The 110,171-nt window shown below is 49.1% G+C and overlaps 2 protein-coding genes, 1 non-coding gene and 1 pseudogene across 4 annotated transcripts; all 4 read right to left on the bottom strand.

The window, feature by feature from the left end:
• Nucleotides 1–13,193: 13,193 nt before the first annotated feature.
• Nucleotides 13,194–34,623, bottom strand: LOC140390289 (zinc-binding protein A33-like). Its single transcript, XM_072475321.1, has 6 exons — nt 33,927–34,623; nt 33,741–33,836; nt 32,869–33,102; nt 29,745–29,767; nt 29,529–29,644; nt 13,194–19,211 (listed from the first exon to the last, which is right to left on the bottom strand). The coding sequence occupies exons 1-6, from the start codon at nt 34,338–34,340 to the stop codon at nt 18,652–18,654; spliced, it is 1,443 nt and encodes a 480-aa protein (XP_072331422.1). The 5' UTR covers nt 34,341–34,623; the 3' UTR covers nt 13,194–18,651.
• Nucleotides 34,624–43,462: 8,839 nt separating this feature from the next.
• On the bottom strand, nt 43,463–43,612 carry LOC140390915 (U1 spliceosomal RNA; annotated as a pseudogene).
• A 652-nt stretch (nt 43,613–44,264) lies between these two features.
• On the bottom strand, nt 44,265–44,427 carry LOC140390867 (U1 spliceosomal RNA). Its single transcript, XR_011934922.1, has one exon. It is a non-coding gene; the product is annotated as a U1 spliceosomal RNA (small nuclear RNA).
• Nucleotides 44,428–51,182: 6,755 nt separating this feature from the next.
• On the bottom strand, nt 51,183–61,447 carry LOC140390288 (uncharacterized). 2 transcript variants are annotated; one of them, XM_072475320.1, is made up of 4 exons: nt 60,968–61,447; nt 58,023–58,128; nt 56,194–56,332; nt 51,183–56,018 (listed from the first exon to the last, which is right to left on the bottom strand). In XM_072475320.1, the coding sequence occupies exons 1-3, from the start codon at nt 61,196–61,198 to the stop codon at nt 56,211–56,213; spliced, it is 459 nt and encodes a 152-aa protein (XP_072331421.1). In that variant the 5' UTR covers nt 61,199–61,447; the 3' UTR covers nt 51,183–56,018; nt 56,194–56,210. The 2 variants fall into 2 exon arrangements, with proteins under 2 accessions (XP_072331421.1, XP_072331420.1); XM_072475319.1 differs by lacking the exon at nt 58,023–58,128 and having other exon boundaries at nt 60,968–61,435.
• Nucleotides 61,448–110,171: the final 48,724 nt, after the last annotated feature.

The following is a 110,171-nucleotide window of genomic DNA, read 5'->3' as shown; positions in this document are numbered from 1 at the left end:
CATGAGTTCCGGATCTGGGCCTATAACTCCATCATGCACTACGTAGCCGAGGATGACTAGACGGTCGGTGCTGAACACGCATTGGTCCTTGTTGTAGGTTAGGTTAAGGATTTTTGCGGTATGGAGGAATTTTCGGAGGTTGGTGTCATGGTCCTGCTGGTCGTGGCCGCAGACGGTGACGTTATCGAGGTACGAAAACGTGGCCCGCAAACCGTACCGGTCAACCATTCGGTCCATCTCTCGTTGGAAGACCGAGACTCCATTTGTGACACCGAAGGGAACCCTTAGGAAATGGTAGAGCCGCCCGTCTCCTTTGAATGCAGTGTACTTGCGGTCGCTAGGGCGGATGGGGAGCTGGTGGTAGGCGGATTTTAGATCCACCATGGAAAAGACCTTGTATTGTGCAATCTGATTGACCAGATCAGATATGCGGGGGAGAGGGTACGCGTCGAGCTGCGTATACCTGGTGATGGTCTGACTATAATCGATGACCATCCTATGCTTCTCCCTGGTCTTTACAACCATTACTTGAGCTCTCCAGGGACTGTTGCTATCCTCAATAATACCTTCCTTCAGTAACCGCTGGACTTCCGACCTAATGAAGGTCTGGTCCTGGGCACTGTACCGTCTGCTCCTGGTGGCGACGGGTTTGCAATCCGGGGTGAGGTTCGCAAAACGGAAAGGCGGATCGACCTTGAGGGTCGCGAGGCTGCAGACAGTGCAGGGGGGGGGGGGGGGGTGGTATAGGGCCGCCTAAATGTAAAAGTTAAACTCTGGAGGTTACATTGCAAATCTAACCCTAGGAGCGTGGCAGCGCAGAGGTGAGGGAGGACGTAGAGACGGAAGTTTTTTAATTCCCTTCCCTGGACCGCGAGTTCGCTACGCAGCACCCTTTGATCTCTACAGAGTGAGACCCGGAGGCCAGGGAGATTTTTTGATTAACTGGGTGGATGGGAAGAGAACAATGCCTTACCATGTTGGGGTGTATGAAGCTCTCTGTGCTCCTGGAGTCAATCAGGCAGGATGTTTCGTGCCCATTGACGAGCACGGTCGTCGTCGCGGTCGAGAGCGTTCGGGGCCGAGACTGGTCCAGGGTCACTGAGGCAAGTCGTGGCAGAAGTTGGAGGTTTTCCTCAGTGTGTGGTCATCAGAACCGGGGTCCTGAGACTCCAGCCAAGATGGCGGCGCCCACTGGTCGCACATGGCTTGTGGAGAGGGTTGGGGTGGCGGTCCCGGTTCGCCCCCAGAGACCGCCCGGGCCTGGCATACCGCCACGAAATGGCCCTTTTTGCCGTACCCTTTGCAGGTGGAGGAGCGGGCCGGGCAGCGCTGCCGGGGGTGCTTGGCTTGCTCGCAAAAATAGCAGCGGGGCCCCCGGGGTTGCCTGGTAGTCGCGCAGCGCAAGCTTGTGGGGGGGATGGGGGATGCATGGGACTCGGCCGCCCAAGGGGCCGCCGCACGGTCGGGTACGTAAGCGCGGGCGTTTCGGGAGGCCACATCCAGGGAGCTAGCAAGGGCCCGTGCTTCCTTGAGGCCTATTGTCTCTTTTTCTAGCAGCCGCTGGCGGATTTGGGAGGACAGCATACCTGCAACGAATAGGTCCCGGATCAAAAGTTCTGTGTGGTTGCTGGCTGAAACTTGCAGGCAGTCACAGTTCCTACTTAACACCAGGAGCGCACGGTAGAATTCCTCCAGCGATTCCCCGGGGATTTGTTGCTTCGTCGCTAGCAGATGTCGGGCGTAGACCTGGTTTACTGGGCGAATATAGTGTCCTTTCAGCAGGGTCATTGCGGCCTCGAAATCGTCCGCAACCTCGATGAGGATGTAGATCTCTGGGCTCACCCTCGATTGGAGGACCTGCAGTTTCTGGTCCTCCATAGGTTTAGTCATGGCCGTCCTGAGGTACCCTTTGAAGCACGCCAGCCAGGGTTTGAAGGTTGCCGCTGAGTTTGCCGCGTGGGGGCTGAGTTGCAGACACTCTGGCTTGATTCAGAGCTCCATTCTTTAAAATCTAGTCCAATAAATTGATGCTCGATCAATAACTCAAGAAGCGAGATTGGAAGACAATTGAAGGCTTTATTGGACTAGATGTTTCCCCCAGCAGCGCAGGTACAGAATGCAGCTGCTAGGGAGACACAGGCTCTTATACTCCGCCTTACTGGGCGGAACCAGCAGGCAGGCTTCACCAATGATATTGCTGTCTCAGGTACCTCCCACACCAATGGTCTTAGAGCATCAACCTGGGTACCGTAATATCCCTAATGCCGACTACCACATAGAGCCCACAAGAAATCATCCTGAGACTCCCCCGGGAGTTGCCGTCTCGTGGCCAGGAGGTGCCTGGCGTACACTTGATTCACAGACTTGATGTACTGTCCCTTTAGTAGCTCCATCTCTTCTGTGTAGGTGGGCGCATCCCGGATGAGGGGAAAAACCTGAGGGCTCACCCGTGAGTAGAGGACCTGGAGCTTCTGTGGGTCTGAGAGCTCTTCAGTGGCTGCTCTGAGGTATCCTTCGAAGCAGGTTAGCCAGTGCTCCAAGGTGGACGTGGCGTCGGCTGCATGAGGGCTCAGCTCCAGGTGATCAGGCTTGATTAAGATATTCATCTTTTAATAATCTTGTGCAATAAATTGATGTACCGTCAATTCCCACGAGACGAGATGGTGAATCAATCGAGGTTTTATTGTACAAGATGTTGCGCCTCCTGCAGCTGGAACCAGAATGGGAGCAGCGCAGGAGAGCAGACACTTTTATACACTGCCTGCTGGGAGGAGCCAGCGGAGTGTGGCTCTTCCAGGCCCATTTCGCTGCTAAATGTGGATGCCAAGATGCTGGCTAAGGTGCTGGCTTTGTAGTTAGAGCCATGTGTCCCAGATATAGCGGTAGAAGACCAGATGGGATTTATGAAGGGTAGGCAGCTATCCTCTAATATTCGGTGACCTCTGCCCTTCTTTGGCCTCCGTGCCAGAGGCGATTATAGCTATGGATGCAAGCGAAAGTACTTGACAGCGTGGAGTGGAAATACCTCATTGGGGTCCTTGGGAAGTTTGGGGTACGAAAACGTGGCCCGCAAACCGTACCGGTCAACCATTCGGTCCATCTCTCGTTGGAAGACCGAGACTCCATTTGTGACACCGAAGGGAACCCTTAGGAAATGGTAGAGCCGCCCGTCTCCTTTGAATGCAGTGTACTTGCGGTCGCTAGGGCGGATGGGGAGCTGGTGGTAGGCGGATTTTAGATCCACCATGGAAAAGACCTTGTATTGTGCAATCTGATTGACCAGATCAGATATGCGGGGGAGAGGGTACGCGTCGAGCTGCGTATACCTGGTGATGGTCTGACTATAATCGATGACCATCCTATGCTTCTCCCCGGTCTTTACAACCATTACTTGAGCTCTCCAGGGACTGTTGCTATCCTCAATAATACCTTCCTTCAGTAACCGCTGGACTTCCGACCTAATGAAGGTCTGGTCCTGGGCACTGTACCGTCTGCTCCTGGTGGCGACGGGTTTGCAATCCGGGGTGAGGTTCGCAAAACGGAAAGGCGGATCGACCTTGAGGGTCGCGAGGCTGCAGACAGTGCAGGGGGGGGGGGGGGGGGGGTGGTATAGGGCCGCCTAAATGTAAAAGTTAAACTCTGGAGGTTACATTGGAAATCTAACCCTAGGAGCGTGGCAGCGCAGAGGTGAGGGAGGACGTAGAGACGGAAGTTTTTTAATTCCCTTCCCTGGACCGCGAGTTCGCTACGCAGCACCCTTTGATCTCTACTGAGTGAGACCCGGAGGCCAGGGAGATTTTTTGATTAACTGGGTGGATGGGAAGAGAACAACGCCTTACCGTGTTGGGGTGTATGAAGCTCTCTGTGCTCCTGGAGTCAATCAGGCAGGATGTTTCGTGCCCATTGACGAGCACGGTCGTCGTCGCGGTCGAGAGCGTTCGGGGCCGAGACTGGTCCAGGGTCACTGAGGCAAGTCGTGGCAGAAGTTGGAGGTTTTCCTCAGTGTGTGGTCATCCGAACCGGGGTCCTGAGACTCCAGCCAAGATGGCGGCGCCCACTGGCCGCACATGGCTTGTGGAGAGGGTTGGGGTGGCGGTCCCGGTTCGCCCCCGGAGACCGCGGCGACCGCCCGGGCCTGGCATACCGCCACGAAATGGCCCTTTTTGCCGTACCCTTTGCAGGTGGAGGAGCGGGCCGGGCAGCGCTGCCGGGGGTGCTTGGCTTGCTCGCAAAAATAGCAGCGGGGCCCCCGGGGTTGCCTGGTAGTCGCGCAGCGCAAGCTTGTGGGGGGGGTGGGGGATGCATGGGACTCGGCCGCCCAAGGGGCCGCCGCACGGTCGGGTACGTAAGCGCGGGCGTTTCGGGAGGCCACATCCAGGGAGCTAGCAAGGGCCCGTGCTTCCTTGAGGCCTTGTGTCTCTTTCTCCAGCAACCGCTGGCGGATTTGGGAGGACAGCAGACCTGCAATGAATGGGCCCCGGATCAAAAGTTCTGTGTGGTCGCTGGCTGAAACTTGCAGGCAGTCACAGTTCCTACTTAACACCAGGAGCGCACGGTAGAATTCCTCCAGCGATTCCCCGGGGATTTGTTGCCTCGTCGCTAGCAGATGTCGGGCGTAGACCTGGTTTACTGGGCGAATATAGTGTCCTTTCAGCAGGGTCATTGCGGCCTCGAAATCGTCCGCAACCTCGATGAGGATGTAGATCTCTGGGCTCACCCTCGATTCGAGGACCTGCAGTTTCTGGTCCTCCATAGGTTTAGTCATGGCCGTCCTGAGGTACCCTTTGAAGCACGCCAGCCAGGGTTTGAAGGTTGCCGCTGAGTTTGCCGCGTGGGGGCTGAGTTGCAGACACTCTGGCTTGATTCGGAGCTCCATTCTTTAAAATCTAGTCCAATAAATTGATGCTCGATCAATAACTCAAGAAGCGAGATTGGAAGACAATTGAAGGCTTTATTGGACTAGATGTTTCCCCCAGCAGCGCAGGTACAGAATGCAGCTGCTAGGGAGACACAGGCTCTTATACTCCGCCTTACTGGGCGGAACCAGCAGGCAGGCTTCACCAATGATATTGCTGTCTCAGGTACCTCCCACACCAATGGTCTTAGAGCATCAACCTGGGTACCGTAATATCCCTAATGCCGACTACCACATAGAGCCCGCAAGAAATCATCCTGAGACTCCCCCGGGAGTTGCCGTCTCGTGGCCAGGAGGTGCCTGGCGTACACTTGATTCACAGACTTGATGTACTGTCCCTTTAGTAGCTCCATCTCTTCTGTGTAGGTGGGCGCGTCCCGGATGAGGGGAAAAACCTGAGGGCTCACCCGTGAGTAGAGGACCTGGAGCTTCTGTGGGTCTGAGAGCTCTTCAGTGGCTGCTCTGAGGTATCCTTCGAAGCAGGTTAGCCAGTGCTCCAAGGTGGACGTGGCGTCGGCTGCATGAGGGCTCAGCTCCAGGTGATCAGGCTTGATTAAGATATTCATCTTTTAATAATCTTGTGCAATAAATTGATGTATCGTCAATTCCCACGAGACGAGATGGTGAATCAATCGAGGTTTTATTGTACAAGATGTTGCGCCTCCTGCAGCTGGAACCAGAATGGGAGCAGCGCAGGAGAGCAGACACTTTTATACACTGCCTGCTGGGAGGAGCCAGCGGAGTGTGGCTCTTCCAGGCCCATTTCGCTGCTAAATGTGGATGCCAAGATGCTGGCTAAGGTGCTGGCTTTGTAGTTAGAGCCATGTGTCCCAGATATAGCGGTAGAAGACCAGATGGGATTTATGAAGGGTAGGCAGCTATCCTCTAATATTCGGTGACCTCTGCCCTTCTTTGGCCTCCGTGCCAGAGGCGATTATAGCTATGGATGCAAGCGAAAGTACTTGACAGCGTGGAGTGGAAATACCTCATTGGGGTCCTTGGGAAGTTTGGGGTTTGGGCAGAAATTAATTTCATGGGTGCGGCTGCTGTACACAAACCCCATGGTTAGCATTTACCAATGCGACAAGATCAGGATACTTCTCTCTGAGCAAGACAGGAGTGCCCATTGTCGCCGCTCCTTTTTGCTCTGGCGATGGTACTGAGCAGTCCTGGGGGATGGAGGGGGATTGATCGGGGAGGGGGGGTGGGAAAGGAACATAGCTCGCTGCTTTATGCTGATGACCTGCCTCTGTATGTCGCAGATCCGGTCTCCTCTCTAGACGAGATTAGACTGCTGAGCGGCTTTCGCTCCTTCTCGGGCTCTCAGTTAAACCTGGGGAAAAGTGAATACTTTCTGGTTAATCCGTCAGGAAGGGAAGCCAATCTGGGGGTATTACCCTTCTGCTGGGCCAGCGTTAGCTTCCAATATCTGGGCATTCAATTGGGATACAATTAGCATAGGCTTCATAAGTTAAACTTTATAAGTTTGGTAGATAAGGTGAGACTTGATTTGAAGAGATGGAGTAGCCTTTCACTGTGCCTGGTGGGCAGAGTTTAAATCATCTAAATTAACATTCTGCCGAGGCTTCTATTTCTCTCCAATACCTTCCTACTTTTCTCACTAAATTGTTCTTTGCTAGGGTGAACAAGTTGGTGAATTCCTTTACATGGACGAGTCAGGCTCCAAGAATTCGAAGGGTGTACCTGCAGAGGGGCCGACAGTTGGGGGGGGGGGGGCGGTTAGGGTCTATCACTACCCAGTTTCCTCATGTATTACTGGGTGGCCAATGTGGAGAAGGTGTTGGGGTGGTTCAGAGAATCGAACACCATGTGGGGGAAGGTGGAGGCAAGTTTGTGTAAAGGGTCGAGCATCTGGGCCCTAGTAATGGCACCGCTCCCACTCTCTCCAATGAACTATACCTCAAACCCAGTAGTCATCTCCACTTTGAAGATATGGAGGCAGCTCAGACAACATTACAAGCTGAGAACCATGTCATTACTGACTTCTATAAATCGTAACCATTTGTTTGTGCCTTCGGGTTTGGATTCAAATTTTAAGACATGGGAAGGGAACGGGCTGGAGTGCTGTAGAGATCTGGGGCGAAATTCTCCGGAAACGGCGCGATGTCCGCCGACTGGTGCCCAAAACAGCGTAAATCAGACGGGCATCGCGCCGCCCCAAAGGTGCGGAATGCTCCACATCTTTGGGGGCCGAGCCCCAACATTGAGGGGCTAGGCCGGCGCCGGACGAGTTTCTGCCCCGCCAGCTGGCGGAAAAGGCCTTTGGTGCCCCGCCAGCTGGCGCGGAAATGACATCTCCGGGCGGCGCATGCGCGGGAGCGTCAGTGGCCGCTGACAGTTTCCCGCGCATGCGCAGTGGAGGGAGTCTCTTCCGCCTCCGCCATGGTGGAGACCGTGGCGGAGGCGGAAGGGAAAGAGTGCCCCACGGCACAGGCCCGCCCGCGGATCGGTGGGCCCCGATCGCGGGCCAGGCCACCGTGGGGGCACCCCCCGGGGTCAGATCGCCCCGCGACCCTCCCAGGACCCCGGAGCCCGCCCGCGCCGCCTTGTCCCACCGGTAAGGTAGTTGATTTAATTTACGCCGGCGGGACAGGCATTTTAGCGGCGGGACTTCGGCCCATCCGGGCCGGAGAAGCGAGCGGGTGGGCCCGCCAACCGGCGCGGCACGATTCCCGCCCCCGCCGAATATCCGGTGCCGGAGACTTCGGCAAACGGCGGGGGCGGGACCCGGCGGGGGGTCGGAGAATTTCGCCCCAGTTTACCGATGGATGGTTTCCCAGTTGGGCGGAGGTCTCGGGGAAATTCCAACTATCAGGGACACACCTATTTCGATATTTTCAATTGCCCGACTTCGACCACGGGGTTTGTCCTGCACTCCCCTTAGCGCCACAGCCTTCCCTGCTGGAGAAAACCTTTCAGGGCAACACGGTGGCGCAGTGGGTGAGCACTGCTGCCTCACGGCGCTGAGGTCCCAGGTCCGATCTCGGCTCTGGGTCACTGCCCGTGTGGAGTTTGCACATTCTCCCCGTGTTTGCGTGGCCCCACAACCCAAAGATGTGTAGGTGGATTGGCCACGCTAATTGTCCCTTAATTGGAAAAAATGAATTGGGTACTCTAAATTTAAAAAAAAAGTAGTGCACTATCAACACCCTCGTCTCATAAGTGCCCCATAACCTGCTTAAAGTTTCATTAGTGTCCCATGACCTGCTTGACGCCAGATTATGACAGTGAGCTTTTGGATCTCCTTCTTTAGCACCATGTCAGTGGTTCTTAGCATTGATCTGGAGTGTTGTCCGTTGGTGGCCATATTCGGGCTGTTGGACTCGCTGGGGCTGCGGACTGGGGTGAGGGCGGATGAGCTCGCCTTTGCCTCACTGATAGCCCATAGGTGAGTTATACTGGGATGAACGGCGTCCACTCCTACTGCCTTGGCCAGGTGGGTGACCTTATGGACTTTTTGGGCGGCATTCTCAGTTTCTGAGACTAAGTGTTGACGCCAATGCAGAATTCATGGACTTCCACGACAGCAAAACTGGCACCACACCTGGACAGATTCCGCTACACCTGGACAGATTCCGCTACACCTGGACAGATTCCGCTACACCTGGACAGATTCCGCTACTATTGATGGGCGAGCACCGGCGCCACTTGAAACACAATTGATTCCCATGAAAAACGGTGCGGGATTTGCCGGGTCCCATGATTGGCACTCATTAGACTGACAAGCTACAGCCATATATACTCATTACAATCCATACACACACTTACCCCGCCAACAAGATGGCACTGGTTGTGCTGGAGCGGGCCCATACAGCTGATGGGTCGGCTGGGGATAGAGGGCACCCCCTGGGGGGCACACCAATACCTGTGGCCCTAGGTTCACATTCAGCTGTCAGCAACGTGTACATCTGCATTGCTGCCTTGCTGGCTGCGGCAATGGCGTTCCGTGCCGGTCCACCTCGACCCCACAGCCCATCTTCTGGCCACCGCCACTACTCCCCCCGGCCCTAGCAGAAGCCCCCCCTGGCTAGAGGCACAACTGTCAGCAAACTATGCCAATGTTGGACATCTTGCCTACCCCTTCTCTCTCCCTCAGCAGCCGCCCCGCTGGTTTCATGAATTTTAAAAGCACAAGAGAACCACGCCATCGGGAACTTGGCCCATTGGATGCGGAGAATCGCAGGTGAAGGTATTTCTGTCAACGTGCCAGGAATCCTAACTTCTTCCATCAATGCTGATGTTCCCATCGAAGATTTCTGGTGTGTTTGTGTCAGATCTTAAATCAAAATGATGGCCCTTGTAACAGGAAATACATCCTAGGAACTGGGATGTTTTCATTTGCAAACAACCGCAAAGTTTCCAATGAGTAACAAAGTTTGGAGTGGAGATTACTGAATCTCTAGTGCTCGTGTTGCACATCAGGTCCAGTTCACCCAGCGCCCTTGCTCTCAATAACCTACCTTGGCTCCTGGTTGAGCAGCAGCGTGATTTTAACATGCTCATCCTTGTTTTCAAATTCCTCCCTGGGGTCACTCCTCTCTACTGTAACCTCGTGCTTCCCATTCTACACTGAGATTACTGTGCCCCTGTAATTCATGTCCTTGTGCATTGATATATAAATGCAACGACTGTGCCTGTCGGGTCTCCCCGCCCCCTTCATGCACAGTGCTGCTGTGGCTGGAAGAGGTACTGCAGTGCTTGAGCCGTCAAGAGTAGGGTGATCTCGCTGTCAGAGATAGGATGGCGGGTGGGCAGGGGCAAAGCTTCCAGGTCCCTCAGGGGAGGATGCCCAAATCTGAAGGTGCCTTCAGATTGAGGCAAGGCCTGCCCTTCCCACCCAAGATCGAGGGTAAAGATGTTTTCTGTTTGGCACCCTGACCCAACCGGCACCCACGATGGCCACTTAAGGGCCTTAATTGGGGCATGGGCACGCTTCCTGTCTGAAGCCCAGCCGCCACACTGTAAAATTACATATGGGTCAGACCCCGGAGGGAATCTCGTACATGCAATTTTCGGTGGGTGCGTAAAAATCTGGCCCAAGCCTTTCTCTTTTACTTATTGCTTCAAATGGATCCGGATGCTCTTTTGCACACAGTTTCCCAGCTTTTTAACTCTCGGTATAAAGACCAGCATTTCTTCTTTCAAAAATTATCTTTATGCTTAAAATTAGTAAAATATGCATGACAAACCATTTCAAATGGAAAATTACAGAGAATGCAATAAAATTCAACTTTTCTGCATACAGCATGCTCCATCCCGAGCTGCCTCAATACTATTCATGTTCACTATGTACAAGCCTAAGAGCTTCTATACAGTTTCTCGACCCTGAAAATTAGATAGTGACCCTTCTCCCATTGATCCTCTGCAGCGGGCATCTCAAGCTTCAGTACATTCCTCAGCAGTTATCCTGGACCTTGGAATGTGCCAGTCCATGACACTCAGTAAACTTTTTGCACTGGAAGAGCAGCAGATTTTGGGCAGACCAAAGAGCATCTTTCACCAGGCTGTTTGTCCTCCTACTGGAGTTGATGTTTGTCTAGGTATGCAAACCTAGGAATAGTCCACAGAGTGTTGAGTCCTGTATATCAGAGCTGCGGGTGATGAACTTTGACAAAAACCATAGTATCTCTATCCAAACCTTCTTTGTAAAGACACGTTCCACAAGGAGGTGGACAATCATCTCTTTGCACCAGTCACGTCGAAGGCAACGTGTGGATGGGGTGAGACTCTGGCTGTGTACAAAGGACCTGATAGGGGCTTTTCTCACCACCAGCCAAACTACACATTGGTGCTTGCTTGACAGTTTTAGGCATGAGGCCTTCTGCCAAATGATTTTCAGAGTCTGCTTTTGGATCTATTTGACAAATACTTGCTCCTTCCTGTTTCTAGCGCATATGCCTGGTCCCTCTAAACCATATCCCCAGCACCTGACCTGAAAATGAAGGGGACAAAGAATCTGTCAACCCAATTCGCAAGGAACATTATGTGACCTGGCTCTTGCCACAATTTAACTTGGCTCCTGAGGCCAGTTTGAACTGGTTGCAGGTACTATGTCTCTATGCAGTGGAGTCGAACAGAAAATGCCGATGTTGTCCATGTGTAGAGAGGCTTTATTCTGTGCACTGATGGGGTCATCATATCTCATATGTCTGAACCCTTCCTTCTCTTTTTAAAAAATAAATTTAGTGTACCCAATTCGTTTTTTCTCTAATTACGGGGCAATTTAGTATGGCCAATCACCTAGCCTGCACAATTTTGAGTGAGACCCACGCAAACACGAGGAGAATGTGCAAACTCCGCACCGACAGTGACCCGGGTCCTCAGCACTGTGAGGCAGCAATGCTAACCACTGTGCCGCCCCTGTCTGAACCCTTCCTGATGGACTCAGCAAAAACACACAAACTGACTCCAGATTTAATTGGAAAGCTTTCTGGTTCCCACCCGTTGATTGAAACTGCACTACTCATGCTTGTGTAGAGCAATTAGATCCAACTGTGGATTCACTATCATAGAATTTACAGCATAGAAGGAGGCCATTCGGCCCATCGAGTCTGCACCGGCTCTTGGAAAGAGCACCCTACCCAAGGTCAACACCTCCACCTTATCCCCATAACCCAGTAACCCCATCCAATACTAAAGGCAATTTTGGACACTAAGAGCAATTTATCATGGCCAATCCACCTAACCTGCACATCTTTGGACTGTGGGAGGAAACCGGAGCACCCGGAGGAAACCCACGCACACACGGGGAGGACGTGCAGACTCCGCACAGACAGTGACCCAAGCCGGAATCGAACCTGGGGACCCTGGAGCTGTGAAGCAATTATGCTATCCACAATGCTACCGTGCTGCCCTAAACCCCATTTTGGAGAGCATGTCCATCATGTAGGTGTGCGATATTCTACCAAAGGCCTTCTCCTGGTGCAGGCTGATAGCAGGGTTATCCACACGACCGTCCCGCAAATAGGCAATTGTATCTGAAATGAATGAGATGAAAATCGCTTTTTGTCACAAGTAGGCTTCAATGAAGTTACTGTGAAAAGCCCCGAGTCGCCACATTCCGGCGCCTGTTCGGGGAGGCTGTTACGGGAATTGAACCGTGCTGCTGGCCTGCTTTCAAAGCCAGCGATTTAGCCCTGTGCTAACAGCCCCAGTTTCGGAGTAGCGTGAGATTATCACCGATCTTCCTGCCAGGTACAGAGTAGTTCTGGTCAGGGTGGATCACTGACTCCAGAACAGACCTGACCCGATTGGCGATCACCTTGGACAAAATGTTATAGTCCATATTTAACAGTGAAATGGGTCTCCAATTTTAATTTCCTCCCCTTCCACTTATAGGGAGTCGATGACTTTCCTCATGGATTCTCACATACTGACAGCCAGGAGCATCCTCTCACATAGGTCTAGCAGGTCTGGCTTGATCCAGTCCCACAGAACCAAATACAACTCAGCCGGTATGCCATCGCCTCTGGCTGGTTTAATCTTCTTGAAGGTCTTTAGTCAACTCATCCAGAGTTAGCAGGTTGCCCAGACTCTCCCACATACTGTTGTCTAAGGCCTCTGTGTTAGAGGATAGGAAGGACCGTGAGACCGCGCTGCCTGTTGGTTACACGTCATAGAATCTGGCATAAAAGGATTTGCTGATCCTCAAAATGTCAGATAGCGATGATGTTACCAAGCCATCTCCTTTCTGCAGGATGCTGTACACAGGGCTCTCTCTCTCTTTGCTCCTTTTGGAAAAAGAAATGCGAGCAAGTCTCGTCCTGCTCCATGGAGCGGACTCTGGATCGGAAGATGATCATGGAGGCCTCCGCAGCAAAGACTGAGGCTTGCTGGGCTCTTCACCTCTTAGATATCCTCATTGACATCAACCCCACCCCCCCACCAATGGCAGTAGTAGATTCAGCATATTTTCCTTGAGTCGGGACATTTACCTCCACTCCTCTCTCACCTTCTGAATACATTTGAGGATAAAGAACCTTTTGATGTTTCCCTTGAGTGCTTCCCACCAGTGTGCACGAGACTCAATTCGGGGTTTCACTATTCTCCAATGTTTGTAATCTCTTTTGAGTTCCTCTATATTTTCTGGGATCAGCTAACTCACAGTCAGTTTCCAAATCCCCCAGCCAACCCTCTGGCCTTCCTGTAAGAGTGTCCTACTTCACAAGTCAAAATCCAGAGTGAAGTCTGGCTTGATAAATACCAACTTTAAACAAATGGAGGAAAGTTACTGAACAAATTCACAGGAGACTGCTGATGAATGTTTAATACAATGAATAAATTATTTATTAAAACAAGAAAAAGTGAACTATTTTACATCAAAGAAGTTGGAAAGATCTCAATACAACAAGAAATGGATTAAGGTTCCCATTATTCCTTTGCCCCCGCAATATCTGTACAGACACATAAACCAGTGAAGAGTTACCACTAGCTTGACAAAAGGCTTCTTGCTTGGAACTGGCAGAGTTGCAAATGGTTTTCTTCTGATGACATCCTGAGCCTCCACTTGGTGCTTCTCACCAACTTTAATTTTCACTGTTTTTTCACCGACAGAGCGAACAAATGGTTTCTCTAAACTCAGTCTTCCAGTAGCACCTCTGCTAAACTGAACACTTTTACTGAGTCCTATAACTGATTATTCAGTTGACTACTATCCCACTAGCCGTGTAGCTTTTCATCTCAGAGAGCTTAAAAGCCCGGTCTTCTCTCGCTGACAAACATTGAACTCTCTCTCAATTTCTTCCTCTTCTGAGTCCGTGTTACTGGATCACTGTTGCTAAGAAAGAGTAAAGCTGTTCTACTTTGTTATTTTTTTCCAGTCACTATACCCATATCTTCAACTTCAGTGGTTGTAACACCTCATTAAAAATAAATTTAGAGTACCCAATTATTTTTTTCCAATTAAGGGGCAATTTAGTGTGGCCAATCCACCTAATATGCGTACCTTTGGGTTGTGGGGGTGAAACCCAAGCAAGCACGGGGAGAATGTGCAAACTCCACATAGACAGTGACCCGGGGCTGGGATCGAACCCGGGTCCTCAGGCTAACCACTTGTGCCACCGTGCCGCCTAAAAATGCATTTAGACAAACAAACCCAAAAGACCTGAAACCTTTTAGTCTCAAGTCTTTCCAGACTCCCTGGCACCAAGGTTCACAAGCAAAACCTAAAAGACACTGAAACCATTTTTAACTTCTTAACACACAAATATATAGATCAAAATTTTACTTTGAAATATTCTGCATTGTTCGTAACACATTTTATTTCTCTCATATATAATGTTAAACTTGCCACATCTTGGTGGTCTCCTTTGTCATTACATAGAAAATAGGAGCAGGAGGAGGCCATTCGGCCCTTTGAACTTGCTCCACCATTCATTATGATCACGGCTGATCATCCAGCTCAATAGCCTGATCCCGCCTGCCCCTCCTCTTGTCAGTTCTCTTGTCTTCTATCTCCTCCTGGACATACTGTCCAGCCCCTCTCCACCTTGACCTTCCCAAAGGGTGGGGGCCTGTGCTGTATTTCTTGGTGCATTTCTGCTTGTGTTTCATTGCTCACGGTCATTCTGGCCTGCCGATTATCCATATTCTTCACCCTTTTGAGCTTCATTTTACAGGAGTCTCAAGAACTGTTGTCATGAGGTTTATTGGATTGATTCCAGGGATAAAGACCTGTCTTATGAAGAGAGATTGAGCAGTTTGGGCCTGTACTTATTGGAGTTGAGAGGAATGAGAGGAGATCTAATTGAGGTATATAAGATGCTGAAGGGGATTGACAGGGCTGACGTAGAGTGGTGTTTCCCCTGTTGGACATTCTCGAACGAGGGGTCATAGTTTTAGGCTGAGGGGTGGCAGAATCAACACAGAAATGAGAAAGAATTACTTAGAAAAGCAATAGTTGTAGGAGATTCAATGGTTAGGGGAATAGATAGGAGATTCTGTTGTCACGAGGGAGACTCCCGGAAGGTATGTTGCCTCCCGGGTGCCAGGGCCAGGGATGTCTCGGATTGTGTCTTCAGGATCCTTAAGGGGGAGGGGGAGCAGCCAGAAGTCGTGGTGCACATTGGTACCAACGAGGTAGGTAGGAAAAGGGGTGTGGAGGTAATAAACGAGTTTAGGGAGCTAGGTTGGAAGTTAAAAGCCAGGAAAGACAGAGTTGTCAGCTCTGGTTTGTTGCCGGTGCCACGTGATAGTGAGGCTAGGAATAGAGAGGGAGTGCAGCTGAACACGTGGCTGCAGGAATGGTGTAGGAGGGAGGGCTTCAGGTATTTGGATAATTGGAGCACATTCTGGGGAAGGTGGGACCTGTACAAGCAGGATGGGTTGCATCTGAACCAGAGGGGCACCAATATCCTGGGAGCGAGGTTCTCTAGTACTCTTCGGGAGAGTTTAATCTAATTTGGCAGGGGAATGGGAACCGGATTTGTAGTCCAGCAATTAAGGTAGCCGATATTCAGGACGCCAAAGCGTGTAATGAGGCAGTGGGGAAGGGAACACTGACAAAGGAGAGTACTTGCAGGCATGGAGATGGGTTTAAGTGTGTATACTTCAACGCAAGAAGCATCAGGAATAAGGTGGGTGAACTTAAGGCATGGATCGGTACTTGGGACTACGATGTGGTGGCCATCACGGAAACTTGGATAGACGAGGGGCAGAAATGGTTGTTGGAGGTCCCTGGTTATAGATGTTTCAATAAGATTAAAAGAGGTGGGGGGGTGGCATTGTTAATTAGAGATAGTATAACAGCTGCAGAAAGGCAGTTCGAGGAGTATCAGCCTACTGAGGTAGTATGGGTTGAAGTCAGAAATAGGAAAGGAGCAGTCACCTTGTTAGGAGTTTTCTCTTGGCCCCCCAATAGTAGCAGAGATGTGGAGGAACAGATTGGGAAACAGATTTTGGAAAGGTGCAGAAGTCACAGGGTAGTAGTCATGGGTGACTTTAACTTCCCAAACATTGAGTGGAAACTCTTTAGATCAAATAGTTTGGATGGGGTGGTGTTTGTGCAGTGTGTCCAGGAAGCTTTTCTAACACAGTATGTAGATTGTCCGACCAGAGGAGGGGCAATATTGGATTTAGTACTTGGTAATGAACCAGGGCAAGTGATAGATCTGTTAGCGGGGGAGCATTTGAGATAGTGACCACAATTCTGTGACTTTCACTTTAGTAATGGAGAGGGATAGGTGCGTGCAACAGGGCAAGGTTTACAATTGGGGGAAGGGTAAATACGATATTGTCAGACAAGAATTGAAGTGCATAAGTTGGGAACATAGGCTGTCACTGAAGGACACAAGTGAAATGTGGAACTTGTTCAAGGAACAGGTACTACGTGTTCTTGATATGTATGTCCCTATCAGGCAGGCAAGAGATGGTCGAGTGAGGGAACCATGGTTGAGAGGTTGAATGTCTTGTTAAGTGGAAAAAGGAGACTTATGTAAGGCTGAGGAAACAAGGTTCAGACAGGGCGTTGGAGGGATACAAGATAGCCAGGAGGGAACTGAAGAAAGGGATTAGGAGAGCTAAGAGAGGGCAGGAACAATCTTTGGCGGGTAGGATCAAGGAAAACCCCAAGGCCTTTTACACATATGTGAGAAATATGAGAATGACTAGAGCGAGGGTAGGTCCGATCAAGGACAGTAGCGGGAGATTGTGTATGGAGTCTGAAGAGATAGGAGAGGTCTTGAACGAGTACTTTTCTTCTGTATTTACAAATGAGAGGGGCCATATTGTTGGAGAGGACAGTGTGAAACAGACTGGTAAGCTCGAGGAAATACTTGTTAGGAAGGAAGATGTTTTGGGCATTTTGAAAAATTTGTTGATAGACAAGTCCCCCAGGCCTGACGGGATAAATCCAAGGATTCTATGGGAAGCAAGAGATGAAATTGCAGAGCCGTTGGCAATGATCTTTTTGTCCTCACTGTCAACAGGGGTGGTACCAGGGGGTTGGAGAGTGGCGAATGTCGTGCACCTGTTCAAAAAAGGGACTAGAGATAACCCTGGGAATTACAGGCCAGTTAGTCTTACTTCGGTGGTAGGCAAAGTCATGGAAAGGGTACTGAAGGATAGGATTTCTGACCATCTGGAAAGACACTGCTTGATTAGGGATAGTCAGCACGGATTTGTGAGGGGTAGGTCTTGCCTTACAAGTCTTATTGAATTCTTTGAGGAGGTGACCAAGCATGTGGATGAAGGTAAAGCAGTAGATGTAGTGTACATGGATTTTAATCAGGCATTTGATAAGGTTCCCCATGGTAGGCTTCTGCAGAAAGTAAGGAAGCATGGGATAGTGGGAAATTTGGCCAGTTGGATAACGGACTGGCTAACCGATAGAAGTCAGAGAGTGGTGGTGGATGGCAAATATTCAGCCTGGATCCCAGTTACCAGTGGCGTACTGCACAGATCAGTTCTGGGTCCTCTGCTGTTTGTGATTTTCATTAATGACTTGGATGAGGGAGTTGAAGGGTGGGTCAGTAAATTTGCAGACGATACGAAGATTTGAGGAGTTGTGGATAGTGAGGAGGGCTGTTGTCAGCTGCAAAGAGACATAGATAGGATGCAGAGCTGGGCTGAGAAGCGGCAGATGGAGTTTAACCCTGAAAAGTGTGAGGTTGTCCATTTTGGAAGGACAAATATGAATGTGGAATACAGGGTTAATGGTAGAGTTCTTGGCAATGTGGAGGAGCAGAGAGATCTTGGGGTCTATGTTCATACATCTTTGAAAGTTGCCACTCAAGTGGCTAGAGCTGTGAAGAAGGCTTATGGTGTGCTAGCGATCATTAACAGAGGGATTGAATTTAAGAGCCGTGAGGTGATGATGCAGCTGTACAAAACTTTGGTAAGGCCACATTTAGAGTACTGTGTACAGTTCTGGTTGCCTCATTTTAGGAAGGATGTGGAAGCTTTGGAAAAGGTGCAAAGGAGATTTACCAGGATGTTGCCTGGAATGGAGAGTAGGTCTTACGAGGAAAGGTTGAGGGTGCTAGGCCTTTTCTCATTAGAACGGAGAAGGATGAGGGGCGACTTGATAGAGGTTTATAAGATGATCAGGGGAATAGATAGAGTAGACAGTCAGAGACTTTTTCCCCGGGTGGAACAAACCATTACAAGGGGACATAAATTTAAGGTGAATGGTGGAAGATATAGGGGGGATGTCAGAGGTAGGTTCTTTACCCAGAGAGTAGTGGGGGCATGGAATGCACTGACTGTGGAAGTAGTTGAGTCGGAAACATTAGGGACCTTCAAGCATTAGGGACCTATTGGATAGGTACATGGATTATGGTAAAATGATAGAGTGTAGATTTATTTGTTCTTAAGGGCAGCACGGTAGCATTGTGGATATCACAATTGCTTCACAGCTCCAGGGTCCCAGGTCCGATTCCGGCTTGGGTCATTGTCTGTGCGGAGTCTGCACATCCTCCCCGTGTCTGCGTGGGTTTCCTCCGGGTGCTCCGGTTTCCTCCCACAGTCCAAAGATGTGCAGGTTAGGTGGATTGGCCATGATAAATTGCCCTTAGTGTCCAAAAGTGCCCTTAGTGTTGGGTGGAGGCGTTGACTTTGGGTAGGGTGCTCTTTCCAAGAGACGGTGCAGACTCGGTGGGCCGAATGGCCTTCTGCACTGTAAATTCAATGATAATCTATGATTAATCTAGGACAAAGGTTCGGCACAACATCGTGGGTGGAAGGGCCTGTTCTGTGCTGTATTTTTCGATGTTCTATGTTCACTCATAGAAACATGAATTAATCCTGCAGATTGTCAGTGGAGCGGAGTTTTTCCCGCCATGCTTCTGCCCTGGACAGAAGATGGGGAGGAGTTTCTCAGTGAAAGTGTGAGTGAAAGTGTGAAGGTGGGACATGTTGTCTGCATTGTAAAATGACACCTGTCCACCCTCATAGTCCAGATACACCCCAATCTTATTGATGTTCACTTTCGGGAAGAGCCGGGTCCGTGAGGGCGATGTCCCAGCAACATAGTCGCAATCAGGTAGCAGCCATATAGCCCAGTATCCGAGCTCAGGTCTGAGGCAGATCCCGCCTTTCCTATTGACAGATTCTCGTGCCAATCCAATAAACCACTCTGTCTTCTCGCCCACCTTCACCTCCCAGTAGTGCCTCCCCGATGTGAATCCTGCTGATCCCAGGATGAAGGCAGAGTGATCAAACCTCTCCGGGGTGTTAGTGGGCATTTGCTGTTTTTCTCCGAGTCGCACACTGTTCCTGTCCTCAGACACGGTGAGCTGGGGATGAGCTGTGTTCGGATCCAAAGTCAGAGAGGCTGGAACTGCGGGCAATTTACAGTAATACAGTGAGTACCACAGAAGAATCATAAAATCCCCACAGTGCAGAATAGGCCATTCGATCCATCGAGTCTGCACTGACCCTCTGAAAGAGCACTCTACCTAGGCCCACTCTTCCACCCTATCCCTGTAACCCTACCTAACCTTTGGACACAAAAGGGGAAATCTAGGGGATGGGGAGGTGTGTGGTTTAGGTTCTCGGGCGTGGTGGGATTGTCAGGATCCTTCCTGTTTGTTCCTGTTTATTCTCTTAATTCCCCTTTCTTTTATTTTTGCTGTTACATTTTTGATCCATGGGTGTTTAATGGATTGTAACTTTAAGGCAAAGCAGCTTGTACCTTTAATGCAAACTGAAAGCTCCAGAATGCTGTGCTGTTTCAGGTTGGTGATTGTGAAGAGGCTGAACTCAGAGATGATTTGGTTTGATTGATTTGGGTGGTGGCGAATGAATTGGCCCAAAGGGCTGCGCTCTGCCCGGTAATAGGTGGCGATTGGGTCTGATCCCGCGGGAATGTTACAGAGATTCAAGTTTGGCTTTCAGTTTGGCTCCTGGCTCCCCTCTCGGTTTCTGTCCAGAAAGACTGGACTGGCAGGGAGCCTGGATGAATTTATGTAAAACCATTTCAGGCTGTACAAGCAGGGGAGGAACTGACCAACTCTCTCCGCAGAAAAGGCTGTTGTAAACCGACCATCGCTCTCAAGAAAAGGCAGAGGCCTGGAAATACACCACAAACTGAAAGCAGAGTTTGATGTGAAGTGAAGGGGCCTCTCTGGGAAAAGTTGTGAGTGATGCATCTCTAAACTATGGAGAAGATCATTACAGGCTACAAACCAAGCACAAGCTAGCTGTGAAGAAAGGATGCGAAAGAACCACCATTGGAAGAAAATACGTTTATCCTTATTATTTCCCCCCCTTCCCCCTGTGTGTTTGTCTCATAGAATCATAGAATTTACGGTGCAGAAGGAGGCCATTCGGCCCATAGGGTCTGCACCGGTTCTTGGAAAGAGCACCCTACCTAAGTCTACACTTCCACCCTATCCCCGTAACCCAGTAACCCCATCTAACCTTTTTGGACACGAAGGGCAATTTTTTACCATGGTCAATCTACCTAACCTGCACATCCTTGGACTGTGGGAGGAAACCGGAGCACCTGGAGGAACCCACGCTGACACGGGGAGAACGTGCAGACTCCGCACAGTCAGTGACCCAAGCCGGGAATCAAACCTGGGACCCTGGAGCTGTGAAGCAACTGTGCTAACCAGTGTGCTACTGTGCTGCCCTTACTGTGCTGTCTGTCTTGTGCCTGTGTGTGTAAAGGGTGGGACAGTAAAATGGGGGTAATAGGTTAGTTGTAATTACTGCATATTTCTTCATTATCCTTGTTATAAATGGACAGTAATTGTGTTTCAACTTAAAAACTTGGTGACAGTAATTATTGGGTAGCTGAGGGCCAGAGACTTTAGGTATTTTGTAAGATTATTGGTTAATTTACTTGTGTTGTGATTCCAGGACAAGTGGGGCTGGGATTCACCGCTCACTTGCCCTAGGTGTTGTACCACGATACAGATCAGGTCAGCCATGACCTTATTAAGTGGCGGAGCAGGTTCAAGGGGCAGAATAGTCTATTTGTTTGTATGTTTGCTCACTCGAGATCTCTTTTCACTTCTCTGTGACCTGTTCACAGCTGATATCCCCACCTAGCTCATTATAGAACATAGAACATTCAGCACTGAGTGCTGAATTTGGTGCATTTGAGTGCTAGAGTGAGAGTTTGGTGACTGAGGGAGTTAGGTGAGGAGGGAGTACGGTGCTCCTTTCATTTTGTTTCCTACATTTCCGCAAAGAGTGAGAAGAGAGCCAGGAGTTTACAGAGAGTGCAGCTGACTGGGAGCAGAGTCGGAGGGCGGAGATCCAGTTGGTCCACAGGGCAGCTATATTCTGTAAGGCAAGGGGGGATGGAGGCTAGGCCAGTTGCATGCTCCTCCTGTAGGATGTGGGTGGTGAGGGATACCACCGGTGTCCCCGCTGACTATACCTGCAGGAAGTGCACCCAACTCCAGCTCCTCAGAGACCGTGTTAGGGAACTGGAGCTGAAGCTGGATGAACTTCGGATCATCCGGGAGGCAGAGGGGGTGATAGAGAAGAGTTACAGGGAGGTAACCACACCCAAGGTACAGGACAAGAATAGCTGAGTTACAGACAGTGGAAAATAAAAACCAGGCAGACAGTGCAGGGATCCCTCGCGGCCGTTCCCCTTCAAAAAAAGTATACCGTTTAGGATGCTGGTGGGGGGGGGGGGGGGGTGACCAACCGGGGGAAGGCCCTAGCGGCCAGGTCTCTGGCACTGAGTCTGGCTCTGGGGCTCAGAAGGGAAGGGGGGAGAATAGAAAAGCAATAGTTGTAGGAGATTCAATGGTTAGGGGAATAGATAGGAGATTCTGTGGTCGCGAGCGAGACTCCCGGAAGGTATGTTGCCTCCCGGGTGCCAGGGCCAGGGATGTCTCGGATCGTGTCTTCAGGATCCTTAAGGGGGAGGGGGAGCAGCCAGAAGTCGTGGTGCACATTGGTACCAACGACGTAGGTAGGAAAAGGGGTGTGGAGGTAATAAACGAGTTTAGGGAGCTAGGCTGGAAGTTAAAAGCCAGGACAGACAGAGTTGTCAGCTCTCGTTTGTTGCCGGTGCCACGTGATAACGAGGCTAGGAATAGAGAGGGAGTGCAGCTGAACACGTGGCTGCAGGAATGGTGTAGGAGGGAGGGCTTCAGGTATTTGGATAATTGGAGCGCATTCTGGGGAAGGTGGGACCTGTACAAGCAGGATGGGTTGCATCTGAACCAGAGGGGCACCAATATCCTGGGAGGGAGGTTCTCTAGTACTCTTCGGGAGAGTTTAATCTAATTTGGCAGGGGAATGGGAACCGGATTTGTAGTCCAGCAACTAAGGTAGCCGATATTCAGGATGCCAAAGCGTGTAATGAGGCAGTGGGGAAGGGAACACTGACAAAGGAGAGTACTTGCAGGCATGGAGATGGGTTTAAGTGTGTATACTTCAACGCAAGAAGCATCAGGAATAAGGTGGGTGAACTTAAGGCATGGATCGGTACTTGGGACTACGATGTGGTGGCCATCACGGAAACTTGGATAGACGAGGGGCAGAAATGGTTGTTGGAGGTCCCTGGTTATAGATGTTTCAATAAGATTAAAAGAGGTGGGGGGGTGGCATTGTTAATTAGAGATAGTATAACAGCTGCAGAAAGGCAGTTCGAGGAGTATCAGCCTACTGAGGTAGTATGGGTTGAAGTCAGAAATAGGAAAGGAGCAGTCACCTTGTTAGGAGTTTTCTATAGGCCCCCCAATAGTAGCAGAGATGTGGAGGAACAGATTGGGAAACAGATTTTGGAAAGGTGCAGAAGTCACAGGGTAGTAGTCATGGGTGACTTTAACTTCCCAAACATTGAGTGGAAACTCTTTAGATCAAATAGTTTGGATGGGGTGGTGTTTGTGCAGTGTGTCCAGGAAGCTTTTCTAACACAGTATGTAGATTGTCCGACCAGAGGAGGGGCAATATTGGATTTAGTACTTGGTAATGAACCAGGGCAAGTGATAGATCTGTTAGCGGGGGAGCATTTGAGATAGTGACCACAATTCTGTGACTTTCACTTTAGTAATGGAGAGGGATAGGTGCGTGCAACAGGGCAAGGTTTACAATTGGGGGAAGGGTAAATACGATATTGTCAGACAAGAATTGAAGTGCATAAGTTGGGAACATAGGCTGTCACTGAAGGACACAAGTGAAATGTGGAACTTGTTCAAGGAACAGGTACTACGTGTTCTTGATATGCATGTCCCTGTCAGGCAGGGAAGAGATGGTCGAGTGAGGGAACCATGGTTGACAAGCGAGGTTGAATGTCTTGTTAAGAGGAAAAAGGAGACTTATGTAAGGCTGAGGAAACAAGGTTCAGACAGGGCGTTGGAGGGATACATGATAGCCAGGAGGGAACTGAAGAAAGGGATTAGGAGAGGTAAGAGAGGGCATGAACAATCTTTGGTGGGTAGGATCAAGGAAAACCCCAAGGCCTTTTACACATATGTGAGAAATATGTGAATGACGAGAGCGAGGGTAGGTCCGATCAAGGACAGTAGCGGGAGATTGTGTATTGAGTCTGAAGAGATAGGAGAGGTCTTGAATGAGTACTTTTCTTCTGTATTTACAAATGAGAGGGGCCATATTGTTGGAGAGGACAGTGTGAAACAGACTGGTAAGCTCGAGGAAATACTTGTTAGGAAGGCAGGTGTGTTGGGCATTTTGAAAAACTTGAGGATAGACAAGTCCCCCGGGCCTGACGGGATATATCCAAGGATTCTATGGGAAGCAAGAGATGAAATTGCAGAGCCGTTGACAATGATCTGTTCGTCCTCACTGTCAACAGGGGTGGTACCAGGGGATTGGAGAGTGGCGAATGTCGTGCCCCTGTTCAAAAAAAGGGACTAGGGATAACCCTGGGAATTACAGGCCAGTTAGTCTTACTTCGGTGGTAGGCAAAGTAATGGAAAGGGTACTGAAGGATAGGATTTCTGAGCATCTGGAAAGACACTGCTTGATTAGAGATAGTCAGCACGGATTTGTGAGGGGTAGGTCTTGCCTTACAAGTCTTATTGAATTCTTTGAGGAGGTGACCAAGCATGTGGATGAAGGTAAAGCAGTGGATGTAGTGTACATGGATTTTAGTAAGGCATTTGATAAGGTTCCCCATGGTAGGCTTCTGAAGAAACTAAGGAGGCATGGGATAGTGGTAAATATGGCCAGTTGGATAACGAACTGGCTAACCGATAGAAGTCAGAGAGTGGTGGTGGATGGCAAATATTCAGCCGGGATCCCAGTTACCAGTGGCGTACCGCAGGGATCAGTTCTGGGTCCTCTGCTGTTTGTGATTTTCATTAATGACTTGGATGAGGGAGTTGAAGGGTGGGTCAGTAAATTTGCAGACAATAAGAAGATTGGTGGAGTTGTGGATAGTGAGGAGGGCAGTTGTCGGCTGCAAAGCGACATAGATAGGATGCAGAGCTGGGCTGAGAAGTGGCAGATGGAGTTTAACCCTGAAAAGTGTGAGGTTGTCCATTTTGGAAGGACAAATATGAATGCGGAATACAGGGTTAACGGTAGAGTTTTTGGCAATGTGGAGGAGCAGAGAGATCTTGGGGTCTATGTTCATACATCTTTGAAAGTTGCCACTCAAGTGGCTAGAGCTGTGATGAAGGCCTATGGTGTGCTAGCGTTCATTAACGGATGGATTGAATTTAAGAGCCGTGAGGTGATGATGCAGCTGTACAAAACTTTGGTAAGGCCACATTTGGAGTACTGTGTACAGTTTTGGTCGCCTCATTTTAGGAAGGATGTGGAAGCTTTGGAAAAGGTGCAAAGGAGATTTACCAGAATGTTGCCTGGAATGGAGAGTAGGTCTTATGAGGGAAGGTTGAGGGTGCTAGGCCTTTTCTCATTAGAACGGAGAAGGATGAGGGGCGACTTGATAGAGGTTTATAAGATGATCAGGGGAATAGATAGAGTAGACAGTCAGAGACTTTTCCCCCGGGTGGAACAAACCATTACAAGGGGACATAAATTTAAGGTGAATGGTGGAAGATATAGGGAGGATGTCTGAGGTAGGTTCTTTACCCAGAGAGTAGTGGGGGCATGGAACATACTGCCTGCGGAAGTAGTTGAGTCGGAAACATTAGGGACCTTCAAGCAGCTATTGGATAGGTACATGGATTATGGTAAAATGATATAGTGTAGATTTATTTGCTCTTAAGGGCAGCACGGTAGCATCGTGGATAGCACAATTGCTTCACAGCTCCAGGGTCCCAGGTTCGATTCCAACTTGGGTCACTGTCTGTGCGGAGTCTGCACATCCTCCCCGTGTCTGCGTGGGTTTCCTCCCACAGTCCAAAGATGTGCAGGTTAGGTGGATTGGCCATGATAACTTGCCCTTCGTGTCCAAAATTGCCCTTAGTGTTCGGTGGAGGTGTTGACTTTGGGTAGGGTGCTCTTTCCAAGAGCCGGTGCAGACTCAATGGGCCGAATAGCCTCCTTCTGCACTGTAAATTCAATGATAATCTGTGATTAATCTAGGACAAAGGTTCGGCACAACATCGTGGGCCGAAGGGCCTGTTCTGTATTTTTCTATTCTATTTTATTCTATTCATTACAGCGCAGTACAGGCCCTTCGGCCCTCGATGTTGCGCCGACCTGTGAAACCACTCTAAAGCCAATCTACACTATTCTCTTTTTGTCCATATGTCTATCCAATGACCATTTGAATGTCCTTAGTGTTGGCGAATCCACTGCTGTTGCAGGCAGGGCATTCCACGCCCTTACTACTCTCTGAGTAAAGAACCTACCTCTGACATCTCTGTCTTATATCTCTCCCCCCTCAATTTAAAGGTATGTCCCCTCGTGCTAGACAACACCATCCAAGGAAAAAGGCTCTCACTGTCCACCCTATCCAATACTCTGATCATCTTGTATGCCTCAATTAAGTCACCTCTTAACCTTCTTCTCTCTAACGAAAACAGCCTCAAGTCCCTCAGCCTTTCCTCATAAGATCTTCCCTCCATACCAGGCAACATTCTGGTAAATCTCCTCTGCACCCTTTCCAATGCTTCCACATCCTTCCTATAATGCGGCGACCAGAATTGCACGCAATATTCCAAATGCGGCCACACCAGAGTTTTGTACAGCTGCAACATGACCTCATGGCTCCTAAACTCAACCCCTCTACCAATAAAAGCTAACACACCGTACGCCTTCTTAACAACCCTCTCAACCTGGGTGGCAACTTTCAGGGATCTATGTACATGGACACCAAGATCTCTCTGTTCATCCACACTGCCAAGAATCTTACCATTAGCCCAGTCCTCTGTCTTCCTGTTATTCCTTCCAAAATGAATCACCTCACACTTTTCTGCATTAAACTCCATTTGCCACCTCTCAGCCCAGCGCTGCAGCTTATCTATGTCCCTCTGTAACTTGTAACATCCTTCCGCACTGTCCACAACTCCACCGACTTTAGTGTCATCTGCAAATTTACTTACCCATCCTTCTACGTCCTCCTCCAGGTCATTTATAAAAATGACAAACAGCAGTGGCCCCAAAACAGATCCTTGTGGTACACCACTAGTAACTGGACTCCAGTCTGAACATTGCCCATCAACCACCACCTTTTGGCTTCTTCCAGCTAGCCAATTTCTGATCCAAACTGCTAAATCACCCTGAATCCCATGCCTCCGTATTTTCTGCAGTAGCCTACCATGGGGAACCTTATCAAACGCTTTACTGAAATCCATATACACCACATCAACTGCTTTACCCTCATCCACCTGTTTGGTCACCTTCTCAAAGAACTCTATAAGGTTTGTGAGGCACGACCTACCCTTCACAAAACCGTGTTGACTATCTCTAATCAAATTATTCCTTTCCAGATGATTATACATCCTATCTCTTCTAAACTTTTCGAAGATTTTTCCCACAACAGAAGTAAGGCTCACTGGTCTATAGTTACCGGGGTTGTCTCTACTCCCCTTCTTGAACAAGGGGACAACATTTGCTATCCTCCAGTCTTCTGGCACTATTCCTGTAGACAAAGATGACTTAAAGATCAAGGCCAAAGGCTCAGCAATCTCCTCCCTAGCTTCCCAGAGAATCCTAGGATAAATCCCATTATAATCAGCAAACCTGGATACATTGGCCTCCGTCTCCTTGTTTGAACCACTAATATAGGTTGTGAATGGCTGAGGCCCAAGGACATATCCTTGTGGCACTCTACTAGTTACAGCCAGCCAAATACCCCATTTATCCCCACTCTTCCAGTCACAAAATCACTCATTGGCCATTACCCTTCACTTCATCAGAGCCATAAATGTTTACAGCATGGAAACTGGCCCTTCGGCCCAGCTTGTCCATGCCGCCCAGTTTCTGGATCAATCAGTTTCTGAACCAATCTCTGGATCCAACTTGCCCATGAGTCCCATGGCCTTTTACCTTTGTGACCAGTTGATCACATGGGACCTGGCAAGCCCGGCAAAAATCTATACAGGCTGCATGAAGAACGCTCCGCTCAACAACCCTCCTTGGTACCTCCTCCCAGTTTCAGTATAGTTAGTCAGACATGACCTTCCTTATGAAATCCATGCTGACTGGTTACAGTGTGGCCTTCGGTAGAGTTTGCTGGCAGCTTCCCATGCTTAGTCATAGGAACATAGGACTTAGGAGCAGAAGTTAGCAATTCAGTCCTTTGAACCTCCTCTGAACTGTTTCCAATGCCACCCCATTTTCTGCAAATAAGTAGACCACAACTGGACACAATTCTCCAGTTGTGGTCCCACCAACACCCTATACCATTGCAACAATACTTCTCTATTTTTAAAGTTCAGTCCTTTTGCATTATATGCTATAATTTAATTTGCCTTTTTTATTACATACTGTATCGGAATACCGATTTTCTGTGATTCAAGAACAAAGACACTCAGATTCCTCTGCCCAGATGCATTTTGAATCTGCTTTCCATTCAGATAATAATTTGCTTTTCTATTCTTTTGAACAAAATGGATAACCTCACACTTATCCACATTAAACTCCACCTACCAAATTAGCCTATCTATATCCATCTGTAAACTCTTTATCTGCTTTTCACTGCCTGCTTTCCCAACTATTTTAGCATCATCCACAAATTTTGCTATATTGCACTCTGTCGCTGCTTGCAGATCATTTATATGGATTGCAAACAGTTGAGGTTCGAGGACTGACCCCTGCGGCATCCGTTAATTATAGTTTGTCAGACAGAGAAGGAACCATTTATCCCGACCCTCTGCTTTCTATCAGCCAGCCAATCCTCAATCCGATCTAGTTCTCTACCCCCAATCCCCTGCGATCACACCTCCTGGATCAATCTTTTATGCAGCACCTTGTCAAACGCCTTCTGGAAGTCTAGATATACCACATCCACAGGTTTTGCATTATCCACCTTGCTAATTACATCCTCATGGAACTCAAGCACATTTGTCAAGCATAACTTACCCTTCATAAAATTATGCTGACAATGGTAATTGAGCTTTGTCTTTCCAAATGTTCAGTCATGTCCTCCTTAATGATTGATTCCAGCAACTTCCCCACCAGAGGTCAAGCTAGCCGGTCTATAGTTTCCTACTTTTTGCCTCTCTCTCTTTTTGAATAGGGGTGTCACATTAGCATGTTTCCAATCCACCGAGACCTTTCCAGAATCCAGGGAATTTTGAAATTCCATAACCAATGCATCCACTATCTCTGCTGGCAACTTCTTTAATACTCGAGGGTGCAGGCATCAGGTCATCATAGAATTCATAGAATTTACAGTGCAGAAGGAGGCCATTCAGCCCATCGAGTCTGCACCGGCTCTTGGGAAGAGCACCCTACCCAAGTCCACACCTCCACCCTATCCCCATAACCCAGTAACCACACCCAACAGAGACTTATCTGCGTTTAGTCACATTAGTTTATTCAACACTTTCTCCCTAGGGATGGTTATTGCACCAAGTTCCTCTGCATTAACTGCAGTTTTTGGAAATGTTTTAATATCCTCTACCGTGAAGACAGAGGCAAAATATTGGTTCAGCGCCTCCGCCATCTCTGTGTTCCTCATTATCACCTCACCGGATTTGTCCTCTAAAGGGCCAACATTTACTGCAGCTATTCTCTTCCTATATACTTATAGAAGCTCTTGTTTTCAGTGTTTATGTTTTCTGCTAGTTTCCTTTTGTAGTTCATTTATCCAGAGCCACGCAAGCAAAGCACTGGGCAGAGTAGATTGGGAGAAACTGTTCCCACTTGTGGAAGGATCGAGAAACAGAGGGCTCAGGTTTAAGGTAAAAGGAGGGACATGGGGGAAAAACACCTATTCACACAGTGAGTGGTTAGAATTTGGAATGTGCAGCCTGAGAATTGGTGGAGGTAGGATCAATCGAGGCATTCAAAGAGGAAATTGAATTATTATCTGAAAAGGATGAATGCGCAGGGCTGTGAGGAGAAGACAGGGGAGTGGCATTAGGTGAAACGCTCCTTTAGAGGGCCAGCGCAGCCACGATGGACCAAATAGCCTCCCTCCGTGCAGTAACCATTCTGGGACGCTATGCTATAGATTCTGTGAGATTGGAGAGCCATCCCTGGAGTAACAAATGACATTGCCCACATTCAATTTGTGGTCAGTAAAATCAGGTTATGCTCTTCTCATCTGGATTCACATCCCACAAAAGGAATCTAATAACTATACCGGGGTTAATGGTGTCCATCATTGATCTCCACGCTGCATACTGTAAAGGGCCTTTGAACGTTCCAACGGACAGGGCCGCATCTGCCACTGATTGTACTTTGAATTTCTCATCGGTTCTGTAAGAATTAAACAGCCGTTGCAAAAATAAATTGACCACAAAAACTTTGCGAGCTTGCTTTTAACTTAAATAGAATTTCAGTAAAATGAGTGTCCTACCTCCTCTTCAGACAGGCCTCCTCCTAAAATAAACAAAATACAAATTTGTGTTCAGGGAGACTGACCACCCACATCCAGACGGCAGATATTAAGCTCACACTGTTACACGTTGCTGGGAATCTACGTACTACTGCTGGGTCAAACAGATGAAAAGAATATCGAACTGCTCCTTTTGAAATGAATCAATGGGTTGTACTTGGGTTTGGGGGAGGTGGGGGTGAGGGCAACATTTAAAACTTTGCAGGCGACTTGAACATGTTGCAAGCAGTGAGGAGGATATTGACAGACCTCAGGAGGATCTCAACCTTTGAAATGGGCAGACAAAGGGCAGCACGGTGGCGCAGTGGTAGCACTGCGGTCTCACGGCGCCGAGGTCCCAGGTTCAATCCCGGCTCTGGGTCACTGTCCATGTGGAGTTTGCACATTCCCTCCGTGTTTGCGTGTGTTTCGCCCCCACAATCCAAGATGTGCAGGGTAGGTGGATTGAACATGCTAAATTGCCCCTTAATTGGAAAAAATGAATTGGGTAACTCTAAATTTATTTTAAAAAAAGAAAGGCTGCAGGACAGATTTACTAGATGTTGTCAGAGATGAGGAACTTCAGATACGTGTCTGTCTCTCTTCAAGGAGACAAGGTAAAATTTAGCATACGTTCAAAATTGTGAGGGGGTTTCACAGAGTAAATAGAATCATCACAAAACTGAGGAGGCCGTTCAACCCTTTGGAGTCCATGCCAGCCCTCTGTAGTACAATCCAGTCAGTCCCATTCCCCCTCCCGGCAGCCCCGCCAGTTACTTTGTCTTAAGCGCCCATCCAGCATGACAGGATCTATACAGCGCAAAAGGAGGCTATTCGGCCCATTGTGTCTGTGCTGGCTCTCTGAAAGAGCATTCTACCTCTTGTCCCCGTAACCTTGCAAATTCTTTATTTTCAGATAGCAACCCAACACCCTTTTGAATGCCTTGATCGAGACTGCCTCCACCACGCTCTCAGGAAATTTGTTCCAGACTCTGACTGCTCTCTGTATGAAACGTTTCTTCCACCCATCATTTCTGCTCCTTTTAAAATATATATAGTTTTTTAAATTCCCATTAAGGGGCAATTTAGTGTGGCCAATCCACCTACCCTGCACATATTTGGGTTGTGGGGTAAGACCCATACAGACACAGGGAGAATGTGCAAACTCCCCACGGACAGTGACCCGGGGCCGGGATCGAACCTGGGTCCTTGGCGCCGTGAGGCAGCAGTGCTAACCACTACACCACCGCGCCACCCCTCTTCTGCTCCTTTTGTCCATTATTTTCAATCTAGGCCCTCTTTATTCTTGATGATCCTCTTGAACGGAAATAATTTCTCACTAATTACCCTGTCCCTACCCCTCAGGATCTTGAACACCTCCATCAAGTTTCCCCTCAGCCTTCTTGTCTCCCAGGAAAACAGTCCCAACCTCTCCAATCTATCCTTATAGCTACAGCTTTCTATCCCTGGAATCATTCTCCTGAATCTCTTCTGTACTCTCCACAATGCCTCCACATCCTTTCTCAGGTACTGTGCCCAGAACTGGAGGCAGTGGTCAAGGTGAGGCCTAATACAAGTTCAACATGACCTCCTTACTCTTGTACTAAATACCCCTATTAATGAAACTTAGGATGGCATATGCTGTATTATTTGCTCTCTCAACATGCCCTACCATCTTCAATGACTTCTATACTTCGAATTTTCTTTTTAAATTGTTCGCCGTCTCTATGTCCACTGTCCTAGTAGTTCCAGATCATTAATACTCAGTGTAAAATTGTTCTTTTTCCCACTCGCCCTGCATCTCTTGCCACAACGTTATTTATGTAATTAAAGGCAGGACTGCTTCCACTGGCCTGACCAGAGAGTACAGATTTAGGGCAACTAGCAAGGAAAGGAGGGAAGAATTTTTTTAGTAGTGAGTTGTGATGATGTGGAATGCACTACCCGAAGAGTGGCAAAAGCAGATTCACTTGTACTTTTTGAAAAGGAATTCGGATGAAAAGAAATGTGCGGGCTTTGGGAAAGGTGTGGGGGTCGAGAAGGGGTGTAGCATGGTACTGATTGAAAAGCCAGGAAAAGTTCATAGAATGTTTTCAGGGTAGTTTTAAAACAGCACATTCTGGAGCCAACTGTAGAGCAGGTTATACCAGAACTGCTATTGTGCAGCGGGGTAGGATTAATTAAAGACCCTAGGTAGCAGCGATCATATGATTGAATTTTACATTCAGTTTGAGGGAAAGAAGCGTAGACCCAAAACTTGAGTTTTAAACTTGAATAAGGGCAATTATCAGGGCATGAAAGTGGAGCTAGCTGGTGAACTGGAAAATTAGGTGAAGATATAGGTTAACAGGATGTTGAGCAGAATGTTGCCCCCACACATCAGGTGAAAAGCACCCATATCCAACATCCGACAGTCCTGGCCTGGATTTAGCTAAAACACTTCAGTTTACAATGGAGAATAACAGTGAGGCTTATTATCATATTTAAAGTCCAAACTGACCCTCTGAAGAAGCATACCCCCAGGCTTGACGGAGCAGACAGATTGGTCACCCTGCCCCTGTGCTCATATCTGATGTGGGTGGGTTGGAGTTCGGGGGGGGGGGGGGGGGGGGGGGGGGAAGAGTGGAATCATGATTCAATGTTTTTAACAAATTTAGAGTACCCAATTTTTTCTCCAATTAAGGGGCAATTTGACATGGCCAATCTACCTAGACTTGCACATCTTTGGGTTGTGGGCTGAGACCTATGCAGCCACGGTGAGAATGTGTTTCTTTTAACACTTGAATCTCCAATCTGACCCAAATTTCCTATGAATTGAATAGCAATCTGGATTGCAAAGGGTTCCAGAGAATATTAACATTTGGAAATACTGAGTAATTTCCAAACTGTGCGTCAAGAGCAAGGCAACTGATACTTGGGAGTTTGCAAGTATTCCCCAGAATTTGCAAACAACATGGGGGCCATGAGTTCAGTCATAACCACACATAGACTGGGAAATAAGAACAGTTTTGAGTTTTTCAGCAAATGTTTCATTTATTTCAAAGTTACTTACGATTATTTTGCAATTGCCACATTTCATGGAGGTAACCTGCATTATAATCCTCACCTTCAGAAACTTCACTCTGTCCCGTTGCTCCATCTGTTTCTGCAACTTGGAAAGCTCCTCCTCAATGGAATTTAAATTCTCCTGAATTTGCTGCAGGTTTTTCTCCATTGTGTCCAGAATCCTCGCCTCCTCCCTCCTGAGATCTCTGAGTAAACGCTGCTCTTTCTCAGTGAGAATCTGCCGCATTTTGCTGAACTCGGATATGATGTGTGTCTGCAGACTGCGCGACTGCTCCTGGCCAATGAAATGCGGGAGAAACAAAATAATCAATTGAGCGGCAAGGTGGCACAGTGGTTCTGCATGGCACAGTGGCAGTTGTTGTGGGTGGGACAGTGGTTGTGGGTGGCACAGTGGTTGTGGGTGGCATGGTGGTACAGTGCCAGTGACCCAGGTTCAATTCCAGCCTTGGGTGACTTGTCTGTGTGGGGTTTGTACTTTCTCACCGTGTCTGCGTTGGTTTCCTCCGGGTCCTCCAGTTTTCTCCCACAGTCCAAAGAATTGCCCTTAGTGTTGGGTGGGGTTACTGGGTTATGGGGATAGGGTGGTGGTGTGGGCTTGGGTAGAGTGCTCTTTCCAAGAGCCGGTGCAGACTCGATGGGCCGAATGGCCTCCTTCTGCACTGTAAATTCTATGATACTATGTGCAGGCGAGGTGGCCATGCTAAATTGCCCCTTCATGTTCAAAACTTTAGGTGGGGTTGCGGGGGTGGGGGTGGGGACTGGGGAGACGCTTCTTCAGAGTGTCGGTGCAGACTCAATGGGCCGAATGGCCTCCTTCTGCACTGTAGGAATTCTATGATTGTAAATCCCACATTAGAGGGAACAAAACTCACCCAGATCCCTGAAAATGGGAGCAGTTACCCCCAAGCTTACCTGAACTGCAGAAATCTTCCCTCTCTGTTTCATTTCCGTTTCCAGAAATATCAATTTCTTCTCTGAGAGAGATGCTAAAGCTGATTTCAGCTGATCCTGGGAGAGGGAAAGGAGATACAGGATGAAAGGGTCAGACTATGATAACGTGATCAAATAATCTGGTAATAAAACCTGTCCCCGAGTTACCTTGTAGATTTCAACCGCTTCTTTAATGGGCATGAAGTTGTGAGATTTGTGTTCCCGCGAATCCCTGCAAATCAAACAGATTAATTTCTTGTCGGTTTCACAGAACAGTTTCAGTTCTTCCTGATGTTCCTCGCAGTGAAGTTTACTGCCCCCCTCTCCCGGATTCAGGTTCAATTTCCGAACTTTCTCCGCCAGACTGGCTAAATTCCTGTTGACGGTCAGCTTTCTGCCGGGAAACTCCTGCCTGCACTCCGGGCAGAGATTCCTCTGCCCCTGTTCCCAGCAGCCTGTGATACAGGAGCGGCAGAAGTTGTGTCCACACTCCAGGGAAACCGGATTGGTGAAGACATCCAGACAAATGGAGCAATCTATATCTTCGATCCAACTCTCGGGCTGCTGCTGTCTGCAAGCCATGTTCACAAGCAAGCGCCACTTCCTGATTTTAATCCCGCTTTCGGTTTCGGCGCATCGACTTCCAGGCCAAATCAAGTGCGATATTCACGGAGTCCCACTTCCGTCTTTAAACCGAGTTCCACGCCCTCTTTCAAACCCGACCGCCAGGAGTCGCCGCTGCCGCGGGATATTTCTCAAGCAAACATGTTTTTAGATTTTTTTTCTCCCCCTGAAAGGATAGGAAAGGCTCTTTGGAGCATTTGAAATCATTCCTTTTTATCACAGAAGTTTTTTCAGGTGGCCATGATCTAATTATCCTGGATTTGGTCATTTTCAAAAATTGCTCCATCCTACGAACATTGATCTATCTGCTTTCCATCACACGCTCGATTAACTTAATGCAACGATTTGAAGCGCAAAATCCAGAAAGCGCGGGGTGGAAAGGAGAAATATTTGCGTGGACGCTGCGGTACATTATGGGGCCAGTACTGCGGCACATATGGACACAGATTGGATTGGATTTGTGTATTGTCACGTGTACCGAGATACAGTGAAAAGTATTTCTCTGCGAACAGCTCAACAGATCATTAAGTACATGAGACGAAAAGGGAATAAAACAAAATACATAATAGGGCAACACAACATATACAATGTAACTACATAAGCACTGGCATCGGATGAAGCATACAGGGTGTAGTGTTAATGAAATCAGTCCATAAGAGGGTCATTTAGGAGTCTGGTGCCAGTGGGGAAGAAGCTGTTTTTGAGTCTGTTCCTGCGTGTTCTCAGACTTCTGTATCTCCTGCCCGATGGAAGAAGTTGGAAGAGTGAGTAAGCCGGGTGGGAGGGGTCTTTGATTATACTGCCCGCTTTCCCCAGGCAGCGGGAGGTGTAGATGGAGTCAATGGATGGGAGGCAGGTTCGTGTGATGGACTGGGCGGTGTTCGTGATTCTCTGAAGTTTCTTGCGGTCCTGGGCCGAGCAGTTGCCATACCAGGCTGTGATGCAGCCTGATAGGATGCTTTCTATGGTGCATCTGTAAAGGAGACACAACTTATATTAATATAGGGCCTTTAACCTTACAATGTGCTGAATTCATTGCAACAAAGCCACAGACACAGAGATACAGATGCACACACACACGGACCCACACAGCAGTGTGCGATGAGGATGTACATTCATATAGATAAATTCAAATTCCTGCGGATGCTGGAATCGGAAACAAAACAGAAAATACTGGGCAATCTCAGCAGGTCTGACAGCATCTGCGGAGAGAGATGGGTGCTAACATTTCGAGCCTGGATGCCTCTTTGTTAAAGGTTAATGCCATTCACACTGACATCACAATGCTAAGATGTGTTTGCCTGGGCCGCAGGGTGGCACTGCTGATTCAGCGCCAGGAACCCGGGTGACTGTGTGGAGTTTGCACTTTCTCCCAGTGTCTGCGTGGGTTTCTTCCGAGTTTTCCGGTTTCCTCCCACAGTCCAAAGTTGTGCAGGTTAGGTGGGGTTACGGGGATAGGGCGGGAGGGTGGTCCTAGCTAGTGTTCTCTTTCCGAGGATAGGAGCAGACTGGGTGAGCTGAATGGCCTCTTTCTGCACTGTCGGAATTCTATGGGTCTGTGAGACCAGTGACACTCAGACACACAGAAATAATTCATACCGATATCTCTAAAAATCCACAAGCAAGATGAATCTCAGTAAGAAACCACATACTCTGCCCAGTCCTGTGATGGGTTGTGTGCTCTATATTTCAAACTGCACGGAAATTCCTGACAAGCGCAAAGTTTAAAATGACCTCCCCCCTAAAAGAAAAGCAGGAATTTAATATCAATGGACAGGGAGAATTAGAAAGCTGTCCTCCAGTCCTGGGACGAATGCACCAATGGACAGGGAGAATTAGAAAGCTGTCCTCCAGTCCTGGGACGAATGCACCAATGGACAGGGAGAATTAGAAAGCTGTCCTCCAGTCCTGGGACGAATGCACCAATGGACAGGGAGAATTAGAAAGCTGTCCTCCAGTCTTGGGACGAATGCACCAATGGACAGGGAGAATTAGAAAGCTGTCCTCCAATCCTGGGACGAATGCACCAATGGACAGGCCTCAAAGGGATCAGGTTGAAATGAAAATGAAAATCGCTTATTGTCACAAGTAGGCTTCAATGAAGTTACTGTGAAAAGCCCCTAGTCACCACATTCCGGCGCCTGTTCAGGGAGGCTGTTACGGAGAGGGGCATTCTAAAATGAGAGATCATAATCTTAGAATAAGAGGTAGCAAATTTAAAACAGAGTTGAGGGGAAACTACTTCTCCCAAAGGGTTGTGAAATTCACTACCCCACAGTGTGGTGGATGATGGGACAGTGAGTAAATTTAAGGAGGAGTTAGACTGATTTCTATTTGGTAATGGGTTGAAGGGTTATGGAGAACGGGCAGGTCGGTGGAGTTGAGGCCAGGATGGGATCAACCATGAATACATTGAGAGTGTTTAGGCTCGGGAGGCTAAATTGCCTATTCCTGCTCCTAGATTATGTGTTCTTGGGAGGAGATGCTCTGGCTGGTTTCGCAATCCAGCTCTTGGCCTGTAACATTGTAGGCAGCAGATGAGGAACATACCAGCCATGATCAAATGGTGGTGCAGACTCGATGGGCTGAATGGCCTAATTCTGCTCCTATATCTTATGAGAGACATCCCAATATGTCAGAGATTCAGGGTAGGAATCTGCAAACTGCTCATTCAGGATAGACCTGGCTGGGAACCCAATCCCAAAACCATCTCCAGGTGGGGACATAATCCCCACTCTGGTTAAATGTGTATGTTCCTTCTGTCTAAATTTGGTTTATAATAACTCTGGCTTGTTTGTATTTGGATGTTGCTGGGATATTGTACAACTGAACGTGAATCATTGACTTGTGTGTTATTCTGTTTAAAAATGTTCTTGTTTTCTTCTTTAATCAAAATTATTCTCTCTCCCGCAAGGAATATTAAAACCTCAAAAGTCAAGATCCAAAGAGGGAGAGTTTGGGACCAAGACTCCTGACCAGAGGGGACAGACTGAGATGTTCGGAGTGGTTATTGGGTTACGGGGATAGGGTGGAATTGAGGGCTTAAGTGGGTCGGTGCAGACTCGATGGGCCGAATGGCCTTACTTCTGCCCTGCATGTTCTATGTTCTCCAAGTCTGCACCCAATGGGCCCACTTGAGTTTGTGTCTGTTTCTTACCCCGAGATTTAATTTCCTCCCTGGGACCCGGTGCTTTGCTGGTTCTGGTGAACGCTGGACCGAGAGCCTGGAGTTTTAAACAGGTTTAAACCCTGGGGTTGAATTAGCCGGGCCTTGAAAACTATAACAAACATGTTAACCCCCCCCGCCCGGGTGAGTGGCAAACAGGATGAAATTAAAAGTGTAAATGTGAAACTGTCTGAAGTCTTGTTATAATCCAGGAAGAATTCATGTGTTTCCGGTTGTGCGACCAATCTGAGGGTTAAATGAAATTTCCCACGGCCATTTCAATTTCCTGACGTCTGCCTTTTAATTTCCTGAGGTCTGGATTTCTCTTTCCAGCTTTCTCTCAGTGTATTTCTGGCCAAGTTCCGCACACATGAGTGCGGCCTCAACCAGGACCTTGGATTCATGCCGTATTACAGTCACCCCCCACCATCTGGCCTGGGCTTGCGAAATCCTACCAACTGTCCTAGCTTGACACAATTCACACCTCTTTAACCTGCTCCATCTGGACCAGTAAAGACTTAATTACCTGCAAACACTCGCATTCAAAGTATTGTCTTGCATCTTTGACTTTGTCTATATCTATGTTTCTGGAACCTACCTCGTCATTCACCTGAGGAAGGAGCAGCGCTCCGAAAGCTAGTGCTTCAAAACAAACCTGTTGGACTTTAACCTGATGTTGTAAGACTTCGTACTTCATTTCTGGAGACTGCTCTCCCCTTTTCTCTTCAAGAAATAATCACAAGTGAATTAAAAGATTGTTCCTGAGACAGATCCACACCAGGGGAAGTGATTTACACAAGGAGCAGCAAAGGACATTACGCATGGGGGGAGGGGACAGGAGCTTCACACGGTAGGAATTACACAGGGGGCTGTTTACTGGGAGGCTATGACGAGATGGGCTGTTCGCTTCGGACGGGGAATTGGAAGGGGGTGTTCACATGCGGACAGGTTGTTGTTTCAAACAGTGAGGGGCCGCTGCTGTATGTTTCCAAAGATGAATAGCATCAGATAAAGATGCATGGCATTAAGGGGAAACTAGTAGCATGGATAGAGGATTGGTTAATTAATAGAAAGCAAAGAGTGGGGATTAATGGGTGTTTCTCTGGTTGGCAATCAGTAGCTAGTGGTGTCCCTCAGGGATCAGTGTTGGGCCCACAACTGTTCACAATTTACATAGATGATTTGGAGTTGGGGACCAAGGGCAATGCGTCCAAGTTTGCAGACAACACTAAGATATGATGTGGAGATGCCGGCGTTGGACTGGGGTGAGCACAGTACGAAGTCTTACAACACCAGGTTAAAGTCCAACAGGTTTGTTTCAATGTCACTAGCTTTCGGAGCGCTGCTCCTTCCTCAGGTGAATGAAGAGGTATGTTCCAGAAACACATATATAGACAAATTCAAAGATGCCAAACAATGCTAGGAATGCAACCATTAGCAGGTGATTAAATCTTTACAGATCCAGAGATGGGGTGACCCCAGGTTAAAGAGGTGTGAATTGTATCAAGCTAGGACAGTTGGTAGGATTTCGCAGGCCAGATGGTGGGGGATGAATGTAATGCGACATGAATCCCAGGTCCCTGTTGAGGCCACACTCATGTGTGCGGAACTTGGCTATAAGTTTCTGCTCGGCGATTCTGCGTTGTTGCGCGTCCTGAAGGCCGCCTTGGAGAACGCTTACACGGAGATCAGAGGCTGAATGCCCTTGACTGCTGAAGTGTTCCCCGACTGGAAGGGAACATTCCTGCCTGGTGATTGTTGCGCGATGTCCGTTCATTCGTTGTCGCAGCGTCTGCATGGTCTCACCAATGTACCACGCTTCGGAACATCCTTTCCTGCAGCGTATGAGGTAGACAACGTTGGCCGAGTCGCACGAGTATGTACCGCGTACCTGGTGGGTGGTGTTCTCACGTGTAATAGTGGTATCCATGTCGATGATCTGGCACGTCTTGCAGAGATTGCCATGACAGGGTTGTGTGGTGTCGTGGTCACTGTTCTGAAGACTGGGTAGTTTGCTGCATACAATGGTTCGTTTGAGGTTACGCGGTTGTTTGAAGGCAAGTAGTGGGGGTGTGGGGATGACCTTGGCAAGATGTTCATCGTCATCAATGACGTGTTGAAGGCTGTGAAGAAGATGACGTAGTTTCTCCGCTCCGGGAAAGTACTGTACGACGAAGGGTATTCTGTCGGTTGAGTCCCATGTTTGTCTTCTGAGGAGGTCGGTGCGGTTTTCCGCTGTGGCGCGTTGGAACTGTCGATCGATGAGTCGAGTGCCATATCCCGTTCGTACGAGGGCATCTTTCAACGTCTGTAGATGGCTGTTATGCTCCTCCTCGTCTGAGCAGATCCTGTGTATACAGAGCGCTTGTCCATAGGGGATGGCTTCTTTAATGTGTTTAGGGTGGAAGCTGGAGAAGTGGAGCATCATGAGGTTATCCGTGGGTTTGCGGTAAAGCAAAGTGCTGAGGTGACCATCCTTGATGGAGACGAGTGTGTCCAAGAATGCAACTGATTTTGGAGAGTAGTTCATGGTGAGTCTGATGGTTGGATGGAACTTATTAATGTCATCGTGTAGTCGTTTCAGTGATTCTTCGCCGTGGGTCCAAAGGAAAAAAATGTCATCGATGTATCTGGTGTATAACGTCGGTTGAAGGTCCTGTGCGGTGAGTAGGTCCTGTTCAAACTTGTGCATGAAGATGTTGGCGTATTGGAGTGCGAATTTGGTCCCCATGGCTGTTCCGTGCGTCTGGAGGAAGAACTTGTTGTCGAAGGTGAAGACGTTGTGATCCAGAATGAAGCGGATGAGTTGCAGAATTGCGTCTGGAGATTGGCAGTTGTCGGTGTTGAGTACTGAGGCTGTTGCAGCAATGCCGTCGTCATGGGGGATGCTGGTGTAGAGTGCCGAGACGTCCATTGTGACGAGGAATGTTCCTGGTTCAACTGGTCCATGGGTGCTGAGTTTCTGTAGGAAGTCTGTCGTGTCGCGACAGAAGCTGGGCGTACCTTGTACGATGGGTTTCAAGATGCCCTCGATGTAGCCAGAGAGGTTCTCACACAGGGTCCCATTGCCTGAAACGATAGGGCGGCCTGGTGTGTTGGCCTTATGTATTTTCGGGAGGCAGTAGAGATCTCCAATGCGGGGAGTACGTGGGATGAGAGCACGTAGGGTGCTCTGAAGATCTGGATCCAAGGTCTTGATCAGTCTGTTAAGTTGGCGGATGTGTTCCTTGGTCGGATCTGCGGGTAACTATCTGTAGTGTTCTTGGTTGTTCAGTTGTCGGTATACTTCTTTGCAGTAGTCCGTTCTGTTCAGTACGACAGTGGCCCCTCCTTTGTCTGCTGGTTTGATGACGATGCTGCGGTTGGTCTTGAGAGCGTGGATGGCATTGCGTTGTGCTTGGGTGACGTTCGGGGCTGTCTTGTGAATGCGACTGATGAATCTGGCATTGACGCGACTCCTGACGGCTTGAGCATACATGTCGAGTCTAAGGCAGCGGCCTTCCGGAGGGGTCCAATTCGACTCTTTCCTCTTCGGTTGCCGCACCGCAGATCTCTCGGTCTGCTGTTCCGGTTCATTGATAGTCTGCTTGGGTTCGCTGTCGGCCTCTTGGGGTCGGTGGAAGAATTCCCGGAGCCTCATTCGCCTGATGAATTCCTCCGTGTCTGCCGCGAGACTGATGGGGTCCATTTTGGTGGTGGTGCAGAAATTGAGCCCTCTGCTGAGGACTTCGATTTCGTCTGGTTGAAGGGTGTAGTCTGACAAGTTGACAATAGATTTCCCTGTATTGTTTTCTACTGTGGCACCGGGGGTGGCTTGGTTGCTGCTCGCGGTGATGCCAAGTTTCTCAAGCTTTCTGTTCTTGGTGTGCATATAGGTGGCATAGTATTGTTGTCTCATCTGTTTGGCGGTGTTCCGCAGCTGGTCTGCTGCATCCTGAGCGCAAGTTGAGAATATGGCCTCTATCTTGGTTTCCAGGTTGCTGCGTCTGCTGTAGAGCTGGCGTACGAGGTGGTTGAGGAGTGTGAGAGAGGTGCGACGGCAGAGTCTCTCAGCGTAGTCTGTGTTGTAGGTCGACTTGAGTGGGGTTGTGATCTGTAGCCCTTTCGGGATCTTGTCTGCTTTCTTGCATCTTTGTAGAAACTTAATGTCAGTGTCTATATGCGCGATCTTCCTGGAGATCCTCTCCACTTTGAGCCGGCAGTTTGCGGTGTCGATGGTAGCCATGATGTGGAGATGCCGGCGTTGGACTGGGGTGAGCACAGTACGAAGTCTTACAACACCAGGTTAAAGTCGAACAGGTTTGTTTCGATGTCACTAGCTTTCGGAGCGCTGCTCCTTCCTCAGGTGAATGAAGAGGTATGTTCCAGAAACACATATATAGACAAATTCAAAGGTGCCAAACAATGCTAGGAATGCAACCATTAGCAGGTGATTAAATCTTTACAGATCCAGAGATGGGGTAACATATATAGAATTTGTCTATATATGTGTTTCTGGAACATACCTCTTCATTCACCTGAGGAAGGAGCAGCGCTCCGAAAGCTAGTGACATCGAAACAAACCTGTTCGACTTTAACCTGGTGTTGTAAGACTTCATACAGCACTAAGATAAGTGGTAAAGCAAAAAGTGCAGAGGATACTGGAAGTCTGCAGAGGGATTTGGATAGACTAAGTGAATGGGCTAGGGTCTGGCAGATGGAATACAATGTTGACAAATGTGAGGTTATCCATTTTGGTAGGAATAACAGCAAAAGAGATTATTATTTAAATGATAAAATATTAAAACATGCTGCTGTGCAGTGAGACCTGGGTGTGCTAGTGCATGAGCCGCAAAAAGTTGGTTTACAGGTGCAGAAATGAAATGAAATGACAATCGCTTATTGTCACAAGTAGGCTTCAAATGAAGTTACTGTGAAAAGCCCCTAGTCGCCACATTCCGGCGCCTGTTCGGGGAGGCTGTTACGGGAATTGAACCGTGCTGCTGGCCTGCCTTGGTCTGCTTTCAAAGCCAGCGATTTAGCCCTGTGCTAAACAGCCCCTGCATTAAGAAGGCAAATGGAATTTTGTCCTTCATTGCTAGAGGGATGGAGTTTAAGACTAGGGAGGTTATTTTGGAATTGTATAAGGTGTTAGTGTTCGGCCACACCTGGAGTATTGTGTTCAGTTTTGGTCTCCTTACTTGAGAAAGGACGTACCGGCACTGGAGAGTGTGCAGAGGAGATTCACTAGGTTAATCCCAGAGCTGAAGGGGTTCGATTACGAGGAGAGGTTGAGTAGACTGGGACTGTACTCGTTGGAATTTAGAAGGATGAGGGGGGGGATCTTATAGAAACATATAAAACTATGAAGGGAATAGATAGGATAGATGCGGGCAGGTTGTTTCCACTGGCGGGTGAAAGCAGAACTAGGGGGCATAGCCTCAAAATAAGGGGAAGTAGATTTAGGACTGTTTAGGAGGAACTTCTTCACCCAAAGGGTTGTGAATCTATGGAATTCCTTGGCCAGTGAAGCAGTAGAGGCTCCTTCATTACATGTTTTTAAGATAAAGATAGATAGTTTTTTGAAGAATAAAGGGATTAAGGGTTATGGTGTTCGAGCCGGAAAGTGGAGCTGAGTCCACAAAAAAATCAGCCACGATCTCATTGAATGGTGGAGCAGGCTCGAGGGGCCAGGTGGCCTATTCCTGCTCCTAGTTCTTATGTACTTATGAATGTATATTATTTAATAGTGGCTGATGATGTGAGTTTGGATTGATATAGAGGGATATAGGTGCGTTGAGAAGGAGTCCATAGAATTTGCCGACCACAAAATATAAACTAACTGAATGAAATACAGGGGGTGACATAAAAGTAGCGTAGGACTCCACAGTGGATAATTACTTACGAAAGCATATTCTATTATTGATTTATAAATCTGGGGAGAGGGCGAACGCAGTCCCCCACTACCACAAATTTTGCAGTCGAGTATCCCGCATTTGGGGACATCGCAGGCGTCCGCACACCCGCAGTGCAATGGGCTAGCCTCGTCCTGGGCGAACCACCTTCTTTTCTTTTCAAAAAATATACTTTATTCATAAAATCTATCATAAACATTACAGAACATTTCGAATTGTCTTGACTGTACATTTCCATCAGAGTTACACATTCCCTTGACTTTCTTCCATTCAATTTTGATAACATTACACACATATCGCTGTTTATGTTGCAATTCATTCTCAAACATTTACATTGTCATGTTTCTTTTATACATTGGAGGGTTAATGACCCAGACTGATTTTTTTTGTTGTTGTTTCAAACGGGGAGGGGCCGTTTGCAATGCTGAATGTAAATTAATTCATTTATACAGAGATAACGGGATGCTGGAAGGAGTCCGGGGAGTGTATCAATTGCGGGAATAAAATTGGTGCTGGAATTTGCAGACGGCAAAGTAAAATAGCAAGGAGAGAATTGCGTGGGTAAATGACTGGGCAAAATGTGGTTGTGCAAGGGGTGAGTCAATTGCAGGCAGAGTATTGAAGTATGCGGAGAAAGAAATAATTGTGCAGTGATAAAGCAATGGAGAAAATACTGGTGGGTGGATATTTGCTGGGAGAAAGGATGCCAAATATGCACTGACGATAAATGACAACTGCAAAGTGGTGAAATGCACAAAGTGTATATGACGGACAAAACTGAAACATAGCAGGAAAATACAATTCTATTATTGATTGAAAAATCAGGGGCGAGCGCAAACACAGCCCCCACTACCACAAATTTTGCAGTCGAGTATCCCGCATTTGGGGACATCGCAGGTGTCAGCACACCCGCAGTGCAATGGGCTAGCCTCGTCCTGGGTGAACCACCTTCTGGATCATTGTGTGACCCCTACCAGGTAAGTATACCTGAAAACTCTCACAATCTCCCAGCCCACAGCATCCAATACCCTTCACAGTCACACTCAGTTTTCAAACTCAGAACCTCGCCTTGTTCACAATCTATTTCCAATCTACAGGGCGTTATTTCTCATGTATTACGCTGCAGACTTGAATATTACTCTAACTGAAGAACAAAAGTTGTTTACTTCAGAGTCTTTAGCCCACGATACGACCATAGTGGGCCGGATCTCGAATAACGATGAGTCCGAATACAGGAGGGAGATAGAGAACCTAGTGGAGTGGTGTAGAGACAACAATCTCTCCCTAGATGGAGTCAATGGATGGGAGGCAGGTTCGTGTGATGGACTGGGCGGTGTTCACCACTCTCTGAAGTTTCTTGCGGTCCTGGGCCGAGCAGTCGCCACACCAGGCTGTGATGCAGCCAGATCAGATGCTTTCTATGGTGCATCTGTAAAGGTTGGTAAGAGTCAATGTGGACATGCCGAATTTCCTTAGTTTCCTGAGGAAGTATAGGCGCTGTCGTGCTTTCTTGGTGGTAGCGTCGACGTGGGTGGACCAGGACAGATTTTTGGAGATGTGCACCCCTAGGAATTTGAAACTGCTCACCATCTCCACCTCGGCCCCGTTGATGCTGACAGGGGTGTGTACAGTACTTTGCTTCCTGAAGTCAATTACAAGCTCTTTAGTTTTGCTGGCATTGAGGGAGAGATTGTTGTCGCTACACCACTCCACTAGGTTCTCTATCTCCCGCCTGTATTCTGACTCGTCGTATTTCGAGATCCGGCCCACTATGGTCGTATCGTCAGCAAACGTGTAGATGGAGTTGGAACCAAATTTTGCCACGCAGTCATGTGTGTACAGGGAGTAGAGTAAGGGACTAAGTACGCAGCCTTGCGGGGCACCAGTGTTGAGGACTATTGTGCAGGAGGTGTTGTTGTTCATTCTTACTGTTTGGCAATTTAAATTTATCCTCCAAGACTTTCTAGCTGGGAAAACTCCCGTCTATAAATAAATCCCCCATCCTTCTAATTCCTGCCCTTTGCCATCTCCGGGACCCACCGTCCAGCCTACCCGGTACAAACTGATGGTTATTATAAATCGGGGTCCAAACCGATGCTCCCTCCACTCTCTCATACCTCCTCCACTGCCCCCAGATTCTCAGAGCTGCCACCACCACTGGACCTGTGGAGTATCGGGCCGGCGAGAACGGAAGAGGCGTCGTTATCAGTGCTCCCAAACTTGTGTCTTTATATGACGGCGCCTCCATTCGCTCCCACACCGACCCCTCCCCCACTACCCACTTCCTAATCATGGCTATATTAGCCGCCCAGTAGTAGTTGCAGAAGTTCGGCAGCGCCAACCCAACCTCCCCCCGACTGCGCTCCAGCAACACTTTCTTCACGCGGGGTTTTACCCGCCCACACAAAGCCCAAAATAACCTTATTCACCCGCTTGAAAAAGGCCTTAGGGATGAAGATGGGGAGGCACTGAAAGACAAACAGAAATCTGGGGAGGACCGTCATTTTCACGGTCTGTACCCTCCCCGCCAGTGATAGTGGGAGCATGATCCATCTCTTCAAGTCCCCCTTTTTTGACATGACTTCTGATGAGAACTGACTGGAGGAAGGCTAGCTGAGAATGATGGAAATAATTCTTTAATGCACAAATGTTGGACGGGGATAGGGCGGGTGAGTGGGCCAGGTAGTGTGCCCTTTCGGAGGAGCAATGCAGACTCAATTGGCCGAATGTCCTCCTTCTGCACTCTTGCGATGCTATGGATTTAAGAAATCTGGGGCGCGTGACTCAGCACGTCAGGAATCCTAACTTCCTCCATCGTGGATGACCTTTCCAGCGAAGCTTTCTTGTGTTGAGTTTGAATCACCCCACATTGATTCTGTCTACACCTCCAGCTGCCTCAGGAAGGCAGGCAGCATTATCAGAGACCCCTCCCACCCAGGTTTGCCTTCTTCCAGACCCTTCCATCAGGCAGAAGGTACTCTGAAGACTCGCACATCCAGACATAGGAAAGCGTCTTCCCCACAGCTACAAGACTCCTCAACGACTCCCCCTCGGACTGATCTGTTCCTGTAAGAACACTATTCACGACGCCCTATGCTATTCTTGCTCATGTATTTGCTTTGTTTGGCCCCTTGTTCCGCACTGTAACCAATCACTGTTTGTTGATGTACCATTTGTCAATGTTCTTTGTTGATTATTCTTTTGTTTACTATGTACGTTCCCTCGGCCGCGGAAAAATACTTTTCACTGCACTTCGATACATGTGACAATAAATTAAATCAATCAATCAATCACCTTAAATCATCATAGAATCCCTACCATGTGGTAAGAGGCCCTTTGGCCCATCAAGTCTGGACTAACCCTCCGAAACAGCACCCCACCCAGGTCCATGCTCCCGCTGTAATCCTGTAGCCCCACCTAGCCTATTAATAATAATAATCTTTATTGTCACACGTATGCTTCCATTAACACGCCAATGAAGTTACCGTGAAAAGCCCCTATTCGCTACATGTAGTAAGGGGTCATTTATCGTGGCCAATCCACCTAACCTGCACATCTTTGGACTGTGGGAGGAAACCGGAGCACCCGGGAGAAACCCACGCAGACACGGGGAGGATGATCAAACTCCACATAGCCAGTCGTCCAAGGCCAGAATCGAACTCAGGTCCCTGGCTCTGTGAAGCAGCAGTGCTAACCACTGTGCCGCTGTGTCGGCCTTAAATTAAAATAAGGACCCTTCTGACAGGAAATATCTTGTCGGAACCCTGACGTTTTCATTTGAAAATAATCACATGGCCTTCAATAAATAAATAACGAAGTAGCAGAGTTTTGGCTCGGTCGCTCCACCATACCTCTCTGGTGCTCGAGGTGCACATCAAGTCCAGTTCATCCATCGCCCGTGTGCTCACTGACCTACCTTGCCCTCGGTTGGGCAGCCCCGTGACTTTACATGTTCATCCTTGTTTTAACATTCCTCCACGGCATCACTCCTCTCTATTGCAGAATCTAGCTCACTCCTCAATGCGATGGGCCAAATGGCCTTATCTGTGCTGAAAACCTCCATTACTGCGCTCTTCCAATTCTGGCCTCTTGCATCACTGATGTTCCACACTCCATCCCTTGCGGCTGAGCCTCGTGCCAGATGAATAATTGGCGTGAGGCGATTTTCAGCTGGAGGCCTTTGAAGGTGACAAGATAGTAGATGGAGCTCCATCCTTACTTTTATAGTGTCCTACTGTATAAAGCCAAGAAAGCTCTGGGTCACCTTCAAATAACAAAGTTAGGCCCCTGTTTGTTTATAGAGTTAAACATGGGGTGTAATTTGCACTTCGACAGCGACGTCAATGTGTTCCAGAATGCACATAAAGTAAATGCCGTTGGTACAATATGAGGTAAATATGATGTAAAGTCAGTGGCTTATAACCCTTAATGATTTCCTTTGCAGTTCAGCCATATATCTTATTCACAGCTTTTCCAGGAGAGCCCTCAGGCCTGTCTTAGTGTTATCAGATTCTGGTCTCTGCTTGCAACGCCTTTTCTGGAGAGACTTTTCGGATTCCGAATTTTTCCTGCACTTTTCCAGCACAGCCTGTCATGTTTCTTCTGCAAGCAGATTCATCCAGATTTTCCACCAGTTCAGAAAACACTGTCCCCCCTGGTGGAAAACAGATCGGGAAAAGAGAGATTGTGTCTCTCTCGTAGCTGCCAAAGTGAAACTGAAACATCTTCAGGTCCCGAGACGATCTCAGTGTGAACAGATCCAATCACTGCCTGTTACCGGGCCGCGCACAGCCTTCTGGTCCGTTCATTGGCCGCCAGCCAAGTCAATCAAAGCGAGTCATTGCTGGTGCCTTCCAGATTATTCCTGCTTGAATTAAAGGGACAGGTCATTGCTCCTGCTTGGTTTTGTTTTCTACATTTAAAGTACCCAATTTTTTTCCCCCATTGAGGGGAAATTTAGCATGGCCAATTCACCTACCCTGCATATCTTTGGGTTATGGGGGTGATACCCATGCAGGCACAGGGAGAATGTGCAAACTTCACACAGACAGTGATCAGGGGCAGGGATTGAACCCAGGCCCTCGGCCTTGTAAAGCAGTAGTGCTAACCACTGCACCACCGTGCCGCCCTAACTTCTGCTTGAGTATAAAGATACAGGCTGCATTAAAAGTCACAAGCCCATTACTCGTCCATGGATCAAATGGTAATAGCAAAAATAAAAGAAAGGGGAAATCAGGGTTTAAACAGGAGGACCCGGACAGTTGCTTTACAGACACAGGTATGCTCATCCAGAGGCCATATGGCAGAGAATTAACAGTGACTCGCCCAGCTTTTATGTACCTCCAGGTCTTTCACTGAAACACTCCACTCCTCCCAAATTGTAGCTCATCTAACCAGCTCTCAGATACCACCTACTGGAATCAACCTTCCCCAGGTATGGGACATACCAAGATTAATGTTTGTGCCATTGGGAAAGAAATCTCCAGTCATGTCCCCCTCCTCCCTCTCTCTCGCTCCCTCATGTCTCTCCCTCCTATCCCAGACGTCACGGACAATGTAATGCAGAAAAGCTGCAATTTCAAAACTTGAGCAGCCAGTTGGCTGCAATCCCTGGGGGACAGCTAGGTTTGCATCAGGATTATTATTTCGGCAGCGGGACTAAGTAAAGCAGGCCACACTGAGAGCTCGAGTGATCAGCTTAAATTGGTTTTCAGTGTAATTCTTAGCACAATAAGGATTGCTTAGCAAGTGCTGTCCACTTGCAGCATGGCTCACTTACGCATGCTAGGAGTTACAGCTATCCAGACACAGAGCTCTCTCCTTTGCAGACAGAAGGAGCATGTTTGTGCCTTTTTCATAAGGTTTGCAGCAGAGTTTGACCATTCGGCCCATCGATTATACTCCGCCATTCAATCATGGCTGATATGTTTCTCATCCCCATTCTCCTGCCTTCTCCCCATAACCCTGATCCTCTTATTAACCTATCTGCCACTGACACTCAGTGAATTGGCCTCCACAGCCTTCTGCCGTAATGAGCTCCACAGATTCACCACCCTCTGGCTGAAGAAATTCCTCATCTCTATTTTAAAGGATCATCCCTTCAGTCCGAGGCTGTGCCCTCGGGTTCCAGTTTCTCCTGCTCGTGGAAACATCCTCTCCACGTCAACTCTATCCAGGCCTTTCAGTGTTTTGTAAGTTTCAATGAGATCCCCCCCCACATCCTTCTAAACTCCATCGAGTACTGCCCTCGAGTCTTCAACTGCTCTTCATATGACAAGCTCTTCATTCCAGGGATCATTCTTGTGAGCCTCCTCTGGACCCCCCTTCAAGACCAGCACATCCTTCCTTAGATGCAAGGCCCAAAACTGCTCACAATATTCCAAATGCAGTCTGACCAGAGCCTTTTACAGCCTCAGAAATACATCCCTGCTCTTGTATTCTAGCCCCCTCAACATGAATGCTAACATTGTATTTGCCTTCCTTACTGCCGACTGAACCTGCACGTTAACCTTAAGAGAATCCTGAACTAGAACTCCCAAGTCCCTTTATGCTTCAGATTTCCGAAGCCTTTCCTATTTAGAATAGTTAGGCCTCCGTTCTTCCTACCAAGGTGCAAAACCTCACACTTTTCCACATTGTACTCCATCTGCCACTTCTTTGCCCACTCTCCGAGCTTGTCCAAGTTCTTCTGCAGCCTTCCCGCTTCCTCAACAATACCTGTCCCTCTAAATATCTTTGTATCATCTGCAAACTTAGCAACAATTCCCTCAGTTCCTTCATCCATATTGTTAATGTATATCGTGAATAGTTGTGGTCCCAACACTGACCCCTGCAGAACACCACTCGTCATCGGTTGCCATCCGTAAAAAGATCCCTTTATCCCCACTCCCAGCCTTCCACCAGTCCTCTATCCATGTCAGTACCTTGTGCCTAACAGCTTGGGCTCTTTTCTTATTTAGTAGCCACCTGTATGACACCCTCTCAAAGGCCTTCTGGAAATCCACATAGATTGCGTCAACTTTCCTTGGTCTAACTTTCTCGTTGCCTCTTTGAAGAATTCTAACAGATTTGTCAGACATGACCTCCCCTTGACGAAACCGTGCTGACTCAGCCCCATTTCACCATACATTTCAAATAAACACAAGCTTGGGGGCAAGCCATTCCCTGGTACATTCCCCATGGCAAAGCCTTGACCAGTGTGGACCTGCCCAATTTAAATTTGAACAAAGGCTTGGAAGTGAACAGTTCCCTGGTGCATTCTCTTTGGCAATGGCACTACCAATCAGAGTCCACTTGCCTGCCAATTAGCACTCTCTTCTCATAATACAGTATAAATTGTTGTTCCCTTTACTGTTAGCATCCTTGCAAAACGTCCTGATGAGTGTAAGGTGAAAAGTTTCAACAGCGAATCTCTTTGTGTTTTGTTACAGCAACTCAAATTTCTGTGCTACCAAATGACTATTTTACAAATATTTAGGGCAGGATTCTCCGCCCCACCCACCCAGGTGCTGGAAACACCCACTGGAGGTCAAGGGACCTTTATATGGTTCACGTCCCGCCCACGGCGATCTTGCAGCAGGCGGGGGGGCGGAAGAATCCAGCCCTTAAATAGAGTGTCCATTCCAGAACTGAGGAACATACCGGTGGCTCAATATAACAGGCAGCCCGACTCTCTGGGCTTGGTCAGACAGGGTTGGAGGAGGCTTCTGTCAGATGGGGAGATAGTTGAAGACGAGTAACTTTTGTAATTTCTCAAAAATATACTTTATTCATAAAAAAAAACTATAGCAGTACATAACATGATTGTTCAAAGTTGACATTACATCAGGAGAAGAAAACGGTTCAGTTTCCTCCAATACTCACTCCATTACAGTTAATATTAAACATGACAAATCTTTGTCTACCCAAGAGCGGATGAACTCCATGGCCAAAATTCCACAGCTCCTCCGTTCTGACGGTACATTACGGTCCTGCCGAATTGAATGGAGATTTAAATGGCTCGCCTTACCAGCTGGGGGTGTGGGGGTAGACAAAGCACAGCAGTTAAAACCTGATTGATCCCATAGAGTCATAAAGGTTTACAGCACAGGACGAGGCCCTTCGGCCCGTCGCGCCATGGCAGTGACAATACTCGTCCGCATCCCAATCATGGTGCTCACAGGAACGATGCTCAGCTTTATAAATGATTGGGTGTTTTCCTTAAAAACCGGTCGTTGTTTCGACGCATCAGCCCAGTTGCTTCTCAAAACTCTTCCCTCTGTGATTCTCTCATTTTAAAGCCTTGGACTTCAAAGCATTATACAGAGTCTCTGGATGACTAGTCCAGTGATGTTACAGCTCCACCACTGTCTTTTGTACATTTTCATCAACACGGACCATTAAAAAAAAATTTGGAGACCCAATTATTTTTTTCCTATTAAGGGGCAATTTATCGTGGCCAATCCACCTATCTGCACATCTGTGGGTTGTGGGGACCCGCTAGATAAAGGGGAGAATGTGCAAACTCCACACGGACAGTGACCCGAGGCCGGGATCAAACCTGGGTTTCTCAACACTCTAGTGCTAACCACTGCGCCGCCCCTACCTGGACCATTTTAATATCAGCAAAATACTGCGGGATGCTGGCAGTCAGGAACAAAAACAGAATGCTGGATAAACTCAGCAGGTCTGGCAGCATCTGAAGGGAGAGAAAACAAGGGTTAACGTTTGGAGTCCGTTTGACTCTTCATCAGAATTAAAAGAGAGGGAGAATGTGTTGGATTTTAAACTGTAGCTGGGAGAGATTGCAATAAAGATGCAGCAAAGTTACGAACAAGGGACAGAATGGCCTTCCCTGGTGGGGAAGGGAGGGTTTTTGCAACGAGACAAAAAAATGTATGGGATATTTTAAAAAAAGTTTTGAGACGGAGGAGAAAGGTCACCGTCTGAAGTTATTGATGTCAATGTTGCGTCCAGAGGGCGTAACCTGCCTAATTGGAAGATGAGGTGCTGCTCCTCCAGTTTGCGCTGGGCGTCACTGCAGCAGGCCAAGGACAGACATGTGGCATGAGAGCAAGTTACTCAGTTAAAATGGTAAGCGACACGAATGCTTGCGGATTGAACGAAGGGGCTCCGCAAAGCGGTCACCCAGCCTGTGCTTAGTCCCCCTGAAGTAGAGGAGGCTGCAATGAATACATTAGAACAAACTGAAGGAGGTGCAAATGAAACGCTGCTTCACCTGGGGTTTGGACAGTGAGGGAGGAAAAGGGGGCTGGTGTTGCACCTTCTGCGATTGCATGGGAAGGTGCTGAGGGAAAGGGATGAAGGGTTGGGGGTGATGGAGGAACAGACTAGAGTGTCATGGAGGGAGCGGTCCCTGTGGAATGCTGAAAGGGGGTGAGGGAAGCTGTGCGTGGTGGCACCAGGCTGGATTTGGTGGAGGAAGATCCTTTTAAAATGCGGAGGCTGGTGGGGGCCACTTTCACGTTGCAGTGCTTTGCAAAGTAATGAATTAACACAGATTGTGCTCAAAGTCTGTCACCTTTATGCTGAGACAAACTACCACTTGTTTAAACAGAAGATCATTTTTCTCTGGTTGAATGAATGGAGAAGGGGTCAGATCGTCTCTCCCTCCCGCCCTTCCCTCGAGTTTGTGATGAAAGTGATGCAACACCACCCTCTGCTGGCGGATTTATGCTACTACACACACTGAAGGGAATTCAATCGGGAAAGAGCAAAAACGGACGGACAATGAATGACAGCCACAAATTCAGCATGGAGGTAGATGTGAACTGCATTTAATGGACATACTCTTGGAAACAAAAATTGTAAACAGATTCTTCTGGTTTCCTTCAAAGGGAGTCATGATGGCACAGTGGTTAGCACTGCTGCCTCATAGTGCCATGGACCCGGGTTTGATTGCAACCTTGAGTGACTGTGTGGAGTTTGCACGTTCTCCACTGTCTGCGTGGGTTTCCTCCGGGCGCTTTGGATTTGTACCACAGTCCAAAGATGTGCAGGTTAGGTGGGGTTATGGGGCTGCGGAGATAGGATTGGAGAGTGGGCCTATGTAGGGAGCTCTTTCAGAGGGTTGGTGGAGACTCGATGGGACGAATGACCCCCCTTCTGCACTGGAGGGATTTTATAATATTTCAATAAGGTCACCTCACATTCTTCTAATCTCCAATGGGTATAGCCCAACTGGGTATAGGATAAGCCCTTCATCCCAGGAATGAGCTGAGCAAAGCTTCTCTGAAATGCTTCCAACGCAATTTTGTTTTTTCAAATTGGGAGAGCAAAACTGTAGACGGTACTCCAGATGTAGTTTCACCAAAGCCCTGTACAACTGCAGTTACATTTCCCTACTTTTATATCCTACTCTCCTCGGAATAAACAACATTCCATTTGTCTTCTTAATCACTTATAATAATAATCTTTATTGTCACAAGTCGGCTTCCATTAACACTGCAATGAAGTTACAGTGGAAAGCCCCCAGTTGCCACATTCTGGTGCCTGTTTGGGTACACAGAGGGAGAATTCAGAATGTCCAATTCACCTAACAGCGACTTGTGGGAGGAAACCGGAGCACTCGGAAGAAACCCACGCAGACACAGGGGGAACGTGCAGACTCCATGCAGACAGTGACCCAAGCCGGGAATCGAACCCGAGACTCTGTGCTACCCACTGTGCTACCGTGTTGCCTTGCTGTGCCTGCAGACTAACCTTTTTGAGATTCATGTACCAGGACATCCACATCTCTCTGCACTGCAGAGTTCTGCAGCCTCTCTCCCATTTAAATGATATACTGTTTTTCTCTTCTATCAGCCGAAGTGCACAAGTTCTCATTCTCAAAGTCCATCTGCAAATATTTGCCCACTCACTTCACCTGTCTCCATGCCTCTGCAGACTCTATCTCCTCTTGTCAACTTACTTTCATACCTATCTTGGCAAATTTAGCTACCATAATTTGGTTCTTTCATCCAAGTCACTGATGTGTATTGTAGCTGAGGCCCCAGAATTGATCTCTGTGGCACTCCACTTGTTACAGTTTGCCAACCCAAAATAAAGACCCACTTAGTTAGCTAACCATTATCCATATGTCACCACCCGCCCCCACACCACACACTCTTACCTTGTGTATCAACCTTTGACATGTTATTTTATCAAATCCAAGTACACTACATCTACAGATTCCCCTCTATGCTGGACAAAGTAGCATTTTTTTTCAATGGTTATCCCATTCAGTCTGGAGGACAGGAGACTGTCATAATCACTCACACACAGACACTGCTTCACCTTCAGTTCTCTTGGTGTCCTGTCCAAGATATATCCCTCAACCAAAATCATTAAAACCTACTACCTGGTCATTTGCACATGGTTATATGCGGGAGCTTGCTGTGCAGCAATTGGTTGCCGCCTATGCTCCATTACGGCAGCGGTTTCACTTCAGAAAGTGTTTCATTGGCTGGTGAGATTTAGGGGACATCCGAAGGTCAGGAAGGGTGCAACAGAAATGCAAGTCTTTCCTCAATTCTTTTAGTACATCGACCTTTAGTGTTACAAAGTGTGTCTGTCAGAAGGGTAACATATGAAAGGCTTGCACAAGGACCAGCAGCCATCATTCTGCACAAGATATGAATGCTCTTTGCGACCCGAATGCTTTTCCTGGTTGCAACAGGAAGAGTGTGGAGTGTGCAGCCATCAATTGGGTTTGAAGAGATGCTCACGGTCTGCGATCTCTCAGAGCTCGAGTTTGAAGAGACCTGGTTGGAGGCCGCACTATCATTGCAGTCGTCACCGCAGACCGGTCTTCCTCTCTTCCTGGTCGTGGGGTAGTTGCTGGTTGAGGAATGGCCTTGGGAATTAATGTGCCGCCACCCCGGGAAAGGGCAGAGTCTGCCACACACTCAGTGCCGACGCTATGGCGTGCCCGTGTCTGGGAACCAGCCAGCGGGACAGTGGGCTGCAGGAGATGGGCGACACGGCCAAATCCCCTGTCAATATGCACCCCCAGCATTTCCAAGCCAGAGGTGACACTGCAGGCTAGAGCCCGAATGGCACCGGTCTGAGCCTCGATCAAAGACGCCAGCGCCGGTGCTGCCGGCTCCCGGCCGGAGTTTGTCGCGGCAGCGTTGGCCGAGCTGACTGCGCGCTCCATGGTGGTCTGCAGCGTGCCAAGGCCTTGCGGCAGGAGGTCACCCAGGGTGGCGACGGACTCCTCCATCCTCTCAGATAGAGTGAGGCAGCTCCGGGACAGGCTGTCCAGCGCTTCAAGCAGCTGGTGGTGCACGTGGAAGATCTTCCTCTTGAAGGCTGGCCCACTGAACGCCACCTCCTCGGTGCCCCCGTCCGCGGTGCTCGAGTCCGAGCTGCCCCTCCTACTGCCCATGCCCACCGCCGTCCTTCCGAGCACGCTCGGCTTCTGGTTACTATCCCCGAAGGGATTGTCCTGGGTGTACCCTGTCGAGCGGCCACCCCGCCCGCCACTGAATCCACCATCGGCGTACTGGAAAGCTCCAGCGGGCGACAATGCATTTCCCGTGAGGTGGGGGGCGCCTTCCATCTCTTGCATGCTGGAGCCCAAGTAGTGGTACAAACCTGGAACAGAGAGATGGGAGAAGAGGAGGCAAGTGTCAGTGCGCAACGGGCAGGTTAGGCAGGCCGCGAGAACGAGCAGCAGCACAACGTGACAGTAAGGCTGCCGCCATGCCCAGTGCGTTTGCTTTTAGTGAAGATAGAGAGAGGGGAGAGATAGAGAGAAATAGATCCGCACCCTGTGCCAAAGGCCCTTCAGCGATGCCGATCTGCATACTTCTCCTGCTGCCTGTCCACATGATCTCCAGCGCCTCCTGTTCCATCTGGGTGAGGTCTTGAATGCAGCTCTTCTTTCTTGGTTTGTGAGTGAGTTTGTCCTGAAGGAAAGAGGGAGGAGAGAAGGAAGAGGGAGTTAGTGGCCTGGTTTATGGAGATGGCTTAAAGCAAGAGGTGCGGGTGAACTGCGCAGACAGGACTTTACGTCCCCCCCCCCCCCCACCGCGAGCGGGTTTGCAGGCAGGGCGGGGTGGTGGGTGGGAGTGGCCGTGTAGTTCTCTGGATGGTGCAGCAGGTGGCAAAGGCGGCAAATGGTATGTTGGCCTTCAAAGCAAGAGGATTTGAGTACAGGAGCAGGGATGACTGGTTGCAATTATACAGGGCCTTGGTGAGTCCACACCTGGAATATTGAATACAGTTTTAGTCTCCTTATCTGAGGAAGGATATTTTTTGCTCTCAAGGGAGTGCAGCGAAGGTTTGTCAGACCGATTCCTGGGATGGTGGGACTGACTTATGAGGAGAGATTGAGTCAATTAGGGTTGTATTCGCTGAAGTTCAGAAGAATGAGGGGGGATCTCATAGAAATCTATAATGTTCGAACAGGACTAGACAGGGTAGATGCAGGAAGGATGCTTCCGATGATGGGAGGAGTCCAGAACCAGGGACCATAGTCTGCGGATACGGGGATTTAGGGCAGAGATGAGGAGAAATCTCTTCACCCAGAGAGTGGTCGGCCTGTGGCATTTGCCACCACAGAAAGAAGTTGAGGCCAAAACATTTGAAGAATGGAGGGCCGAATGCCCTCCTTCAACTCCTATTTTCTATGTTTTCCACCCATCCCTCAATTTTAGGGCAGGACAGTCGAGACCTGGACCTCCCCACAAATTGAGACTCTGGTGGGCAATTCATGAACATGAGATTTGTTTACGGACAAGGGGCAGGATTAGGCTATTTGTTTCTCCCCTGGCCTCGATTTTCAGCCTGGTTGTGTGGGGGGAGGGGGGGGGATTAGAGGCAGGTGTGGTATGGGGGAGGGGCAGGAGCATGGAAAGTCACCCTGCTCAGGCTCTGGGGCGAAAGGGGAGAAGACGCCTCTAGCAACAGACTTCTTTCAACATCGGGCATCCGTGCCCCACTCGCCATCATTCCCGGCCTCTCACCAATGCCTCCCACTGCACCTCTCCCCACCCAGCCTCTTCTGGACCCCGCCCCCCTACCGTTCAAGGTCTGAGACTGCTCCAACTTACCTGGCATGGTGATTTGGACCAGGGGGATTGTAGTCCCAGCAGCAGCCACGAGTGGCTGTTTCTTCACTCAAGAGGGCGGTGACCCTGTGGAATTCTCTGCCACAGAAGGTTGTGGAGGCCAAGTCACTTGTGGAGGCCAAGTGTTTCAGAAGGAAATAGATAGATTCCTGGACTCTGAAGGCATCAAGGGGGTATGGCTTCGAGATAGAGGATCAGCAATGATCACATTGAATGGCGGTGAACAGTCTCGAAGGGCCGAATGGCCTCCTGTTTTCTGTGGTGCCGCTGACACTACAGAGCCACTGGCCACTCAGCTCTTTGAGGTGGAACTTCCTCCTGAGTGAGGGGCCTGTAGCCAATTGACTCACCACCCATGAGGGTTCAATGGTTGCGGGGAGGGATGGGTTACCCATGGACTCTTTTGCAAGTGGGGCAGGAAACCCTGCAATCTGAAAAAAATCCGGGCCCAAATAAAAGGAGGACAAACCCCCACTTCTACAGCAACATCGATACATCGCAAAGCACTCGCCAGTCCATCACATACTTTGGAAGTCAGTTTCCTGTGTAGGAAAGAGGGCAGACAATTTAGCAACACCAAGGTCCCAGGTTGAGATCGACGAGCAGGTGACCTGTTTTGAGGGGCGTTTGTTCTGGGGGAAAAAAAGCATCAGTCCAAAAGGCATCAAGGATTTCCAAGTAGCACAACGACATCTATTACACCAATCTAGAGGGGATGGTGTAACATCTCACCCAAGTGTTGCCCTGGCCTTGAATCTCTGCGGGGGTTGGGGAGGAACTTCAATTGACAAATTTCTGACTAAAAAAGGGCCCTGTGGCTGCATTTATAGGAACTTCCACGGCCACAGGACATTTCAGAGCGCGCTTGAAACATTGTGGGTTCCATAGACTCCCGACAGCAGAGGAGGGCATTCGGCCCATCGAGTCTGCACCAACCCCTGAAAGAGCACACTATCTAGGCCCACGTCCCACCCTATAACCCCACACATTGATAATGGCCAATCCACAGTGGCACAGTGATTAGCACTGCTGCCTCACAGCCCCAGGGACCCGGGTCAATTCCTGCCTCGGATGATTGTCTGTGTGGAGTTTGCACCTTCTACCCCTGTCTATGTGGGTTTCCTCCGGGCGCTCCGATTTCCTCCCACAGTCCTCCCATGTGCAGGTTAGATGGACTGGACACGATAAATTGCCCCTTAGTGTCCAAACAGTTAGGGGGGGGGGACAGTGTGAAGTTGTGGGCTAAATGTAGGGTGCTCTGTCCAAGGGCCGGTGCAGGCGCGATGGGCCAAATGGCCTCCTTCTGCATTCTATGAATCCCCCCAATCTGCACAACTTTGGCCTGTGGGAGGAAACCGGAGCTGCCGGAGGAAACCCACGTGGACACGGGGAGAACGTGCAAACTCCACACTGTCACCCAAGGTCGCAATCGACCTGGCTCCAAGGCGGTGTTCAGGAGGGCAGAGTTGAGTCTGTGGTCCACCCTGGGAAGAGGTTGTCCCACCGTACCTCACTGGCATGGAGCTGTGGGTCCACATCGGGCTCCCGACCTCCAGGTGTGTGGCTCTTTCATGCTAGCTTTCGTCCCAAGGGTTAGAATGCCTGTTGGGCTGAGAATTGCTCTGAATTTGTGCCGGCAGAGTGCTGGAGCATTTGCATGTTCTGACTCTCTTACCGAGTAACGCCCCGAATGGAAACGCCGGCCGCAGGCAATTCAGTCCCAGCATCAACACTGAGTCGCCAAAACGGAGAGTCCAGGGGTCGTTTACCCCAATTGAAGAACCCAGCGTGGGAGGGTTGGGGGCGGGGGGAAGCAGGGCAAAGTCTCATGATAAGGGTTTGATCGTTTAGTATTGAGATGAGGAGAAAGTTTTCCACTCACAGGGTTGTGAATCGTTAGAAGTCTCTTCCCCCATTGGGGTGTGAGTACTCTGGTACAGGGAGGACTGGGGTAATTGAACTCAGTGACGAGGCAGAAGGTCTTTTGTGATCACATTGCATGGTGGGCTAAGCTTGAGGGGCCGAATGGTCTACTCCTGCTCCCTTAATACTGCACCCGAGTCTCAAACTAGTTTATTGTTCTCAGGTCCTGCAGTGGAACCCAAAGTCACTGCCTCCTGACTCGGAGGCCATTGGAACATAAGAGTAGGCCATTCAGCACCTTGCGCCTGCTCGGCCATTCAACTAGATCATGGCCGATCTTCTACCTCCCTGCCGCTTTTGCACCCTATCCCCTTGATATCTACCTACTATCCAGAAATCTGCCATTCCCTGGCTGGAACATACCCGATGACTGGGCCTCCAGAGCCCTCTGGAGTGGGAAATATCCAAAGATTTTCCGCCCTCCTGTGAAGAAAATTCCTCTTCCTCGGGTCAAGAGTGCTACCAACCGACGATTTTGGGATGGGAGGGGGGGGTGGGGGAGGGAGGAGCAGGAGGTTCTGGGGATGCGGGCAGGGAGACAGAGCAGGGTGGATCAAGGTCAGAAAGACTCCATTCGAGAGGCTGGAGAAGCTGTGGATTCTCTTCCAGGGGGCAGAAAAGGATGAGTGGAGGTTTAATAGAGGTGTTCAAAATTAGACATGCTCTTGTCAGAGCTCCTCCTCAAAACCAGTTTGGGGGGGGGGGGGGGAGGGGGGGGGGGTGGCGGTGCTGTTCATAATGCCCAGATGACCTAATGGTTTGTCAGGAAGATGCACTTCAGACCGTGTGGCACTCCCGTCGGTGGGGAATATTAAAAAAATTAACTCAGGAAATGTGGGCGTCACTGCTTATGCCCAACTGTCCCTGTGGCACAGGCGGTTAGGGAAGAGGTTCTGGGATTTCGACCCAGCCACAGTGAAGGAACGGCTTCCCAAGGGGAAAAGTGGTGGTTACGGTTTTCCGGTCCCGCCCCGCCGTGGAATTTGCGGCAGGCCGGACCGGAAAACCGGGCCGGCCATTTAAACCCCTTTGACCTTGGGAAGAGGGGAAATATCCAATCTCAGGGCGGGACCGGAAAACCCGGCGGGCCATTTAAACCCCATTGACCTTGGGAAGAGGGGAAATATCCAATCTCAGGGCGGGACCGGAAAACCCGGCGGGCCATTTAAACCCCGTTGACCTTGGGAAGAGGGGAAATATCCAATCTCAGGGCGGGACCGGAAAACCCGGCGGGCCATTTAAACCCCGTTGACCTTGGGAAGAGGGGAAATATCCGCTCTCAGGGCGGGACCGGAAAACCCGGCGGGCCATTTAAACCCCGTTGACCGTGGGAAGAGGGGAAATATCCGCTCTCAGGGCGGGACCGGAAAACCTGGCGGGCCATTTAAACCCCGTTGACCTTGGGAAGAGGGGAAATATCCGCTCTCAGGGCGGGACCGGAAAACCCGGCGGGCCATTTAAACCCCCCGTTGACCTTGGGAAGAGGGGAAATATCCAATCTCAGGACGGGACCGGAAAATGCCGCCCATACGGCGCGGTCCCACTTACCCTCGCTGTCCTGGTCAGGTCGTTGAACTTCTTGCGGCACTGCAGCCCCGTCCTGATGATCTCGGTGCGGGCGTTCACGCTGAGGGCCACCTCCTCCCAGGCCTGCCGGAGGGTCTGCCGGGGCATCCTCCTGCCGTCCGAGGGGTAGAAGACCTCCTGCCGGGACCGGACCTGCTGCACCAGGGTCTCCACCGCCTCGTCGCTGAATCTCGGCGCTTTGGCCTCGGACATTGCCAATTCCCTGCCGGGGGGGGGGGACACAGAGAAAGCGGTTTAAAGAGCGCCTGGGCCGAACGGAAATCCCACCGCCGCCGGAAATTCCCAGCCACAGAGCCGGGCGAGCGGCCCACCCGCCGGCGTGCCGCCCGTCCCACCCAATCCGGCCGGCGCCCGGCCCGCCACTCAATCCCGCCCCGGCCAATGGTGCTGAGCTGGGAAGCACCACACCAGCACCAGCTTGCAAAACAAAAATGGGAAAGACCCCCCCCCCCCCCCCCCCCCAACTCTCCTTCCCAGTTCTAACTGAAACGCTCCACACCACAGCGCTAATGTGAAAATTGCATCCCCATAAAACCTCTGATTGAAACATTTCAATTCCTGTGTTGTAACATTTTTTTTTTGCCCGATCCGCGGGCAAACTGCTGAGTCCAAACTGATGGATCGACTCCCTGTGGGAACTGCAGTTAAAATCCACCATGCAGAAATTCTCCAGTGCCACATATTGTACTGATCCTCTCTTGTATTTGTGTGGGTGTGAGGTTAGTTCTGTGTCTCACTCTCTGGCGGAGTGGGTGTGAGTGAATGTGGGTGTGTGAGAGTCATAGACAGATGTATGCAGCATGGAAACAGGCCCTTCGCCCAGCTTGCCCATGCCGCCCAGTTTCTATCACTAAACTAGTCCCACTTGCCAGCATTTGGCTCATAATCCCTCTCTACCCACCCTGCCTCTGTAACTGTCTAACTGCTTTTTGAAAGACAAATTTGTAACCGCTTCCATCACTGCCTCTGGCCGCCTGTTCAAAATGCTCACCACCCTCTGTGTGAAGAAATGTTCCCTCTGGTCTCTTTTGATCTCTCCCCTCTCACCTTAAACCTATGCCCTCCAGTGCTAGATCCCTCTACCTTTGGGAAAAGATGGTAGCCATGATGTGGAGATGCCGGCGTTGGACTGGGGTGAGCACAGTACGAAGTCTTACAACACCAGGTTAAAGTCCAACAGGTTTGTTTCGATGTCACTAGCTTTCGGAGCGCTGCTCCTTCCTCAGGATTCACCTGAGGAAGGAGCAGCGCTCCGAAAGCTAGTGACATCGAAACAAACCTGTTGGACTTTAACCTGGTGTTGTAAGACTTCGTACTTTGGGAAAAGATGTCAACTATCTACCTTATCTATGCCCCTCATTGTTTTATAGAGAGAGTGGGTATGCGAGGTTGTGAGAGAGTGGGTGTGTACGTACGTGGGTGAGAAAGTGGATGGAGGTGGGGGTGAGAATGTGAATATGTACTGGGGGTGAGCGTGAGGGTATTGTGTATCTGTCAGTCTTGCACTTGTTTGAGTGTGGGAGTCACTCTGTATCTGACAGTTCCTGATACAGTGTGAGTGCATGCTTTATTCTGGATCTGTCGGTCTCTGGCCTTGTGTGTGTGTGTGTGTGTGTGTGTGAAATTATTCTGGCCCTCTTAAAGTGGTGGGATTAATCCTGTACCTAACACAGTATGTGGGTTGGATTGTGCTTGGATTGTATGTTTTGTGTATCTATCCCTGGTACCACCCGTAACTGAGAGATTATTTCAGCCTGCGTACATTGAGGGGCCAGAAACTGGCATTAAAGTAGAAGATGAGCTTGGTTTGAGGGGTGGAATGGCCTACGGCTGTTCCTGAACTGTGCAGAAGCCTTTCTCATGGCTGTATGCTGGACATTGAATGTGCATTGTGAATATTAAGATAATTGAAATAGTATTGAGGCTCCTTGGAGAGGAACCATAAAGAAAAATTAAATTTTATTACACTTACTGTAATATTCAGTTTGGAATATTACAACTTTTAGGAATAAAATATATTTTGGGGAAATAAGAGTCGTGGAGTCTTCCAGCACAAATGAGGCAGCACGGTGGAGCAGTGGTTCGCACTGCTGCCTCACGGTGCTGGAAACCTGCTTTCCATCCTGGCCCCGGGTCACTGTGCGTGTAGAGTTTGCAAACTCTACCCGTATCTGCGGGGTCTCACTCCCGCAACCCAGAAAGATTTACAGGGTAGGTGGATAGGCCACATTAAATTGCCCCTTAATTCCAGACAGCATGAAGACAGAGCATCATTGTAGCTGGACACGAGATATGATGCCGCAGTCATCCGATGAGGACAGTGGTGAAACAGATGATGAACCAGAAGAGGAAGACTATGAAGGTCTATCTACTTTATTTGCAACTAGTGGCAAAGTGATCACAAGGAGCGTGCAAGCTGTGCAGGAGTACGGCAAGACTGACAGTTCTCAGCTGGACTGTACAGAGGCTGACAATGAGAGCGCAACAGTGAACAAATCAGTTGAGAGCACATCAATTGTGAACAGCCAACAGGGGAATGAAGACATCTTGGCTAAGTTGACTCCAAATGAGAAGCACAAAGAGATCAAAAATACATCAGATGATCCAAAGGGAACTAATATTAAAAATATCAAAGGTAAGTCAGACTATCCAAAGGGAACTGATAGTAAAACGTTCAAAAATGAATCAGATAAGCCAAGAGGAACTGATCTTGAGAACACAGAGTACCTACGAACGACTTTGAAACCAAAGAACAACTAGCCAACACATTGCAATTCAATGACAACAAAGAGTTTGAACTTGCAATCACACTTGACAAACCATACAGTATGGAAAGCAATCCAGATAGCAAACTAGCAAGGAATTGCAGGACATTTTTTAGAAAAAAGCAGCATTCCAACAAATTGGAAGAGTTAGTACTTGCTCTCAAACTCGAAAGTAAACCGTTTTTTGGGCAAAGGAGATAAGAAATCGAAACCACAACCACAAAGAAAAAGACCACATCAGGCAACAAAACTGGTTGAACCAGTCGAACACCTGATCAATTGAACTGGTGACCTGTTGAAAATGTACCACACTACAACAGTGAATTTTGAGTACAGAGTCAATCCATGAACTGTTAAAAGTTAATAAATGCATTGTTAGCCTGCCACTCTATAATTGTAATTATGATATTTGATATGGCATTATACAGGTTATGTATAAATGCATTCTCGTAAATGTATGTTTGAAAGTATTTCAAACATTGTTCTCAAAGAAAGGGGGATGTGACATTATGTGAAATGTTCAGAATACAAAGGATTAATGTCATATCATAATTAACCACTAAATGGAGCTAGATGCAGCACTATATAACTGACTCTCAGGCTTCTGAGAGAGGGCTGGAGAGAGTGCAGAGGAGGGGTCTAGAGAGTGCAGAACACAGTTATAGATAGAGTGTAGAGACTAGTGTTCGTAGGGTGGAGATTACTAGATTATTGCTTGCTGTAGGAGTAAGTGGTCAAGCTTTAATAAGTAGTGTAATAAATGTTAGCTTTGTTATTGAACTTGGCTTCTGTGGTCTTCATGACGACTACAACATCCATCCTGATAATAAGGATCACAAAGAACACCACAGATTGCACATTGCGTCCCTTTGAACACGGTCCATATCTGATCCCAGATGAAGCGGAAAATGGTTTGGGCGATTGTCACAGCGCAGGAGTGAGGAATGGACCAAACCTGCGCCACGTACAGCAACACCAAGAGTGCCTCGCACCTGATGACCAGGTTCTTACCCACAGTGGAGCGGGAGTGTCACTCACACATTCCTAGTTTGTCCTTTGAACAAAGTTCCTTCTAGTTATCAGCACCGATCCAAACCACATCCCCAGCACAGTCAGGTAGTTTGACCTGACAGTGAAGGAGACAAAGGGTCAGTTGGTTCAGAGGACATGACCCCACTCTTGCTGCGATTTACTATGGCTCCCGATGCATATTCAAACTGTTCAAACTCAAACTCATTAGTCTGCGCATCAACAGAGGATCCAAGCAGAGGGTGATGACATTGTCCATGGAGGAAGAGGCTCGAGTCCGCGGTCATGGTCACATGTTCACCACACGATCAGTGAGCACTGGCCCTTTGCGGTCTTTTGAAGTCTTCAGCCTTCTCCTAACTCTTGTCGCAGGAACTTACATTCTCCAATTAATCAGGAGGTCAAAACCAAATCAGAAACATAGCAAAAGCATAAATTAGGCCTGGGGTGTTTGCACCATGGCTTTGCATTCATTTCCTGCACGCAATGCTATGACATTTCAGGTGCTCATCCACATACTTTTAAAGGTTGTGAGGTTTCCTGTGAAATACAATTCCACATTTGCATTAAAAAAGATGAGGGATTTACTTCAATAATTCACCCATTTCATAGGAAATAGAAGTAAGGCTAAGCCACAGGGCCCACTCGACCCTGTTCTGCCCTTTAATAGAATGATGGCTGGTCACCAGCATCAATTCCAATTTCCTGCCCATTCCCTACACCCTTCAGTGCTCTCAATCTCTGCCTTGAATATATTCAATGATAGAACATCCCCGGCTCACTGGGCTAGAGAATTCAAATCCCTTTTTAAAAATTAAGTATTCCGCGACAGGTTTTCTTGCCCATCCCCTAACTTCGCACGAGAAGGTGGTGGTGAGTTCCCTTCTTGCACCGCCGAAGTCCATCTGGTGTAGCTACACCCAGAGTGCCGTTTGGGAGCAAGTTCCAGGATTTTGACTCAGCCACAGTAAAGAAACTTCTCCTCGTCACCATCCAAAATGGTCCACCCCTCAACTGGGTATAATTACCTCTCAGCATCGATCCTTTTAAGCTCTCTAAGAATTATATACATGGAGTAATTTTTTAAGGGCTTGCATTTGGGGAGACGAAGAGTGTTCTTGGCAGAGGATTCTGAGCTAACTTATGAATGAAGTAGAACGCTGGTCCTTCTCTTTTCCCCCAATCATATATCTTTTTTAAAAAAAAAAAATTCATTCATAAAATTCATCGAAAAACAAGACATAACAATTCCAATTTGACATTACATAGAGTTGCAATATTCTGGGGTTTCTTTCCTTAAGCCATAAGACCATAAGAAATAGGAACAGGAGTCGGCTGTTCGGCCCTTCCTGCTTCCCCATTCAATAGGATCATGGCTAATCTGACATTCCTCACAACTACTTTCCTGCCCTTTCCCAGTTATCCTTGATTCCCTCACTGATCAAGAATCTACCTATTTAGCCTTAAATATAAACAAGGACTCGGCCCCACAGCTCTCTGTGGCAAGGAGTTCCAAAGTCTCACAACCCTCTGAGAAGAAATTCCTCCTCATCTCAGTCTTAAATTGGCACCCCTTTATTCTGAGACTATGCCCTCTGGTCCTAGACTCTCCCCTGAGGGGAAACATCCTCTCAGCTTTTACCCTGTCAAGCTCCTTAAGAATCCTATATGTTTCAATGAGATCACCTCTTATTCTTCTAAATTCCAATGAGTAGAGTTTCAGCCTGTTTAACATTTGCTCAGAGGACAATCCATACCGGGATCATCCCAGTGAACCTTCTCTGTGCCGCCTCCAATGAAATAATATCTTTCCTTAAAAAAGGGAACAAAAACTGCTCACAGTGCTCCAGATGTGGTCTCACCAGTACCTTGTACAGATGCCGCAAGACTTCCCGACTCTTATACTCCAACTCCCTTGAAATCAGGGCCAACATTCCATTAGCCTTCTTGATTCCCAGCTGCACCTGTGTGCTCGCTTTCTGTGTTTTGTGCACAAGTACCCACAAGGCCCTTTGTGTTGCAGATTTCTGCAGTTTTTCTCCATTTAATTAATGCTCTGTTCTTTTGTTCTCCCTTCCAAAATGAACAACTTCACATTTTCCCACATTATACCCCATTTGTCAACTTTTTGCCCACTTAGTTAACCGATCTACATCTCTTTGTAAACTGTTTGTATCCCCCTTGCAACTTGCCGTTCCACCTATTTTTGTGTCATTTGCAAATTTGGCTGCAGTACATTCACTGCCTTGCTCCAAATCTTTAATATATTGTTGCAACACCTTGTGCTAGTGTGTGGTCAATTCCAGTGCCACAGGCCCCGGAGTCACAACACAAGTGAATGAACCAATAATTCTTATGAAAGTACATGAGGTCTTTGGCCCTTGGCTTTCCAATAATTACAGTCACTAGGTTTGTAAGTCTAAACACAATTACTGTTTATTTATAACGAGAACAAATATAGAATATACAATAAAACAACTAGTTAATGGTGGGCAAATAGATGACTCACCCTTTAATTTCCCCATCCTCTACCCACACATACAAGACAGACAAACACAGAGGGGGGGGGGGGCAGAAACTAATGATGAAGGTCAAATATTAATCATCTTTGCTTCTGATGCTGAATTCTTTGCAGCAGGCTTTCCTTATAGCATGCTGGTTGTTCAAAGCCTCTGGTTTACAGCTGCCGATGGTCTTCTTGGCAGAGTCATTCATCCAGTATGGTACTTACGGGCAGCAGACTTTCTTCTGGAGAGACACTTTAGTTTTTGTTAAACTCTGCCTTCAATTCGAGATTCACATTCATAGAATTTACAGTGCAGAAGGAGGCCATTTGGCCCATCGAGTCTGCACCGGCTCTTGGAAAGAGCACCCTACCCAAGGTCAACACCTCCACCCTATCCCCATAACCCAGTAACCCCACCCAACACTAAGGACAATTTTGGACACTAAGGGCAATTTATCATGGCCAATCCACCTAACCTGCACATCTTTGGACTGTGGGAGGAAACCGGAGCACCCGGAGGAAACTCACGCACACACGGGGAGGATGTGCAGACTCCGCACAGACAGTGACCCAAGCCAGAATCGAACCTGGGACCCTGGAGCTGTGAAGCAATTGTGCTATCCACATTGCTACCGTGCTGCCCATTCGAGACATATTTCCTTCTTGAGACACTTTGTCTCTCATCAAACCCTGCTTCCAGCCTGTGGTTTGGCATCAAGCCTTTGCAGTCTTGAGAGAATAGCACCTAGACTTACTGGAGAGAGTAAGTGGCCTTATGAAGAGAGTTTATCTGTGTCTTTTGGGAGTTGACATCCTCTACCCAGACTTCAGAACCAAAAGTGAAATGAAAAAACTTGCTGTTTCCTACCCATTAGCCAATTCTCTAGCCATGTCAACACCCCCAACACCATGGGTTCTTGTCTTATGACTTAAACACAGTTGTTTCCAACCCGATTCTCACTCTCAAACTGAAAATTAAATTCTATCATGTTGTGATCGCTACTTCCCAAAGGATCTTTTACACTGAGGTCATTGATTAAATCTGCCTCATTACCCATCACCAGATCCAAGATAGCCTTTCCCTGTTTGGCTCTGTAGCCATCTGGGATTGCCACTTTCAGCATACAGGGAAAAATGGGCAATGCAAAGTAACGAGCAGGCACAGAGCCTGAATGTGTATTTAGAAGACAGACTGCGGACAGAACCGAACTCTGGGTCAATTTGCACATTGATGGCCCATCTCCGATAAACAAAAGACTCGTGCTCAGGTAGCCGATACTGTCCCAGACATTCCGGCGCCACTACCTCAGCAAGGGATACAAACAAAGCAAGGCCAACGGCCACTTAGGACATGCCCAGCCTTCAAGGCATCCACCCCTTTATTGGCTCAGATCGATGGCGGTGATCGAGAAGCTGCCCAATTAATTGGGGCCAAGTTTAAGGCCCGCCTAAAAGCGGGCGAAGCCCCCCGAGTATAAGAAGGAACCCTCACCATGTGTTCCCTCTCTTGGATTCGGCTCTCATCTGGAGAGACCCTTCCACCTGCACCACCAGAAGCAAGTAAGTTCAAGTTCAACGTTCGCTACCAGACGGACGACCTTAGCAGTACTTCTGCCACCTCTTCGAACCCAACAGCCTCAGAACCGAACAACGGCCATTGTTCCTCTGACCTAAGTGGGCACCCGAAGTTAAGTATAGGTGTTAGTGATAGACCTAGTTTAGCCTGTAGGGTTATTGTGCATGAGTAAATCACACTGTGTGTAAATGAAGTAACATTGACTTTGAACTAACTAACTGGTGGATTGGCTCTTTGATCGGTATTCAGTTAAAACCCTGTGGCGGTATCAAGAGATACCTGGCGACTCTGAAAACATATTCATAATTAGGATTAAGAAAGGCGACCTTATTAATCGCCATATTTATAGCCATTAAAAGATAACAGCAGCTCCATGACATATTACTCAAGGAAACTATCCCTCGTGCAGTACAGTACAGCAGAGGTACATGGAGTGTCTCATTACACTTGCCAATTCAAGTTTTATTTTTGCTGCCCACTTACGCCAGGTCAAATATTCTGTGGTGCACACACCCCAAGGAGCTTTTGACAATTTCCTGCCCCTTGGTGAGCAATGGCAGATGGCCGGGCAGCATGTGGCGCAGTGGTTAGCACTGGGACTGCGGCGCTGAGGACCCAGGTTCGAATCCCGGCCCTGGGTCACTGTCCGTGTGGAGATTGCACATTCTCCCCATGTCTGCGTGGGTTCCATCCCCACAACCCAAAGATGTGCAGGCTAGGTGGATTGGCCACGCTAAATTGCCCCCTAATTGGAAAAAATAATAATTGGGTACTCTCAATTGATGGACTGTGGTCTTTGCCCAATTGAGACTTTGCGGTGGCTGCCCCAAGCTTTAGTGGGTCCCAGAATTAGGAATAAACATCAAACAAACACTCAGTCATCGATACTGCACAGGGAGACCAGCAGGTTTCAGGCAGACCAAAGAGCAATCTGTCATTCACCGAGTCCTTCAGCTGCAGTTCCTGCTTATCTCAGGGTCATCCCTGGGAACAGCATCCTTGATCCACACAGCTCAGGGTGAAGCTCAACAAAAAAATAATCCCTCTGCGCCCCTGTCTAGACCTGTTTTGGAAAAGGTGCGTTCCAGAAGGCGGTGGGCAATGGTCCCTTCCCCACACAGTTGCCATGAATGCAAACTGGGTTTCTTTTCCAATCGGAAAGAGCCACTGCAGTCATTACAATGAGGAGCTGGTTAAAGTGCTTACAATGAATATTTTGGTGCTAACCTCTGACACCTAGAGCCGTTATGGTAGCTTCCGTTTCAATGTAAAACTAGTCAAATGCACTTACATTCAGCATTGAAATATAACTCCCCCCTGATGCACTATCAATTACGACGAGACGAGAGTAGAATGTAAGCGAGGCTTTATTACACAGAGATGTGTGGCCTCCTACAGCAGCTGACAAAATGGCTGCTGTTCGGAGAGCACACACATTTATACTCTGCCTACTGGGCGGAGCCAGCAGGCAGGGATCTACCCCCGTACCTGTAGTACAGGGGCCTTACCGTAATACGCATATATACAATATAATACAACAGTGGTGACTACCACATTCACCCCCTGTTAAAAATGAGTCCAGCGGGGGTGGTGGAAAACTATATACATACAGATTGGTTTTAAAAGTCCACGCTGAGGCGTTCAAAGGGGCGGGAGGTCTTCACCAGGCGCGCACGGTCTGGCCGGTAGAAGTGCGGTTTACACTCCTCGCAGACCTGGCAGTCTCTGGTGACAGCCCTGACTTCCTCGGACTGGGCAGATTGCGGGCTTTAATGAAGTGGTACAAGCGGGTGACTCCTGGGTGACAGAGATTGTCATGCAGGGTCCAGAGTCGGTCCACTTGTGCGCTGGCACATGTACCTCAGGACAGGGCATCGGGGGGCTCGTTGAGCTTACCGGGGCGATACAAAATCTCGTAATTGTAGGTGGAGAGCTCGATCCTCCACCTCAAGATTTTATCATTTTTGATCTTACCCCGCTGTGTGTTATTGAACATGAAGGCTACCGACCATTGGTCAGTGAGGAGAGTGAATCTCCTGCTGGCCAGGTAATGCCGCCAATGTCGCACAGCTTCAACGATCACTTGGGCCTCCTTATCGATGGAGGAGTGCCGAATTTCGGAGGCATGGAGGGTGAGCGAAAGAATGCCACGGGCCTGCCTGCCTGGTTGAGGGTGGCGGCCAGAGCGACGTCCGATGCATCGCTCTCGACTTGGAAGGGGAGCGTCTCGTCGACTGCGTGTATCGCGGCCTTGGCGATGTCGGCCTTGATACGGTTGAAGGCCTGGTGAGCCTCGGCCGTCAGTGGGAAAGAGGTGGATTGAATGAGTGGGCGGGCCTTGTCCGCATAGTTTGGGATCCACTGGGCGTAATACGAAAAGAACCCCAGTCATCGTTTGAGGGCCTGGGGCAGTGGGGGAGGGGGAGTTCCATGAGGGGGCGCATGTGGTTGGGATCGGGCCCCAGAACTCCGTTCTGGACCACATAGCCGAGGATGGCTAAGTGGTTTGTGCTGAACACGCACTTCTCCTTGTTGTAGGTTAGGTTGAGGAGTGTGGCGGTGTGGAGAAATTTGGAAAGGTTAGCGTCGGGGTCCTGCTGGTTGTGGCTCCAGTTGGTGACGTTATCCAGGTACGGGAAAGTGGCCCGCAGCCTGTACCGGTCAACCATTCGGACCATCTCCCGTTGGAAAACCGAGACCCCGGTGATGATGCCGAAGGGAACCCTAAGGAAATGGTAAAGGCGGCCGTCTGCTTCAAACGCAGTGTATGGGCGGTCCGCCTTCCGGATGGGGAGCTGGTGGTAGGCAGATTTCAGGTCCACTGTCGAGAAGACCCGGTAATGTGCAATCTGATTGACCATATCAGATATGCGTGGGAGGGGGTATGCGTCGAGCTGCGTGTACCTATTGATGGTCTGACTGTAGTCAACGACCATCTTGTTTTTCTCCCCGTTTTCACCACTGCCACTTGGGCTCTCCAGTGGCTGTTGCTGGCCTCGATGATACCTTCCCGCAGCAGCCGCTGGACCTCAGACCTGATGAAGGTCCTGTCCTGGGTGTTGTACCGTCTGCTCCTGGTGGCGACAGGTTTGCAGTCCGGGGTGAGGTTTGCAAAAAGGGAAGGCGGGTATACCTTAAGGGTCGCGAGGCCGCAAACAGTAAGGGGTGGTAGGGGCCCGCCAAATTTCAGGGTTAGGCTCTGGAGGTTGCACTGGAAATCCAGGCCGAGTAGCAAGGCAGCGGAGAGGTTGGGGAGGACGTAGGGCCGGAAGCCGCTGAACTCTACGCCCTGGACGGTGAGGACGATGCAGAGCCTCCAGATTGCCACCGTGTGGTCGGGGGGCATACGCCTGTACGTTGCGCGAGGCGACCGTGAGCAAGAGCACTAGTTTCTTGGTCGCAGCGAGGTCAGGCGTGGCCCTTTCTAAGAGGCGCTGGGGGATGTAGTCAGACCCCATGTCTGTAACGAACGCGTCTCTCATTAGCAGGTATGAATGCTCAGTGGCCGAAACGGCCTGGCAGTCACAGTCTCTCACCAGGGCGAGCAGGGCACGCCAGAAATCTTCCACAGACTCACCGGGAAGTTGGTGCCGTGTCGACAGGAGGTGCCTGGCGTAGATCTTGTTGGCCTGCTGAGCGTAATTCTCCTTCAGTAACGCCATGGCACCTGCGTAGGTAGGCGCGTCCTGGATGAGGGGAAAAACGTTGGAGCTCAGCTGCGTGTACAGAATCTGGAGCTTCTGTGCTTCTGGGATTGGGTCTGTCGCAGATCCGATGTATGCTTCAAAGCAAGCTAGCCAATGTTCGAAGTCCTCTTTGGCGTTGTCTGCTTGAGGATGCAGCTGCAGGCGATCCGGCTTGATGCGGAGGTCCATCTCTGAAAAATCTCTGTGTAATAAATTGATGCACTATCAATTACGATGAGACGAGAGTAGAGAGTAATCGAGGCTTTATTACACAGAGATGTGTGGCCTCCTACAGCTGCTGCCGAAATGGCTGCAGTTCGGAGAGCACACACATTTATACTCCGCCTACTGGGCGGAGCCAGCAGGCAGGGACCTACCCCGTACCTGTAGAACAGGGGCCTTACCGTAATCCCCATATATACAATAGTGGTGACTACCACCCCCCCCCCCACACACATTAACACACATACTCACACACTCACACACATTGTCACACAAACTCTCACACATTCACACTCACTTACACACACTGAAACATACATGCACACACACCCTAACAAACACACACTCATAAACACACACTCACTTACACACACCATCACACATACTCACACACTCACAAACATACACTCACAAACACACGCACACAGTCACATATATACACACATTTCCACACACACTCACACAGACACACTGCATGCACACACTCTCACAGAAATACACACACACACACACTCACAAAGACACACTTATACACTCACACATGAACACACACTCAGTCACATACACACACAGACAAACTCACACACTCAAGCTCACACACTCATGCATACATACGCACACACACCCTCACAAACCCACACTCATTCACACACATACCTGCACACATACTCACACACACACTCACATACATACACACACAACATACTGACAAACACACGCACACTGACAAACACACACAGCCTCACACACTCACTCACACACAGACAGACACACACACCCAAACACTCACACACACACACACACAGAGTGAAATAAATGCGACAGTTTAAGAAAGCTGGGGGACTAAGTCATTCTTCCGAATGCAACCATGCATTGATAGAATGCATTCACCCCCTCATTTGCTCCAGTAGGCCAGCAAGAAAATATGTTTCAAAACTATTGCGCACGCTTGACTGATTCTGATGGATGTGACACGGCTCTAACTCAACTCCCGTGATGAATTCCCCTGGCGGTTCAGCAAGTTCATTCTCTGAACAGCTGAAACTTGTGGCGCAGAGACGTTCACAGCAGGCAAGACTTCTCTGTGACCCAAACTTTTAATTTCTGAGAGTGACTAGGAAAAAGTGGGGAAAATATAGATATTTACAGGAAATGCTGCTGGAATTGAGAGGTGGTAACGAGGAAGGAATTCCTTGCGTGTTGAGCTGTGACCCAGTTGGCAGCACTTGTGTCTCTCGGTCACGAGCTCCCATGGCATTTAAATCCTACTCCGAGGCTCGAGCAGGAAAAGAATCAGTGCTGACGTATCAATGCAGTGCTGAGGGAGTGCTGCGCTGTCAGACGTCTTTCAGATGAGAAGAGGCCCCATCTGCCAGCTTGGTTGGATGGATGTAAAAGAGTTCATGACACCATTCAAAAGAAGAGCAGATGAATTCACCCCGGTGTCCTGGTCCTCGAGGAACATCAGAAAAACTGATGATCCTATCGCATGGTTGTCTATGGGAGATTACTGGGTATATAATGGTTGCTGCATTTCCTACACGGCAACAGCGATCACACTTCAAGGGAAAGTATTTCATCGGCTGCAAAGGGGGCGGCAAGGTGGCACAGTGGTTAGCACTGCTGCCTCACAGCGCCAGGGACCCGGGTTCGATTCCCACCTTGGGTGACTGTGTGGAGTTTGCGTGTTCTCCCTGTGTCTGCGTGGGTTTACTTCGGGTGCTCCGGTTTCCTCCCACAGTCCAAAGATACGCAGGTTAGATGGATTGGTCATGCTAAAATTTCCCCTTGGTGTTCAAAAATGTGCAGGTTAGGTGGGCTAACTGGAATGGGATGGGGTAGTGTTCTTTCAGAGGGTCGGTGCAGACTAAATGGGATGAATGGCCTCCTTCTGCAATGGATTCTATGGAAAGTGCCTTGAGATGTCCAGCAGAATATAGATGCAAGTCCTTACTTCGATTTTCTCTGGAAAAGAAATGGCTGACGGGTGACCCGATAGTGGCCAGCAACGTTGTGAAATGGTTAGCTCGGCCCTTTTCATGTCCCCAGCCCAGGAGCTCACGAGAGGATAGACCAGTTTGGTTTCGCACCGGGTACCGAATGCACCTGGCATGGATTCAGATTCTGGCCGCTCAGATGGGAACTATGGCCAACATCTCAGCAGTCGCCCAGCTAAGACAGCAGTTTTTCAAATGGCGCCGTCACCTAATGGTGGTGAAAAATAAACCAGGTCCAAATAATCAGCAAGAGACCAAGTGCCGTGACTGTCACCTTGGTAGTTTAATGACCATAATTCAAAAGAAAAATACAACCTTTCTGGATGCGTACCTCAAAATATGTGCTCAGTAGCACAAAGCAACATGGTTCAAATGAATAACCACAGAGTAACAATGCAGATTTGAAAACAAATCACAAACAGGTTAATCATTTTATCGAACACTCTATTCCACTGAGATTGTAACGAAACGCCTTTAAATTATTTATCCCGAATGTTTACATTTTTCTGCCTTTCCCGCTGTTACGCAAGTTTGCTGCGGATCTGCTTAAAAGAGGAGAAAACGTGTCACAATGAGATGACAATTGAACAACTAAATTGCTACAAAGACATCCTCTTACACTGGGCAGCAATAACACAGGCCTTAAAATCAATAATAGTGTCGGTGTCAGGCTGATGGATTTTTTTCATTCATTTGTAGGATGTGGGTGTCACTGGCTAGTCCAGCATTATGTTGCCCAATCCAACTTGCCCTTGAGAGGGTTGTGGTGAGCTGCCTTCTTAAACCGCTGCAGTCCATGTGGTGGAAGCACACCCACAGTGCTGTTAAGGGGGGAGTTCCAGGACTTTGACTCAATGACAGTGAAGGAACGGCTGATATATTTCCAAGTCAGGATGGTGAACTGCAGTTATACAGGGCTTTAGTGAGACCACACCTGCAGTATTGCATGCAGTTTTAGTCTCCTACCTAAGAAAGGATATACTTGCCACAGAGGGAATGCAGCGGATGTTCACTAGGCTGATAACTGGGGTTGGTGGGACCTATGAGGAGAGATTGATTCGACTAGGCCTAGAGTTTAGAAGGATGAGCAGAGAACTGATTGAAATATATAAAATTCCAACAGAGCCGAACAGACTAGATGCAGGGAGGATGTTATTCCCAGGTTTGGAGTCTAGAACCGGGCGGCACAGCCTCAGGATATGGAGTAAACCATTCAGGACTGAGGTGAGGAAGAATTTCTTCACTCAGAGGGTGGGAACCTGTGGAATTCATAGAAGGCTATGGTGGCCAAGTCACTGAATGTATTCAGGAACGAGATAAGTAATTTTTTAGATTTAACGGCATCGAGGGCTGTGGGGAGAAAGTGGGAATATGGCATTGAGATAGAGGATCAGCATACTGCAAAGGCTATGGGCCCTGACAATATCCCAGCAATAATACCGAAGACTTGTGCTGCAGATCTTGCCACACCCCCAGCCAAGCTGTTCCAGTACAGCTGCAACACTGGCATCTACCCGGCAATGTGGAAAGTTGCCCAGGTGTGTCCTGTACACAAGAAACAGGACAAATCCAACCCAGCCAATTACTGCCTGATCAGTCTACTTTCAAGCATCAGCAAAGTGATGGAAGGAGTCATCAACAGTGCTATTAAGCGGCACTGACTCAACAATAACCTGCTCACGGATGCTCAGTTTGGGTTCCGTCAGGGTCACTCAGCTCCTTGACCTCATTAAAGCCTTGATTCAAACATGGACAACAGCGCTGAATGCCAGAAGTGAGGTGAGAGTGACTGCCCTTGACATCAAGGCAGCATTTGACCGAGTAGGGTATCAAGGAGCCCTAGCTAAACTGGACTCAATGGGAATCAGGGGGAAAACTCTCCATTGGTTGGAGTCATACCTGGCACAAAGGAAGATTGTTGTAGTGGTTGGAGGTCAATCATCTCAGTTCCAGGACATCTCTGCAGGAGTTCCTCAGTGTTCGTCAATGGCTCCCTTCCATCATTTTTTCTTTAAATTTAGGGTGCTCAATTCATTTTTTCCAATTAAGGGGCAATTTAGCGTGGCCAATCCACCTACCCTGCACATCTTTGGGCTGTGGGGGCAAAACCCATGCAAACACGGGGAGAATGTGCAAACTCCTCACGGGCAGTGACCCAGAGCTGGGATCGAACTTGGACCTTGGCACCGTGAGACAGCAGTGCTAACCACTGCGCCACCATGCTGCCCTGCTCCCTTCCATCATAAGGTCAGAAGTGGGGATGTTTGCAGATAACTGCACAACATTCAGCACCATCCGTGATCCTCAGATAATGAAGCAGTCTATGTCCAAATGCAGCAAGACCCGGACAGTATCCATGCTTGGGCTGACAAGTGGCAAGTCACATTTGTGCCACACAAGTGCAGGGCAATGACCACCTTCTACAAGAGAGGATCTAACCACTGCTCCTTGACATTCAATTGCATCACCATCATTGAATCTCTCACAATCAACATCCTGGGGGTTACCATGATCAGAAACTGAACTGGACTAGCCACATTAATACTGTGGCTACCAGGACAAGTCAAAGACTAGGAATCCTACGGTGAGTAACTCACCTCTTGACCCTTAAACGCCTGTCCACCATCTACAAGGCACAAGTCAGGAGTGTAATGGAATACTCTCCACTTGCCTGGATGAGTGCAGCTCCAACAACACTCAAGAAGCCCGACACCAGCCAGGACAAAGCAGTCCACAAACATTCAAACACTCCACAACTGATGAACAGTGGCAGCCGTGAGTATCATCTACAAGACGCACTGCAGTAACTCACCAAGGTTCCTCAGACTACACCTTCCAAACCCACGACTATTACCATCTAGAAGGACAAGAGCAGCAGATACCTGGGAACCCCAACACCTGGAGGTTCCCCTCCAAGGCACTCACCACCCTGACTTGGAAATATAATCGCTGCTCCTAACAGCACAGTGGGTGTACCTACACCTCAAGGACTGCAGTGGTTCAAGAAGGTGACTCACCACTACCTTCTGACGGGCAACTAGGGGTGGGCAATAAATGCTGGCCTAACCCGCGATGCCCACATCCTGTAAATTATTATTTTTTAAACTTGAAGGGCCGAGGGGCCTACTCCAGTCCCGAGTTTCTATGTATCATTTTATTCTGCACTTTTACTGCTTGTTTGTTGCTTTGTGATTGGCTTAAAACAAATGCTCACATTGATTATGATGCAGTAGAAATATGGGTTGCCCCAAGGGAATGCATTCAGGTACATGCAATTGAGGGCTTTTGCGAGGCAGCAGGTGAGGGAATTCCCGCAGCTCCCGACACAAGAGGTGCAGGACAGAGTCATCTCAAAGAAATGGGTGGGGGACGGTAAGGTGTCGGATATATATAGGGAATTGAGAGACGAAGGGGAGACTATGATGGACGAACTAAAAGGGAAATGGGAAGAAGAGCTAGGGGAGGAGATTGAGGAGGGGATGTGGGCAGATGCCCTAAACAGGGTAAACTCGTCGTCCTCGTGCGCCAGGCTAAGCCTGATTCAGTTTAAGGTATTACACAGGGCACATATGACTGGAACACGGCTCAGTAAATTTTTTGGGGTGGAGGATAGGTGTGCGAGGTGCTCGAGAAGCCCAGCGAATCATACCCATATGTTTTGGTCATGCCCGGCACTACAGGGGTTTTGGATGGGGGTGACAAAGGTGCTTTCGAAAGTAGTAGGAGTCCGGGTCGAACCAAGCTGGGGGTTGGCTATATTTGGGGTTGCACAAGAGCCGGGAGTGCAGGAGGCGAAAGAGGCCGATGTTTTGGCCTTTGCGTCCCTAGTAGCCCGGCGCAGAATATTGCTAATGTGGAAAGAAGCCAAGCCCCCGGGGGTGGAGACCTGGATAAATGATATGGCGGGGTTCATAAAGTTAGAGCGGATTAAGTTCGTCCTAAGGGGGTCGGCTCAAGGGTTTACAAGGCGGTGGCAACCGTTCGTCGAATATCTTGCGGAAAGATAGATAGGGGAGAACAAAGAAGGCAGCAGCAGCAGCCCAGAACTTGGGGGGTGGGGGGTGGGGGGGGGGGGGGGTGGCCTGAGACAAGGCAGTTGCCAATTAGGGCTAGTTTTTATTTTTGTTATTTAATATTTATTTATTTGTTGTTGTTTTCTTTTGTTCTTGTTTAAATAAAAAAGGTCATTATTATCTGTATTGTTATAATGTTGTGTAAAGGATGCACAATGTACTGTGTTGGTTGACCAAAAATTTTCAATAAAATATTATTTAAAAAAAAAAAAGATTATGATGCAGTAGAAATGTCTAGTACCTTCTAATTCAGTTTACGATAGTCGTCCTTGTAACCTGTAATAAATCAGGCAAAAGGGTTAGCTAAGGCTAATTAATGGCATTGAGACGCAAAATGCAGAACAAACATCCATAATGTACTGTGCAACTACAGCATTATACAATCATGTTATCCGTACGTGCAGAAGGAGGCCATTTGGCCCATTGGGTCTGCACTGACCCTCCGAATGAGCATCCCACCTGGGCCCACTTCCCCACAATATCACTGTAAGCCCATACCACACCTATACATCTTGACACTAAGGGGCAATTTAGCATGGCCAATCCACCTAACCTGCACATCTTTGGACTGTGGGAGGAAACCGGAGCACCCGGAGGAAACCCACGCACACACGGGGAGGATGTGCAAACTCCACACAGGCAGTGACCCAAGGCCGGAATTGAATCTGGGTCCCTGGTGCTGTCAGACAGCAGTGCTAACCACTGTGTCACCGTACTGCCCCAAACTTAATAACTCACCCTCTAACCAAAATTCTTCCCATTTTACCAGGAATGATATTTCAAGTGATTATTTATTACTGACTCAGAGTAGAATTAATTCTGCAGATGGACTTACCATTCGTACTTAAGTCCAGAAGTCATTTCACCCATTCAGGGTATCTGTTACCTCTGAAACATTGCTGGCCTCCTTCTCTCCTGTTTGTTGCTAGTGGTCAGTCGTGAAAGGTGTTTGCCCATTGACTTCCCACCCTCCCTCCTCTCTGTCCGGAATTCTCCGACTGTTGGGATTCAGAACTACACACAATGCACAGCGGGTAGCACAGTTGCTTCACATCTCCAGGGTCCCAGGTTCGATTCCCGGCTTGGGTCACTGTCTGTGCGGAGTCTGCACGTTCTCCCCAAGCGGAAATCCTGCTGCGAAGCAACAGTGCGAGCCACTGTGCTACTGTGGGGACATGGTGGGTTCCTGCAGTGCAGGGCGGCACGGTAGCACAATGGTTAGCACTGTTGCTTCACAGCGCCAGGGACCTGGGTCAGGACCCAGGTTGGATTCCCGGCTTGGGTTACTATCTGTACGGAGTCTGCTTGTTCTCCCTGTGCTGGTGTGGGTTTCTTCCGGGTGCTCTGGTTTCCTTCCACAATCCAAAGATGTGCGGGTTAGGTGGATTGCTAAATTGCTGAGTAGTGTCCAAATGTTAAATGGGGTTGCTGGGTTCCGGGGATAGGGTGGAGTTGTAGGCTTAGGCAGGGTCTTCTTTCAGGGGATGGTGTAGATTCGATGGGCTGAATGGCCTCCATCTGCACTATAAATTCTATGGTAGATAGTATACACGGCGACCACTGTTCGTGATGGAGGGAGCGAATGCTAGTGGAACGGATGCCAATCATTTGGGCTACTTTGTTCCGGATAGTGTCGAGCTTCTTGAGTGTTGGGGAAACTGCACTCATCCACGGAAGTGGAGAGTATTCCACCATATTCGTGACTTGTGCATTGCTTTGCGGAGTCAGGAGGTGCATTACCCACCACAGCCTACGACCTGCTCTTGTAGCCACAGTATTTACATGTCTGGTCCAGTTCAGTTTCTGGTCAATGGTAACCATCCAGGATGTTTTTTCGTTTATAAATTTAGAAAACCCAATTCATTTTTTCCAATGACTTGGAAAATTGGCCTGGCCAATCCACCTACCCTGCACATCTTTGGGTCGTGGGGGCGAAACCCACGCAAACACGGGGAGAAAGTGCAAACTCCACACAGACAGTGACCCAGAGCCGGGATCGAACCTGGGACCTTGGAGCCTTAAGGCAGCAGGGCTAACCCACTGCGCCACCGTGCTGCCCCATCCCCCAGGATGTTGATGGTGAGAAATTTAGCGATGGTAATGCCTTGGATTGTCAATAGTTAGATTTTATCATGTTGGAGATGGCACTTGTGGCGTGGTTACTTTCCACTCGTCAGCTCAAGCCTGCATATTGTCCAGGTCCTGCTGCTTTTGGACAATGATTGCTTTAGTATCTGAGGAGTTATGAATGATGCTGAACATTGTCTCATCATCAGTAAACATCTTCACTCCTGACCTTATAATAGAAGGAAAGTCATTGATGAAGCAGCTGAAGATGGTTGGGCCTCGGTTACTGCCCTGAGGAACTCCTGCAGTGATGTCCCAGTATTGCAGAACAGATATACCGCTTTGGATACTGTTGAGGGGAATGGCTTCTCAGGGGAAAACAGCAACAGCCAAACTCGTGGCACCATGGCTGGTTCAACTGCAGAGGGGAGGGGTGATAAGTGTGACAGTGCATTAGTTATAGGGGATTCAACTGTAAGGGGAATAGACAGGCGTTTCTGTGGCCGCAAATGAGACCCCAGGATGGTATGTTGCCTCCCTGGTGCTAGGGTTAAGGATGTCTCGGAGCGGGTACAGGACATTCTGGAGGGGGAGGGTGAACAGCCAGTGGTCGTGGTACACATCGGTACAACCGAAAAAGGTAAAAAAAAGGATGAGGTCCTAAAAGCAGAATACAGGGAACTAGGAAGGGAGTTAAGAAATCGGACCTCGAAGGTAGTGATCTCAGGATTACTACCGGTGCCACGTGCTAGTCAGAGTAGAAATGACAGGATAAATAGGATGAATACATGGCTGAAGGGGTGGTATCAAGGGGAGGGTTTCAGATTCCGGGGGCATTAGGACCGGTTCGGGGGAGGTGGGACCTGTACAAACTGGGCGGGTTACACCTGGGCAGGACTGGAACTGATGTCCTTGGGGGTCTATTTGCTAGAGCGGTTGGGGACTTTTAAACTAATGTGGCAGGGGGATGGGAACCGATGCAGGAAGTCGGAAGGTAGTAAAACAGGGTCAGAAACAAAAGCCAGGAAGGGGGAATATGTAAGGCAGAGAAGCCATAGTCAAAAATCAAAAAGGGCGACAGTACAAGGTACAGTGACTGAGGGAAGCTTAGTGAAGGCCCAGTAATACTGAAAGGAATAAAACGGGAAGTAAAAACATAAATGGAAAGCGACGCGACAGGTTGCTACATGCAGATATGGGTTCAATGACAAGGAAAATTAGGAGAAAAGTTAAGAGGAAAATAACGGGCGCGATTCTCCCCCCCACGCTGGGTGGGAGAATCGCCGGAGCGCCGCGCGGATTGCGCCACGCCGCCCCGACCCCCGCACGCGATTCTCCCACCCCCCCGGAAACCAGTGGCGCGCGATTCGCACCAGGCCGCTCGGAGAACCAGTTCCCGCCGGCGCCGTCCACTCCTGGTCGCTGCCAGTGGGAACTCTGTGTGAACGCTGGGGGGGGGAGGCCTGTGGGGGTGGGGGGGGGGGGCTCCTTCACCGGGGTGGCCTCCGATGGGGTCTGAACGGCGATCGGGGCCCACCGATCGGCGGGCCGGCCTCTCCCCTCCCAGGCCTACCTACCTTCCGCGCGCGGCCCCAGAACTCCGGCTCCATGTTGGTGAGGGGCCGGCATGCATAAGACGTTGCCCGCGCATGCGCAGGATTGGGCTGCCCCAACTGCGCATGCGCGGGTTGGCGCGGCGCCAAGGATGCTGGAGAGGTGTGAACTGCTCCAACGCCGTGCTGGCCCCCTCTGGGGGCCAGAATAGGTCGTGCCCGGGCCCTGTTCACTCCGTCGTGAAACGCGATGGATTTCATGATGGCGCGGGCACTTGGTCTGCCCGCGGAGAATCGCCCCCAACTCAGGAGAGGTTACTGATCGAGGTGTTAAGATTAAGAACAGAGGTATAAAAGCCAACATAAGTGTACTTTGCCTGAATGCTCGTAGTATTCGGAATAAGGTAAATGAGTTGATGGCACAAATCATCGTGAATGACTATGATTTAGTGGTCATTACTGAAACATGGTTAAAGGATGGTCACGACTGGGAGTTAAATATCCGAGGGTATCAAACTTTTCGGAAGTACAGAGTGGATGGTAAGGGAGGTGGTGTAGCTCTGTTATTTAAGGATGACATCCGGGCAACAGTAAGGGATGAAATCGGTGCTATGGAGGATAAGGTTGAATCCATTTGGGTGGAAATCAGGAATGGTAAGGTGAAAAAGTCACTGATTGGAGTAGTCTACAGGCCACCAAATAGTAACATTATGGTGGGGCAGGCAATCAACAAAGAAATAACTGATGCATGTAGAAATGGTGCAGCAGTTATCATGGGGGATTTTAATCTACATGTCGATTGGTTTAACCAGGTCGGTCAAGGCAGCCTTGAGGAGGAGTTCATAGAATGTATCCGCGATAGTTTCCTAGAACAGTATGTAATGGAACCTACGAGGGAACAAGCGGTCCTAGATCTGGTCCTGTGTAATGAGACAGGATTGATTCATGAGCTCATAGTTAGGGATCCTCTCGGAAGGAGCGATCACAATATGGTGGAATTTAAAATACAGATGGAGGGTGAGAAGGTAAAATCAAACACTAGTGTTTTGTGCTTAAACAAAGGAGATTACAATGGGATGAGAGAAGAGCTAGCAAAGGTAGACTGGGAGCAAAGACTTTATGGTGAAACAGTTGAGGAACAGTGGAGAACCTTCCAAGCGATTTTTCACAGTGCTCAGCAAAGGTTTATACTAACAAAAAGGAAGGACGGTAGAAAGAGGGAAAATCGACCGTGGATATCTAAGGAAATAAGGGAGAGTATCAAATTGAAGGAAAAAGCATACAAAGTGGCAAAGGTCAGTGGGAGACTAGAGGACTGGGAAATCTTTAGGGGGCAACAGAAAGCTACTAAAAAAGCTATAAAGAAGAGTAAGATAGATTATGAGAGTAAACTTGCTCAGAATATAAAAACAGATAGTAAAAGTTTCTACAAATACATAAAACAAAAAAGATTGGCTAAGGTAAATATTGGTCCTTTAGAGGATGAGAAGGGAGATTTAATAATGGGAGATGAGGAAATGGCTGAGGAACTGAACAGGTTTTTTGGGTCAGTCTTCACAGTGGAAGACACAAATAACATGCAAGTGACTGATGGAAATGAGGCTATGACAGGTGAGGACCTTGAGATGATTGTTATCACTAAGGAGGTAGTGATGGGCAAGCTAATGGGGCTAAAGATAGACAAGTCTCCTGGCCCTGATGGAATGAATCCCAGAGTGCTAAAAGAGATGGCTAGGGAAATTGCAAATGCACTAGTGATAATTTACCAAAATTCACTAGACTCTGGGGTGGTCCCGGCGGATTGGAAATTAGCAAACGTGACACCACTGTTTAAAAAAGGAGGTTGGCAGAAAGAGGATAATTATAGGCCAGATAGCTTAACTTCAGGAGTAGGGAAGATGCTGGAATCGATCATCAAGGAAGAAATAGCGAGGCATCTGGATGGAAATTGTCCCATTGGGCAGACGCAGCATGGGTTCATAAAGGTCAGGTCGTGCCTAACTAATTTAGTGGAATTTTTTGAGGACATTACCAGTGCGGTAGATAACGGGGAACCAATGGATGTGGTATATCTGGATTTCCAGAAAGCTTTTGACAAGGTGCCACACAAAAGTTGCTGCATAAGATAAAGATGCATGGCATTAAGGGTAAAGTAGTAGCATGGATAGAGGATTGGTTAATTAATAGAAAGCAAAGAATGGGGATTAATGGGTGTTTCTCTGGTTGGCAATCAGTAGCTAGTGGTGTCCCTCAGGGATCAGTGTTGGGCCCACAATTGTTCACAATTTACATAGATGATTTGGAGTTGGGGACCAAGTGCAATGTGTCCAAGTTTGCAGACGACGCTAATGTAGCGCACAAAGACTCCATGAGACGAAAAGAGTGAAGTCGATGAGGCTTTATTAAGCGTGTCTGTTCCCCAGCAGCCCGATAGTAAACTGGCCTGCGGGGGAAGGCACCGGCTTCTTATACTTCGCCTTCAGGGCGGAGTATGAGGTCAACGGCCAACCAGGACCCGGGATCTGTCAGCCAATGACATTAGGGCTTCCAGTCCCACATGACCCCCAATACATACTACCACATTCACCCCTTGTCAAAAATGAACCCGGCGGGGTGATGCTTCGTATGGTGGTAAGGGTTTACAGGGCTGGTCCTGGGAGGATAGAACAGTTACATGGTAGTACAGTATTGGACAGTATCGTCCTGTTACAACTATTTACAGAGGGTATAGGAAAAACAAAATGTTCATTGAACAGTCCATCTTTGTTTTACATCGACGCCACGAGTCGGTCGGGCGGCCTGGTCATCCGTGTCGATCGCCTCGGCCCCGGCGGTGGTGGTGGTGCTTGTACCAGCGTTGTCGCCTCCGGGAGCCGCACGGTTTCAGCTGTCGGTGCAAAGGGGAGGGGGACTGATCCTCCTGGGAAGGGGGCGGTCGCGGGGTGCGGCGGCGGCAGGAAGGGGGGCGGTTGGGTTGATGGTGTCGGGGGGGGGGGTGTGCGTGGTGCCGGCGGGCGCCAGATCCCGCAGGGAGACCGTGTCCTGTCGGCCGTCGGGGTACTCCACGTAGGCGTACTGGGGGTTTGCGTGGAGGAGGTGAACCCTTTCGACCAACGGGTCCGCCTTATGTGCCCGCACATGCTTTCGGAGCAGGATGGGTCCTGGGGCCGCCAGCCAGGTTGGCAGCGACGTTCCAGAGGAGGACCTCCTAGGGAAGACAAGGAGACGCTCGTGCGGCGTTTGATTAGTGCTTGTACATAATAACGACCGGATGGAATGGAGAGCGTCTGGGAGGACCTCCTGCCACCGTGAAACTGGGAGATCCCTGGACCGTAGGGCCAGTAGGACGGCTTTCCAGACCGTGCCGTTCTCCCTTTCTACTTGCCCGTTCCCCCGGGGGTTGTAGCTGGTCGTCCTGCTTGAGGCTATGCCCTTGCTGAGCAGGAACTGGCGCAGCTCGTCACTCATGAAAGAGGACCCCCTGTCGCTGTGGACGTATGCGGGGTAACCGAACAGCGTGAAGATGCTGTTCAGGGCTTTAATGACTGTGGCCGCGGTCATGTCGGAGCAGGGAATGGCAAAAGGGAAGCGGGAGTATTCGTCCACTACATTAAGGAAATATGCGTTGCGGTCGGTGGAGGGGAGGGGCCCTTTGAAATCGAGACTGAGGCGTTCAAAGGGGCGGGAAGCCTTAATCAGGTACGCTCCATCTGGCCTGAAAAAATGCGGCTTGCATTCCGCGCAGATGTGGCAGTCCCTTGTGACTGTACGGATCTCTTCTAAAGAGTATGGGAGATTGCGGGACTTGATGAAGTGGTAAAACCGAGTGACCCCCGGGTGGCAGAGGTCCTCGTGGAGGGTTTGGAGGCGGTTAATTTGTGTGTTGGCACATGTGCCGCGGGATAGGGCATCGGACGGCTCGTTCAGCTTTCCGGGCCGGTACAAGATCTCATAGTTAAAGGTGGAGAGCTCGATCCTCCACCTTAAGATCTTGTCATTTTTAATCTTGCCCCGCTGTGCATTATCGAACATGAAGGCTACCGACCGTTGGTCAGTGAGGAGAGTGAATCTCCTGCCGGCCAGGCAATGCCTCCAATGTCGCACAGCTTCCACTATGGCTTGGGCTTCCTTTTCCACTGAGGAGTGGCGGATTTCTGAGGCGTGGAGGGTTCGGGAGAAAAAGGCCACGGGTCTGCCCGCTTGGTTAAGGGTAGCCGCTAGAGCTACGTCGGAGGCGTCGCTCTCGACCTGGAAGGGGAGGGACTCGTCGATGGCGCGCATCGTGGCCTTTGCGATGTCCGCTTTGATGCGGCTGAAGGCCTGGCAAGCCTCTGTCGACAGAGGGAAGGTCGTGGTCTGTATTAGGGGGCGGGCCTTGTCTGCGTACTGGGGGACCCACTGGGCGTAGTACGAAAAGAACCCCAGGCAGCGTTTCAGGGCTTTTGGGCAGTGCGGGAGGGGAAATTCCATGAGTGCTCGCATACGTTCGGGGTCGGGGCTTATTATCCCATTGCGCACTATGTAGCCCAGAATGGCTAGCCGATCGGTGCTAAAAACGCACTTGTCCTCGTTGTACGCGAGGTTCAAGGCTTTGGCGGTCTGGAGGAATTTTTGGAGGTTGGCGTCGTGGTCCTGCTGATCGTGGCCGCAGATGGTTACATTGTCGAGGTATGGGAACGTGGCCCGTAACCCATGTTGATCAACCATTCGGTCCATCTCCCGTTGGAAGACCGAGACCCCGTTTGTGACGCCAAAAGGGACCCGTAGGAAATGGTATAATCGCCCGTCTGCCTCGAAGGCTGTGTACTTGCGGTCACTTGGGCGGATGGGGAGCTGATGGTAGGCGGACTTGAGGTCCACGGTGGAGAAGACTTTATACTGGGCAATCCGATTGACCATGTCGGATATGCGGGGGAGAGGGTACGCGTCTAGTTGTGTGTACCTGTTGATGGTCTGGCTATAGTCAATGACCATCCTTTGTTTCTCCCCTGTCTTCACTACTACCACCTGCGCTCTCCAGGGACTATTGCTGGCCTGGATTATGCCCTCCTTTAGTAGCCGCTGGACTTCAGACCGAATGAAGGTCCGGTCCTGGGCGCTGTACCGTCTGCTCCTAGTGGCGACGGGTTTGCAATCCGGGGTGAGGTTCGCAAACAGGGACGGGGGTTGCACCTTGAGGGTAGCGAGGCCGCAGATAGTGAGTGGGGGTATGGGGCCGCCGAATTTAAACGTAAGGCTCTGTAGGTTACATTGGAAGTCTAAGCCCAGCAAGGTGGGGGCACAGAGTTGGGGAAGGACGTTAAGTTTGTAGTTTTTGAATTCCCTCCCCTGTACCGTTAGGGTGACTATGCAGAATCCCTGGATCTGTACGGAGTGGGATCCTGCAGCTAGGCAAATCTTTTGTGCGCTGGGGTAGGTAGTTAAGGAACAGCGTCTTACCGTGTTGGGGTGTATAAAACTTTCTGTGCTCCCGGAGTCGACTAGGCATGGCGTCTCGTGGCCGTTAATTAGGACCGTTGTCGTCGTCGGCTGGAGAGTCCGGGGCCGAGCCTGATCGAGCGTAACCGAAGCGAGCCGTGGTTGTAGTAGTGGGGTGTGGTCCGTTGTTGCCGTCCAAGATGGCGTCGAGGATGGACAAAATGGCTGCCCCCATACATCGTACGTGGCTGAGGGGTCTCAAGATGGCGTCGGGGTGGACAAAATGGCCGCCCCCATGCGTCGTACAGGTCGGGAGCGGTCCAAGATGGCGGCGCCCCTCCTTCCCTCGTGGTGGTCGGGACCCAAAATGGCGGCGTCTGCGGGTCGCACATGGTGTGCTGGGGGGTCTGGGAAGCGCTAGGACCGCGCGGAGTTCCTTCACTGCGAGCGCCAGGGCCGCGGGCGCTAGGACCGCGCGGAGCTCCCTCGCCGGGGACAGCGGTGGTCGGGGCCCAGGTAAGTTGCGCCGGCGGGTCAGGCGTGGGGCGCGGGACGGGGGTGAGGGCCCAGGTCGGCGGCGCCGGCGGGTCAGTCGTGGGGCCGCGAGCGCAAGGAGCGCAAGGAGCGCGAGGAGCTCCCTCACCGGGGACAGCGGTGGTCGGGGCCCAGGTCGGCGGCGCCGGCGGGACAGGCGTGGGGCGCGGGACGGGGGTGAGGGCCCAGGTCGGCGGGTCAGGCGTGGGGCGCGGGACGGGGGTGAGGGCCCAGGTCGGCGGCGCCGGCAGGACAGGCGTGGGGCGGCGAGCGCTAGGACCGCGCGGAGCTCCCTCACCGGGGACAGCGGTGGTCGGGGCCCAAGTCGGCGGAGCCGGCGGGTCAGGCGTGGGGCGCGGGACGGGGGTGAGGGCGGCGTTCGGGACGCGAAAGACCCATTCCTCTCCGTGGAGAGTGTTGGCCGGCACCCAAAGCGGGAGCGCCGGCGGCGGGTCGTACATGGACTGCGGGGAGGGGGGTTGGGGAGCGTAGGCGGCATGCAGAGCTCCCAGTTCTCCCGGGACCGCGGTGGTCGGGACCCAGAGCGGCTGCGCCTGCCGGTCGCACATGGCGTGCTGGGGGGGTTGGGAGGCATAGACTGCCTGTAGGGCTCCCTGTGGCCCCGGGACGGCGGCGACCTCGCGGGATCGGCACACCACCGCATAGTGGCCCTTTGTCCCACAGCTTTTGCAGATGGCTGCGCGGGCCGGACAGCGTTGTCGGGGGTGGTTCGCCTGGCCGCAGAAATAACAGCGGGCGCCCCCGGTGCGACTCGGCGTTTGGGCCGCGCAAGCCTGTGGGGTGTCCGGGGGGGGGGGGGTTTGCCGCGACAGGTACGTACGGGGCCCAATGGCCTGCCGCGCGGTTGGGGCCGTAGGCGCGGGTAGCGCGGCGTAGAACTCGTCCATCGATTCTTCGGGAGCTTGCCGTCTCGTCGCGAGCTGGTAGCGAGCGTAGATTTGGTTAACTGGGCGGACATAGAGACTTTTCAGTGCTGCGAACGCCGTCTGGAAATCGTCAGTGTCTTCAATGAGGGTGAAAATCTCCGTGCTCACCCTCGAGTGCAGGACCTGCAGTTTTTGTTTGTCTGAGACCCGGCCAGTGGTCGGTCTGAGGTAGGCCTCGAAGCAAGTCTGCCAGTGTTTGAAGGCTGCTGCCGCATTCACTGCGTGGGGGCTGATCCTCAGGCATTCTGGAATGATCCTGAGCTCCATAGTCCTTTTTAGGCACGCTTAATAAATTGTAGCGCACAAAGACTCCATGAGACGAAAAGAGTGAAGTCGATGAGGCTTTATTAAGCGTGTCTGTTCCCCAGCAGCCCGATAGTAAACTGGCCTGCGGGGGAAGGCACCGGCTTCTTATACTTCGCCTTCAGGGCGGAGTATGAGGTCAACGGCCAACCAGGACCCGGGATCTGTCAGCCAATGACATTAGGGCTTCCAGTCCCACATGACCCCCAATACATACTACCACAGCTAAGATGAGTGGTAAAGCAAAAAGTGCAGAGGATACCGGATGTCTGCAGAGGGATTTGGATAGGTTAAGTGAATGGGCTAGGGTCTGGCAGATGGAATACAATGTTGACAAATGTGAGGTTATGCATTTTGGTAGGAATAACAGCAAAAGGGATTATTATTTAAATGATAAAAATATTAAAACATGCTGCTGTGCAGAGAGACCTGGGTGTGCTAGTGCTTGAGTCGCAAAAAGTTGGTTTACAGATGCAACAGCTAATTAAGAAAGCAAATGGAGTTTTGTCCTTCATTGCTAGAGGGATGGAGTTTAAGACTAGGGAGGTTCTGCTGCAATTGTATAAGGTGTTAGTGAGGCCACACCTGGAGTATTGTGTTCAGTTTTGGTCTCCTTACTTGAGAAAGGACGTACTGGTGCTGGAGGGTGTGCAGAGGAGATTCACTAGGTTAATACCAGAGCTGAAGGGGTTGGATTACGAGGAGAGGTTGAGTAGACTGGGACTGTACTCGTTGGAATTTAGAAGGATGCGGGGAATCTTATAGAAACATATAAAATTATGAAGGGAATAGATAGGATAGATGCCGGCAGGCTGTTTCCACTGGCGGGTGACAGCAAAACTAGGGGGCATAGCCTCAAAATAAGGGGAAGTAGATTTAGGACTGAGTTTAGGAGGAACTTCTTCACCCAAAGGGTTGTGAATCTATGGAATTCCTTGCCCAGTGAAGCAGTTGAGGCTCCTTCATTAAATGTTTTTAAGATAAAGATAGATAGTTTTTTGAAGAATAAAGGGATTAAGGGTTATAGTGTTCAGACCGGAAAGTGGAGCTGAGTCCACAAAAGATCAGTCATGATCTCATTGAATGGTGGAGCAGGCCCGAGGGGCCAGATGGCCTACTCCTGCTCCTAGTTTTTATGTTCTTATGTTGTTCTCTGAGATGTTTGACCTCCAACCATCACGACATTTGTGCCAGGTATGACTCCAACCAGCGGAGACTTTTCTCCCCCAATTTCCATTGACTTCAGTTTCGCTAGGGCTCCTTGATGCCATACTCGGTCAAATGGAACGATGATGTGAATGGCAGTCACCCTCACCTCACCTCTGGCATTTAGCTCTTTTGTCCATGTTTGAACCAAGGCTGTAATGAAATCAGGAGCTGATTGACCCTTCCTGAGCCAAACTGAGCATCAGTGAGCAGATTATAATCTTGCCCTTGATAATGCTGTTGATGACTCCTTCCATCACTTTACTGATGCTTAGGGGTAAACTAATGGGGTGTTAATTGGCTTGGTTGGGTTTTTCCAATTTTTGTGTACAGGACATACCTGGGCAATTTTCCACGTTGCTGGGTAGATACCAGTATTGTAACTGTACTGGAACAGCTTTGCTAGGAAAAGTTCTGGAGCATAAGTCTTCAGTGCTGTTGGTGCAATATTGTCAGGGACAATACCCTTTGCAGTATCCAGTGCCTTCAGCCATTGCATGATATCACACTGAACATGTCATCAATAACATCCCCACTTTTGACCTGATGACGGTGTATGGTCATTGGTGAAGCGACTGAAGATGATTCGGCCTAGGGCACTAACCTGACAAACCCATGCAGTGATGTCCTGGGACTAAGATAGTGATGGTGGACTTTCAATAACCACAACAATCTTCCTCTCTGTTAGTTCTAGCCTTGATTATTTGTTTTTTAAATTCAAATTTAAAGAGGGAGAGACTAGGGCAGAGAGAGAGAGAAAGAAAGTGAGGGGACAGTGAGAAAGTGAGGGAGGCGACGAGGTGACAAATTTGGAAAGAGAGAGAGGGAAAGAGAGGAGTGAGAATGGAACTGAGGACAAAGAGGCAGGAAGATTCAGGGAGGGAGTCAGGGAGAAAGAGACAGAGAGGTTGAGACAGCGAGGGAGATCGAGAGAGAAAAGGGGGCAGAGAGAAACACACAGACATAGCACAAAAGCAAAATAGGATGGATGGTGTAAGTCGGAAATAGAAACTGAAAATGCTGAAAATACCCAGCAGGTCAGGCAACATCTGTGGAGAGAGGAACAGATGCAACCAATCACATGTGTGACTTTTCAACAAGTCAGTTCCGATTAAAGGTCACAGATCTGAATCGTTAACACTGCCCGAGAGACTGAAGTCATTAATTTGCTCATCCGCTGGACTTCACCATGGCTGCAATGTGCTTTCTGTCAGACTCCCAAATTCCTTTCAAGTGAAAGATGATTATGGACTGAACTCACCTCTCTGTTTCCTCCTTGTTGCAAAACTGTAAAACAAAACACCAGCTTATGAGACAGTCATAGAATTGGTTAAACATCTTGTAAACATTCATATGCCATGTCGGTTGTCGGTAAATATCTGGGATAAGAAATCATAGTGTTGGATTTTTTAAAGAAAAGCGAAGGGAGGGTGGCACCGTGGTTAGCACCGCTGCCTAAGGTGCTGACGACCCGGGTTCGATCCCGGTCCCGGGCCACTGTCTGGGTGGAGTTTTCACATTTTCGCACTGTCTGCGTAGGTTTCATCCCCACAACCCAAAGATGTGCAGGGTAGGTGAATTGGCCATGCAGAACTGCCCCTTAATTGGAAAAAAATAATTGGGCACACTAAATTTATTAAACAAAAGAAAAGCGAAGGCGGCGTGGTGGTATAGTGGTTTGCAGAGATGCATCACAGCGCCAGGGTCCCAGGTTCGATTCCGCCCTCAGGTGACTGTGCGACGTTTACATGTTCTCCCCGTGTCAGCGTGAGTTTCCTCCGGGTGCTCCTGTTTCCTCCCCAAGTCCAAAGATGTACAGGTTAGGTGGATTGGCCACGCAAACATTGGCCCTTAGTGTCCAAAGGTGCGCAGATTAATGGGGGGTTGTGGGGATAGGGAAAGTGGGTGAACCTGGGTAGGGTGCTCTTGCAGAGGGTCAGTGCTGAATCAATGAGCAAAATGGCCTCCTTCTGCATTGTAGAGATTCTATGGATTCTCGGCAATAAGAGTAGACCTGTGCGAAAATGGAAAAAACAAACTTGCAAATATTTACCTCTAGTTCTTCTAAAAATTAAAATTGCCGTGATGATTGCCAACGACGTTAGCACTGCGGTCAGAATGATGATAACACCAGCCATTCCCAAGTCTCTCTGAGGTCCGGCTACAAATCAGAAAACATCCGAAATTTTAAAACAGATTTCAAAATTGCGCCATGTCGGGCATGGATGGCGAGTGATTGGATCTTTCCTCTCCACTGTGAAGAGGTGCACTCAGGGTCCATTCGTCACTTTACAGAATTGGGGACCTCCACATGATCCGGTTACCAATTATTTTCTCTTCTCCCATGAAGAGGGCTGTCCCCTGATTTGGCTTCATTCTACAAAGGCTCTGCTCCTCCCGCACCTCGCCCATCCTTCAGTCTGGAGACCAGCTGTTTAGCCTAGTTCTAGGTTCCCTCACAAGTGGAAATATCCTCGCAGCATCCACCCTGTCAAGTCCCCTGAGGAATTTATACATTTCAATAAGACCACCTCTCACTCTTCCAATGGATGCAGTCTTTAAGGTCAGTAAATATCTGGGAGAAGGGGTCCTAGCTGTCGGGAAAGACTGAAAAGGTTTGGCTTCTTTGAAGAGAAGCGAAGGCCGAGTGGTGGCCATATAGTGCCCTTTGAAATAATGAGGGTGGTGGCCGTCGGTAAATATAAGATGGTGGCGGGGTTGGGTGATTGCTGTGCTAGGGGATCGGGGAACCATATGCACAGGTTCTGGTCTTGCCGTAAACTTGTAAGCTTCTGAGCCTCCTTTTTCAGCAACATGTGGGGGATTCTGGGGATTCAGCTAGGCCCATGCCCGTTGGTGGCTATTTTTGGTGCATCGGACTCGCCGGTGCTGCAGACGGGGGTGAAGGCAGACGTCTCTCGCATTCCAAATGGCCTCCTTCTGCACAGTAGGAAGTCGGTGTTTACCCTTACACAACTGCAATGATTCAGGTAAGTGGCTCCCCCCCCACCTTCTCATGAGCAAGTAGAGATGAGCAGTAAAGATTACCCTTGTTAATGGCACCCACACCTCAATGAATGTTTTTTTTTTAAAAAGCAGAATTTAGTGTTGAAGGTACAAATGTCGCATGAACTCTGCGCTAGCTTTCAGGTTGAACTTTTTTTTAAGCTCCATCATGACTCAATCAACAATTGACCACCAGAAGCCCACACATGGAGCGTCGTTCTCCGACCCCCGCCGGGTCGGAGAATGGCCGCTGGCCGCCGTGAATCCCGCCCCGCCCCCGCCGAAGTCTCCGGTACCGGAGATTGGGCGGGGGCGGGAATCGGGCCGCGCCGGTTGGCGGGACCCCCCGCTCAATTCTCCGGCCCGAATGGGCCGAAGCCCCACCCAGAAATTGCCTGTCCCGCCGGCGTAAATCAAAGCTGGTATTTACTGGCGGGACCAGGCGGCGTGGGCGGGCTCCGGGGTCCTGGGGCGGGCGCCAGGCGATCTGACCCCGGGGGGTGCCCCCACGGTGGCCTGGCCCGCGATCGGGGCCCACCGATCCGCTGGCGGGCCTGTGCCGTGGGGGCACTCTTTCCCTTCCGCCTCCGCCACGGCCTCCACCATGGCGGAGGCGGAAGAGACTCTCCCCACTGTGCATGCGCGGGAAACTGTCGGCGGCCGCTGATGCTCCTGCGCATGCGCCGCATTTCCGCGCCAGCTGGCGGGGCAACAAACGCCATTTCCGCCAGCTGGTGGGGCTGAAATCCCTCCGGCGCCGGCCTAGCCCCTCAATGTTGGGGCTCAGCCCCCAAAGATGCGGAGCATTCCGCACCTTTGGGCCGGCGCGATGCCCGTCTAGATTGGCGCCGTTTTTGGCGCCAGTCAGCGGACTTCGCGCCGTTGGGGGAGAATTCCGCCCATGATGTGGTGACCACACCTTCTAACACTAACCTTGCTTGGAAGTGTCACTGATTGTTGCGTTCGTCATTGAGGTACTTGAGAAGGTTGGTTGTGAAGGATTCATTTCTGTCATCGTTAAATCTGTAAATCAGTAGCATTTGGAATAATACAATCCTGCTACACAAAAACATGCCATTCGACCCATCATCCCTTTCCCAGCTCTTTGAAGGAGTTCACCAATTAGCCCCGCTTCCCTTGCTCTGACGACAGCCCTGCAATATTTTCCCATCAAGCATTCATCCAATTTATTTTTGAATGTTATTATTGAATCTTCAGCTGTGTGGGCCATCAACAAGATGCCCTACAGCAACTCAGTAAGGTTCATTTGACAGCACCTTCCAACTTCCACAACCTCTCCCACCTGCATTGGGACAAGGCAGCAAATGCCTGGGAACACCACCGCCTGCAGGTTTCCTTCCAAGCCATATACCATCCTGACTTGGAACTTTTTCGCTGTTCCTTCACTGTGACTGGGTCAAAATCCTGGAACTCCCTTCCTAACAGCATTGTGGGTGTACCTACAGCACATGGACTGCCCTGGTTCAGGAAGGCCGCTCACCACCACCTTACCAAGGGCAATTAGGATGGGCAATAAAAGCTGGGCCTAGCAAGTGACACCCACATCCCGTGAAAGAATTGAAAGGAAATGTTTTATACATTGTATTGCAGATGACAACACGTTGAGTGAAATCAGGTTTCCTCATGTTGCCTCTGGATTTTTGGGAAATCTCACTCAACCTATATCTTTCATTACTGATCTTTCAACAGTTTCACTTATTCACTCTATCAAAAATCATTTGTGATTTTGATCAAAGTTCCTCCGAACCCTCGCTGCATTGATATAGCAACTTTCACTGCCAGGCGATGTCTCCATGCGATTTACAAAGTAGCCTTCAAGTGTTGTCACTGTGATATAATCAGAAACAGGACATCCAATTTGTGCACAGGAAGCTCCCACAAACAGCACTACACTAATGGTCAGGTAATCTGTGTCTTTTGGCAGTCCTGACTGAGGAATAGAACCATAGAACTACAGTGCAGAAGAAGGCCAATCGGCCCATTGAGTCTTCACCGACCCTCTGAAAGAGCACCATTCCCACCCTACCCCCATAACCCTACATCTGTGGACACTAATGGGCAATTTAGCAATCCAATTTAGCCCAATCCACCTAACCTACACATCTTTGTACTAAATAGAGTCTAATATAAAGGATAACAGGCCACTTAGAAAATATCAATGGGATTAGACAAAATCAACATGGATTTCTGAAAGGAAAATCACATTTGACACATCTACTGGAGTTTTTTTGAGGACGGTGTGGTAATATGACTGCAGATAACATTACATATACTCAATAGTGTGGCCTCCCACCAGCAGGTGGCGTTAGACATCAGTCAGGTGACATCTGGCTACCAGCAGAAGGTTGTAAGGCGTACACGAGGACAGTCGCAGCTAAGGGTAGTTCCAGGAGAGTTTAATGTAACTCTATGATAACTTGGTCTGTATAAGATTCTGATCATTACCTTACCACATGTACATTAATAAATCATCATTCTGTCTAAGTCACCAGCAGTTCTGTAGAATAATTGCAAGACAAGATCACGGAATACAACAGACAGGCCTAGTAGAATAGATAAGGGAGAACCAGCGGATGTTGTGTATTCGGATAAAGTCCCACATAAAAGTTTAGAGTGCAAAATTAAAGTACATGGGACTGGGGGTAATATAGTGGCATGGATTGGAAACTAGTTTGCAGACAGGAAAAAGAGAGTAGAAATAAATGGGTCTTTTTCAGAGTGGAAGATGGCAATTCGTGGGGTCCCACAGGGGTCAGTGCTTGGGCCCCAGCTATTCATAACATATATCAATGATTTGGAAGAGGGAATCAAATGTAATATTTTCAAGTTTGCTGATGACGCAAAACTAGAAACAGGAAAAATAGAAGCAGGAGGAGGTCATTCAGCCCTTCAAGCCCGCTCCACCATTCATTATGATCATGCCTGATCATCCAACTCAATAGCCTAATCCCGCTTTCCCCCATATCCTTTGATCCCCTTCGCCCTAAGTGCTATATTTAACTTCTTCTTGAAACCATAGTGTTTTGGACTCAACTACTTTCTGTGGTAACAAATTCCACAGGCTCAGCACACTCTGGGTGAAGACATTTCTCCTCATCTCTGTCCTAAATGGTTTTGGACAAACCCACCTTCCTGCATCTGCCCTGTCCAGTCCTGTTGGAATTTTATATGTTTCTATGAGAACCCCCCATTCTGAATTCCAGCGAATACAATCCTAACCGATTCAATCTCTCATTGTACGTCAGTCCCGCCATCCAAGGAATAGGTCTGGTAAGCCTTTGCTGCTCTCCCTCTACAGCTAGAACATCCTTCCTCAGTTAAGGAGACCAAAACTGCACACAATATTCCAGGTGTGGCCTAACCAATGCCCTGCATAATCCCAGCTAAACATCCCCGCTCCTGTACTCGAACCCTCTCGCTATGAAGGCCAACATACCATTTGCATCCTTTACCGCCTGCTGAACATTCATGCTTACCTTCATTCAGTGACTGGTGTACGAGGACATACAGGTCTCGTTGCATGTTACCCTCTCCTAATTTATGGCCATTCAGATAATAGTCTGCGTTCTTGTTTTTGCTACCAAAGTGGATGACCTCACATTTATCCAAATTATACTGCATTTGCCATTCATTCTCCCACTCACTCAACGTGTCCAAATCACACTGAATCCTCCTCACAGCTCACCCTCCCACCCAACTTGGTGTCATCGGCAAATTTGGAGACATGGGACTGGATTCTCCATTCTGGAGACTAAGTGCTGCCGCCAGCGTAGTATTCGTGGACGCTCACGACTGGAAATTCGGCGGCAACCTCTCACCAGTGAGGGGCTAGCACCGACGGCGAGTGAAAGTCACGTGGATCACGCCGAAGATGGTCGCAGAATGGCCGGGTCCCGCGCCGTGCAAGTGCACAGCTGATGACCTGCACCGGTCGCATTGTACAACATGGTGCCAGCTGTGCGCGAACCCAACCTGCCAACCACGGCCCCACAGCCCACCCCCTGGCCACCACCCAATAGTCTCCCCCCAGCCCTTGTAGAAGCCCAGATCCCGGCCGAGTGTTTCATCCTCGATCAGGACCACACCTGTCCCACGCCATCGGGAACTCGGCCCATCGGGGGTGGAGCATCGCAGGTGGGCTGGCTGATGACATGCCGACGGCAAGCGGCGCGCATCATTATGACGTCATTTTGGAGGGGTGGAGGATGGCGAACCGGTGTCAAACCGGCACCGGCCCCGATTTCGGCGTGAGAATTCCTTCTCCGCCTGATCACCAATCAATCACGAATTCGGGGTCAGGCTACGAAGTATCCCGCCCAAGGTATTTTGTTCCCTCATCTAAATCATTAATATATATTATAAATAGCTGGGCTCCTAGCACCGATCCCTGCGGTACCCCACTAGTTACTGCCTGCCAATTAGATAAAGGCCCGTTAATTCCTACTCTTTATTTCCTGCCTGCCAACCAGTTTTCTATCCATCTCAATACGCTACCCCCAATCCCACGCGCTTTAATTTTACACATTAATCTTTTATGCGGGACATTGTCAAAAGCCTTCTGAAAGTCCAAATACATCACATCCACTGGATTTATCTATTCTTTTTTTAAAATTTAGAGTACCCAATTAATTTTTCCAATTGAGGGAAATTTAGCACGGCCAATCCACCTACCCTGCACACCTTTGGGTTGTGGGGGCGAAACCCACGTAAACACGGGAAGAATGTGCAAACTCCACACGGACAGTGACCCAGAGCCGGGATCAACCCTCGGACCTCGGCGCCATGAGGCAGCAGCGCTAGCCACTGTGCCACCATGCTGCCTTTCCCTTCATCTATTCTACTAGTTACATCCTTGAAGAATTCCAATAGATCTGTCAAGCGTGATTTCCTTTTCGTAAATCCATACTGACTCTGCCACTGTTTTCTAAGTGCTCTGCTATAAAATCTTTGATAATGGATTCTAGAGTTTTCCCCACTACTGACGTCAGGTTTACTGGTCTATAATTTCCTGCTTTCTCTCTACCTCCTTTTTAAATAGTGGAGTTACGTTAGCCACCCTCCAATCTGCAGGGACTGTTCCGCAGACTATAGAATCCTGGAAGATGACAACCAATGCATCAACTATTTCTGGAGCCACTTCCTTCGGTACCCTGGGATTTAGATTATCAGGCTCTGGGGATTTATCAGCCTTCAATCCCATCAATTTCCCCAACACCATTCCTCTACTGATGAGGGGAAACCTCTTCACTCAGTGGGTGGTGAACCTATGGAATTCTCTACCACAGAAGGCTCTGGAGGCCAAATCACTGAATATATTTAAGAAAGAAATAGGTAGATTTCTAGACTCTAAATGCATCATGGGGTACGGGGAGAGTGTGCGATTGTGGCATTGAGATAGAGGATCAGCCATGATCACATTGAATGGCAGAGTAGGCTCAAAGGGCCGAATGGCCTACTCCTGCTCCTATTTTCTATGTTTCACAGTGGACACACAAGGAGCACCGCAGTGTCACTGAATCGTAAATCAGAATTCCTTATTTGGTACAATGAGTGCCGCGTTGAACTAATGCAGCAGCTTGGAGTGGGATTGAATATGTTAGGTCAAACTATATTCCACTGCCTCTCTCCCTCCCTCCGCCACCCCCCCCCCCCCCCACCCCCCCCCAACACCCCTCCCACATCCTCTTCTTACATTTTTTGTGTATGCGACGGAGAGTAGGTAGGTGTCTAATGACTGGCTCACAGAATGAGCAACCCAAGGTTTGTTTGTTTATCTGGCCGCATGTGATGGGAGGCCACTCACTAGGTAGCTCCGACCAGGATCCAAGGTCTTTTTTGCTCGATTTGTAGGGAGAGTTTTGCAGGAAAGCATTGGTAATTCAAGGTTCCCGCATCGAACAAATGACAAAAAGAAAAGGAAACAAAAAACAGAAGGTCATTCTTCGGCAGACTCAGAGGCTTCATGCAATTCGACGTCCGTCCCGACAACAGCGGACAGGCTCTCGCGTCTGCTCACAAAGGAGTTCGAAAAACCCTTGGACCTGCAATGGAAAGTTGGTATCGGAGTGTCTACGAATGTTGATTGAGGAAGTGCAGGGCCCCGTCCGGGTGAAACTTGGTAAGACCGCTAAGGCAGTAAAGAAGCATGGCGAGATGCTAGAGGAGGCGGGGAAGGCATTGATGAGGTAAGGTGAGCAGCTTGAGTTGTTGGAAGCCGAGATGGCGGTGATGGCTGATGAGAATCAGAGATTGAACGCTAAGGATGATGATCTCGAAAATTGGTCAATATTATAGAATTAGAATTTACAGTGCAGAAGGAGGCCACTCGGCCCATCGAGTCTGCACCGGCTCTTTGAAAGAGTACCCTACCCAAGTCCACACCTCCACCCTATCCCCACAACCCAGTAACCCCACCCAACACTCAGGGCAATTTTGGACACGAAGGGCAATTTAGCATGGCCAATCCACCTAACCTGCACATCTTTGGACTGTGGGAGGAAACCGGAGCACCCGGAGGAAACCCACGCACACACGGGGAGAACGTGCAGAGTCCGCACAGACAGTGACCCAAGCCGGGAATCGAACCTGGGACCCCGGAGCTGTGAAGCAATTGTGCTATCCACAATGCTACTGTGCTGCCCCTGTCAAGGAGTGAACCTCACAGTCGTGGGGTTGCCGGAGGGAGTGGAGGACCTGAATTCCATGGAATATCTATGCCAGATGTTTGGGAAGCTGATGGGCGAGGGTGATCGCGGGTCTCTCCCCCCACTGAGATGGGCAGGGCCCATTGGACACTTCGGCAGAAGCCTTGGCCGGATGAGCCACCTCGAGCGATGATTCTTTGATTTCACAGCTTTAGGGAGAAAAAGAGGGTCCTGAAGTGGGGAGGAAACCCTGTGAGGATTTACCAGGACGCAGGGGCTGAGCTGGCGAGGAAGCGGGTGGCCTTTCTGTATAAGAAAAGGTTAAGGCCGTTTTGTATAAGAAAGGAGTTTGGTCTGGGGTGGTGTACCCAGCAAGGTTTGCGGGTCAGATATTAGTCTGAGGACTAATACTTTGAGGAACTGAAGGAAGCAGACACCTTCATTAAGAAGCATGGATTTGGGTCTCGTTGAATGTGTTGTAAAGATCTTGTGCTCGAGTGAAATGGATGCCAATCTCAGTCTGACGCAGTGGACCTCCTCTCTGGCTAGAGGTGGTGGTGCTGTGTAACAGTTCACTTAGGGTGTCAGATTTGTTGTGCCATCGGGCACTTTTACAGGCATGCTTTATTCTGGAGCTATGGATAAGAGATGGCTCCACACATGAGTCACTCGGAATTTCTCCTGTTCTTATCGACTGCCATTGGCGAGCATTGGGAGGATTTGCAGGGTAATACTCAACCTGTTTGGCTGTGGCATGGCTGTGTCTTCCCTGGCCATCAACTGCCTCCAATGAATTTACACCCTTCCAAACCTGTGTCTAGTACTCCAAATGTGGTCTCACCAATGCCATGTATAACTGAAGCTTAACCTTTGCATTCAATTGCCCTCAGTATAACATTCTATTATTAGCTTTCATGATTACTTGACGTATTTGCCTAACTTTGGTGATTCTTGCACCTGAATACCCAGATCCCTCTGCATCTCAAGAGCTCAGAATCTCTCATAATATACTTCTTTATTATTCCTGCTAAAATAGGCAATTTCACATTTTCCTACATTATACCCACTTGCCAGATCTTTTCCCACTCACTTAACCTATTCATATCATTTTGTAGCCTCCTTATGTCCTCTTCACTATTTACTTTCCTATCTATCTTTGTGCCAAACGCAAATTTAGCAACCACACCTTTCATTCCTTCATTCAAGTCATTTATGTAAATTGTAAAAAGTTGTTGACCCCACACTGATTCCTCTGGCACACCATTCGTTACATCTTCCAATTAGAAAATGACCCATTTATACCTACTCTCTGTTTCTTGTTTACTAGCCAACCTTCTATCCATGTCAATACGTTACCCCCTATACCATGAGCTTTTATTTCCTGCAATAACCTTTGATGTGGTACCTTATCAAATGCCTTCTGAAAATCTAAGTACAGTACGTCAACTCGTTCCCCCTTATCCACACGTGACTTCTTCAGTGAACTGCAATAAATTGGTTAAACATGATTTCCCGTTGACAAAGCCATGTACTATAAGGCCTTCAGTAGTAGCTTCTAATATTTTTCCTGTGACAGATATTAAGCGAACTGGCCTATAGTTTCCTGCTTTCTGTCTCCCCCCCTTTCTGAATATCCAGAACGTTATTGCAGTCAGGAATAGACTGTCTGAAAGAGGAAATTCAATAGGAGATGGTGAATAGCACAGTGTTTTACAACATTTTTTCCCGGGACCCACTTTTGCCAATGGGCTGACCTTCACCATACACGTCACATTTGCTTACCTTTCATGCAAAAGGGGAGCCTGCTTGGTTCTCATGATCTCATTTGAATCAGGTTCACAGGAGGAGAGCGCAATGAGCATAGCAAGTGCTGACTTCAGCCAGTTCCTTTGTGCCGTCTTCATCATTGTGAAAATGGAAAATCCAACCTCGCACATGTAGGTTGGCGTGAAGGGCAGTAGCAACAAAATGCTTGTTCTACTCAGCACTGGATACTCTGGGAGATGTTACACAACAATGCTGACAGCCTCATGGGCTTTTGGAGTGTTTTTAATGAGGTGTCTTTTAATTTGGAGTCAGCTGTAAGTTAATAACTGACTCTGGGTCTCAACCTCAAAAGGATTTTTTCACCCGCCACTTCCCTTTCAAAATCTGAAACTTCTCCTCTCATTTGCCAGGAGTTGCCTGCTTATAACACCACTGGGCTTTGCATCTTTATTTGCACAATAGACAAAGCCATACCCCAAGAAATCATCTTTATTCTGCTTTGTTCCCGAGTTAAGTTCCTTCTTTGTAGGCCATTAATCAGAGGCCCTGGAGCTCTGTACAGAGCTAACAGTAGCACTGCTCTGACCCGCCCTAGATTCTCATGCGCAGTTCTCTCCAGCAGATTCTGTTGTGAGATACTGTTGAGTAGGTATAATGCATATTAGAGCGGGATTTCCAAGGTACCTGAGGCTTTGGGATTCAATCCCTTCGCCTCGGAGGCCCCCAGCTGCATGCCTTTTGGACAAGGTGTCACCCTGACATTTTCTGTGTGCAGTTGGGCTGGAGTGCCCACTGTGAGTATTGGGGGGTGCGGGGGACCCTCCCATGTTGCGTTCAGGCTGGGGGGAGGTCGGGGATTTTTTTTTGTGGGCCTCGGAGATCGGGATGCCATTTAAAGATGGGCGTCCCGATCTCTCACTACAATGGGGAGTTTCGGCAAACGGTGCTCCTCGTTGTAATAAATGGGGCTATGTGCGGCCTTGGCTGCGAATTCCCCATTTACGCTCCTTATTCAACACGAGTCGCGTTGAATAGCCACGTATTTCTCGGTACTGCGAGTGCCGGGAAACATGTGGCTAAATGTGCTCGCTTTGTTAATTTTTGGGAAGATCGCGCCCTTAGTCTCAGCAAAAGTGACCATTTCATGCTTACCTGGTCTGGCCTACATGTGACTCCAGACCCTCATCAAATGTGGTTGATTATTAACTGCCCTCTGAACTGGTCCAGAGAGCCACCCATTTCAAGGGAAATTGACGATGGCCAACAAATGCTGGCCTTGCCAGCGATATTCGGAGCATTTTGGAAGTCTAAAAACTGCTGTGATCATTTGAAATCTCCAAGGCCCATCTTTGAATTATTTCCATAGACTATCAGGATGACCATCTCAGCAAGTCACGCCTGGTTTAGCCAGCGCCATCCACATATGAACGTTAGGGGAATATGAAAATTAGCCAGTATTGCAAATTCAACGAAAGCAGAAGTAATGTGGGGGAGGGGTAGAGTGGCATAAGGAGCAACCCATTAAGACACAGCAAGCTCCCGTGAAGAACAAAGCAAGGCTCTCCCCAAGGAACGTGTCTTAATGATTACATAGATTAAATAGAACATACAGTGCAGAAGGAGGCCATTCGGCCCATCGAATCTGCACCGACCGACTTGAGCCCTCACTTCCACCCTATCCCCGTAACCCAATAACCCCTCCCAACCTTTTTCGTCACAAACGGCAATTTATCATGGCCAATCCACCTAACCTGCACACCTTTGGACTGTGGGAGGAAACCGGAGCACCCGGAGAAAACCCACCCAGACATGGGAAGAACACGCAGACTCCGCACAGACAGTGACCCAGCAGGGAATCGAACCTGGGACCCTGGCGCTGTGAAGCCACAGTGCGAACCACTATGCTACTGTGCTGCCAGTTAAGCGGCAGAATTGGCCCAGCGCATCAGGGAGAACTCCCTCCACCCTTCCCCACCTACACCCCACACCCCCACACCGAAGTGGCGACTTTAAGGTCCTGAGGTGTACTGTCAGGGTGGATGTGGCGAGGATGTTTCCTCCTGCCGGAGAATCTCGAACACTGTTTAAAAATAAGGGGTCGCCCATTGAAGGTGGAGACGAGGAGAAATCTTTTCTCTCCGAGGGTCGTGAGCTTCTGGAGCTCTCTTCATCAAAAGGCAGCAGAAGCAGGGGCTGGTTTAGCACACTGGGCTAAATAGCTGGCTTTTAAAGCAGATCAAGGCAGGCCAGCAGCACGGTTCAATTCCCGTACCAGCCTCCCCGAACAGGCGCCGGAATGTGGCGACTAGGAGCGTTTCACAGTAATTTCATTGAAGCCTACTCGTGACAATAAGCGATTTTCATTTACATTTCACAACTCACCCCAATCCTTAAGGCATCCAGCAATATTAAAACGATGGTAGAGCCACTGCAGCTAAAACGTTGCTCTCCTATAATCTGCTTTGCTGGCCGGTTGTGTGACAGGGGATATCTTGCTGCAATCAGATGTGGTTTTTACACCACACCTCTCTAATGAAAGAAATTAACCCTGTGAGGGTTTTCAAACATGCTACTCTCACTGCTGAGCAGGTGCAGCTATCCATCCAAAATTTGAAGAGTTAACTTGACAAAGGCAGAAAGGATTGTCTGCTTTCCTGTTGAACTTGCAAACCACAGCTTGTACCTGAAACTGGGATAGCCAGACATGAGATCTCAGGGGGAATGTGAGAGATCAAAGAGAAACAGAACTGTCATTTTGAGAGAAAAACTGGACAGCTATCTTTTTTTGTTATATTCGTTCAGGGGATGTGGACATCTCTGGTCAGGTTAGCATTTGTTACATTTGAGAAGGTGGTGGTAAGCCGCTTTCTTGAGCTGCTGCTGTCCATGAGGTGCAGGTACACCCACAGTGCTGTTAGGGAGGATTTTGACCCAGCGACAGTGAACGAACTTGGCCGATATATTCCCAAGTCAGGCTGGTGAGTGACTTGGAGGGGAACATCCAGGTGGTGGGGTTCCCAGGTATCTGCTGCTCTTGTCCTTCCAGATGGTAGAGGTCACGGGTTTGGAAGATGTTGTCTAAGGATCCTTGGCAAGTTGCTGCAATGCATCTTGTAGATGGTACACATGGCTACTACTGTGCGCCAATGGAGGAGGAAGTGAATGTTTACAGCGGCAAATGGGATGCTGATTGAGTGGATTGCTTTGCCCTGGATGGTGTCGAGCGTCTTGAGCGTTGTTGGAGCTGCACTCATCAAGTCAAGTGGAGAGTATTCCATTACACTCCTGACTTGTGCCTTGTAAATGGTGGACAGGCCTTCGAGAGTCAGGAGGTGAATTACTTGCCACAAAATAGCTAGGAATTATAGGGAAGAGTCTTGCTTGGTGCATTTGAATGTAATTTACCAAGAGATGGGCTCTCTTCAAATGAGAAAGAATGAAAGTGGGCAAAGTGTCAGCAATCACAAACTGTCTAAGTCTTTGAGAAGGATAAAAGAAGCTGGCATTGTATGTTCTTTGAAACGTCATGTCCATAGAACTCCTGCAGTGCAGAAGGAGGACATTCAGTCCATTGAGCCTGCACCGACCCCATGAAAAAGAACCCTACCCAGGTCCATTCCCCTGTTTAACCTGCACATTTTTGGGCACTAAAGCGGAATTTAGCATGACCAATCCACATAATCTGCACATCTTCAGACTGTTGGAGGAAACCGAAGCCCCCGGAGGAAACCCACGTAGACACGGCGAGAAAGTGCAAACTCCCCACAGACAGTCACCCAAAGCTGGAATTGAACCTGTGTCCCTGGCACTGTGGGGCAGCAGTACTAACCACTGTGCCACCATGCCGCCAAGGAGATAAACTGGAGAAGAACTCTTCTTGGGAAAAGGATCCCCTTGCCCCATTGTCCTGAATTCTGTGCAGCCCAGTCAAGGTAACCTTTATCTAATCTGTCAAAATTGAGCTAACTGTCCAGTTAGATACTTCATAAGGTACATTGAGAATTACAACACTTCAACCAAACTGTGCTGCGTCGGCAATTGAATGTGTGTGAAATTCATTATTCCATTTTTGTACATTTAGATACGTCCAAGTAAGCTTGGATCGCGTAGGTCCCCCTTGTGGGAACCATGAACTGGATTCAATGGGTGCGATTCTCCGACCTCGTCCGTGGTGGAACCCATTGCGAGTGGGAATGAAGAATTGGGTGTTCCAGCCAAAACTCCATTCACTTTCAGCGGCACTGTAAAATCCCAGCCGCAAATGAGGGCGGAGGATTTCAGCCAGAATCTGAATTTGAATTGGTGTTTGGAGCATGCGGAGGGCTTGCCCCATTCACTCTGCATTGGCTGTGCAACTCTGAGAAAGGAATAGCATTTTAAAAAACATATTAAGATAGGGAAGTGAACAATCCTTTGAAATCCTGACCGCACATTAAACAGAAGGGTGGGGAGATGCCCTTCTGGAGAAGGTCCACAGCATCCGGTTTGTATTTGTGTTTATTGGGCATCCGCGGTGCACCACGTGACAACAGGAGGTTGTCTCCAGTTTCTGACTCATCGTTCTCCCTTCATTGATCAGGTTATAGAACAAAGAACAGTACAGCACAGGAACAGGCCCTTCGGCCCTCCAAGCCTGTATCGATCATGATACCAACCTTTGTTTAATCTGGATAAATGTGATGCAATGTATTTTTCAAGGTCAAATACAGGTGGGAAATATATAGTAAATTGCAGAACCCTTAAAAGTATTCACAGGCAGAGGGATCTGGGTATATAGGTTCACAGGTCACTGAAAGTGGCAACGCAGGTGGAGAAGATAGCCAAGAAGGCATATGGGATGCTTGCCTTCATTGGCCGGGGCATTGAGTATAAAAATTGGCAAGTCATGTTGCAGCTGTGTAGTACCTTAGTTAGGCCACACTTGTTATATAGTGCTTGATTCTGGTCGCCACACTACCAGAAGGATGTGGAGGCTTTGGAGAGGGTACAGAAGATGTTTATCAGGATGTTGCCTGGTCTGGAGGGCATTAACTATGAAGAGAGGTTGGATAAACTCGGTTTGTTCTCACTGGAATGATGGAGGTTGAGGGGCGACCTGATAGAAGCCTACAAAATTATAAGGGCCAAGAGTGGATAGTCAGATACTTTTTCCCAGGCTTGAAGAGTCAATTACGAAGGGACAGAGGTGTAAAGTGCAAGGGGAAAAGTTTAGGAAAATGCGAGGGAAGTATTTTACACCGAAGTTAGCGGGTGCTGGAACTTGCTGCTGGAGGAGGTGGTGGGAGCAGGTACGATAGTGACATTTAAGGGGCGTCGACAAATACATGGATGGGAATGGAGGGAAACTGACCCTAAAGTGCAGAAGATTTTACGTTAAATGGGCAGTATGATAATTTTCTTTGTACGGGGCAATGTGGAAGATTGTCCAGGTATGTTCTGTACACAAAAGGCAGGAATAATTCCAACCATGGCCAATTACCACCCTATCTGTCTACCCTCAACCATCAGTAAAGTGATAGAAGGGATCATTAACAGTGCTATCGCACTTACTCAGCTCCTGACCTCATTTCAACCTTGGTTCAAACATGGACAAAAGAGCTGAACTCCAGAGATGAGGTGAGAGTGACTGCCCTCGACATCAAGGCAGCATTTGATCAAGTGGAGTCAATGGGAATCGGGGGAAACACTCCACTGGCTGGAGTCATACTATAAAAGCTCAGGAGCCGAGAAGGTGAATCAAAATGGTGGTTTATTTCCATCCAAAAGGAAGGCAGCAACGCAGCGTACAGCACATAGGTCCCAGTCGGGACTGCCGATCATGCTAGTTCCAATCCGGGTCGGCCTTTAAGGATTGATTCTATGTGCCCCAGCTGATGGGCCTCCACCTATCAGTGGAGGAGCTTATATTCCCACAGGGAGATAAATTGGGTCAGCCCCGTGGGTCTTGTGAGGGTGATTACATATACCTAGCACAAAGGAAGATGGTTGTGTTGGTTCGAGGTCAGTCACCTCAGTCCCGAGACATCACTGCAGGAGCACCTCAGGGTAGTGTCCTCCGCCCAACCATCTGCGGCTGTTTCATCAATGACCTTCCTTCCAACATGAGGTCAGATGTAGGGATGTTTGCTGATGATTGCACAATGTTCATCACCATTCGTGACTCCTCAGACACGGAAGCAGCCCACGTGCAAATGCAGCAAGACCTGGACGACACCTGGGCATGGGCTGCCAAGTGGAAAGTCACGCCACACAAGTGCCAGTCAATGACCATCTCCAATAAGAGACAATCAAACCATTGCCCGTTGACATTCAAAGGCATAACCATCACTATCAACATCCTGGGGTTACTATTGCCCAGAAACTGAACCGAACAAACCGTATAATTACTGTGGCTTCAAGAGTAGGTTAGAAGCTAGGAATCGTGTGGCATGTAACTCACTTCCTGACTCTCCAACGCCTGTCCACCATCTACAAGGCACAAGTCAGAAGTGTGATGGAATACTCCCCACTTGCCTGGATGAGTGCAGCTCCGACAACACTCAAGATGCCCGACAGGCTGGTTTAGCACACTGGGCTAAATCGCTGGCTTTTAAAGCAGACCAAGGCAGGCCAGCACGACGCTTCGATTCCCGTAGCAGCCTCCCCGAACAGGCGCCGGAATGTGGCGACTAGGGGCTTTTCACAGTAACTTCATTGAAGCCTATTTGTGACAATGAGCGATTTTCATTCATTTCATTTCACCATCCAGGACATTGACCCCGCTTCCACTAACATTCACTCCTTTCACCCCGACACACAGTAGCAGTACCATCTACAAAATGCACTGCAGGAACTCGCCAAGGCTCCTTAGGTAGCCCCTTCCAAACCCACGACCATTATCATCTAGAAAGAAAAGGGCAGCAGATACCTCGGAACGCCATCACCTGGAGGTTCCCCTCCAAGTCTCTCACCATCCTAACTTTCAAATATATTGGCCGTTCCTTCACATTCTCTGGGTCAAAATCCTGGAACTCTCTCCCTAACAGAACTGTGGCTGCTGGACATCGTGCAGCACACGGACTGCAACGGTTCAAGAAGGCGGCTCATCACCACCTTCCCGAGGGTAATTAAGGATGGGCGACAGTGACGACTATATCCTGGAAAAACGAATTTAAAAAAAGACCTTGCTCATTGTTTGTGCCTTTCCACAAATGCATAAGGAGTTTGTTTACAACTTAATGTTGCAGACTGGCACAGTTCAAAGCCCAAGACTACGTGCTGAGGAACGCACTAAAGCTTGGGGCAGCCGCCACAGAGAGCAATGGGAGAAGGCCAGTGTTTAAGACCTTTCAACCACAGTGAGCTGAGGGGAAGGGAATTGTATAGAACCCCCTTGGACTGTATGACTCACAATGAGTGTATACAGTTAATATTACATGTATCACAATTGCATTGAAGCACCTAAGAGTGCAACATGATCTAGGTGGACAACTTAATACTTTTGCAACATTTGTAATGACCATTTTGACTTTCATGCAATGTCTTTTATAGGATTGAAGCACCTCAGGGTTCGACCCGATCTATGTAGAAAACCTGAATATTATTGCACTTTTCGTGCGGCCGTTTTGAAACGTCTTGGAATGCTCCTTCAGATATTTTATGAATAAAGTATGTTTTTTGCGGAAGAATAAAAAAGGCCGGGATTTTCCGCACGCTCCCCCCCACGTTTTCCAGCAGCGGAGGCAGCTCGCCCTTGGCTGCCGACAGGAAGGACCGTGAAATCCCACCGAAGCAGTTGGTCCTGAGGTCCCAGCGCAGGAGGTTGGCTGCGCCGGGCCCTTGGCCTGTTTAGCCAGGACCACTCTC

Source organism: Scyliorhinus torazame, chromosome 14 (genome assembly GCF_047496885.1).
Source record: "Scyliorhinus torazame isolate Kashiwa2021f chromosome 14, sScyTor2.1, whole genome shotgun sequence".
In the NCBI taxonomy this organism is placed as follows: Eukaryota; Metazoa; Chordata; class Chondrichthyes; order Carcharhiniformes; family Scyliorhinidae; genus Scyliorhinus; species Scyliorhinus torazame.
This window is presented reverse-complemented; position numbering and strand designations above follow the sequence as displayed.

Coding starts and splice junctions, on each gene's coding strand:
- LOC140390289 (XM_072475321.1), bottom strand. CDS start 34,340: ATGGCTTGCAGACAGCAGCAGCCCGAGAGTTGGATCGAAGATATAGAT. Junction 33,837..33,926: donor AAGCGGTTGAAATCTACAAG/GTAACTCGGGGA, acceptor TCCCTCTCCCAG/GATCAGCTGAAATCAGCTTT. Junction 33,103..33,740: donor GGAAGATTTCTGCAGTTCAG/GTAAGCTTGGGG, acceptor TTCATTGGCCAG/GAGCAGTCGCGCAGTCTGCA.
- LOC140390288 (XM_072475319.1), bottom strand. CDS start 61,198: ATGTCCGAGGCCAAAGCGCCGAGATTCAGCGACGAGGCGGTGGAGACC. Junction 56,333..60,967: donor ACCTGACCAGGACAGCGAGG/GTAAGTGGGACC, acceptor TCTTTCCTTCAG/GACAAACTCACTCACAAACC. Junction 56,019..56,193: donor TGAAGGGCCTTTGGCACAGG/GTGCGGATCTAT, acceptor TCTCTGTTCCAG/GTTTGTACCACTACTTGGGC.